Below are 144,179 nucleotides of genomic sequence, written 5' to 3'. Positions count from 1 at the left end.
ACATACATTAACACATCAATATGATTCTATCAATATTTTGCTCTTCGAAATATTCTTTTAGCATCACCAGGACAATAAAACTTTTTCACAATTTTGTCATTAATCCCTTGTGGTTTTCTTAATTTTTAATTTTTACCCTCCTACCTCTCCCTATACTCTCCCCATCCCAAGCTACCTAAGTACAGGATTCGAACCCTAAACCTAATAATAGGAAAGACTCTAATAGCTTTTCCCTAACCATTGCACTAACTTTAGTGGCTCTAATTCCTTCTACTTGTCATATAATCAAGATACATATATTTGTTTAGATTATTATTATGTGCTTGAAACTGTGGTTGTCGGTAATCAAATACATAGAATAATTTAGCATCATGCTAATAGATGTTGTATAAAAATTTTGGTTGAAAAAATGATGTGTTATGGAACCCTGAGAAAGATCACAACAGCTGCTACAAACCAACCGAAGTTTGATTAATATTTGATTAAGGAATGAATACAAAAACCCTATATGTGCCCATTTATAATTTACAATAAGTTAAATTAAAATTGGAAATAAAACACACTAAAGCTCTAAAAGGAACAAAAGTCGCATCTGGCCACTAATGTATGTTGATTCATTATTGCGATTCACAGATTCAAGATGCGAAACAAGGCTGTAGTGCTTTCACTTGGATGCACGGGAGGGGTCCAATCCTGATGGGAGAGGAACCAGCAACGAATCTTTTCTGCGAGGCAATGTTGCATTTTTCTAATTTTTTTTTCCATTCTGCACTCACTATACATCAAACTTATAAATGAACAATTAGAAATATTGCTAAAACTAGTACTAATCCTAATTAACTTTTGAGCTGCCTTGCTATTATAGAATGACAAATTCTAGGATGGGAGTTCCTCATTCTTTATCTTAAAGAAGTTCTTGAACAAGTAGTTACATATAAACAAGGAAGTATGCATGCGGTGCACACCACAACTAAGGAGGATAATGCAGTTAAAGAAGAGAGAGGTTGTTGACATATTCAGCTGTCATATCAGCTATGATGTGTTACCTAAGGTCGATCTTGTGATGCATATACGTATAGCAAAGATTTTCACCAACTCTCATCAGCATCCCTCATTCCTCAAAAACATAGAAACGATCTCTTAAACTTGTAGACTTTCTTCTTACAACTTAATCTTTTGAGATGGACAAGAAAAGTTCACCTGAACCAATAAATCAATCATCAATGGAATCTAGCCAAACTTCAAGTCTCTCAATGGAAGAAGTGAAGATAGCAAATGTTAGTTTATAAGGAGTGCATTTGGGATGTTCAAGTCTATATTCATTTTTAATATTCTTTCTACTCATCTTTTTCTCTCTATACAATGAGCAAATTTTTCTTTTCAACAAAAAGAAATTTATAGCATTTGATAATCTCAAATCATGATTCTATCTTTTACTTCAATTTCTTTGCTGTAGTAGGAGATTGTTGCAAGAGTACTAATGCGAATTCGCAATGGAGATTTAGCCAAATAAATATTGTAGTTCTTGATCCTAATATATATATATATATATAGACACATAGATACTGAATGTGGCTTACAAGTTCATATTTAAATTGATGCACACATTTTGTTTGTATCAAGTCACTGAAATGATTGGAAGATTCATTTGCATGTACTAATAAATGAAATTCATGATTTCAAGTGAAAGTATCTGAGGAAGCCAAATCTGCGACCAAATCCTGTGAAAGCTCTGGAGATGGAAAGAAGATCTAAAATTGAGAGTTCGTTAGTATAAATAAGACACCAGCATGTTTATTTGTATAAATAAAACCCCTGCATGTATTAAGTACATTGAATAAAATATTCTCATAGATACATTCTCCAATTAAAACAAAGGGACTAGTCTCGCGATAGTAATAACTCCTAAGACTTGGATCTGTATGTTTGCAAGGAAATTGCACTTGTTTTATAATTAAATGTTTTAGCCCTTTGTGGTTTTCTGCTTTCATATATAGACTCAAAACTTACACATAATTTACTTGTGAATTGGAAAAAAAGCGTCAAAGTGAATGAAATTGTCTGCTGTAATGGACCTAGTTGAAATGTCAAGATAGTCATTTTATTTCTTTTTAAAGTCAAATTACAAGCAACTTATATCCATTTTAGTCCTTTTCGAAATCAAATCACAAGCTAGCAACTTAATGAAACTGACATAACTTTGAGAGAATACACACCCAAAATAGCATAATTTTGAAAAAAAAAAAATCCTCACTGTCTTCCTTTTTCTATATTTTGCTTTCTTCATTCTTCACTAATTTCTGAAAGCTCCATGAAACATTAGCCATCGCAATGCTGCATCTCAATTAGCGATAGCCCCACTGCCATGAGTTGCAGAGCCCCGTTACCTGGAGCCATTTATGGCAACCAGTTGTGTAAGTGTAACAACATCGGGTGTAAATTTGTACTATATCGCTATAATTGTGATTTTTGTTCAAATTTAATTGAATAAGTTATAAATTGAAGTCTTACATAACTAACTTGAAGTGAATAACAACTCAACTTGTGAAGGCATGGATCCCAAGGCCATGGCTAACAGATGCTAAAATTTAACCAATTTTGTCCTCAAACGCTTTCTTTCGCATAGATAGTGACTTTAGAGTAGATTTGGCCTAAAGTGGTTGGAAAGTCCTGAAATGGGTCGATCTTTTTCTCTTTCCAAATCACCGTCCAACCTGGTAAGAGTTCGTATCATGATGATCCTTATTGGATTGAGCAAAAATATGAAACTTTACTGGGAGCTTTTTACATATTATGGAGGAAAGAAATGGTAGGCTTGTTAGTAATTTGACAACTACAATTGCTCATATAGCTTGTTATGCCATAACTTGTTAGGAAAACTATAACTATTATTTTGACACTTTAATCCAAGGCATGAGAGGATTCGAATAGATATTGAAATGATAAGAGGGTTATGTGAAAAAGTCAATGACAATACATTATCGTATATGTTTACGCCAATATTTGAACTTTATGTAAAACCAAAATTTTGGGTTAATTGCAGTAAACCAAAATTATACGCAAATCATTGCAAAAGAGCGAAACATGAGTCTCTTTGAAGAAAATAAGTGATGTTCACTTAATCTTTTTCTGTTGTAACTTTTCATTAAATATTATGTATAGAACTCCTGAATGTATTATCATTTCATTAACAATTCACAAAAAAAGTTAGTTTCGTTTTTGTTTCACAAAAATAGAAAACTTTTAGAGAAAAGAATGGATAGAACTATGCAAGAGAGAAGGAGTATAAGCAACAATATATTCAAAAAATTGAGACGAAAATAGCAAAAAATTTGTAGAAGAGTGTTGAAGTTAGCCTAAAAAAGAATATGTAATCACAAAAGAAGGAAGAATAGATAAGCACTATCTGATCAAATGGTAAGTATTTGGCAATTTAAGGCTAAAGATTGAAGTGGGAAACAAAATCTTAAAAATCTTAGAAGTTGTATATGTTGGTCAATTCTGGCAAAAAAAAAAAAGAATGAAGGTGAAAAGTGAAAAAATTAAAATTACAAGAGTTGTATATGTGGATTTGTGGAGTTTGGATTTCAATGCGTGCTTTGCATATAAACCTATAGGAAGTTAGTTGTATTATTTTAATTCTTAAACTTTAAATTTAGAAACAAAAGTGCCTATATTTTGGTTTTGTTTCAAGAGGAAACCTGAGTAACAATTTTTTAAAAATATTTTAACATGCCGGTAAAAAATTAATCATGTCAATCCTGGGGTTGACCGTTGACCCACTATGACCCATTCTATTTCTATGTCATGTTCATGTCGACTCATTTTTGACACAAATTATTCATACTGTGTTTTATTTAAATTTTTTTCATGTTGTATCAGATATTGCCACCCATATCCTAATGTTATTTTTGTTGCTAGAGGGAGTTTAGATTTCTTATCCATCATCAATTGGGATGGATTTTTTTTTATTCAAATGAACTCAAAGTAAAATGTATTTCAAATCACTCACTCACACTTCCTCAATCTATCCAATAAGCTTGGATTGTTGCGTGAGTATATTGGAAGAGTATGCTTTAGTCACCAATATTGTATACTATAAACAATGTTTTTAAACTTGGATCGCTAAATGAATTGGAGGAACTTTTGGTTTACAGTTCAAAGTGGTTCAACCCAATCCAAATGTTTTTCTATTTTTATTTTTTAATTATTATATAAATTGGATGACTTTAAATTTTCCTTTTCAAAGAAAATTTTGTATGAATCAGCTCAAAAATCTAATTTTTATAAATTTTGACCGATTCGGCTAGTTCTAGACCGGATTTGATTAGTTCAATTGATTTTCTAAATTGACAAGTGAATTGGACCAATGCTATGGCCAGAATGCATTTTGACTGCTTAAACTATCTAGTCGCTTTCGATTTTTAAAACAAAACTATGAGAAGAAATCACAAAAAGGTAAAAATGGTGAATAAATGTTGTCTTTGTTACTCCAATTATTTTTTGTTCATTGTGATATCACCCAAAAGTAGTATGCAATGAATGACTGTGAGATAGAAATGTTGACACTTTATTGGGAGAGCAATGGAGAAGTGGCGCTCTTAGTAAATTTAAAGTATAGTACTTCTCAATTTTGAAGGAGAAAGGAAAACGTAATATCAATATTTAACCCTTGAACTAATCAATTTTTTCTCTACCAAAATCTTTCACTGATTAGCGAAATTCTTTTTATGGAAGAGTTAGCCACACAAAGCAGTTTAAAGGATATTTGCACTCCATTCATTTCAAAATCTACTATTCATATCCAAATACACATCCAGATGGATCTATAAGATATAATTAACTTCAAAACCAGACAATCAACAAAGCTCACAGAATAAATTCAATAACCAAACAATCACAACTAACAGAGAAGGTGAATCAATTTCAACATCCTAGACAGTTTAAGCACATGCAAGAAAGGAAATCTCAAATATCTAAAATTCAAAAGAATAACTCATAGAGTCAATTTTTTGACTATATATGGTGACACAGGTTGATGTCTTCTACTCCTTCACATGTAATTCTAAAAGCACATAATGTTCTCCCATATCCTACATAACAATGCAACCACTCGTATTGTAATCATTGAAGTAGTGAGTGAAATTCTCAAAATCCCCAAAATCATATGGATATGATGGTGGTGGTGGCTGCGGCATTCTCGAGTGATAATGATCATATGAAGCTGATTCACCACCAAAGAACCGTGAGCATTGTGGGTTCCAAGTCTCATATCTTGAACTATATGAGTCAAAATGCGCCTGTTTCTGATAATCTGCATGATTCCCAAACATTTGTTTCCCCACCCATGAAGGCACACCTCGATTGGTACTTGCATTTCTTTGGAATCGGAAGTATGGATGCTTGAATATATCCTCTTCATCATCCTTTTCCTTTCTGGGTGCTTCGTGATCCTTGTGGCCCTCGTCATTGTTATCTTCCTTGGGTGGATGCAGATCATCATCGCGGCAGCAAAAGTTGGGATGCTTTTCTCTACCATTTTGCCAAGACTTTGGATTGCCATGATCATCATCATGGTTAGGATGCTTTTCTTTGCAACAATTTCCACTCCTTTCGTAATGGTACTGGTGCTTGTCCTCTTCAATTTTGGGCTCCTTGTCATAAAATATAAGTTCAACTGGTTTTCCAGTTCTGCCAATCTCCTTAACTAGCAAGAAAGGGTCTATATTGCCTCTAATTAATACCAGATTCTTTTCTGGATCTATAGACAATTCATGAATACCTAACAGGGAAGGCCAGAACAGTATAAAATATAAGCAAAACTTAAAATCAATCAATGACTTGAACATATAGTATTCCTTAACAGACCTTCGATTGCTCGCAAACCTTTGTGCACTTTTTCATGACATTCTTCGCAGCACCCAGTTTTGACTCTTACTACAATAATCTGAAATAGTTTGATTGATCAAGAAAGCTAATAACCACAATTTCAGACCATAAATTACAGAAAACATGAGGACAACTGACACTTACCGGATCAAGAGCGTGATTTTTCATTGTCCAAGCCTTGTTACATGGGGGAGGGAAAAAAAAGAGAGCATGAAAACTACTTTAATATTTAAGCAGCATTGCAAAAAGGCAATTATATATAATCCAAGCTTTGGTAATTCAAGAGAAAATTGAAGTTTCCACCATCCAACACCACAAACATCGGTAGCATCAGCATTATACCATAGGTAGCATTGCATTTTCATATAGTATAAGTTCATGATCAAAATAACTAAAGCAACAAGACGAATGTAATTGAGATTTTTTTTCGTTGTATGATTAGTTCCAGTTAAGTTAACCCTTTGAATCCTTTTCCCTGTACTTCCAACAATAAACACTTTCACATAGCTCCTCTCCACTGATGTAGTTCAATCAAGAGACATGCCATATAATACGAATTCCAGCTTTATGTTGCCTAATTTTAGACCTTAATTAGACTCTGAAAATCTCTATGTACAGTTCAGAATTGTATCCCTTTAGTCATAAAAGGCAAAAAGTGTCCAATTAATTGTCTCTGGCTCTATAGGTTCGTTCAAATCATGGGTACTTAACTATCAAGATCTTATCCGTAACCCTTAAACAAAAAAAATAAAAAAGAAAGAAAAACTTAGCCGTAAAATACTAAGAACAACTAGATCCTTAAAAACGTTCGGACACTTGACAAAATTTATGAAAATCAATGGAAGTGAATTAGAACCAAAACCAAAGCCAAGTTGAAAGCTTACCAACTTCTACTAAAACAGTATTGCCAAGTATTTTGCCCCAGAGTTCAAACTAATTTTTGTGCCAAAACATGTACGGGATGTACGAATAGAAAGAAACTTATAAAGCAGAGACATGTTGGCTAAAGGAAGTTGTTTATCCATCATGAGAACACAAAAATATTTTAACCAAGCCATAGTATCCAGCCAAAACTGAACTTAAGGAAAATTAAACGGAAGAAAAACTAATGTAAATTTTTTTCGTACCAGTTGTGGGGGGAAAAAAGAAGAGAGACAAGATGCATAAGGCACCCACAAGGACCAGAAATAACAATAAGTGGACGACTGAAACCTACGTTATTAGCATTACATGGAATGTATTCTTTTTTTTTTTGTCTGTCTTGAATATATGAAGTAAATTTTAGTTTATGTATAAAATAAATAAAAAAAACAGCTAAGCGTATCAATCATACGATTCTGATTCTGCTAATGTTGCTTCAAATATGTCGTATATCATGAAGTACAAATAACAAAAATAATAATTACCATAATTAGTAACAAATAATAATAATAGAATTTTTAGGAGGACAAGAAACAGTGGCTAGAACACATAATTACCACATAAATGCGGAAATTTATATTGATTGCTCTCCCTATTTATACACTTTCTTGATTTACTTTCTCTGTTCCAAAAAAACTCGTTTTGCTTAATCAGTCAAAAGAGCTAACTCGAAGTTACTAAATTTAAACATGGTTCCTCTTGTGTTTCTGAGTCAGCACTTCCTTCTACATTGTGTCTCCTTTTTTGCTAATTTCCTCTTGATTCCTTAAGGAAACAATTATTCCCTTTCATTTTCTTCTGCAAAAAAGGAAATGTTTCGTCTTATAATTGTGAATCTAACTTCTATTCTCTTCAACCTTTTTCCCTCGCCCACGAAAGGAAGAAACTATAAAACCCTAAACTTTATAGTCTTCTTCATAAGAAAGTAGCCACAGTAGAACGATTTCTTGAGTTCCAGGTATGTTATTCAATAATGTCATCTTTAATACTATTTTATTTGAGTATAAAAGCATATTTAATTTGATAACGATTCTATGATTTTTTCAATGTTTCTGGATGCAAGAATGCACATGCGTATCTGAGCATTTATTTTATCTGATTATTTTAGACTTTTTAGTCTTTCAATTATATTTGTTGCTTATTGCATTTTTTTTCTTATTTTTGATTTTTGTAATTGTTGTCGTATACATCGGTATGAAGTTTGTGAAGTAGATTTGACTGGGTTTTTCGAGAGATATGTGCATCATAAAAAATGCTCAATTGCAAATTTCTTTGTTAAAAGAAGGAAAAAAAACTAAAAAAGTAACTGATAATTAGAAAATTAAGAGCTTAATTGAAATTCAAATAATTGGCATGCATCTATTCCAGTGCTATAATATATACAGGAGACAATAGCATTTGTCTTAAAAAAAGCATTTGTCTAGAATATAATTTTTACACCATGAAAAGACTTGGATTAGCTTTGTTAGGCATATTTAAGGAAAAAGTACCCAAAAGTTATAGTACACTATTTCTATTTGCAATACGTGATCTTTCTCATCAATTCTGCTCCTCATCAATATTACTAGGCTAATTATTGATTTCTCAATTTTTTTTTTCATCACATCGTCTACAGCAACAACGATTTGCCATGAAGTTCCTTGGTTTCAGTTTCTTTGCTCGGAAACGACAAGTTGAAATACCTCCTCAAGTCGAGCAAGAGGAGTTGATGTTCATGGTATATTCTACTACAATTTCCTTTTCATCAAAAGTTAAATTTAGATAATTAATTTCTCAATGCTTAATCTCTCACTCATTTAATTGGTTTCTGTATTTCATTTTACTTTCTTCAGAATTGTGTTATAAAAATGAATAGGCTTCAAAAGGGGTGGCAAAAGGCAAGAATACAAATAATTGATTGTATCCAAGGTATTGTTAAAATTTCACTTTGTTGTTCCCTCTTTATTCATTTTCTTTTTTCCTCTATTGTTACATCACTTCGCATACGTCGCTGTCTCTGATTTAGTTGTAAGTAGAATAGTCTTGGTCACAGAAAATTAAGGGATTTTCCCTTCAACACATGTGTGTATTGATGTTTTGCTATAAGATTAAAAAGAAATAGGTATAATACAGTTGTGTTGTGTGTGATTCAATTCAGTTATTGTATACGCTGAAAATTTTTATTTGCAATCACATTAATCGTTATAATGCTGTAATGAATACATGTGAAATATTTATTTATATGCGTCACTTTTTTCACGAATATAATAATACACCAACTCTATACCAAATAAGATAATAAATACAACAACTAGAGCGAATCACACGGAATCACTGCCCCTAGTCCAAACAAAAAGTATTGCTATTATTGCTAACAAAAAAAATGTCGAATTTGTTTCCCATATTACTTAAGTGTCCTTGTAATTCACAAGTCTTGCATTATAGAGTGGCTGAGAAAAGTGCTTTAGTTTTTCTTAATTAATTATCCAGAATTTTCAGTGGTTAGTTTTGAGCCTTCAACGCATATAATTTATATTCCAGAAATTATGGACTGACTGAATCTAAATGCTTAATTTGTTTGGCTAAATCTTGGCATGGATTCATTTCTCTTCTCTACACCATCAGTTCGCAATTATAAAGGGGAACAAGACGGAACAATGATACTATCAGGAATGTGTCATCCCACGGAGCTCTTAAGGACGATTTGGAATTGCAAAAAGAAAGCCGAGCTGTGTTGGTTTGAATATGGAAATTGCTCCAGCTATTTGTACGGGCCAAGCGGCGGAGTTCCTCGTCCACCACCACCAAATCCACCCTCAAACATACCTGCCGCAAGTGCTAATGATCAAGCAGCAAGAGGTACTGGAATTGCTACCCGAAGTGCTAATGATCAAGCAGCAAGGAGTGGAAATGCTACCCGAGACGACAACAAAATCCACTACTAAGTAGTGGCGGAGGCATTAGTTGTTATGTGGTTTAAGGTTGAAGGGCAGGCTGAGATTTACTTTTTGAAGAGATTACGTTACAATAAGTAGTGAGTTTTCGAGCAACTGATGATATTTGACTAGAACGTTATAGTACTTGATTACGTTTTTTGCCTAGTTATCTATATTGGAATGTGGAAAAGCTTGGCTCCGAGGATATGATTTAAACCTTAATGAGGGCAATTTGCTCTTTACATTTTTGTCAAGACTGTCACATACTGATTAAGAATCTTATGAGCCGTTCATTTAAAATTTCAGAATCAGTATCACTATATGCATCACAAATTTGAGAACATCAAAGGTTTAACAAAAAAGTAAGTTGGAGAGCAAGATCTTGGAGTTGGCAGTGGAAAGTAACTGAGAACTTGGCACTGAGAATCTAATTATAGTGCCCCAGCAGAGCACAATAAAAGGAACAAATTCATGTTTCCCCTACTATATATATTTCAACTTTCAATCCAGTGAACTGTAGGAAGCAGTCAAAAAAAACTGAAAGCACATCATCAACTAATATACAGGCAATTCTAACATGTTCCAATTCTTTCTTGTTCTGTTTCTGCCTTTACTCTAGAATCGACAGGCAAAATTCTCTCCTTTGCTAACTCCAAATCCATTACATCCCTGCTTTCAGTAGCCAAATCCAATGGTTTATATGTATAAAACCAAGCACATATTAGATAATAAATCACATTCACTACTTGTATTCCAGTTATCAGCCAGTAGTAATTCTCCAATCTTCCGCGATTGAGATTCCTATCAGGCAGCCAATTTCTTTCTTTACCACTGTATTTATGAACCGAAGTGACTAAGATTGTGCCAAAGTAATCCCCCAATGACATTGAAATCGAAGAAAGCGCAACCGCAATACTTTTCATGCTCTCCGGGGATTGATCGTAGAGAAATTCCAGTAGTCCAACAGACATGAAAACTTCACCAATTCCATGGAGGCAAAACTGTGGAGCTAACCAAAAGACACTTATGGGAATGACAGCAGTAGGCTTGTCCAGGAGATTATGGTTTGTAGCTACCTGTTTTCGCTTGATTTCCACGAGGGCTGATACAATAGTGGCAAGAATGTTAACTACAAACCCTATACCTATTCTTTGTAGGTATGTGATGCCTGTTGGATTGCCAGTGATTCGTCGAGCAAAAGGGACAAAAAGGCGCTCGTAAATTGCAAGACCAATGACCAAAGTGCTGACACTGAAGATGGCTAAGCTTGCTGGAGGAATCGCAAAGGAAGGGGATAGGTGGCGATCCATGGTACGAGCCTGTTGGATGGTGAAGCTGTGCTGATTTGAATATGAAGTGATTAGTAAAATTGCTGCTGCCCAAATGGGCAAAATTCTTATCATGGATTTCAGCTCTTCAACTCTATGGACAGTGGATAATCTCCATAGGTTTGGTTGGTTTGACTCATCTATGTCCCTATCAGTCACTATGGCAGCTTGATCCAGCCACCTTCAAAATCAGCGTAGCATATCAAAATCAATGAGTGACACATAAAAAATCAACGGATACTTTAAAAGAACCATAAAATGTCATGAAAATATCATGTCAAACAATATAGGGGGAATTGTAAATTGGATATTGGGGATCCAATGAGTCTTATATAAATGTGTTGACAAGGGTTATAGGAAATGTAGACAGTCGTTTTCCACTCTACGCACGTCTTACATAATTATTGTACACTAAAAAATTAGAGAAAAAAAATGAGTGTTTAATTTTTACTGATGTAGGGTAAGATTCGAAAGTAAATAGCACAATTTGACTTTTTGGAAAAATGACAATGATATTGGACACTCAAATCAACAAAAATAACAAGGCTAGTGGAATGGAGGTAGTATTATTTACAATTTTCTGAACTTTATGATGTGCGCCAATGCTGATTAAAGCAATAAAAGTTTCGGCTTAAGTAGGAAAAACAACGTACTATAATGATTCATATAAAGTAGACATTACCTTAGATGATTTGTGTGTAGAAGCATGCCACTGGACGAAATTCCAGCATCAAGAACCTTGTTCTTATACAAAAGACTTGAGTCAGCTGGTGCTACAACATTTCTCTTCTTGAATGCTGCAACGATCACCTGTGTCAATCTAACCAATGGACTTCCTCCTGGTTTTACTTTCCTATAAAGAGGGGATCCCCCAATGAAGGCCATAGTTGATAAACCTAGAGCAATGGTAGGAATTCCAAGACCCCAGCCCCAATCAACACTGTCTTGGACATACACAACCACAGTTAAAGCAAGAATAGTTGCAACTCCCATGCATATATAATACCAGTTGAAGAGATTCCATTTTCGAGCTTCGACTTTCGATTTGGTCATGTCGAATTGGTCAGCAGCAAAGGTAACAACACAAGGCCTAATGCCACCGGTTCCTATGGCTTGTAGAAGAAGAGATATGTAGAGGATCCACAGCTGTAGGCTTGAGGCTTCATTGCAGTTTTGTTGTGTTGGACATGGTGGAGGATGTAGTGATGGTACGAAAGCAAAAACTGTAATGGTCACCATTCCCTGTTAAAAAATTCATACCAGTTTTACTACCATCATTTAGTATGTACTGAAATTGGACACTGTGATTGAAATCAACAGAAAAAGTTACCTTTTTTAACTTTTGCTCTGACTTTCTAAAAGAGCTTTGAAATACACATACTTTTATTTTTCAATACAAGTGGTGTAGGTTTTTTAGTTACCTATTACATTATTATTAACATGTAGTCCTATCCTATTGTGACTTTCTAATGCAAAATGCAGCTGAAAGCAAAATTTGGATCAAATTGTTATGTATTGAATATGTTTCGGACTAAAATGAACTATTTTAAATGTGGAGGACTAATAAAGTATAAGCTATGAGCATTTTTTCCGGAAAATGTTTGTGATGTTACCAATTTATAGAGGTGTAAAAATATTCAGTTACATTATTGTTTGCTTAAATGCAAGCTATTTTATTTTGTCGAACAGTTTTTTATGCCTATGTTCACTATATATTTTTTTAAAAAAATTTACTTAGGCGTATGTCCAAAATTGTTCTACAATCAAAGTATAATTTGATTGTTATTCAGCACATGTACCAGAAATTGATAAATTACCATGCAGATTAAAAAATTCTTCTAATGAGGTATTATGTTGTGTAAACTCAACTAAGGTGGTTCCAGGTCCTATATAGAGTAATAATCGATCCAAGCACCACAGAGAAAAATTACTATGTTTGGATAGGAGATTATTTAAAATATTATTTGAAATACTTATTATAATATTATTTATGATATGGCGTATGCGAGATAAAATGATATTTGAAAAGATAAAAAAAATTATTTAAAAAAATACTTATAATGCAAACGAATAATTTTTTGTTAATGATAGCAATCCAAATGTAATAATTGACAGTGATTTGGGCATGCAAATTTACTAATTTTATGTAGTCTCCATTGATTTGTTAAAAAATACATACACATGCTTAGTATGATAATTTAGCAGCAATTGTTTATAAAAGTACATTTCTTGAAGGCTTGTTTTCCACTAAAGTAATTTTTTTATTAAAGTTTATTACTTTCATCATTTGAAAGCTATGCTGGCGAGGTATAACAAGCTGAGCCGAGGTCAAACACCAGACTAGCTCACTTGTAAAATGGGAAGTGACTGGGGCTTAATTTTCCGGGATTACTCCTATACTTAAGTCAGTAATGGTCGGGAGTTATATTGGGTAAGTTGATGTGCATATCTCTCAAGTGAGCAATGAGTTGGTACTTATAATGGTGGAGTTAGGAAGCAAAATGATGACGTTTATCCACAGCCTGACCTCGTAGGATAAGATATGATGGCGGTGTCAGAAGTAGGGTTGAATTATAGGTTTATTGGTTGTCTTATCTTATTCTACAAGGTTCTGCTCCCTAACTCCATTAGTAGAAATATTAACTCATTGCTCACTTGAAAGGTACACACTTCATCTCACTCAATATAACTTCCAACCATTACTGTCTTAAGCATCGAAGTGATCCAAGGGAATTTAGCCCCGGTCACTTCCTACTTTGCAGGTGAACTCTTTCCGTGTTTGACCTCGACTCGGCTTGTTAGACTTCACCTGCACAAAAGCCATCATTAGGTTCTTTGAACTTTTCTACATATAAATCTATATTTTTTTGCTACCTGTAATGTGAATATTATTATTGTGAGGTGCAGCATATAAATCTACAAAAACTCGCCATAATTATGTGCTTCACTGATAAATAATCCTGCCTCATATATTTGAATATTTAAATCTAATTATTTACGTAAGAAGGGAGGAAGGGGGGGGGGGGGGGGGGGGGTGGGGGGGAATTGAGAGAGCAAAAGTTATAGAGAAGGACCAGTGTATAGATGATGGATCCAAAAATTATTGTCCAGAATCGGCCAGCAAAAGAGTCAGCAATTAGAGCACCAATCAGAGGAGTGAAGTTGGCCGTTCCATTGAAGTTGGTGAGGATGTTGGAGGCCTTCACCAGTGGCAAGTTTAGCACTTTGGTCAAATATATTATCATGTTTGCATGGAAGCCAGTGGATGCAAACTTGTCACATGCTTCGTTTGCTGTCAAATCAAAAATAAAACAAAAAAAAAAAGACAATGGTTTTCATTTTGTTCTATAGTCAAAACAAAAAAAAAAAAAAAAAAAAGACAATAGTTTTCATTTTGTTAAACAAAAATAAAACAAAAAAAAGACAATAGTTTTCATTTTGTTCTATAGTCAATATGCTCTTGATTACTCAAAACACCAAAATCCAAAGCCACCAGCTAATAATCAAATGTTACGTTGGTCCTACAACAATATGTAACTAATTTGGGATTATTCTTTTTCTTAACATGAATAGCTGAATACAAGTCACTTATAATTATGAAATTAATGCCTAGGGATTACAGCCAATAACGATTAAGTTTTAGAATGAACATTGACCTATACTTGGAATAAACCCACATTTCTTGAAAGTAGTCAGGACCTCAATCTCAGTTATTTTACACTAGGCCAAGGTACTATTGGCTTGTCATTATTCTTTTCGATCTAAATCCGGCTTAATGTTATTATATTTTTCCTTAATATTTTTTATGGCAGAATGGCTATCTCTAGCTAATCTGGAGTAATATTACGTACAGTTTAGAATATGTGTGACTGTATCAAGAGGGGCATCAGGAACTGCAGGAAAAATAAAAATTGTGTACAAGTATTCAACCCCTCAATGCTCCACGCAAAAGAAGCATTAAGGTATGCCTAACGTAATGGAAACAAAATGGATCAAAGCCATCAACACAAATTACCAAAACTTCCTTTGCGAAGAAGAGCTACAAATATTTCTTGGTCTATCGTAAGAAATGAATTAAAAAATAACGCAGAAAACAATATAAACTTCAAAACCTGATATCCTTGTAATAACACAGTTTGATGTACCATTTGTTATACAATTCAATCGATAACGACAGCTCCCTAACTAATTGCAATTATTTCAAGCTAAAACGACCTGCGTGATTACTTTTTTGTCTTTACGTATTTGTCTATTATTTATTCCCACCACAATTTTCACCATTTTTGAAACTGGCAATTTTATGCTTGTGTTGTTTTAACAGCTGAATCCAAACTTCTGTTCAAGAACTCAGCATCTTAAGTGCAGCTTCACGGGTGGTCTAAAATATTGCCAGTTTATGGGTGTGGAACATGTTCTCCTCTATGTTTTTCCTCTTCTTTGGAGGGAGGCGGTGTAGAATAAGGAAGTAACACGAAAAATCAGCAGTCAGCATTACTGAAATTTTTTTGGGGGGAGGTGTGTGTGGGGGGCGGTTTGGGTTCCACAATTTGAGCAAAAATCAGCTTGAAACGAAATTTAAAGTACTTGTAAATAAGAATCATTTTGCGAAGATGAAACAAAGCTTTTTTTTTCTTGTGGAAAGAGGGATAAAGTGGAGGTTCGACCATGAACACTACCATTTTTGGCATCAAAAGTGAGGTTACTTATTGTATAAGTACCATTTTAGACTTGAATATCAAAATTTGTGTTTAGGAATCATTATTTATTTTATGATTTTTCAGTTAAGTGGCAGTTGGGATACCAAGCTAACCAACTTATAAGACATTTATCATCATAACCTATTAGTTTAAAGATACAATTCACATTTAATTAAAGATAACAAAATTCAAGAATTAAGACAATGGTCTTTAACCAAAAAATGGAAATGAACTGACTCCATGAAAAAGGACTCACCAAGGATAATTGGCAAAGTTTTGATTCCACCAAGTTGCCTCTTTTTTGTTTTGGACTCTCCATGCTCTTCTCCACTTTCACTCATCTTTTTCTCTAACTCCATCTTGTTCTCCATATCCAACTTGACAGTTGAGCAGAATACTGAAATTAGAATGCTACTTTAGAAGAACTGAAACTATATATGTAGGCAGGTGATAACTGAAATTTGATTTTAGTGCCATGTGAGCCTAGGACGTTTACATTGGAGTATTAGTTTAATTTTTATGTCAAAGTTGATAAAGATTGCTTTCTTATCTACGCAAAGGGATTTGTGGAGCTTTCAATTTCTAATATTCTCTAAATTGGCTTCTTTTATTTGGAAACATAGGTACGTCCAACCCACTTGCTAATATTCCAGTGGAATCTTTAGAAGAAAATTTATGAAAATGACGACACAACCACTTTAGAAGTGCGTGAAAATGATATGATACTTACTGACCATTTTCTAATTTTGCAAGAAAATAAAAACTTATCCATAGTTTAAATCGTAAGGATCATATGTTTTTTCTTCATTCACATTATCATATGTATTATTCTTAGGGTCTGTTCACGTGTTCTATAGGCATTTATTAAAGGGAAAATTGTAATTTTAGTCCCCAATCTATAGTGCATGTGCGAAATTATCCCCAATCTATTTCGAAAATCAATTTTGGTCCCCAATCTATTCAATTTTGTGCTAAAGTAGACAATTGACGAAATCTCTTCAATTTCAATCGGAACTAAGTCACGTGAGATCACATGCCGGCACCTAAAACCCCTTTTTCAATTTTTTAATTTCTAAATCACGTTTTTTAATATTTTCAACTTTATTAAACAAAGACATGCAAAGGTTAATCTCACAATCTAAATTACTCCTCTTGTTGGCCGCTGCCTTCAAACCCCCAAAACCCACAGCACAAGTAAGAAGCTCAGCTTGGCCTCCAAGTCTAAGTCTCGTTCCTGCCTCCATTAGTAATGGAGATAATCTGCAATCAACGCCAGAGACGGACCTAGTTCAACTCTCCTGCACAAACAACAGGAGCAGCAGTAGCAGTACTACTTCATAAGCAAGCAAGCAAGCAGCTGAGAGAGAAGAGCAGATGATAATAATTGGAAATCAATGGGATTATACGGACCAAATGATCAAAGGGATTATACTGGTAAGTATATTCTTTCCCTATTAGTCATTCTTCACCGTTGAACTGGAATGAGCATTCAATTGAACCACTAGTATATTATTGGTAGGTCATGCTTACAGCTAGAACCGACACTTCATCGGTGACTATAGAATGAGCCTTGTCTCTTTTGCTCAACCACCCGAGATGCTAGAGAAAGCTCGAGCTAAATTCGATGCTCAAGTAGGGACTGATCGATTGGTCGACGAACATGATCTATCCAATCTTCCTTATCTTCATAACATTATTTTAGAAACACTTCAGTTGTACCCAGCAGCACCAATGCTAGTGCCACATGAGTCGTCCGATGACTATAAAATTGGGGGATACAATATTCTGCGAGACACAATTTTGCTAGTTAATGCATGGACAGTTCACAGGGACCCAAACCTATGGGATAATCCAACAAGCTTCAAGCCAGAGAGATTCAAAGGCTTGCAGGTTCAGCCATCAAAGCTGATTCCATTTGGGATGGGAAGGAGATCTTGCCCTGGTTCTGGCCTAGCACAGCGGGTGGTGGGTTTGGTCTTGGGATCTCTAATTCAGAGTTTTGATTGGAAAAGAATTGGCGAGGAGGAAATTGATCTGGCTGAAGGAATAGGAGTGCCCATGCCAAAAGCTAAGCCACTAGAAAAAGCGTGTTTTAGAAATAAAAAAATTGAAAAAGGGGTTTTAGGTGCTCGCACGTGATCTCACGTGACTTAGTTCCGATTGAAATTGAAGAGATTCCGTCAATTGTCCACTTTAGCGTAAAATTGAATAGATTGGGGATCAAAATTGATTTTCGAAATAGATTGGGGATAATTCCGCGCATACACTATAGATTGGGGACCAAAATTACAATTCTCCCTTTATTAAAATATATTTCAACTGTCATATTTTTGAAAATGTAAATACAAGGATAAGATTAAATAGAGAAAGTATATAAATACAAGAAAAGATAACAATTGTTAGTATATATATATATCTAGGACACCCGTTGGAAAAACACTTATTGGATATGTCTAACATTCGTTAAGATATATTTCAAGTATCATATTTTTCAAAATGTAAGATTAATTAGAAAAAATAAATAAATACAATGAATGGTAGCTAAGATTAAATAGAGAAAGTATATAAATACAAGAAAAAGTAATAATTATTAATATGTATATATAGGGTACCTGTTAGGAAAACCCTTATACTTATTGTCTTTTTTATTTTGTGCTATATTATTTTACTATAATGGGAACAGTATGACGTGTCAAAAAGGTTGTGTTGGAGCACGTAGTAGTCGCATTAAAATCAAAACCTTGAAATGCTATAAATAATTTTTCTCCAAAACGGTTGATTCGCCCCTTTATGTTGCAGACTGAAAACCTTCATTTGAATAAAATTTTCCATATTTGGGAAATTGCAATCTTTATGTACACTCACACAGCACTGGATGAGTTTCACAACAATTGTCGTAGACAATGTGATTGCGTCGTTGATATTAAAACTTGGACAAATTTCAAAAACTGAGTTGATCAGTCTGACGAATGAACGGTACCTCTTATAGTATCCACAATTACAATGGAATCTTTACATTGTCTCATGCAAGTCATCCTAATGATAATTCCCAAAAAAAAAATAATAATAGAAAGTATTGCCAATGATTATTTAAAACCCATCGCGCATGGCGCAAACATAAGCACGGGGAGGGTGAGGAACGACTCCCTATTCAGCATGAATGGTCTTAAAGGTCCATCAGTATCCACAAGTTGATATGTGGACAAGTGGACCTACTCATATAACTCAAACATCACTTGGTTTTTTACTCCGTTCCAAAAATATATCTACTTTTCTTAAATAAAAAAATTAAGTTATAAGACATTGTTCTTCTCTAAATACTTTATATACTTAAATGAACTAAGGACCCATTTGGGTCACGGTAGCTTATTTAAAGGAACTTCATATAAAAAATTTTTAAATAAAAGTACTTGTTCAGTGTTTAAGTGCTTTTAATAATATTGTTGGACACATAATTCAATAAGTGCTTATTGTATTAAATAATACATAATTTAAAATTTTTTAAATATATTTATCTCTTTGTTTAGTTCATAATAGGATAAAATGATTAAATTCAATGTTTTATTTTTTAAAACATAAAAGCTACTCTAATTGCACCAAATTTGATCTTTTGCTAAAAGTGTTTTTAACTTCAAAAACTCTGCTCCTAATTTTGTGGGATAATATTTACCAAATGGTTCAAAAGTACTTTTAGCATCTAAAAGTGTTTTTTAATCAAAAGCACCACAATTGCAAATGAGGCCTAACTCTACTTTGCACCTCTAAACTTGTATTACTTTCTCACTTTGTATTTCAAATTTTAAATTTTAAACTTGTATTACTTTCTCACTCTTAAGTTTGTCCTATTTAAATAAAATCATTGACAATGCTAGCAAAATTAATGAGACAAAAATGGTGCAAATTAATGATAATGATCATTTTGTTCTAACTGCAATCTCTTGGCTCTTTTTTATTACTTTTAGTACATTGCCATTGTTTTGTATGATCTCAATGAGCGCTGTCATTAATTGGACTTAAATAGTACACCTTGAGAGTTTAAAGTGTAAAATGACCAAAATTGACAGTTTAGGGTTCAAAGAGTCTAATATTAAAATTTACAGTGCAAGGTGAAAAAGTAGTATAACTTTATGAGTGCGTGTCCTACTTCAAATTTAAGTTTAGTTTGGGTGGGTTAAAATAAAGGTGGATTGCTATTGGATCACAATTAAGTATGCCAATAGGTCGGATCTTACTCCGATCTAACACAGACCCAATATACTTGGATAGGATTTGAATTTAATTTCTCAAATTCAAACCCTACCTAAACCCATGTATATATAATTAAATTACACACACACACACATATATATATATGTATGTATATGTATATATGTATATACATATATATATTTACGTATTTATGCATGCATCCATGCATATATGTATATATATTAGTAAATTTATAAAACAATCAAATATTTTATGGTCATTGGATCGAATATAGTAAGATTTTATGATTGTTTTCTTTTTCAAACTAATCCTAGTTGTTATTGTAATTGGTACAAACCTTTTTTGGGAAAAAGAGAAAAAATAAAGGCAAATAAATGAAACATTGGACATGGATATAGTTGAAACTTTGAAAATAAATAGAAGCAGTCGATAATAGTTCTTTTTAGGAGTTCATAATATTGCATTCAACTTCTTGAATATTAATTTCATTATTTCAAAATAAACATTGGATGGCATTTATGTTATACTTGAACTCTATATTTTTTAATATTTTTTTACTTTAGTATGTTTAAAAAAATATAATGAATACCCATTGGATACCCAGATCCATAAGGGTTTTGGTCTAGACATCATTTTTCAGATTCAGAAGGGTCTAAATCTGGTTTGGGTCTAATTAAATCTAATGGATTTGGATGTAGATCAAAGGGATTCAACCCAAAACCTACTCATTTACATGCCTAATCGTAATGTAGTTCCTTTGAGGGGTTGGAGGTTTTTTTTTTTTTTTTTTTTTTTTTTTGGGTAGGGGTTGGAGCATGTGAACACACACACAAGAGGGCACAATTTTGAGCAGTGTAGTAATGAGTAATTATCCACCGACACATGCGGGTAGAGGCCTCTCGCATGGATTGAGAGGATAGAATGCACATAAGGTTCCACTCAATTGCCCAACCCACAACTACAAGTGTTGTCGTTCATATCAATTACATATTGGACACCACTAGGACGTTTCAGTTGATAAGAATGACCTCAACTAGGAGAAACTAAATGCTCATGAATGACTTCGCTAATTCTAGGACAACTACTAAATGACTTGGTGATATCATTCACAAGCATGTCACTTTTGGTATGTTGTGAAAAGTATGCATTACACCGATGCCTGACGAGATTTTTACTTCAGACCAAATTTTAAAAATCTAGATACCTAAAAAATCGAGATTTTTACTTCACACCAAATTTTAAAAATCTAGATACCTAACTTTTTACAAGTATATAGATCATTGATCGAGCATAGGGAATATTAGGTATCGATCCTATAAAAAAAGATTGTCAAAATTCGATAATTTTCAAACTCCTTTATTATTTAGACGACCACAAGTTAAAGCAAGTAAATCTAAACTACAATCATGAAATTAAATGAAGTAAAAATGATATTAAAAAGCTCTTAGAATTATGAAATTTCTTACTATTCTTACAAGTAATTTACCAATTAATTGAATTGTTATTATCTTGGCAACGCATGGCATAATTTTCTAATATATGTGAAATTAACGACACTTATAGCTAAATCATATTTACTCTCATGGTTATGAAATTAACTACAAGTTTATTTCTTCTATGAAATTACATGGAATAATGCCACCAAAGCCACAAAAGTGCTACATACCTTGCTCAAAGTCATATGATCAAATAGCCAAGTAAACATCACAAATAAAATATAGAAAATTCATAACTCTAAGCATAACTTTAGCAACAAACATTGAACATAAAATCCAAACTTTTATAATAACTAAACAATAGAATCCAATACAAAAAGACAGAGTTTGGAAAGAAATGTAACCCTTGTTAGAAGAGTTCATTTCCTTTTTCATCTTGCCTAACTAATAAATAAGAAAGGATAAACTAACTGACCTAAACTATGCCACACTATCTAAAGTATAAGAACAACATCTTGAAGTGAAGAATTTTCTTCACACCTCCAAACTTAGCTCCCAAATGAAGCAACAAGCCTCTATTTACAGAGAAAATTCTCTACAAACTTCCAAAACTTCATTTCTCCAAGACACCAAAAAGTCTTCATCTCCAATGTGAAAGCTTGACAAAGAATTTCCAAAAAGTCCATAAAAGTTGCTAAAAGTTGATTCCAATTGATGAAAGTTGTTAAACATTGAAAAAGTGACTGTCTTGAGCTTTGAACCTTGCCATCAAGTTGATCCTTTCAGCTCAAAAGTGAAATGAAGAAAGATGCATCAACATGGATCAAGTTGTGCAAGTTGCATAGAAGCTCTTTGGATGAGAAACCGGACCTTGAAACTGCACCTTGGACAAGAACTAGCTTGGAGAACTGGTTTCTTCTTCGGCAAGAAATTTCAATCAACTTCAAAAACCATTCTACCTCTATACTGCTACTCAAACCATTTCTGGTCATAAATGGTTTCTTCCTTTGTATTTTAATCCATGGAAACAGCCAAATCAACATTTGTATTAAGCATGAAAGTTGTAACTCCTTGAATTAACTTTCCAATGATATGAGAATTAGGTCAGTTGGAGGTGTGAATATTGAGATATGATCAAAATATTGACACTGGTTGGATGAGCATTGCAGCAGAAGCTGGCTTTAGTAATTTAGATATTTGGATATGAAATCATGAGAACTAGATTTTGATGCCTTCATAAGAATTGTATAAAATTGTCCTACATTCAAAATGAATCAAGCATCATCTCAATTTGATCTTTGTAACTCATATTATGGCTAAATTACTGAAATGTGTCATGTCCTCCAATTCTTTTTCCTTCTTATTTCTTCATTATATCATCATTTGCACATCATGTCAACTTCAAATTAACTTCAAATCATCAAGTTTTATACAAATACTCCATCTGTAACTTCATTTGATATTTGAAACATTAAAACCTACAAAAACATGAAGTTTTCTTCACTTAGCACCATAGAAATGCAAATTTCTTACAAAATGTAAGTTTTGATTATAAACCTAATTATTTAACCCTAAAATGATTAAAAACACACTAAAACACACAAGAGTACACAATATTGATAAGTGCGGGGTATACATATATCAATTAGCTCATCCACAATCAAAGTTTACATTTACAAAATCCTAGATACCACACACACGATTGTTCGCAAGTATACGAGTCGTTTATTGAGTATAGGGGTATTAGGTGTCGATTCCACAGGGAAGATTTTCAATTACCGGTGTTTTTTTAACTCCTTTATTATTTAAATTATCACAAGTGCAAGAAATTAAATCTACACTATAAAAGTAGCAAAAATATAATAGAAACCTCCTAGAGGTATGAAATTCCTTACTATTCTTGCAAGTAAAGTTACCAATTAAGTGAATGCTATTTTCCTGACTAGTTATTGTGTAATTTCCTAATGTATGTGAAACCTACTCTCGTAGTAAATCAACTATACTTGTAGCTAAAACATACTTACTCTCGTGGTTATAAAATTATAAATTAACTACAAGCTCATTTTTTCTATGAAATTACATGAAACAAGTCACTAAAGCCACAAAGGTGCTCCTCTACTCTCGTGAATGAACTTCCCAAATTTATCACTTCCTTGAATCAGTGTTAAACTCCAATTAATACCTTTAGATAATCACAACTAATGACCGGTTAATCATAATTAGAAAAGCAAAAGTGATAAATAACTTGCTCAAAATAATATCATCAAATAACCAAATAAACATCACTAACAAGATATAGCGAGTTCATCCATAACTCTAAGCATAAACTTTAACTAAACATGAAAAACAAGATCCAAACTTGTATTAGAGTTAAACATGAAGTTAAATACAAAAGAGAAAGTGAAAGAAGAGAAATCAACCTTGTCACATGAGCTCTAACTCTCTATCTTTGCTCTTCAAATCTTCATCCAAGTCTAGCTACAAATACAAGAAGAAAATTCTACACTAACTATATTATATTACTCTAACTAATGAACTAAGAAAAACTAGTGAAAGTCTATATTTTTGTGGAGTTTCTCTAGCCTTCCAAAGTTATGAAAATGGCCTTCAAAGACTGCTCTTTATAGAGAGATTCAAGCTCAAGGTGAGTTGTTTATTGGTTGGCAAAATTGGCTTTTGAACTCACAAAGAGTTATTCTCCAAGTTTCCACACTCTTCTTAGTCAGATATAGCCGAAATTATGAGTTCTAGATGAGCTGGAAAGGTTGTGTGAACAAAGAACAAGTTGTAGAGCAAGTTGCAGCAAAAAAACTAGCATACGTGACTTGAAAACGCGACCTTAGGTCGCGTATTGCCTACCCATGGATTCCTTTTGCAGGTTTGCACTTTCTGGGCAAAATTCATCCTTGCTCTATTTTTTGTCCAACTTCAACTGATATTTTCTCAATGTTAGAGGCCAAACTAGCCCTTGTGTAAAACATGAAAGTTGTAACCCTTTAAGTTATCTTTCCAATTCATCAAGAATCATCCAATTTAGATACAAACGACCAAAATACCCTCAACTGGTCAGAACTCTACTTCAACTTTCGACAATAGAGTTGCACTTCTGTATTTTGACTTTTTGACAAGGAAAACCACTGAATTAGACTTTGATATCTTCATACCAAATGTAGACCTATCTCTTAGATTCAAAATGGTATAAGAATCACCTCAATCAGATATGTGTAGCTCAAGATATAGTCGAAATGCCACAAGGTATCAAAGCTGTAAAACTTTTCTTCTTTTGTTCTTGATTGCATTTCCTCTCTTGCACTTCATATTCTCTTTTTATCACTTCAAACCATCATCAATCATCCCATTATCTTCTCAATTCATGTCATTTGATGGTTGAATCCTTAAACCTACAAAAACATGAAGTTTTCACCATTAAAATCCATAGAAATGCAATTTTTCACACTTAAACCACAAATACATATTTTCACTAGAATCCTAATTAATTAAGTTAAAACACACCAAAACTAACTAATAAAACACACTAAAAACACGTAAAATATACGCTTATCAAATATAATTACTTATCAATGCCTAACTTGTTTGGCTTTAGTTACCCAATTATGACCGTTTTCCTCGTACTCCTCAGCTCCTGTAATGCATCAGTTTATTTTTAATGATTAAACTAAAGCCTATTATCAGCATCTACCAAGGTATTGTGGTTATGAGCGTCCTCCAAAGCATGGTGTTTATTGTTTTGTCAGGGCACTCCTCATACTTCACAAATCATCTTTGAGAAGTTCTAAGAATCACTTCCATTGCTTTGTAGCCTCTCCCTCCACAACAACATAGGCAGTTGGCATAAAGCCATTTGTCACATGATCACTTCCTACAGTTGAACTGTCCATGATAGGTGTTAGGTTTTTGGGACAGAAATGCAGCGGAAATTAAAATTTTTTCCAAAAATCCACTCAAGGATCACCCTAGATTTTGCGTATAGTTCAAGAAGAGAGGGAAAAACGGATTACCTTAATCTGTGTGACGTTCCTCTATCGAATTGGAGAAGACGAACAGCCTTGAGCGGTCCAGATGTCCTGCCTCTACCGAAATGCACGCGAGAGTGATATCTGGATCGTCTCTACGATATATGTGTGAAAGTGATGAAAGTTGCCAGCCTTTCTTTTCACTTTTCCTTGTCTATATTTTTCTCTCTATGTATGTCTTACACACCTTTTTCCTCTACTCTCTATGTATGCTAAAACCCTATTTCTCTCTTGAGAGAGTCATAGGTTTTCCATTATTCTAATAGAGATAGGATTCGCAGAAAGAAAAAGGAAGAGATAGGTTTCTTATCCCATAACAAACTCTATCCTTCAGCTATCTGCTAGATACGAGATAACTATTTTCTCCTATATATTCAAATAGGTCTGGAATTTATTTTCTTTTGTAATTAAATCCAGAAAGTATCTTATACTTTATTTTCAAGTCTTCACTTAGACACATAATTTTAATCCAAAATCAAAACTCTAATGTGTGTGATCCAATAGGCTCCAAATACATTGGCAATAATTATGACTTATAAATCCCAAAAGGAATTAGATAAAATAAACAACTTTATTTTATCATTAATTATAATAATTAATTAATTCATAATTATAAATCATGAGCGGTGTCTAGCAACACATCATGACCACCCAAGTACTCGGAATTAGTCAAGGAAATTTTGACCTAACCTTTCCATGAGAAGTTACCATGTAATTATTATCCTTTCACCATCGATATCCAATTAGTCAAGGAATAAGGAATAAGTGCCAATTCCTTAATGGCTAATTAAATTTACTAGTTTCCAAAATTAACCCTAGATTAGGTTAACTTGAAAATATCTTTCAATTAACCTAATGCAGTCGACCTTTTAAGGTTAATTTCTTACTAGTGGCCACCCGGATATCAACTCCTACTATCGGAGTGGTGAATCCTATCTTGATCACTCATTACCTTTCCGTGCTTCACACTACACCCAATCTCTGTTCTATAAGTCACTCTTAATGAGTAACAAGCAATAGAGTAAAAATATAGTGATTCACACTCAAGATACTATGGTGATCTCAAGTCATAGAATCATTTACATAACTTACCACAAGCGATACAACCATTGGCACTAGATAGATATCCTAATGGGATCTCTAAGCGGATCATTCCAATATATTTGTACTTTTCAAATCATTTACACATTAACCTAGGTATCTATATACCATGGTTGATGAGAATAACCACTACTTACATTGAATAGAGACTAATTGTGTACTAGTCTTTTCGTACTAATGATGTTCTATCTCATTAGTACTATGACGAGGGAAATTTAAGAATATTACTATAAATGTAATTGATGTCTCATAGTTATTAATACTTGTGACCACTATCATATTAGTAAATATTCTAAGGACTTTATCAGTTATATCTAGTATTTAATAGATAAAGAAGAAGTTATTAAAATATAAAACATAATAAGGAATGTATTAAACAAAAAATCATTGTTTTAGAGCATACATTCCAACAATCTCCCATTTGCACTAAAACACTTCATTCATGACATTCAGTCCAAATGATAATACATAACTTTCATGTTCCTTTTGAGAAAGAACTTTAGTGAAAGGATCAGCTATGTTATCCTCTGTGGGGACTCTCTCTATCTTTACGTCATTTCTAGCAATGATTTCTCTAATTAAGTGAAATCTTCTAAGTACATGTTGGGATCGCTGATGAGACCTAGGTTCCTTTGCTTGAGCAATAGCTCCATTGTTATCACAGTACAGAGTAACTGGATCAACAATAGTTGGAACCACACCAAGTTCTATCACGAACTTTTTAATCGAATCGGCTTCCTTAGCTGCTTCCGAGGCTGCAATGTATTCAGCCTCTGTTGTAGAATTTGTTGTGGTGTCCTATTTGGAACTTTTCCAACATACAACACCTCCATTAAGAGTAAAAATGAAACCTAACTGCGACTTATAGTCATCTTTATCAGACTGAAAACTCGCATCAGTATAGCCCTTAAGTTCCAACTCACATTTTCCATATACTAAGAACAAATCTTTAGTCCTTCTCAAATACTTAAGAATGTTCTTAACGGCTGTCCAGTGACCCTCACCTGGATTAACCTGGTATCTGCTTGTAACACTCACAGCATAGGAGACATCAGGTCTTGTGCACAACATAGCATACATAATTGATCCAATTGCCGAAGCATATGGAACAGTACACATTTTATTAGTCTCAATTTGTGTCTTAGGACACATGCTCTTAGAAAGGCTTATACCATGAGTCATAGGTACAAAGCCCTTCTTGGACTGATCCATGCTAAACCTCTTTAACACTTTATCTATGTATGTAGATTGTGAAAGACCAAGTAGCCTTTTAGATCTATCTCTATAGATTTTAATGCCCAATATATAGGTTGTTTCTCCTAAATCTCTCATGAAAAATTCTTTGGCAACTAGCCCTTTACCCATTGTAACATTGGTAAATCGTTTCCTATTATTAATATGTCATCCACATATAGTATAAGGAAAACGATTGAACTCCCACTAACCTTCTTGTATACACAAGGTTTATCTGGATTCTTGAGAATCCAAATTCTTTGATTGTCTCATCGAATCGGATCTTCCAACTCCTAGATGCCTGCTTAAGTCCATAAATAGACCTTTGTAGCTTACATATTTGACTAGGATTTGAAGATGTAAAACCTTCAGATTGTGTCATGTACACATCTTCCTGTAAATTCCCATTAAGGAATGCAGTTTTTACATCTACCAAATCTCATAGTCATGATATGCCGCTATTGCAAGTAATATTCGAATGGACTTAAGCATTGCTACTGGTGAGAAGTTTCATCATAATCAATTCCCTCTTTCTGCTTGTAGCCTTTGGCTACCAGTCTAGCTTTATAGGTAATCACATTTCCTTTCATGTTTGTCTTCTTTTTGAAGACCCATTTACACCCTATAGGTTTTATCCCTTCAGGTGGATCAACCAAGATCCATACATTGTTGTCGTACATGGAATTCATTTCGGAATTCATGGCTTCCAACCATTTGGAGGAGTTTGGACTATCCAACACTTCTTGGTAGGTAGTAGCTTCATCATCTTGAATGACTAGTATATCATTACTTTGGCTCATAAGAAATTCATATCTCTTGGGAGCTGAGCGTACCCTTACTGACCTACGAGGCCCTTGTATATCCACAGCTTCTGTATGCGTATCATTATTATGTGGCTGAAGTTGTTCTTCAACAGGTTGTTCAATGTTTGTTTGATGATCTTGAATTTCTTCAAGATCTATTCTACTCCCACTGTCTCTTTCTAGAATAAACTCTTTTTCTAAAAAAAGAGCATGTTTTGAGACAAATACTTTTTACTCAATTGGGTTGTAGAAATAGTATCCTATAGACTCTCTTGGATACCCTACAAACAAATACTTGTCAGATCTAGCATCAAGCTTATCCGATTCTGCCTTCTTTACATAAGTTGGGCAGCCCAAACCTTCATGTAGGATAGATTTGGTTTCTTTCCTTTCCATATTTCATATGGAGTTGAATCAACAACCTTTGTGGGTACTCTGTTAAGAGTATGGGAGGCAGTATCCAATGCATATCCCCAAAATGATTTTGGGACACTCAAGTGGCTCATCATGGACCGTACCATATCTAATAGGGTTCGGTTGCTCCTTTCAGATACACCATTTAGTTGTGGTGTACCTGGAGGAGTCCATTGTGGAACTATTCTATTATCTTTCAAATAAACTTGAAACTCATCACTTAAGTATTCTCCACCACGATTAGATCGTAGTGTCATAATACTTTTACCTGTTTGTTTCTCTACTTCATTTCTAAATTCTTTAAACTTTTCAAAAGATTCAGATTTGTATTTCATTAAATACACATAACTATATCTAGAATGATCATCAATGAAGGTAATGAAGTATGAAAATCCACCTCTAGCTGTAATTGACATTGGACCACATACATCAGTATGCACTAACCCAAGTAAATCACTAGCCCATTCTCCCTTTCCAGTCAAGGGTTTTTTTGTCATTTTTTCAAGTAAACAAGCTTCACATATATCATATGATTCATAATCAAATGAGTCTAAGTATCCACCTTTGTGTAACTTGGAAATGCGTTTCTCATTTACATGACAAAGTGTACAGTGCCAGAGGTAGGTTTTGTTTAGTTTATCTAATCTCATTCTCTTTTTATTTACATTGAAAATTTGGTTATCCAGATTTAGAATATATAAACTGTTATTCCAATTTTCAGAACCATAAAACACATCATTTTTGAAGAAAGAACAACATTTATTCTCCTGGGTTATTCTAAACCCATTTAAATCCAAACAGGAAATAGAAATGATGTTCGTAGTGAGTGCTGGAATATAATAACAATTTGATAATTCTAAAATCAGTCCACTGGGTAAAGCAATATAATAAGTCCCCACAGCTAGAGCAGCAACTTTTGCTCGATTGCCAACACGTAGAGTGACTTCACCTTTTCCCAGTTGTCTACTGTCCTTTAGACCCTGCAAAGATGTGCAAATATGAGAACCACATCCGGTATCTATTCCCAATAGTCTGATTCAGAAGTGGATACATTAATCTCAATCATATATGTACCAGGTGATGAAACTTCAGCAAGCTTCTTCTGCTTTAGGCTCTCCAGATATGCCTTGCAATTCCTCTTCTAATGTCCAGTTTGTCCATAATAGAAGCAGATTGCTTTAGACTGATCTGCCTTGGCCTTCTTGGGCTTCTTGACAGGCTTGTTTGTGGGTTTCTTAAACCCTTTTTCCTTGCTTCTTCCTCTTCTTAGAGGTGGAAACAACAAGCACATTAGTGGGACCCTTCCCTTTCTTTATTTTTTTCTCAGTAGTTTTTAGCACATTCAACAATTGAGGCAGAGTGTGCTGTAGATTATTTATTTGATAGTTCATAACAAACTGTGAGAAAGAATCTAGCAGAGATTAGAGCACTAAATCAACATTCAGCTCCTGGTCCATCTTAAAGCCTAATTCGGCCAATTTTTTAATTAGCCCAATTATTTTTAAGACGTGTGGAGCAACAGGTGCTCCCTCTGCCATCTTGCACCTGAACAATTCTTTGGAGGTATCATATCTCACCGTCCTTGATTGTTGTTCAAATAGCTCTCTCAGGTGTTGTACAATATCATATGCCCCCATGTTCATGTGCTGCTGCTGAAGCTGAGGAATCATGGAGGCTACCATGATACATGAAGCTTCCCTATTGTCATCCTTATGCTTCTTGTAAGCATTTCGAGCAACAGCAGGAGCATTTGGTTCAGGTTCCTGGGGCATGGGCCCATCAAGCACATATTCAATTTTTACATGAGTAAGAATGAGTAGGACATTGCGATGCCAATCGAGAAAGTTTGTGTCGTTAAGTTTGCAATCAGTGAGAATGGTACGAAGGCTCAAATTATTACTCATTCTACAACAGAAATAGAGTTTGTTAGAGAGAAAAATTTTGTTTAATAAAATCATAAAAACTTCAAAATTATGATTTTATTTCCACTATTTTTTTTCGAATCAATTACCCTCTTAAATTGACTCGGGATTTTCTTAAAATCCATAGTGGCTAGAATCCCATCTCAATTTTTTTTCGACCTTGGGTGAATCCCTACAAATCAAAATTAATTTTGAAAGGTAGGTACTTTACCAATTACAAATTAATTGTAATTTCTAGATAAGTCAGGTATCAACTTTTGATTTTATATCTTTATGTATTAACCCAACCATTGCCTCTAAAATCAATGGTCTTGAGTGAATCCCAACAAACCATAATTTTAGTTAAATCGTACCCATCATTCTTGAGAACATTTCTCATAGAAAAAACATGTAGTAAGTAAGGCAAGCTTGGGTGAATCCCAACAAGCTAGCACTTAATAACTACTCTGATTTTATACTATAATGATGGAAGGCAACTTTTATTAGTGATTTAATATTGCATTTGAGGGATTTGTCTCCAAAACATTTTTGTAATTAAAGTTTTGAAAAATTTGTTTGCTGGTCTCATCAATAGACATGCATATAAACATTTCAAAAACATATATAAGCATGAAATTAAAACGTGGATGGTTGTGGTACTTCTAAACTAATTTCCCCAGCCATTAGGGAAATTAGTGATCGACTAGGGTTTAATCGAAAACCACAAGAAAATCCCCTCTTTGTTGCATGGCTCCTCTTCTTCATCTTCAAGTTAAAATTTCTATGCTAATTATACAATTTCCTGTCATCTATTTTCTATCTAATATATATTACAAATAGTATAGAAGAAACCCCGAGTTATATTCGGGAGACTTAGATGAGAAGAGAAATTACAACCAGAAATTAAGAGAGACAGGGTACGCAGACTCTATTTAAAATAAATACAACCATTCAATGATAAATCCACAATCAAATTGGGTTTTATATCCACAACCATCCACCATGCATTCTTGCAATTTAAACAACTTTAAAGAAAGCATGTAAATATCGTAATCATTCATTCATGGATTGTTTAGATCTAATTTGTCAAGCTCCCAAACAAATTTGGGGACTAAATACAAGCTAGAAATTTTTGTGAAAAATACTCTTATTAGGTCATCATTATTCCTAACCAAATTAGGAAAATAACTGGGGAAATAATTCCGATTAATCAAATTAATTTTGAATTAATTCCCAACCTAATAAAACATGAAATATTAAATTCCATAACACATTTTAACAATTAAATCTGGAATCAAATTCAAAAATTGCCAAAAGTTCAAAACTTCGAATTTTCAAAAACATTAGTTTCTTAAACTACTCTTGCATTTGTTTTCTAGCAACACCGACAACCACCACAAAGCACCACCTCTCCAGCCACCACCACTGGGTTCTTCACTAACCACCAGTGGCAACAGCTCCCAACAGTAGCTCCCAGATGGTCGCAGGCAGCAATGGTTCTCAGCTACTGCAGCAACTTGCTGCAATTTTTTTTTTTTGCATAGGTTGCTGCTGCAACTTGCTGCACTTTTGATGCATTCTCGTGCCTTAAAACTCTTGATTTACTTACCCAGCAACCACCAAGAGCTATAACAACCTCCCACCACCACCAAGGAAGCCTCCCATGGCCTCACATAGTAGCAACAACCGGCAGCAGCTCTTGGAAGATCGCTGGCAGCAGCAAAACTGCTGCACTGTGGCTGCAAAATTTTTTTTTTCATAAAAACTAACAGACCAGCAAGTCTTGCAGATCATCAACAGGGATTCAAGGTCTGGTTTCATCTTAAAAAGAAAAGGAAAGCCTGACTATCACGTTTGACAGCTTGAATAGCAAGTATCCAACAAAATGATGATTAATCTTTCAAGTTCTTATTCAATAATGAACCGATGAAACCTGCAACTATTCCAGATTTTAAATGTTACTGAGAAGCTTCAAAACTCCATAAAATCAAACCCGTAATGACGTTACAATCAGATTATAGCATGCCAAGTCATTCATGAATTTTTCAGCTAATGCATCAAAGAACTAACAGCAGATTTTTGTGCAATCTTTAATCATCAAAACCCCAAACTTTTTCCAGGTTTTATAGGTTAATAAAAGACACAAAACTCACCAAAATTTTGAACCAGAATATTTCATATTCTTAAACCCAACAATCCATGAACAAAAAAACACATAAAGTCATACGAAAAATACTAGGGATGGCTCTGATACCACTGTTGGGTTTTTGGGACAGAAAGGCAGCGGAAATTAAAATTTTTTTCCAAAAATCCACTCAAGGATCACCCTAGATTTTGCGTATGGTTCAAGAAGAGAGGGAAAATGGATTACCTTAATCCGTGTGATGTTCCTCTGTCAAATTGGAGAAGGCGAACAGCCCCTTGAGCAGTCCAAATGTCCTGCCTCTATCGAAATCCACGCGAGAGTGATATCTAGATCGTCTCTACGATATATGTGTGAAAGTGATGAAAGTTGCCAGCCTTTCTTTTCACTTTTCCTTGTCTATATTTTTCTCTCTATGTATGTCTTACACACCTTTTTCCTCTACTCTCTATGTGTGCCAAAACCCTATTTCTCCCTTGAGAGAGTCATAGGTTTTTCATTGTTCTAATAGAGATAGGATTTGCAGAAAGAAAAAGGAAGAGATAGGTTTCTTATCCTATAACAAACTCTATCCTTCAACTATATGATATATAGGAGATAACTATTTTCTCCTATATGCTCAAATAGGTCTGGAATTTATTTTCTTTTGTAATTAAATCTCGAAAGTATCTAATACTTTATTTTCAAGTCTTCACTTGGACACATAATTTTAATCCAAAATCAAAACTCTAATACGTGTGATCCAATAGGCTCCAAATACATTGACAATAATTATGACTTATAATTCCCAAAAGGAATTAGATAAAATAAAAAACTTTATTTTATCATTAATTATAATAATTAATTAATTCATAACTATAAATCATGAGCGGTGTCTAGCAACACATCATGACCACCCAAGTACCCAGAATTAGTCAAGAAAATTTTGATCTAACCTTACCACGTAATTATTATCCTTTCACCACCGATATCCAATTAGTCAAGGAATAAGGAATAAGTGCCAATTCCTTAATGGCTAATTAAATTTACTAGTTTTCAGAATTAACCCTAGATTAGGTTAACTTGAAAATATCCTTCAATTAACTTAATGTAGTCGACCTTTTAGGGTTAATTTCTTACTAGTGGCCATCCGGATATCGACTCCTACTATCGGAGTGGTAAATCCTATTTTGATCACTCATTACCTTTTCGTGCTTCACACTACACCCAATCTCTATGCTATAAGTCACTCTTAATGAGTAACAAGCAATAAAGTCAAAATATAGTGATTCACACTCAAGATACTATGGTGATCTCAAGTCATAGAATCATTTACATAACTTACCACAAGCGATACAACCATTGGCACTAGATAGATATCCTAATGGGATCTCTAAGCGGATCATTCCAATGTATTTGTACTTTTCAAATCATTTACACATTAACCTAGGTATCATGGTTGATGAGAACAACCACTACTTACATTAAGTAGAGACTAATTGTGTACTAGTCTTTCCGTACTAATGATGTCCTATCTCATTAGTACTATGACGAGGAAAATTTAAGAATATTACTATAAATGTGATTGATGTCTCATAGTCATCAATACTTGTGACCACCATCACATTAGTAAGTATTCTAAGGACTTTATCGGTTATATCTAGCATTTAACAGTTAAAGAAGAAGTTATTAAAATACAAAACAAAATAAGGAATGTATTAAACAAAAAATCATTGTTTTAGGGCATACATTCCAACAATAGGGACCCTTGATATGGCATCCATAACTCCAATTAATGGTTTACGTGCCACTAAGAAGCCATCTTTTAGGTGTCTCGAGTAGCAATACATTCTCTTTGACCCCAAAAAGAAAAAAGTAGCAATGCATTCTCAAAAGTCTTGGACTCTTTCCACTTTCCGTAAAAGCAAACTCAATCTTGAAGGCTGTGCTTTGGATGAGATCTCTCCAATTCTGCACAATACTCCCACACCTTTGTTTATTGCAACTCATCCGATTTCTTGATTAATCATTAATGCAACTATCTTTGCCCAAGCTCTGTATGCATTGGACCTACCAACCTTTGCATGGTACTTTTCACCAAAATTTGTCTCAATTCATTAATTGGTGTATTTATATGTGTTAGAAAATTAGTTTAATTTCTTTTAAACAGGTTTCTTGTCTTATATGGAAGTAACTAGTTCCTAATTAATTTAATTACTTGAAATAGTAGCCAAGAAATTTTCTATTTAGTTTAGGATTAGAAGTTATTTCCTATTCTATGCAAATCTTGGAATTAGAATTGGTTTCTTATTGTTATTTGGATTTTGGCCAAATAATATTCCCTATAAATAAGTGGGTTGGCATACTACACAAAGGCACACAAGAGCACACAAGGGCAACATGTAGCCTTATACATAGGGTGGTGAGAGAGGGTTCTTGGGAAATGAGAGATGATACACAAGGGTTGGCTTTGGATTCAAATTATATTCTTGTATAGGATTTTCCCCTCATAATAAAGAACGGGTTTCTGTCCGTAAACATAGATTCAATGGTGGAACCGAACCATGTTTAATATTGTGTGTCGTTTATTTTTCATGCTTGTAACTTGTTTGCCATTAAATTGTTGTGTACTTGATAGTTCAATAGTTGTTTGTTCCGCGCTTAGATCCTAACTATTGGTTGCGAGACTAGACTACTCACAGGCAAGAGAGCAAGGTTCGTGATTGGATCCTGGTTAACTATTGAGATCAAGCGGATTAGTAACTGTTACCAATTGAACAATTTAATAGATGGTATCCTTGTTTTAAGAGTTTGGTAAGAAACATTGAAAGTGAAGGATGGAAATTCGAAAAGTATAGAGACACTTGATGGTGAATCTAGGCAGGTGATTCAAAGGTAAAAAAAAAGGTGGAGTCCAATATTGATTTTGGACGTGAATCGGTGGAGACTTTCTCACACCTCCAACAGTTGATATTTTATTCCGGTAGATTTTAGATTTTGGTTATATTTTTTGAGTGGTATGGCTCGTGTCCCAAAGAAATAAAGAGATCTAATTTTCATGCGCCAGAAGACTCTAACAGTTACAAGTTTTTCATTTTAGGTAAAATTTTGGGAACCATATGTGGTGAGACAATCCTGAGAATGGAAAGAAATATGGTGATTTTACCACTTCGTTGCCTCAATAGTTAGAGTTAAAGATCATAGAAGGGGATCCCGGGTGACAAGTGGTGGTGAGAAAAAATCCTGCAAAAGAAGACGGTGAATTGAAACACTTTCTCACGAGTCAATTGGAGGTTAGACTCGGGGTAACTACACATGTTCATTTGCCGATTGAATCAATTTGGTATCAGAATTGTATTGATTCGGATGTGTAGTTTGGTACCATATTATTTGGTAGTTGAAACCAAATAGTTGTTAAAAGAAATTTTCGTCAAGGTGAAAATTTGTTATGAAATTGGTTTAATTTTTTTTAGGCAGGTTTCTTGTCTTGTATGAAAGTAACTAGTTTCCTAATTGGTTTTAGTTACTTGAAGTAGTAACCAAGAAATTTCCTATTTAGTTTAGGATTAGAAGTTATTTCCTATTCTATGCAAGTTTAGAAATTAGAATTGGTTTTCCGTTGTTATTTGGGTTTTGACCAAATAATGTTCCCTATACATACTACACAAAGACATATAAAGGCGACATGTAGCCTTATACATAGGGTGGTGAAAGAGAGTTCTTGAGAGATGAGAGATGGTATACAAGGGTTGGACTTGGGTTCAAGTTGTATTTTTGTATAAGATTTTCCTCTCATAATAAAGAACAGGTTTCTCTCTGTGGACGTAGACTCAATGGTGGAACCAATCACGTTAAATATTGTGTGTCGTTTATCTTTCATGCTTGTGACTTGTTTGCTATTAAATTGTTGTGTATTTAATATCTCAATAGTTGTTTGTTCTGCGCTTGGATCCTAACAATATGTGTTCTAATATTATCTATGTACCTTTTAGCCAGACAATCAGCAGTCATGTGCTTGGTCTTTCATTCCTAACTGCAATTAGTTTGTTCCAGATACATGGGCTTAATAACAAGTTCACTGGTGCCCAGATTTGAGTAGCAACATACAACAATTACTCCACTTGCATGTTTCTTTAGACTTTGTTCTCATTCTCTTCTTTTCACTAACGTAAAAGTCAATTGGTTTGCCACTTAGTATAGAGTTTTATTCCTGCCCTAAACTCATCAGAATCTAAGAACTTCACTCCTAGCTTAAAATGCTGCTATTTTATTTCTTCATCAGCTATAAACTCCGCAGATTTTACACCAAAATGTGGATTTACATCGTCTGAGGAGCCAAAATTTCTTTGCAGCTCCTCACTCAAGTCATCATCATCAAGCATATTCAAGTAACCCTCATCCTCATCATCTTCATTATCTTTCCCCAAATTGAGCTCCTCTTTATGCCCACCATCATTTTGACTAGTATCCTTATCAATGAATTCGTCAAATAGTTCATCATCGTTTCCATATTCATCATTGTCGTCAAATTTGTCACCACTATAATCACTATCACGTTGACTCTCACTATCACCACTCGGCCCCCCCTCCCCCCTCCCTTCCCCCCAAAACTATTGATTTTACTCTATGCTCACTTTGGATAACAATGCCAACTTCTGGTTCCCCGGTAGTGCACTCAAGTTAAGAAATAAAATGGTTTCTTTTCTCTAACAGATCCTACCCCACTTGTACCACCACTTTGCTTTTCCACACAACCACCACCACCAATTATAGCTCCAGTCCTGTCCAAGAAATCTATCAAACTGCTAGGCCTGTTTTGTTATCCTGCTGGAGGTCATGTAAAGTCATGGACTTACAAGTTACAATGACAATAAACTTCCTTCAGTTTATATCTGCAAAATGATCTAATATCACTGTCTCCCTCCTTTTAATTCACACAATTCGCTGTTCAAATCACTTCCAAGTTCAAGATATTAATAGGAAAATGTTCGTTTGCTACCAAGTTCCTTTCCTTAATTCTCCCGACTTGTTGAAACCTGTTCCAGGTTCAAGATACTAGTAGAAAATGTTGGGTTGCAACCAATTTCCCTGTAGAAAAACGTGTCAGCATTACATCGGTCAACATAGTCAACCCTGCCACCAATGTAGACCTTTCTTTTTCCAGTGTGAAAATATCCCCATCACGCACTTTTATGACAATTTTGTCACAGATTAGGGGACTATACAATTGCCAGCTGCACTTTACACACTATGAAAATACATATATATATATATATATATATATATATATATATATATATATGTAGATACTCGCACAAGTTTTTGCGTAACTGTCAGCTAGTGAAAGAAATTATTGTGTTTTTAAATGTTATTGTGTTGACGACTACATTTATTCAATGTTTTTAAACTCGGACCGGTCAGTGAACCGGAGAGGTGGCGGTTCGCGGTTCGACCGGTCCAACCGACCGGTTCAAAGGTTTTTTTTTTTTTTTTTTTTTTTTAGTGTTAAGTATTAAGCAGGTTTCATTCTACACTTGAACTTTACTAACATAACTTAATTTAAGTTATGATAATAATAAATTTTCTAAAAGTTATACACAAAACATGGAATGATAAATATAATTAAAATATCATAATTCACCACAAGTTTTCATAAATTCATTATAAACATAAATAGATACAATCCAAATGTTCACCAATTATCATAAATAAAAACACAAATAATAAATAAATTAAATATTGAAATTCTTTTACAACCCTTAAAAAAATTCATAAAAGAGTTCAAGTTAAGACAAACTATTTGAATAGCAAACTTTTATCAGTGGCATGATAAGCAACCACACCATCTTCACAATGTCATCAACTTAAGTTGAAAAAGTTAAAATTTTATTATAAAAATATAAATCTAATTGCTCAAACTAAAAAAAACTAAAAATTTTTGAAAAACAAATATACAGTTAAACACATAAAAAATTAATTGCTATTAAACATTACTAATTAACATGTTATATTAAATTCAATGATCCTATACCATTAATTATTTTAAATTCAATTATCAATAGCTTCGATTATGTGCCAACTACCATATTTTTGACCAGCCCAATGTTATTATTTGTAATTCCTACCAAATTCCTACACGGATGTGCACTACTTTTGAAAAAATTTCATTCTTAATTAATCGAATAAAAATAAAACAAAAATGAGGGAAACATATGAAAATTGAGGGGAAAAAGAAGAAAATGCAAAAAATCAACTAAAGATAATAATATAGAAAAAAAACCTTGAAAAGAAAAAAATTAAACTTACTAAAATGTTGGAAAACAAGAAAAGTTGAAATTTTCAACTTGTTTACAATCTGCTAAAGATAATAACCTGATAATAATGGTGAAGACTTGACAAAATCTTGTTGTGGATATTTGGGCTAAAAATGGTTAAGAAGAAAACATTGAAAAAAAAAATATAAGAGAATAACTTGATGTTTTAATATATTTTTTAGTCAAGTAGAATTCTCAACAAACTTAATTACAGTCTAGCGGTAAGATTGTCATATTTAAACTTGGAGACCAAGGCTCAAATCTTAGCTACACCATTCTTGATATTTTGTTGAAAAATTTAAAAAATCGCCGGTTCACGGTACTTAACGGTTCGCACGGTTCATCCGGTTCATCCGGGTTTCAACGGTTTTCCATGAACTTCCGGCTTTAGCATTAGACCGGACCGGTGACATGGCCGGTTCGCGGTCCAACCGGTTGAACCGGCCAGTCCGGTCCGGTTCTGAAAACATTGATGGAGGTGTGCCAGAAAGGCAGCAGCTCCACTTCCCATTTCCACCTCAAATCAAAACAAAGCAGTAGATCCAATATTCATAATCCTTCCCACTCAAATTAGTTACTACTGCTCCTTTGCAATTGGCAATTAGGAAGATGTCAAGGCGATCTGGGAACTGTGGAAGGTGCTGTTTGGTTGTATTTGCAGTGGTTTCAGCTCTCTGTGTATCTGGGCCTGCAATTTACTGGAAATTCAAGAAAAGTCTCAGCTTGAAAACTGCATCGTTGAATTCTTGCAGTCCTTGTATTTGTGATTGCGCCCCTCCTCCTTCCCTTCTCAAGATTGCTCCTGGTATGCTATTTATTGGTCGAAGTTTCAAGCTTTGGAATAATTTTTCCTTTTTGTTCGTCACGCCTGTATGATTTCATGACCAAATTTGATATTTTGTGGATTTGAGCTAGCATTTGTCACATTTTTTTAATATCTGAAGAACTGTGGAATTGGGACACCTTAGATCGCTTCTGATTTTCTTTTTGTCTTTATTCGGGATAGTCTTGTGTTTATTCGAATTGAATGGAAATCTTGCATGTTTATCTGGGCTGAAAATTAGAGGGCTTTAAAATTTGTTCTAGATTTCTTAATGCCCGCAATATTTTTTGTGGGTTGAGATCGATATTTGCAAGAACAGTTTACCCTCGTTGAGCGTTCATAATGTAATGTCGGTGCAGTTCATGCCCATTCCAACCCCAACCCCAACCCCCCCCCCCCAAGGCCCCAACCACCCCAGACCAAAAACCAAAACAAAAAAAACAAAAGCAAAACTTTTTTTTTGTTTTTGTGTTGGGGGGGGGGGGTGTTGGGTGGTTGGTCGTGACGGTGTACTAGGCTTTTGCGTGGGAATCTAGGAGTTAGGTGCATGGTTTTTATATTGCCCTATACGATGTTTTCTGGCTGCTTCCAAGCAGTATCCATCTACATTGGCAGAATGCAGATGCATCCCTTCTCTGCTTGCGTTAGCAAAAAATCCACACTCATTCCGGAATTGAGCAGCCTGACCATATCTTGCCTTATGCAATAGGGGAGATTCTTACTTAGGAGTCCCACCCAGATGGCTGCCATGTGCACCAAAAACGTGGGGGCTCCTTACTTTTGGTACCATAGTGGCATAGCCCCATGCTTTTGGTGCACATGCAACTATCTTGAGGAGTCACTATGCAGGGCCTTTACATGCAATAGTTAGGATGTAGTTGCATGGTTTATGCAGGAAGCAAACAGGTTTGTAAAGTGGCATATTTATGTATCGTGACTCTGGAGCTCAAAACTATTATCAATCACATGCAAATCCAGTTGCTAAGGTCATACTTTGAATGGAATGCACCCTTTTGTGTCTTGCTTTACGCTTTTTATTCCAGAGTATAAGATCAGTTTGGATTTGTGGGGTTTAGTATTTTTTTCAGCATTAGTTGCAGGTAAAGATCCTATTTTTCTGCATGAGAAATAGATTTTCTACATGGCTCGAGTGATTAGGGAAATAGATATAATTATGCTGCTTCTCTTTTGAAAAGAATGCCGTGACATACTAGAGTTCTTTCTGTTTGTCTCTTTTTTTATTCAGGATAAAATCTTCATGTTTAAGCTTGATGGAGAATTGAAAGTTTGTTGTTAGCTGTTGAAAGCTGTATAATAGTGAAGATGTAACTAAGTTTCTTTGTTGAGGTACTTCATTAATGGGGCAGTTATATAATATATGAAATTTAGGAAAAAGAAGTCAGAGGAAGTCTGGTTTACAAAAGTTAGTTTGATGCTTGATTGACCAGCTCTAATACCATGAAGGAAAAGATTGGAAGCCTCACTAAATCTCAAGATGATATTGGGACCTTAGGTTGTGATGCAATAGATATTGAGCACATTCAGTCAATTACAGGAAAGTGATTCACCTGTTGCAATTGATTGTCCTTTCCCCTTGTGGGTTAGATTTTAATCTACCAGAAAGTAAATTGGTCCAGTGTGGTAAACCAAATAAAACACAAGAAAACTTTTGAGTTTTGATGCCATGATTGTTGGTATCATAAATTTGATTATCCAAAGGTAAAGCCTACCTCAATTCTTGAAAGTGGTTGCAACGAGAAGCTTCCATTTATGTTTCCTTCATGGTGCACTTGCAGGTTAATCAAACCTTTTATAAGCTTCTCCTTATTCTTGTCTGTCACTCTCGCTTGATTTCGTTGAACGACTTGACTGCTTTGAACTATAAGAAATTAAGGGATTTGTCTATTACATGCTTACATGGCTATCAGAGGTAGTTTTCTGTGCATTTTTAGTGGATGAGAGTTGTCATGGGTGTCTAAGCAACACAATAAGTGATCAAAACCAAATATGACTCCTCTCACTAGATTGGTGTTTCCTCCAGCTCTTTGCTTTCCAACTTATCTCCATATACTAATCGAGTATCAGGTATCTAAATGGAAATGGCCAAGAAAATGTGACTCGGTAGATCCTGAGTTAAATGAGCATTTGTATTTCGTTGGCATTATCCTCCATTAACCTAAACTTCCTCTGCTGACTTTCATCTTGCCGTTTACCTTCAACAGTCTCAGCCTGCTTTAATTTGGAGTGGTATATTTGTATTTGTGTGGAGAAGGGAGCTTGCCTGCTGAAACTCTTGATCAAAATTTCTGCTCACAATACAATTCCAGTCAGATGCTTATCAATCCAAAAATTTAACCTTTTGCAGCATATTTTTGTTGCTGCCATCTCTTTGACCAGCTCACGCCAGGGTAGAGGTGGGCGTGTGAGTAAAGGTTGAGGGTTTGTTACAAATTAAGGCAATAGACAAAATACAATGCTAACCTACTGGAGCGTTCTTGTAGTTTGAAGTAACTCATGAAAAACTTACAGAAATGGTTATGCCAATGACATGCTCCAATGGAAGCATGTTTCCCCCATCTCCCTACAGTTTGCCGATGATTGCAACAGACAATTTGGAGTATGGCCTCGGGAACATTGGATCACCACTGAATTCGGTGGCTTGGTGAGTCATCACTAGATAATAACTTTGTCCTATTACTTGTGCAAGTGAATGATTGATGTTCTGTTAAAAAATTCTTGCTGCTGGTAAGAACTAAGAAATCTTCATTTTTTTTTGTTTTTTTTAAAATCGAAAATTTTCTCATTCATCATGTTCTTTGGTACAGAGGATTAACCTGGTGCTGAAAAGATTTGGCAGTAATATCATATTTTCCAATGGGATGCAAGATCCATGGAGCAGAGGCGGGTTAGTATCACTTGGTTTACTGCCCATTATCTGGAAATTTTATCAATTCTACATCCTGAGAATAATCAAGTAGACAAAGCACCTTACTGTTTTTTTGTTCCTGGTAAATTGATATTTTAAACTCTCAAATGTGTAAGACAAACTGTTCAACGACTCCTTTGCCATCTTGTTGTTAATATTAGTACCTGAGGACATCTGCTGAATGCAATTTGATTGCGATTACTTTTTCAGTGTGCTGAAGAACATATCATCCAGCATTGTGGCATTAGAAACTGAGAAAGGTAAATCAAGAACCAGTTACTTAAAGGGTTCTAACTTCTAGCCATGACTGATCGCTTGACTGTTGCCATTGTATCTTGAAATCAGGAGCACACCATGTTGATTTTAGGTCTGCAACAAACAAAGATCCAGAGTGGCTCATCGACCAAAGGAGGCAAGAAGTGGAGATTATCCAAAAGTGGTTACAGGAGTATTAGGCAGACAGCAAGCAAGACTAGATATAGAGTTCTGGGGATAAAGCAACATATTGTCATGTCTAAATTTTGGTTATTGGAGAGATGCACTTCATCCTAAAGATGTTTGGCTCAAAAGAAATACTCCAAAGGAGTGATTTGTTGGGCAGAAGGACCATACAACGTTAACTGGATGTTCTTGAATTAGAATGAGGCACCAGAATCAATTGAACTTTTTTTTTTTTTTTAAATTTTTGGAATGAATTGAACTTGTTTTTATAATTGTGAGGGTAGTAACTCCAATCCAGTATCATTAATTGCTGGTGATTTGCCAATAATAGAGAACAATTCATGCCCAAATAAAGGTGATTTAAACGTGGCTTAAATCCAAGCTGTGAATTTTGAAAAGAATATTTTCTTTTAAATGTTTATACGAATAGTTGAGGTCGAACTAATTTAGCATGACCATATCTAGGTCACAAATCAGACTCCATAATGGCAATTGTAGAGACCTTTACTTACTCGTATAAGATTATGTATTCGAATCTTACTGTCGATATTTGAAATTCACTGCGGATACAAAAATTGTGTTGGTGGATAATTTATAAGCATTACTATAAGCGACCAATGATCTCGGTACATGTCTGATTCGCGGTGATAATCGAATCCAAACTTATTTAAACCTTTATTGTATTAAAAAAAAAAGAAAAGCACATAGAGACACAACCTACTTGCTAGTAATTAATGATCTTAGCTTTAAAAAGAAATTAAGAATGTCTTTTGTTGTTTGGGAACGTATCAATTGTCATCCTAGGAAAAATCAACCTTTTAATCCCCTTTGTAGCATGTTTCCCCCATCTCCCTACAGCTACAAGGAGTTTGCTGATGATTGCAACAAACAATTTGGAGTATGGCCTCGGGAACATTGGATCACCACTGAATTCGGTGGCATGGTGAGTCATCACTAGATAATAACTTTGTCCCATTACTTAAGCAAGTGAATGATTGATGTTCTGTTAAAAAATTCTTGCTGCTGGTAAGAACTAAGAAATCTTCAAGTTTTTTTTTTTTTACAAAAAAAAAAATTCGAGCATTTTCTCACTCATCATGTTCTTTGGTACAGAGGATTAACCTGGTGCCGAAAAGATTTGGCAGTAATATCATATTTTCCAATGGGATGCATGACCCATGGAGCAGAGGCGGGTTAGTATCACTTGGTTGAGAACGAAGCTCCGATTGAGAGTACCAGGGCTCCGAAAGCGGTCGAGGCGGGTTTCATATAACCTGAACCTAATTTTCAATATGAATCAAATCACCTATCTAACCTGATTACAAATTTTAGAGGTGTAATTGGTAGATCTCTTGGTTACCTCAAAGTGATATTCATGTGAAATTTAATGAACCTATATTGTCATTGTAACATATAAAAGAAAGATTAATCTTTCCTATATTGTCATTGTATACAGTGAGGGTTTTATGTACCTACCATATCATTTCAATTTAAATTTAAACACCAAATTGTGTATTTATGATACGCATCTAGACTCGCAAGCGAATATACTAATGGTGCACGAAAAGATTTACCCAAAAAAAATCCTATTATTCCAAGACAAATAATGGTCTTTATGTTATAATTTTTATATTTTTGGTTTGATAAATGTCACGTGAATATGATGAAATTGACCGAATGACCTATCAATTCTATCTCTGAAATTTATTACTGGGTTATTGGATGGTTTGATTCAGATTGAAAATTAGGTTCAGGGATGTAATAGCTTTAATTTTTAAATGTCAGGGACGAAATTGTTTCATATCAAAAGTAAAGGACGAAAAGAATATTTTTGTGAAATGTGAGGGATGAAACATGTCATTTTCCCTTGAATTAATGATCAAGAAAGAATCAATTCTCATTTTACATTAAATGGAGTAGGTTATATCTAATAACAATCTATATTAAATTAGGTAGTTTATACTAATAACAACCTACATTGAATAAGGATATTTTAGAGAAATTAAAAGATAATTATATCCCTCAAATAGAGAGTGGATTATAATTTGGAACAAACGAAAAAAGAAAACAGAACTATCAAAATGGGGTGAAGGTATTTTAGCTTTCGAGTTTGGATGGTTGATTAGGAAATAACCTTGTTGATTTTAAAGTGTGGCTAGTACGAACAGTGACAGATCCGAGATCTAACTGTGATTTGTTAATGAAGCATTGTGCAAAGCTTGTCTTCTTGTTCTTTCGTGATTTCTTGTCAAGCCCTTCTCTTTGTTTGCCTGGTTTTTTTATTTGTATTGCAGAGAAACTCCAGAGTCGAAACTGTTGTTTTATTCACATTCTTTCTTTTTGAGCTATTCACAATCCTTCTACTTCATGCATTTATCTTTTTTCTTGCAGGTTGAGTGCAAAGATGGTTGGTGCAAGTGATCTCTCTTGCCTCTGTCTATCTTTAATTTATCCTCTTGTTTAAATGATGGTGATGTGAGTTCTCTGAAGCCACGAGAGGTTTTAGTGAATGTGCAATTTGCCCCTAGAGCAATGGTTCATTTAGTTTCGGAGGAAACTGACTCTCTAACTACTTTTGTTTCATTATATATTTGAGGTAGATAGATCCACCTGTATAGAGGCTGCAAGATTGGTAGTTTGGGAAGTGATTTGCTGTACTGCAGTTAATGTTGTTGAGTCTTTTGTGCTGTAAGAGCTCTCCTCAGGGCACCCCATGAACTGCGAGTACTAATGCCAATTTGTTTGACTAGTGATGCACAATTGCAGCTGAAGACTTGAGACCTCACATACCAAATGGATAATTCGATGATAAATTATGGTACCTAATAGATCAATGTTCCAAGTTTACTTGGAAATTCATGTGCAATCAAACTCTGAAGAAAAAGACAATCATGTTCATAAGTTTTCTAATTTATGTTTTGATAGATCATCCCCTTTGAATGGCATCGGATGAGAATCAAAGTGCTACCTTATCTTCGTTGTGTTTTTTATGCATTAGAAAAGGGATAATTGCACAAACCTCCCTTGATGTTTCTAAAATTTTCACTTAGCACCCTTTAATTTAAAAAAAAAATCATTTGTCTTCCCTATTTTTAACTTTTTGTAACATTGACAACCTATTACAAAACATAATATTTAAAAACTCAAATTTTGGATAGCGGAGATATTTTCATTCCAAATGTGCCCTTTGTTGTCTTACTTTTTTTTTTTCAAAATTGAAAGCATGTAATAAAAAGCTAAAAATAAAACAAACGGTACAAATGTGTAAATTTTGATCGATACAGTATAATCTTAGATATTTTAATGTACCAAAAATTTATTTTAATAATATATTCAAAAGTGTTTTCAAGTCAAAAAAGATTATTCCTTTATTATAAAATGCATTTGGTTAATTTGAGGAGCTTTTCAAAATTTAAAATTTTTTAAAAAATTTTCTAAATTCCTTGTCTAGAGTGATGGCTTGTAAATCATAAAAAAGGCAAAATATTTATGTTCACAGACGCATTTGAGGTTTTCTCAAAGATCACAAATTATATGAAATTAAGGGTTTAAGAATCATGTACAATTTTTTTGAATTTTATAATTCTTTGACCAGATCAATGGCTTGAAAACTTGAATAAGATAAAATTCTTAACTATAAATTTAAAAACATATTTGAGGTGTTTTGAAGGTGAAAAATGCTATTATTTTCATTGTACAATTCTTAGGCAACTTTTGTGAATTTTCCAAATTACTTAGATTTTCAAATTTTTAGTAGATTTCTTGTGCAGACTAATGACGCAAAAATTATTAATAGGTCTTTCAACCTTGTTAACACTTTGCAATTCCTAATTAAAAAATCACATTGGCCAAGTGTTCAAAAGTTAAGAGATTAACTAGTTTTGTTATGTCAACAAAATGGTTCACAAGAGAAGGGCAAAACACTGAAATGAAATTATATTCTCTATCTACAATTGAGTGTTATGCAAGTGAAGGCAAGTGATTTTTAAAGTTTAAAGGTGCTAAGTGAAATTATCACAAACTCAAGGGAAGTTTCTGAATTTATTCCTGAAAAAAATTACGTCGGGGTAAGGTTAACCTTGCATTTGCGGAGACCAATAAGTACTAAGTTTAGTGAGATCTCAAGTTGCCTGAAGGATGGACTATCATTGGCAATCGGCAAATAATGCAGTATGGCAGGGCAGTTGGCTGACATGTTCAGAGCATTGCTGCGAAGTAAATTGAAACGAAGGGAAAACCTTATACGCAGGCAAGAAAGTCATTATCCGTATGAACAATATAATCCAAAAAAGAAAAAGCAAAAAAGAGTTAATCCATTTTATTTTTTCTCCAGAAAAGATATTAACCTAAGAGATTATTGTCAAGTCATCATATATATATATATATATATATATGCATATTTTGGGGAAGATTTCTCTTGCAATACTTGTCTATCTAAGGAAGAGTCACGCATTCTTATATGTCCTGCTTCGCCATAGTAAAAAAAGTGATTGTTCATATCAACAATAGAATCTGAAAAAAATGAAAAAGAGTTAATTCTTTTTATATTTTTCTCCAAAAAAATATTAACCTAACATATTATTATCAAAGCCATGTCCTTGTGTGCGTGTGTATATATTTTTTTGGGAAGATGTTGCTTTTTTTTATGTTTCTCTTACAACACTTACCTATCTAAAGGAAGAGCCACGTGTTCTTATTTGTCCAGCTTCGGCCATAGCCAAGAAAGGGATTATCCATACATTAATATAATCCAAAAAACAAAAAAAAAAGTTAGTTTTTTTTTCCTTTTATTATCCAACCATGTCCTTGCCTTATATATATAGATATATATATATATATATGTTGCATTTTTCTGTTCCTCTTTACCACACTTGCCAATCTAAGAAAGAGCCACGTGTTCTTGTTTGTCTTCGACCAGAGCCGAGAATGCTCAAAACCAAATTTAAAGCAGAAGAAGACGGAAGGAGCTTTAACATTGGCTCAAAACCAAATTTGAGAACATTGGCTTGCATTGGAAATAAAATGGCAGTTGCTTAGACGTTGGAACCAGAGCATGACCATTAGTACATTTTTAGTTGTTGGGAGAAATAGGCTTTAGCTTTTTTCCAAGGCTGCACTTGCACCAAATCATTTCAGACTTTTATTAAATTTAACACGCAGAAATTTAATCCCTCTTTCACTAAGTACTCCTGGAAGACAGCAACAAATCACCCAAGTTTTAAAATGTCAGCGATCGTAAAATTCTTCACGGTGACTTAGATAGCAAGTCAATAATGTTGCTACACGAGCCTAGTACGGAGTATATTACAATCCCCAGTACGTAACGTAATTGTACAACATTAGCAACGATAGGTACAATACATATATAGTACATTGTTGTTTGGACTCCTATAGAGCAGGATATTAAAACCGAACAACCCATACCGTCAGCAAACTAATCGAAGTGAAGTCAGCTCCATGAATTTCTGTCTATCTAATGTGATAATTGACCGCACCAGTAAAGTTCCTTACGGGCATTTTCTTTGAACATAAGAAGCTCCATGTTCCTCGAACCTGTTAATCAAGAGACAAAAGACTTAATATGGGGAGAAAAAAGGAGAAAAGTTTGAGTATTGAGAGGTAGAGTGGATGCAAAAGCTTACTCAGATTTTGAAAACCACATTTGCTGAAAGGAACCAAGTGACGCCAATATACTCCCACCTATCCAAACACTGAATGCGACAAGTTAGTCAACGCTTGGTATGCTAACATGAATGCAAAGAAATATCCTCTTCAATCATAAAGCAGAAGCAATTTGGTCCAAACATGCAACTTCGGAGGAAGCACTGAGGCAAGGAATGCAGGAATGAAACAAAAGCATATCTGCCAGTTACCACCATGATTTACCCTCTCCATATGGCGAATTCCTAAGTGACACGTAACATCAATGCTGTAACCTAATGGCTTTTCTATTGAGCCACCTCCCAAAGAGATGCCGATTTATGTAAGAATTCACAATGTTCAACCAGAAAATTTGGTGCTTGAAGAAATGAAAATAACATGGGAAGGAAAGGACAACAGCAATCTACATCCACCCATCAACACAAGCAGAAGATAGAACACATTGATTTCCTTTTTTCATTTTTTTTAATTTTTTTCCCATCAAGCAAGTTAGTCTACCTGAATCTCCTTTCCGTTGCATTTCCACTTGCCAAAACTTTCACTCTAGCTGCTTGAGGAGATTCCTGCAAACGGTAGACCCAGACATAAGAAAAATCTCAAGCATTAACTAAAACCACTGGACAAACTTGAATTTTCACGTTGCAATAAGCTGTGTATTCTCTCAACATTAAGCATTTGATATCAGAAATAACCAAATAGCCGCATGTCTGATCTTTCTTCCTTCCCTTTCTTTCATCTTTTCCTTCATCACACAACTTTGGGCTTCTGAGTTTCCTTTTTATTTTCCCTCTCCTCTTTTAGGGAGAGTACCAGAACAAGGACTTCTTTTTCTTTTAAATACAGAAATCTGACTGAAAAAAACCTACCTCTAGCAAATCTTTCTCCAGACGTTCCTTTAACTGTTGCATGGATGCAGTGCCACCAGCAAGCTGTGTAAGGTTGAAATCAAATCAGATACTATATGATCCACTCTTCTAAGTACAAGATATGTTTCCTAAAGACAACACAAAAGGAAACTATGCAAATACGATGATCTGGGGGACAGAACAGAAACTTGAGTGGAAGTCATCATCTTTAAGAGTCATTGAGCTAAACAAGCTTAAAAAGAAGTTAGCAAAAGCTAAATATAACAGCAGGAATCCTTGATGTGCATCTGCACTGGAAAAAGGACAAAAAATAATATCCTGCTACTATAGGAATATCATCAGAGTGAAAAAGTAGAAATTAAGTGAGATGTCTGAGTTTGTGGAGAGGGGCAAATTTATTGGGACACAGCCAATTTATGCATAAATACTATGAAGAGAATATATGGGAAGCTGGAAATCCAAGGAAAAAGGGGAACAGCTGCAACATGAAGCACTACATACAAGGTTTACCTCACTAAAATTGCAGAGATTTTAGCTAATCAACAGGGGAAAAAATAATTTACTGTCGACAGAAAAAAAAAAGTCTAGATAACAGCCTTATACATTTTGGTGTAATTAAGGTACTTATTCACATTGAAGGGTTGAAAATTTACCAGTATACTGCTGAAGAGTTCTCTCCTAATATCCACATCACACTTATTTATGCTCTCCAAGACCTGAAGAATTTTAGAAGGATATATTGTAAAAGTAAAAAGAGAATAATGGTAGCTAGATCCCCAGCTCATGGATAAAAGTGCAAAATGACAGGAATTACCATTTGTGGCAGGCCACGAACAGAAGAAACAGTCTCGGCAAAATTCTCCATACCAGGAATAGTCTGACAGATTAGATCATGTCAGTAAATGGAATTTCAAATCAAACCAAAAGCAATCAAGAGAATTCAAAATGCATCATATGTCAAAAAAACTCATCAGCATCATTTGTCAAAATCCATCATTTGTTTCTCTAGTTATTTGATAATTTGAACCAAGACAGTAGATTAGTTAATCTAAACTCATCAGTATAAAGGTCTCTAAAAGTAGCCCATGCAATGAGGCATATGTTTAGGCAATTCCGGCCAGTGCTAAACAAGTCTAATATAGCAGCAAACCTCATCGCCTCTTGTCTTTATAAGCAAGATTTATTGGACAATGAATGTCCCAACAAATGATGAGAAAGACCTCCTAAAGGCCAGAGCAGGAAACTGCCACAAGCCCTTACTTAATTCTTTGCTAGATGTGCATTTTCAGACCATCTTCATTTTCCAATGGCAATTAATAAAGTCCTAAAAGCCTAGCCAAGAAAAGGATATCCATGTTGAGCCAAACAATTTGAGCTATGATTCTCCAACCGTGCATGGTTTACGAGATCTGCATACTTAAGAATATTCTAATGACGCTTAAATTTCAAAGCAGAGAAGAAAGGTAAAAGTTTAACCTGCATACGTTACGACAAGCTCCACATGTTCTGAGAACATGAAAATAACTAAATCCAATTGGAAGAACTTTTAAGGCTGAAAAATATAAAATTACAAATCTAACTATAAGCTTCAACTCTTAGGGCGGAGAATTGGTCAAACAAATTTATAATTTTTAACATGCATATCATTCAAGGATTAGATTATCTTAGTAAGCTCGTGCTGTGCAATATATATAAGTTCAGGATACTCTACTAATTTTATGTGATGTAGATACTTAAACTATTTGTCAAGTCAGTGAAAGACAAACATGATGAAAATCATAGGGGAGAAGGGAGAGTCGAGAGGTGAAGCATAATGCAAAGAAAAATACATTTTTTTCTTTCAATCTGGGATACATGTACGCTATACTTCCCCCTTGAGCAAAAGCACAAAAATCTCTTAATACTAAGCTCAAAATAATAGCACGTAAAAAAAAATACTCCAAAAGGCTTGCAGATTATGTAAACCTGAAGAGTCAAATTTGCACTCATGATTATAAATGGAAAAGCGGCATAGGAAAAAGTTTCAAAACCACCTGAGCCAAGGATGGGTTGAAAAGAATATCAGGTGCCTTGAATCTGTCGGCTCCAATTTCTATTGTCCTGGATTAATAAACAATGAACTTAGATGAAAAGGAAGTGCCAGTAAGAAAATAGAAGTACAGAGAAAGCTATGAGATGCGGTAAGACCTAGATTATCAATGGCCTTGTTATATATCACCCCAGGTAAATCATGAAAAAGTTAATGGAACAAGAACAACTCATTAAGATGTGTCACTTACAGATTCTAAAAATGTCTGTATCCTGTAAAAAACTTTCAAGATAGAAACAAGGCTTTAATTACAAAACTTACTGTCCATCAGGAAGCTCATAAGATGTCATTGGTATGTTCGAGTATGAACTATCTGAAAAGAATAAAAGACCAAGATTATTTGTAAGTGTTTTTGTTATTGCACTACAATTAACATGATGAAAACCACTATAAATAGGAGCACATCTTACATGATCAACTAATTATAATGCATTAGCAAGATTCCTGAACAAAGATAGGAAGGAAGTCGGCAGTGGGTCTGCCGGATTAAATAATAAAGCAAAAGATTATGGCATGTGCTAAAGAGAAGCATTAGGCTTTTTGTTGGATCATGACGACTTGTAATACAGGAATGTTTAAGTTTGCTCTATCCCTGCCAAATTTTCACAAGTGATATTATTGGTAGCTGCCCTTGTTCATGTAGACTTTCTAAGTGCTCAGACTTGGCTCTTACTGTGTCCAGGCTCTCCCCTGAAAAATAGTATGTACACTTTCTATACTCTTCTATCCTAGGTTATATATATTCCCAATAATGAGTCAATAAATGCAAGATCAAATGAAGTTCAAACAATGCACCAAAGCAGTACTAACCATCATATGGAGTATCAGGAGCTCGACATACACATTCTTTGATATCACTAGCAATTACTCTCTGTTAAAAGAAAGTCACAATTAGTAGCAGAAGAAAAAAGGGTACAAGTACAGAATAAATGTAGATTTTGGTCAGTCAGTAACCTGGCAATAGAGTTTGTAACTCTCAGTTGTATTTGGAAAATCAAGATCTACTGTCTGTATGACTCAATGAACAATCCATACAATGTAATAAGAACCACAAGCATAGTAATCAGTAAAATCAGTACAATATTAAGCCTTCAGAGAAAAGAAAGTAGAAAGTAATTACATTAGCTTCAGTTTACAACCTTGTTTAGTATTTACTTTAACAGCATTGCCTATGAAATACATGAGCTTGTAAAATAGTAAATATCTGTAATCACTTGATTCCACACTGGAAATGTCAAAAATATAACCAGTAAGCTTTTCCATTGTTTAAGCTTTTAAGAAGACTTGCTATTTAACATCATAAGCGTAGGTTAAAGGTACAGCCACCGCATGCTTGCACTTCATACACCTGTTAAAACTAAAATAAAGGCCACATTTGTGGAGCTTTTTAAAGATAAAAATAAAGCAGATCGTTCACTGGAGACCAGATTAGCATTTTGCAAGGCTGTACAATGAAATAAAGACACTATAAGACAACATTTAGTATGGCTTGAGGTGGAGTTCATTGTGATGATCACTTCAAAGAAAGGGGAAGAGAGAGCACGTAAAGCAACATTATTGTTAATTTTAGGTACAGACTATCAACTTATTTAGTTACCTACTGCAGAAGGTGGAAGGGGCTTGAAGAGATGGTTAGAAAGAGAAATTTCCAAACAATTTCTCCAGGACCAGAATAATGACTACAATTGTGGTAGTGATATACAAAAAAGAATGAATTCTTAAAATAGGGAGGTAAAATATTAAAAAACATTCATAATATAACAGGAAAAATCACCTGAAATTCTCCAGGCCGAATGTCCTTTCTTTTGAATGCGTAGCGAGGTTTTATCTGAAATGAAAATAGGAGAACCAAGAGATTGTACAAGGAAAGAATAGTCAGATAATCATGATCAGATATTTAAGAGCGTAAAGTATTATTCATTCAGTGAAAGAACTCACAGTAATGCCTTTGCTTTCCAAACTTTTCATCAAGCAATCAGTAAGGAATTCTCCGCCAATAGGAGATGTTGCCACGGCCTATGCAAAAAAATAGAAACTTAGAAAATATCTCTAAAAGACGAAGAAAACTATAAACTGGGCTATCTTCACAAGAATTGGGAAGGTGTAAATTAGAAAGGAATACTCCATCCAAATAAATGCTCATATTAATTGTTTGCAATAGTCTAATGAATTTAGATATCCAGATGTGTACTTCATTCAGTATAACCATTGAACATCCACTAGAAACAAATTGAAAGCAGACAAGCCTTGAGCAAACAGTGTAGGGAAGGCTTTACAGGTTTATTCAAACAGCAGAAACATATGAATGTGTATGTCTTATGCCCACTAGCATGCAAGATATGCCCCTATTGCTACGTGAATCACAAAATTTCAATTCTTCAGACTTTGCCTACAAACAACCCCCCAAAAATGAACTTCAATTCTCCACTTTTTACTGACCAGTAGTTCTTTGACTACAATATATCTCATCTCAGAGCTCCACCTGTATTAATGCTATTTCACCTTTGGAACTCAGAAATCAAACCATGTACTGCAATAAGGCTTCAAGCATCAAAAAAACTAAATTTGTTGCAATACCATCAGGATCCTTCACATTTGCAATGGTTACCATGTGCATATCAATCAACAGTACAACTAGACAACGACCAAGTAAATTTCCAAATTGTGGTAGTTTTGAAGAAGATTTCTCAAATAGTGAGAGTTCTGAAGCAACGCATTCACTGAATGCGTCTTTTAAACAATGCATTCAATAAATGTATTCTTCCAGGGAAAAAATGCATAAACAAATAAAAGAGTGTATTATGCGAATGCATCTTTTAAGGAAACAACACATTCACTAAGTATGTTTTTCACCCTTTGGGAAGAGGTTTGAAAAACACCACCTTTTGGGAATTAATTTTAAAACATCACACCTTTTGGGAATTTCCGAGACAACAACTGGACAACAGAATATGAAACTCAGGACAAAAAGGTATTAGTCAATTAAAAATCCAAGTTGTTCCACAAGAAGTAGCTCAAAAAAAAGCTACAAAAGACATGGATTAACACATTAACAAAATTAAAAGAGGATCACTGGAGTTGGATATACAATGATCTCACTACCAAAAACCTCCAACATAGTAAGGTCAAAGTCAGTGCTAGTATCCATCTGCAGTTTCTACATAGATCAACAGGAGTACCTTTTGAAGTACATATCCATCATGTACGGGAGCAACTGTAGTTGATCCTCCGCCACTGAATCAATTAGCACAACCAATAAGTGCCCATTTTAATCAAGGTCAAATAAGCATAAAATTTAATTGATCGACAAGAAAAAATAAGACAAAAGGCAACTTCATTATGGTAGAAAACAAAATATGATCCAGCACAGTAGTAAAGAGAAAAGAAAACACAAGATCAAGGGATTGTTCTTTTGTTTTCCGCAAAACACTCTAAGGACTACAAATGCATGAAAAAATTAAAGTAAGAAATTATTCCTCAGGAGTTTTACAGAGCTAGGATTGAATTGCATGCTGAAATTACCATGGGACTGTTTTTCTGGTATTTGTGCTTCCCCAGCAAACATTTAACAGAGAAAGTGAAGGTTCACATCTTATTCTTTTCAAGCAAACTCTGCATGACGCTTCTCAAAATGATCCTAAATACTAGACAAGAATGATTTATAGATCAAGAGGTTGTGCTTGTTGAAGACAATTTCTAACAAAACCACCTGAGATACCACTACTTGTCACACCAATATCTGATGTCTGCATCTTTTTACGAACTCCAGGAGTCATAGAAAAGGACGAGAATAAGGTGAAAGAAGTATGCATGCCAAAATATAGAAGCAACGTCTTGGAAATGGGTAAACAAATTTAACATGGAACATAGTAGGATAGTGCGGTTATAACACAAACTAGAATTTAAAATACTGCATTGAACGGACAGTAATAGTAGTTGGCATGCATAAGAAAACTCTTACCTATCAACAACTAAAGAGGTTGCACGTCCAGATGCAAAGGACGTAAGAACCTGGCATTTGAAAATTGCAGTGAATAACTAGCAAAACACAGACAAAATGATTTTTTAAAAGCATATGAAGGGAAACCAGGCATTTGAAAATAGCAGCCAATAATTAGCAAAACATAGACAAATTTATTTCTTGGAAGTATATGAAGGGAAACACTGGCTGTAGCATACTTCATCACAGATTGACATAAATAGCTACAAGTGCTAGTTGGAAACTGAATAGAGGAACTCACTGCATTTTTAGCCAAGAACAATGCCGGAACCTGGTACTTTTCAAACATAATCTCTGCTGACCTGTCAGATGCCTAGTCAGTTTCTTTAGTGCCAGAGATTGGACATAACTTTTCCAAAAGCCAACTCATAGAAGTAACACAGGGACACCAAATAATCTAAAATCACTTTTAAAAAAAAACACAAAACATAGTATTGCATACAAGAACATGGAAAAAGGAGAGCATTCTTGTTTAGAAGAGCATTCTACTTAGGTGCTACAAACCCAAGAAGAAAAGCATTCTTGTTTAGACAGCCACATGGAATACCACCACCTCCTTTCTTATGTCTCTCAAAATTATGGGAAATGGAAGAAAAGTACTTACATCTCAAATAACTGAAATCTCAAAAGAAGAGAGACAAAAATAACCAGAGCTTACCTTGCAAAGACAGACTTATCCACCCATAACCCCCAAAATTATATGAGAAAATTTTAACTTATAAATCAAGCATCACCCCTATATTAGAAAATTAGTAACACTAATCTTTTGGAGCAAGAAGCAAAAGGACCTTCCAGGTCATATGTATGAGAGATGTCATGCAAGTAATAAAACATATAGGCATATAAAGGACTAAAGAAGGATCCATTAAGGGATTCTGAATTTCTGATTATCATCTCACTTTTCTCTCTGCTGTTGAGAATTAGCACATGGCTCAGCAAGCAGCATGGGATGCTCCTTAGGATCAATCAAGAGGCATTCCCTACAAATGACAAAGCAAGTAATAGTATGAATTATGAATTATAATATTCATTGAATGGTAGAGATGGCTGTACCATTCAAAAACAATGCGGAGATGCACAATTAAGGGAAAAAAGGAAAAACACATTTTTCCACAAACAGTGCATGACAATGGAAAGGATGGGATGTATTTATCCATAGCTGAAGACAATACACCAGCACATAAAAGCTCCCCTTTTCTCCTGTCTTCTAGTAAATCTAAAAGAATTCTAGAATCGGAAAACAATTATTGCACAATTATTGCACTAAAGTGGTATCAGTCTGACACTCTGACGATGAGAAGAAGTACAAGATTAGTTACATATGTTATCTATGACCTGCAAGATGAGAACCAAACTATTAAAGATTTGAACAGAGCTGGATGCGTTGAAATTATTTAAGTTGAATTGGCTATTACTCCCTGCCAACATGATATTCATGAATTTTCCCTATTGCTAAGGTCTGATCCATTTAGTAAGCAAACCATTGTTGCATCCCTTGTAACTACTAAGCAGGTGATGCAGCACAGAGATTCCATATGCTTAGTATACAATTTGAACCAAAATGAATATGCAAATTTGATTACTTGAAGGCATGATCCCATATGCTTTCAACAATTTCCCAATCAGCAACTATCCCATCCTTAATTGGAGATAGGACCTGAGAAAATAGAATATCACAAGCTCAATAAGAAAAGAGGTTAAATGTGCAAGCCAAAACCTATCTAAAAGATGTTCTTCTGACTGACCTCCATGTGATCCCGGCGGAATCCCAAGGCTTGGGATCCTACGTATAACTTTCGCTTAGCCTTGGATTTAGAATCTGGAACAGATCCAGAATTCTTGTCTGGATTATCCGGCTCATCAACTTCCATTTGATCAATTGATCCAACAACCTTAAACAATACAAATCTTATGTCAGCTGTTTACTGTGCATCCATTAGACGCCACATTCACCAGTATGTTTTAGAAGCATCAGTTATCCTGTATTTAATCTACATCAAGCTTCACATTCACGATAAAGAGAAGTCTTCATTAAGATTCTAGAACCAATGTAACAACCTGATAAATGATCAAATAGTTGATGCATCATTTTACCAAAACAAGACCCTTATCCTTCAAAGACCCCTCGTGTAGCAATATGGTGAATATCAGAAAAGTGAAGTCCATAATTCTGCCATATGGGCGGCATTTAAAGCTTCAATCTTTAGCATAGATCCCCTTGCAATCTATAGCAAGTTGGCACTTCAATTTTCCTTCCATGCATAAAATCCATTTTATTCGACTGCCTTGTCAAAAAAAATTCTCCTTAAAGAGGCAAAAGAAAGTAAATTGAAGAAAAATTAGCACTATCCACAATGGCAAAAGTAAAACAACACAACTTAATCCCCCTGTATATGTTCACAATCAACTTCTTAGGTTGGTCTGTCCTATAGTTAGTTCTTTTTTCTTAAACTGTAGGTTCAGTTCCTTGTAACCATGATTCCACGTTCCAACCTTTAAAATCTCCCAGTGTAAGAAGTTCACATCTGACAAACGAGGACCAAAAGAAAAAGAAGAACGACGACTATCAAAATCAAACTTTAATGGTTAAATTGAGAAGAAACTCGAATGAGATTAACATAAATCAGGTGCAAAAGAAGGTAAAACAAAAAATTCAAACTTGGAGAAAAATTCAGCTCCAGAACAGTAAAATTCTAGCCACATTGCAAAATCATGATAATAAATGCAGTAAATTCGCAAATATATTGAGCTGAAATAGACTACTAGCAATGGCTTACCGAAGGAAAGACGGCTTTGGGAGCATCTTCGCCAGCATAACCAGCTTTGCAAGTGTGTGAGCCTAAGTCCACCACTACAGCTGATACCTCATCTATTTTTTTTATACATAGCAGAGAAAAACGCACATAAATTAAACAAATTTAAACTGGTACATAGTGAAGTCTGTGCTAGCGAGTGCCTGAGCCTGTAAGTGTGTGTTCTACGTGAAAGAGAAAGATAGAACGATACTACCTCCGCCGTACATGGTTGCAAGGCTAAATTGGGCGGAGTTCCGATTTGGTTGGGGAGTTTGGTCTTTGCTTTCTTTGTTTTCGGAGCTTCGTTCTATATATAGAAGACACACACACCTATGCACAGAATAAGATATAAATGGTAAACCACAATTAACATAAGAGCAATATCCAACAATTAACACACACACAGTTAACATAGTTATCAAACTTACATGTCCAATTGTCTAAACTATTCGTATTTGGGAACTGAAACTGTCACCAAAAGATCTAAAGGGGTTAATGGAGACAATGAAACAACCGTTTAGCTAGAGTGGAGTTAATTCCCAAAGCCTTGTGCATTCCTTGAGGGTGTTAAGTATCTTCACGATAACTGGGTTTTGCACAGAGATTTAAAGACATCAAATATGCTTTTAAATAATTGTGGTGAGTTGAAGATCTGTGACTTTGGATTAGCACGTCCTTTGAAACCATATACTAACTTGGTGGTTACTTTGTGGTACAGGTGAGCGTAGTTTTATGCACTATTGTATTTTTTACTTGAGATAATTAAAATCTTTTATCTGGCTCAGCGAAGCAGCCTCTATTCAATGGGAAAACAGAAGTTGATCAACTTGACAAGGTTAACATTTTGAAAACTTTCATCTGTCATTAGGGGTGAGCATTCGGTGCAAATGCGGTAAATCGGTGCGCTGAATTCGGTTTTTTCGGTTATTGCACCTATAGAAATCTAAACCGTTTTCAATTTCGAATTGGGCATTACCGAATTCATGCGGTACCCGATTTCAAATTCGAAAACGGTAATGAATTCGGTCTAACCGAATTCATCTATTATTTAAAAAAAAACCTGCAGCAAATTAAGAGAATATATAAACCAATCTTTATAGTTCAGCAACTACCAACCCCCGCAAGCCATTAGATGTTTCTCTTTTACACATTGCAGAAAATTCATATCCAGAATCCTAGGTACAACTTCTGGAGCCGTACTTTCACTAGATGTGCACCAGAGATTGAGAATCTCCACGGACAAGGAGGTAAAATTTTCATTTTAGCAAGTTTTTTTCTTTATAATTTTTCTAACGGGTAAAAGGTGGAATTTTTCCCCAAGGCCTTAACTTTTAAAGGCTGCACAACTGGAGAGAGCTTCTTGTGTATAAAATACAAAGCTTATGTTATATCACACCTAATCTAAACTACTACAACAGTTAGAGTTTGCAATTGGAAGCTCAGATTTCGTCCCCTTATCAATTCAGGATAACAAATTTCCTAGTCGATCTTGGCCCATTTTAATGCCAGAGACACAGAGCCAAAAACAGAGGAGCACTTACCTAAGTGAGCCAGAGATGAGCAGTGATGAACCAGCGATGAACTAGTGAGATCTTGGTGCTTCGTCTTCGACACTCGGCAGAGATGAACCAGCACGGCAGGACACAGCCAACAGGAGACGTAGAGCGCGGCGGACTGGCGGAGGCCGGAGAGGCAGAGAGCAGCTTCGATTTGGGAATTGGGACTTGGGACTTGGGAGTGTTAGTGCTGTGAAAGCCGTAGGTGACGGCAGTCACGGCACTATGCAATATTGCAAATTTGCAATGGTTGTTTTCTCACTTTTCAATTTTCATCAGCTGAAGATGAAATCGGACTTTTTCCAAATGAAGTGATTTTGTAATTTTAAATTTACAAATTAGGGCTCCTAAATTATAATACATTCATTATGCTCCTCAATGATTTAAAAATTATTACTAATTTGATCCCCAAATTTATTCATAATTGAACACATTATTTATGTTCAAATCATTTTGTGGTTTAATTGGCATTTATTTGATCACTTATACCTAAAATCCTTGGTATATGATTTAAGAAACACATAAAAAGTTATTAATTTAAACTAATTTAGTTAGTAGTTACAATGAATTTATAATTTACAATGATTAATCATAAGTAATATTAGTTACAAACTTACAAATTACAATGAATCAATGATTAGTGATAAGTTACATTAGTTACAAACTTATAATTTATTTCAAATCAAAATAAAACTTAATTACTGGATTTGCAACTCACATGTATTCACTTACACTGCTTAGTTATTTTGTCTATACTTAAAACTTTAAGATTAGTAAATAGATAATATGAACTTTTAACTTATTTGATCACTTATACCTACAATCCTTAGTCTATGATTTAAGGAACACATAAAAAGTGATTAATTTAAACTATAATAAACCTTAGACTGTACAATGGTTAGTAATAATTTATGAATTTATAATTTACAATGATTAATAATAAGTAATATTAGTTACAAACTTACAAATTACAATGATTAGTGATAAGTTATGTTAGTTACAAACTTTTAATTTATTTCAAATCAAAATTAAACTTATTTATTTACATATGTTATTGTGAAAGTCAATACACTAATACATTGATTTGCAATTCATGTACATTCACTTACACTGCTTAGTTGTCTTATCTATACTTAAAGCCTTAAGATTTGTGAATATGTAATGTAAATTTAGAGTACACTAATACTTGCAAGTTATAGATTACGCATTCAAATATTCAATAATTCAAACATGAATGATGTATCAAATTACCAATATCTAAATTCTAATTACTAATTATGTTTATTGTTTAATATTTAGTATTATACATATATGTATTAATTATTATCTAATTCTAGCCATGTTACTCATGTATAAAATAATAAGTATTATAGTTATCTTATATTGTAATGTATTACTATGCATTATTGTAGTCATATAACAATTAATAAATACTAAAATAATATAAATATATTGTACATCATTATATATTATTAGTATTATAAGTACATGATATGATAATAATACCATATAGTAATTATTATTAATAACATTTACCTATATAATATAATAAAGTATTAGTAGTATATACTAATACTAAATAGCATTTATCTATATATTATATAATTTTATATATCAATTTGGTATTCGAATGCTGTAATGCGGTACCCGATTTCAATTACCGAATTTTGAATTCGAAATCGGTTATTACCAAATTCATAATCTCATTACCTATTTTATACCATATTAGAATTCGGTGAATTCGGTATTCACCGAATTGGAACCGAATTACCAAATACCCGATTTCAAATTACCGAATTGAATTTGAAATCGGTTATGAATTCGGTACGAACCGGATCTGCTCACCCCTATCTGTCATGTTACTGTAGATTTTTGTATGGATTTCTTCTGTCATGTTAATGAAGGCAGGGCAGCTATTGATCTAATATTAGAAGGAGAAAAGGGAACTCTACACTTGTTTGCACCACCAAAAAACAAATAGAAGTTGAAGTTCAGATGGCTCATAGTAGTTCAGTAGCAAAATGGTACTTGAATTCATTTATAATCCTAAATTTCCAGACGAGTCATAATTCCAATCAGGTCAAGCGGAGTTAAACATATGACAGGCAAAATAACCACTTGATACTTTATTCATCAAGAATCAGCACAACACATCAGAATGTATCATTTTAGGAATTCCAAAATAGGGCGTTGCGTGGATATATCAGCTTGGAAAAACCAACAATATGTTTATTCAGTAAGAATTGTGAGCCTAATTTAGACATTCTTTCATTTAGGAAAAGAAAATATATTTCAGTGATGTCATGATTCAAAAGCCCAGGTCTCATCAACAGCCTGTTAAGAAAAATCCTCCAAATGGTGCGAGATTTCACTTTTGTCATTAGATCTAGTCTTATTAGGGCTCTTATCTCACCAGACACAAGACCTTATACAGTGAAGTGCAGCATATAGTCCTATTCTCTGCACAATAAAGGAAAACTAAATGAGCAGAGTTGCAGAGAGTAACAGAATTTTCCAACAGGTATCCCTCTATAAGGTTTAGCAACTTCATTCTAGCTCCCTCAGCGGAATATTCTAGCTCGCTCTCAGGCAACAAATTCTCATTTCGAAAGAAATTCAGCATCCAGGGTATAAAAAGTTAAAATCCCCAAATTTAACTTCTACACATTTGGAAATTAGCAATTTAGTGGAAAATAAAAGAACTTTGTAAATCTGTTATGCAAGAATTGCTCTTCTTATCCTCAATAGGGGTGTGCATTCGGTGCAAAATCGGTAATTCGATGCAATGAATTCGGTTATTCGACTTATAGAAATCTAAACCGTTTTCAATTTCAAATTGGCCATAACCGAATTCATTCCGCAACCAATTTCAAATTCGAAAACGGTAATGAATTCGGTTAGTATCTTAGAAAAGAAAAGATTAATCAAACATTTGATAGAACACCTTTCGAGTCTGCTCCATATGAACCACACAAAAGTGAAGTAAAATCTCTACCATATAAGGATGATATGCATCTCAATTGTGTCAAGGTCAAGATTTCCAGTATATTGTTCATAATGCCGACGAAATCAAGCAGTATATTTTCAAAATCCAGTGAAAATGCAACAAGATAACCTAGTAGTAGACAAAATTCTAATTCAACATAATGATTTTCCGATTGCAGAGCTCAATAACAAGTATATCGACTTAAAGCTTGCAAAAAGAATTAATATTTCGAAGCACCGGTGACATATATATACAGGCATATTAAAGAAAACGGAAAAAATTTAAGCCTTACCTCAAGTGGAGTCCTATTGATGATTTCAGAGAGGCCGATTACGTTTTCTTGCGATGGAGCTGTCGGGAGGGAGGTGCTGGGAGTAACGGTGGTGGAAGCTTAGACAAAAGTGACCACCAGGGTGGGTTCAGTGATAGCGAAGGGCTTTACCCTAAGGCGCCTGTTTCTGAAAATGGATAATCTTTCATCTTCACACCTTGAACAAGTAAGGCTCTGACTCAATTTCCTGATTTATGCATTTTACGAATTTACTTTAGCCTAAACTCCATTGGAAATTTACCTAGAATTGTGTCTGCCACTAAGACATTTTAGTTCACCGTCCATCATGTTTTAATTAGTGTTGGGTATCAATATTTCATCTTGTTTTCAAAAACATCACTGTAGCATTTTGAATCTGAAAAACAAGTCCGTTTGGATTAGTTGTTTTTTGGGTTGTTTTTCAAAAACTATATGAAAAACTTTTACTGTAGATTTTTTTGGATTATTTTTAGAGGTATTTTTGAAACATATTTTTGAATATTTTTAGAATATTATAATTTTTATATTTTGATATAAATATACATTTATGCATTTATAATACATTTATATTTACAAATGTATAAATGTATATTATTATAAATGTATAAATTATAAATGAATATTATATAAATGTATAAATTATAAATTATAATTTTTATATTTTTATATAAATATGCATTTATGCATTTATAATACATTTATAGATATTTATAAATAAATATATTTATATATTCATATAAAAATATATAAATGTATTATATTATATATAATACATAATATAAATATATTTATAAATGTATAAGTGTATATTATTATAAATGTATAAATTATAAATGAATATTATAAATATATTATAAATTATAAGTATATATTATTATAAATGTATAAATTATAAATGTATAAATTAATATATTATAAATATATATTAATATTATGTAGAAATGTATTTATATAATTAATATAAATGTATATATGTATTGATACTATGTATAAATGTAAAATTAAAATTATGTATATTAATATAAATGTATAAATGTATTATATTATATATAATACATAATATAAATGTATATTTAAATGTATAAGTGTATATTATTAAAAATGTATAAATTATAAATGAATACTATATAAATGTATAAATTAATATATTATAAATATATTAATATTATGTACAAATGTATTAATATAATTAATATAAATGTATAATTGTATTAATATTATGTATAAATGTAAAATTAATATTATGTATATTAATATAAATGTATAAATGTATAAATGTATTATATTATATATTATACATAATATAAATGTATATATAAATATACATAAATATTTATATATTATGTATAAATTTACATTTATATAAATGTATAATAGATTATATATTATGTTATATATAATTTATATAACATATAATATTTATGTAAATATATTATGAATATATAAAAATATATTATAAATAAAATAAAATATTTATAATATGTATGTATAAATATATAATATTAGAAATGTATAATATATATAATATACATTATTATTAATATAATTTATGTATAATATACATAATTGAAATAGACATATTAATATATATTATAAAACAAAATTGAATAAATATATTTATAAATATATATATAAATAAATGTATTTATATAAATATATAATATTTATTTCAATTGATATAATATATATAATATTATACATAATTGAAATAAATATATTTATATTAATATAATATATATAATATACATAATTGAAATATACATATTAAAATACATAATTGAAATATACATATTAAAATATATTAAAATATAATTGAAATATACATATTAAAATACATAATTAAAATATACAAATTGAAATATACTTATTAAAATATACAAATTAAATATACATAATTGAAATATATTTGGAGTTGTTTTTTATATATTGTTTGGATATGGTGTTTTTGAAATTGTTTTTGAAATACACATTTACTGTAGCATTTGGAATGTGAAAAACAATTTTTCAAAAACAGGTGCAAAAACACTCAATCCAAACGGACCATAGGAGTGTCTGCAGGTCGACATCCACTCATCCCTGTTTCCTTTAAAAGATCCAAAACATACTTGCGTTGGGACACAACGATGCCCTTCTTGGACCAAGCTACCTCCATCCCTAAGAAATATCGTAGTGTTCCCAAATCTTTGATTTCAAAGCTAGAAGCAAGACTTTTCTTCAGCCGTTCCATCTCAATTAAGTCATCTCCTGTGAGGATGATATCATCCACGTACACAATGAGTACTGCTATCTTCCCGTCCTTGGAGTGTTTAACAAACATGGTGTGATCACTTTGAGCTTGGATATAGCCTTGATCCTTTACCGACCTAGTAAATTTTTCAAGCCAGGCCCTAGGAGATTGTTTGAGACCATATAACGATTTTTTTAGCTTGCAAACTCTAGACTGAAACTTCCCTTCAAATCCAGGGGGAGAATCCATGTACACCTCTTCCTCCAGATCACCATTTAAAAATGCATTCTTGACATCAAGTTGTTGGAGTGGCCAATCAAGGTTTACTGCTATTGAGAGAAGCACCCTAATAGTGTTTAATTTTGCCACTGGAGCAAAAGTTTCAAGATAATCGATCCCGTAGGTTTGAGTAAACCCTTTAGCCACCAATCGAGCTTTGTACCGTTCCAATGTCCCATCGGAATTATACTTGATGGTAAAGACCCATTTACACCCTACCGTCTTTTTCCCTTGTGGCAGGTTTGTTACTTCCCATGTTTGATTCTTCTCAAGAGCATACATCTCTTCTTCAATAGCCTTTCTCCACTCTGGAACTTGTAATGCTTCCTGTACATTCTTTGGAATTTCCACAGAAGAAAGTTGTGAAGTAAATGTCAAGAAGGTAGGGGATAACTTTTCATAAGAGACATAGTTAGTCATAGGGTGTTTGGTACAAGAACGCACTCTCTTTCGAAATGCAATAGGAAGATCCAGATCAGCAATCTTTGAATCAGAGGAAACTTTATTTGATGACTCAAAAACATCAAAAACTGCCCTAGGTTCGGATTCCTTGTTGTGAAGAGAAGGGGGAGCTTTATCTTTTCCTCGATGATTTTTCCTGACGTAGGTTGTCAAGGTTTTTTCAGTTACATTCCCATCTCTTTCACTAAGAGAATTCGACTCTGTTATTGGCACTAAAGACAAGAGATCCTCTTCTAATCCCTGATCAATTTTTTCACGTTTTTCAAAATCCTTTTGACGGGCAAATTGAAGAGTGTCATTTGATTTTTCAGGATTATTATCTTGAAAAGATTCTTGTTGAGGAAATTGTGCTGTAGATTCTTCTAAAAAATCAGAAAAATCAATTCTCCTATCAACAAAATTTTGATCAGAAATTTGATTTTCAATACGAAAAACATCATCATCTTCTACAGGTTCTTCTACATACCGAGTCCCCCCCTGAAGAGGATCTCCAAAGAAAGGTTTATTTTCAAAGAATGTTACATCCATGGTTACAAACATTTTTTTCGAAATGGGGTCAAAGCATTTATACCCCTTTTGCGTGGGTGCATATCCAACAAAAATGCATTTTCTTGCTCGAGGGTCTAACTTACTTCGACCTTGTTCATGATTGTGAACAAAGGCTATGCACCCAAACACCTTTAATGAGACTTCATATGCTAATCGAGACATGGGATAAATTGTTTTGAAAAAATTCAGAGGAGTTTGGAAATTCAAGGTTCTTGAGGGCATTCTGTTTATGAGATATATAGCAGTTAAAATTGCTTCGCCCCATAGATATTTAGGAACATTTCTTGAAAAAAAGTAATGCCCTCGCCACTTCTAAAATATGTTTATTTTTTCTTTCAGCTACCCCATTCTGTTGTGGGGTATCATTGCAGGAGCTTTGATGCACAATCCCTTTTTCAAGAAAAAAACTTCCCAAAATTTTATTGAAATATTCTTTTCCATTGTCACTCCGAACAATTTTGATTTTTTCTTGAAATTGTGTCAAAACCATGCTGTAGAATTTTTGAAACACACTTGCAACCTCTGATTTCTCTCTTAACAAATACACCCAACAAACTCTTGTGTGATCATCGATGAATGTAACAAACCATTTTTTTCCAGATGAAGTTGAAATTCTAGAGGGACCCCAAACATCAGTATGTAATAGAAAAAACGGTTTTGAGGGTTGATAAGGATGTATAGAAAATGTAGACCGATGATGTTTAGCCAATTCGCAGATTTCACATTGAAAGGAAGATGAATCTTTATTCTTAAACAAATCTGGAAATAAGTATTTCATGTAATAAAAACTAGGATGTCCTAGTCTAAAGTGCCATAACATAATCTCTTTGTTACTAGTAAAAGAGACAGACTCGTAACATGTGTTTTTGATTGGTGTTGTCATATTTGATCCATCTTCAAGGAAGTAAAGTCCCCCATTTTCTCTAGCACATCCAATCATCCTCCCCGTGGTCAGTTCCTGAAACTCACAAAAAGAGGGGAAAAAATTAATCCGACACATGAGATCCCTAGTTAATTTACTTATGGACAGCAAATTGCATGATAACTTTGGAACATGAAGAACTCTATGAAGTGTTAGAGTAGGAGAGATGACAACGGAACCTATGCCAGCTATGACGGATAATGATCCGTCAGCAACCTTGACCCTTTTATTGCCTGCACATGGACTGTAGGTAGAAAATAATTGTGACAAACTAGTCATATGGTCAGTGGCCCCAGAATCAATAACCCATACAATTCGTGGACAAGATGCATTTGATGTTTTACATGAAAGAGCAACAGTAAAAGGATTACCATTTTTAGCAAAAGAACAGAAAGGAGTGAAGCTTTTTGGCTCAGTGACTGAAAATTGTGGAGACTTAAAGAGTTTGTATAGTTGGCTTAATTGTTCCTTTGTGAAGGCTGGTGTCTCAGAGTCAATTTGTTGCTTTTGAGAATCCTCATTCACAGTCTGCAACACCTTGCTATCACCTCCATTTTTCTTCTTGAAATTCGATGGTTTCCCATGTAATTTCCAGCACGTGTCCTTTGTGTGCCACGACTTTTTACAGTGTTCACACCAAGGCTTCCTTCTTTTATCTCCGTCCAAATCTGTCCCCTTAGAAACCAATGCTGAAGTCTCAACTTCATCCTCTGCCTTGGACTTTAGCATCACCTTACGCCTTGATTCTTCTCTTCTGACCTCAGAAAATACTTCACGAATGGAGAGGAGAGGCTTCCTGTCCAAAATACGACCTCGCACCTCATCAAGTTCTTGATTTAGTCCGGCCAAGAAGACATAGACTCTGTCGTTCTCCTCCCGTTTCTTGTATCGAACACTGTCTGCACTGCAGTCCCATTCATCCTCATAACAAAGATCCAATTCCTGCCATAAAGTTACCATCTGATTGTAGTAGGTTGTAACATCTCTATCTTCTTGTCTTGATTTCCACAATTTCGTCTTGAGATTGAAAATTTGAGACGAATTCTCTATATCGGAATACATATCCCGGACAGCGTCCCACACATCCTTGGCTGTGGGCAGAAATAAGTGTGGCTTTCCTATCGCTGGTTCCATAGAGTTTATCAACCAAGCGATAACTAGAGAGTTCTTTGAATGCCATCTCTTCAAATTGGGATCTTCAGCAGCTGGTTGTTGAATTTCTCCAGTAAGGTGGCCGAGTTTACCTCTGCCATCGATAGCCAGTTTTACGGATTGAGCCCATTCCAGATAATTGGAACCATTTAATTTATGAACGGTTATTTGTAGGGAAGAAGAATTTGAAGCGGAGTAATCTGTAGTTTGGATAACTACTGAAGATGAGGATGAGTCTTCTCTTGTGTGAGCAGTCGATCCAGTCATGGCTGCTCGGTAGTTCATGGCAGGGATTGGTACAGAGCCGGAGCTCTGATACCATGTAAACTTTAAAAGAAAAGAAAAATGAACAAAAAACTCTACTTTTCTTTATTTTCCCACACCTAAATATGCTTACAAGGTAGGCATTTATAGGACAACCCTATCATAGTTCTGCCACCACTTAAGGTAATAGAACCATGATTTTAGGGATTACATAATCAACTCATATCCTATCTATTCAAACCTGATTGATCATAAGCAATAAAATCCCATAATCATGGGAGGTAATATCTCTCATAATCATGGGAGATAATTATGGAAGATAATATCTCCCATAATCATAGGAGATAATATCTTCGACAATTTCATTGTACAGCCTTGCAAAATGCTAATCTGGTCTCCAGTGAACGATCTGCTTTATTTTTATCTCTAAAAAGCTCCACAAATGTGGCCTTTATTTTAGTTTTAACAGGTGTATGAAGTGCAAGCATGCGGTGGCTGTACCTTTAACCTACGCTTATGATGTTAAATAGCAAGTCTTCTTAAAAGCTTAAACAATGGAAAAGCTTACTGGTTATATTTTTGACATTTCCAGTGTGGAATCAAGTGATTACAGATATTTACTATTTTACAAGCTCATGTATTTCATAGGCAATGCTGTTAAAGTAAATACTAAACAAGGTTGTAAACTGAAGCTAATGTAATTACTTTCTACTTTCTTTTCTCTGAAGGCTTAATATTGTACTGATTTTACTGATTACTATGCTTGTGGTTCTTATTACATTGTATGGATTGTTCATTGAGTCATACAGACAGTAGATCTTGATTTTCCAAATACAACTGAGAGTTACAAACTCTATTGCCAGGTTACTGACGGACCAAAATCTACATTTATTCTGTACTTGTACCCTTTTTTCTTCTGCTACTAATTGTGACTTTCTTTTAACAGAGAGTAATTGCTAGTGATATCAAAGAATGTGTATGTCGAGCTCCTGATACTCCATATGATGGTTAGTACTGCTTTGGTGCATTGTTTGAACTTCATTTGATCTTGCATTTATTGACTCATTATTGGGAATATATATAACCTAGGATAGAAGAGTATAGAAAGTGTACATACTATTTTTCAGGGGAGAGCCTGGACACAGTAAGAGCCAAGTCTGAGCACTTAGAAAGTCTACATGAACAAGGGCAGCTACCAATAATATCACTTGTGAAAATTTGGCAGGGATAGAGCAAACTTAAACATTCCTGTATTACAAGTCGTCATGATCCAACAAAAAGCCTAATGCTTCTCTTTAGCACATGCCATAATCTTTTGCTTTATTATTTAATCCGGCAGACCCACTGCCGACTTCCTTCCTATCTTTGTTCAGGAATCTTGCTAATGCATTATAATTAGTTGATCATGTAAGATGTGCTCCTATTTATAGTGGTTTCATCATGTTAATTGTAGTGCAATAACAAAAACACTTACAAATAATCTTGGTCTTTTGTTCTTTTCAGATAGTTCATACTCGAACATACCAATGACATCTTATGAGCTTCCTGATGGACAGTAAGTTTTGTAATTAAAGCCTTGTTTCTATCTTGAAAGTTTTTTACAGGATACAGACATTTTTAGAATCTGTAAGTGACACATCTGTAGACACCAAATTTTGGTGTAATTACATTTTTAGTTTTATCATTTTAGTTTTATTTGATTTTTATTTTTAGTTTCTAGTTTTATTTTTATTTTTAAGTTTTTAGCATAGAATTTCTTGAAAAATGAATGAAAATGAAAATAAAAAGAAGAGAAGAAAAAAAAGAAAATTGCCCACAAAATATGTTTTATTTCTTCTAAATTCAATCTTTTGGCATTTTGTTTATTTTTATTAAGTTCTTTTGAGAAAAGAAAAGAAAAAAGGAAAAAAGGAAAAATGAAGAAAATTTGAAAAATGGACATTTTTGTTATTTTTATTTGTTTAGTTTGTTTTTTTTTATTTATTTATTTGTTTTCATTATTATTACATGGTTTTGTCATTTTGTTATTATTATTATTTATATTCTGTATTTATTAAATTAAAAAAAAAAAAAAAGCTTCGTGCATGCAAGCTGCGTTTTTGCAGCTTGCAAAGGAACTTTGAGGCAGCTCCTTAGCTGCAAATACAGAGGAAGTTGTTAAGGGTTTAGGAGGGGGTTTCTGGTATAAATAGAAAAAGAGGGGACAGCCGCAAGGGGGGGGAAGGGATAGAAAAACGCAGCTTTTGAAGGAGGTTTTGGGGAGAGCATTAACGGGCTAAGAGAAAGGGAGTCTAAGGAGAAAAAGTGAGAAAAATCGGAACCAAAGGGGGCGACGGTAGAGGGAGAAAACGGGAAGAGGCAGAGACCAAAGAAAGTGAGGGCTGAAAGGGAAAATTGAAAACAACCGAGAGAAAATTTTTGAGGGTTTTACGGCTAGAAAAAGGGGCGGCTGGAAAATCTGGAGTGAGCAAGAGAGAGGAAGAGCGTGAGAGATAGAAGGAGCTGGGGTTTAACAGAAAAAGGGGAGGTTTTGGGTAACAAAGGCTGAGAAGTTTCAACCACCACAAGGAGCAAGGAAGGAAGAAAAGATTTCTGGTTCGTCGGAGCAAAGGAAAAGGGTCAGAAGGAGGTAATTGCGTTATCACCATCGCTTCTTCATTGATGCTTCTTTGAAGGGTTGTCCGAATCATCCGAGCCCTTTCTCCATTCTTTGATTAAGGTATCGTATTTTCCTTTTAAAGTTGAAAGCTCTCTTCTTTAGTTGTTTGCTCGTATTTCTTTGCCGTGTACTGATTCTGTTTTGCTCCAATATGAATGATGGCTTTTGTTTGAATACCAATAAATCTGGAATTTGGGAAATGAGTTGGTATCTTATATGTTAGTGTTTTGGTCGGAGGAAAATTGCCGAAGGTTTCCAGCTTTGGGTTGTGGTTCGGTTTTAAACTAAGTTTTGAGGTAGAAGTCTAGGACCATTTCAGATTGCTGAATCACTCTTGCACACATATTTTCCAGAATTTTGCATGGCTTCCGTCTGGATTTTGTTTGTTTGGATTGGGGTGGTTTTGTAGTTAATTTGCTTAGTTTAAAGCTGTGATGTTGGAGTTGAAAATATCTAATAAAAGTTGGGTGTTCGAATTGGAAGCTTGAATTAGGAAACAAAAATGCAGCAGGCATCACTTTCGTTTGCTGAAGTTTTCATGTTGTTTGAAATGCTTGATTTGTCCGTTGCTCAGCTGAGATGTTGTGAGAGTGTTTGGGAGTTTAGTAGTAGAGACCAGCATTTTTGCTTAGTCCTTGGTTGTCGAAAGAAGATTTTTGCTGCAGTTTCCTTTCTTTCTTTTGTTACCAATCAAACCAGATTGGTTATCTTAATCTTGCAGACAAAACCTCATCTTTTGATTTGGGTCAATAATTTCTGGTTTTGATGAATGTGTTTGTATGAGGAAATGGATAGAGTAGCTGCTGGAAATTGCAGCAAACTTGGAAAACAAAAGGAAGCATGTTTCGTTCTTTTGTTGCAGAAGTCTAAGTCTTTACATGGCTGCATGTTTTTGCATGAAAGACTCCTCAGAACTGTTTTGTTTAAAGGATTGTGTTTCTGTGGCTTCACTTTGCTATTTATTTGGAGGTCAAAATGGTGCATTTCATTGCTTAGATTCCTGATGTTTGAGCTGAGAAAATGGTACTATTGCTTACGAAATTGCAGCAGCAAATCTTGATTTAAGATAACTTGGAATGAACCAGAAATTTCAATGTTTTTCCTTGGTCTGAATCTTCCTTTCACACATAGTATCATGGTGATTGAGTGAGGGTCGTTGCTGTTTTTTTGTTTGAAGAAACTTGCATCTGAGAGCTTAACGCTGCAGAGAGGAAAAATTCTGGAATGAACATTGCAGTAAAAATTGTAGAAGCAAAAATGTAGCAAGCTTGCACTTTCCGTTTGCAGAAATCTTCTTGAGTTTGCATGAAAGATTGCTGGAATTCACATTATCTTATCATAATTTGTTGGCTTGTTGAATTCTGTGTTAGTTTTTAGTTTAATGCCGATGGCTTTGATTGATTGGTGAGATGTTAGTTGCATATTAGGATTGTATTTGAGAAGTTTAGCATGTTGCAGATGAAAGGAACCAGCAAAACAAAGAGATTTACGTAGCATGCATGAAATATATTCTAAAAATTGCACTTTGACCCCCCAAGTTCCCCCTTATTTCACTATGACCCAATCAATTAGAGAATTTCATCAATTTGGTCCTTGTTAATTTTAATTTGTGCAACTTCATTGCTTGTTTGCTTCAATTAACTACTATGCTTTGTTTAAATTGCGCTTAAGTTATGACTTTAGGGACTTTATGACTAAGTGAGCTTTGTTTTGCACATTTCTTTTATTTTTTCTTAAATAAAGTGGTGCATTGACCTTTTTATTATTTTGGAGGGTAATTGAATAATTTCACTTCATTGAGACCCAATTGCAAGGGAGGTAACCTCTATCTCCTTGATTTTCATTTCTCCTATGTGATCCAACGTGCTAAGTGTGAATTGCATGCTTACGTTGCTTTCCTAGCCTTTCTTTAATTTCTTTCATTTACTTCATTTACTTTTGCTTTTTATTTAAGTTATTCTTTATGGGGTATGTGTACACCTCTTGGTTTGTAATAGATAGGGCTTGGAGGAGCATTCGATGAAGATCTGTTGAAGACATGTGCCTAGCTAGCAAATGTAATAGTTAGGGCCTTAATTACCTTATGTGTCTTGCATGTCTATGTGCTATATGTTTAATCGCTTTCTTAGGTTTTGGCATCTAGATATGCATGTTAAGTGTTATGTGCTATGTGATTGACATGTCTACTCGCTTTCCATATCCCTGAATGAATGTGATGGATGAATGTACGTTTCCGCTAGTCCAACGCTAGTCGGAATTCATAGAATGGGCTAGTCCAACGCTAGACCCTTAGGGACTTCCCCTCGTTAGTACATATTTGCATGTTCATTACATGTCATGCATTCTTTTTAGTTTTATCATTTAGCATGCTCCTCGAACCCCTTTTCCCTCATTTTAGGATTTTTGCATTTCATGCTAGTTATAGGGTTCATTTGCTTGAGAGTCCCCTTAAATATGGGATATAGACGAGTGTGGCTTTTTCTAAGCCTTAGCACGCTTGTATTCCCTCTATAAAAGGGCAAATTGAGTCACGATTTAGGTCTCCCCGTCCCAATATGCATGAATTCCCTAGGCTCATGCATTCTAAGTCCACTCTATCATTACACTTTCACTTTTCCTCCCATTTGCACACGTACACCTTTTTATCCCTTCACTTGCACATGAACACTTTTCCTCCCATTTTGCACACGTGCACCTTTATGTTTCTTCACTTGCACGCGAACACTTTTATCATCACTTGCACACATGCACTTCATGTTATCATTTCACATACCGTACCTTACCCACTCACGTGCACATTTTCATTTACATATTTATTGTCTTTTATTACTTTTTCAAACTCATGTCCTCACATTGCATACATGCATTCCATTCATTTGCATCCCACTCGCATTATTCGTGACTTCTTCAAAGGATTGTTATTGGGCTTCACAATTAATGTGATTGGCACCACTCAACCGTTGAAGAGAAATTTCCCCCAATACCCCTAGGTCTAGGGTTTGCATTCATGTAGCACATCCAAATGTAATAAATTCTTTGGTTAAAACAAGAAAATCTTTGATTAAATCACGCAACTAGCCTTGGCTAGGTCGAAGGGGTGCCTTGGATTTTATCCTTGCCTTCCCCTTTGTCAAATGTGACTCCCGAACCTTTTTCTTTGGTTTACGTGGACTAGGAGTCGTTTAAAAGGGGTTTCTTACTACTTTTTCCTATTTTTTCTTTAAAAATTCATTTTTGGTGACTTGGTACACCTTAACTCATTACCAAGTGGCGACTCCAATTTTTTAAAACCCTTTTTAAACTATAATTTTGGGTCAAATCGTCGCATTCTCAAACCCCCATTTAGACCCATTTTTCTTTTAAATCACAATTCATTTTCCAATCAAAAAATACATTTTTTAAAATCATTTATTTATTTATCAAAAAATGGGGCGCGACAACATCTTAATGAGTTGTTCTTGTTCCATTAACTTTTTCATGATTTACCTGGGGTGATATATAACAAGGCCATTGATAATCTAGGTCTTACCGCATCTCATAGCTTTCTCTGTACTTCTATTTTCTTACTGGCACTTCCTTTTCATCTAAGTTCATTGTTTATTAATCCAGGACAATAGAAATTGGAGCCGACAGATTCAAGGCACCTGATATTCTTTTCAACCCATCCTTGGCTCAGGTGGTTTTGAAACTTTTTCCTATGCCGCTTTTCCATTTATAATCATGAGTGCAAATTTGACTCTTCAGGTTTACATAATCTGCAAGCCTTTTGGAGTATTTTTTTTTACGTGCTATTATTTTGAGCTTAGTATTAAGAGATTTTTGTGCTTTTGCTCAAGGGGGAAGTATAGCGTACATGTATCCCAGATTGAAAGAAAAAAATGTATTTTTCTTTGCATTATGCTTCACCTCTCGACTCTCCCTTCTCCCCTATGATTTTCATCATGTTTGTCTTTCACTGACTTGACAAATAGTTTAAGTATCTACATCACATAAAATTAGTAGAGTATCCTGAACTTATATATATTGCACAGCACGAGCTTACTAAGATAATCTAATCCTTGAATGATATGCATGTTAAAAATTATAAATTTGTTTGACCAATTCTCCGCCCTAAGAGTTGAAGCTTATAGTTAGATTTGTAATTTTATATTTTTCAGCCTTAAAAGTTCTTCCAATTGGATTTAGTTATTTTCATGTTCTCAGAACATGTGGAGCTTGTCGTAACGTATGCAGGTTAAACTTTTACCTTTCTTCTCTGCTTTGAAATTTAAGCGTCATTAGAATATTCTTAAGTATGCAGATCTCGTAAACCATGCACGGTTGGAGAATCATAGCTCAAATTGTTTGGCTCAACATGGATATCCTTTTCTTGGCTAGGCTTTTAGGACTTTATTAATTGCCATTGGAAAATGAAGATGGTCTGAAAATGCACATCTAGCAAAGAATTAAGTAAGGGCTTGTGGCAGTTTCCTGCTCTGGCCTTTAGGAGGTCTTTCTCATCATTTGTTGGGACATTCATTGTCCAATAAATCTTGCTTATAAAGACAAGAGGCGATGAGGTTTGCTGCTATATTAGACTTGTTTAGCACTGGCCGGAATTGCCTAAACATATGCCTCATTGCTTGGGCTACTTTTAGAGACCTTTATACTGATGAGTTTAGATTAACTAATCTACTGTCTTGGTTCAAATTATCAAATAACTAGAGAAACAAATGATGGATTTTGACAAATGATGCTGATGAGTTTTTTTGACATATGATGCATTTTGAATTCTCTTGATTGCTTTTGGTTTGATTTGAAATTCCATTTACTGACATGATCTAATCTGTCAGACTATTCCTGGTATGGAGAATTTTGCCGAGACTGTTTCTTCTGTTCGTGGCCTGCCACAAATGGTAATTCCTGTCATTTTGCACTTTTATCCATGAGCTGGGGATCTAGCTACCATTATTCTCTTTTTACTTTTACAATATATCCTTCTAAAATTCTTCAGGTCTTGGAGAGCATAAATAAGTGTGATGTGGATATTAGGAGAGAACTCTTCAGCAGTATACTGGTAAATTTTCAACCCTTCAATGTGAATAAGTACCTTAATTACACCAAAATGTATAAGGCTGTTATCTAGACTTTTTTTTTTCTGTCGACAGTAAATTATTTTTTCCCCTGTTGATTAGCTAAAATCTCTGCAATTTTAGTGAGGTAAACCTTGTATGTAGTGCTTCATGTTGCAGCTGTTCCCCTTTTTCCTTGGATTTCCAGCTTCCCATATATTATCTTCATAGTATTTATGCATAAATTGGCTGTGTCCCAATAAATTTGCCCCTCTCCACAAACTCAGACATCTCACTTAATTTCTACTTTTTCACTCTGATGATATTCCTATAGTAGCAGGATATTATTTTTTGTCCTTTTTCCAGTGCAGATGCACATCAAGGATTCCTGCTGTTATATTTAGCTTTTGCTAACTTCTTTTTAAGCTTGTTTAGCTCAATGACTCTTAAAGATGATGACTTCCACTCAAGTTTCTGTTCTGTCCCCCAGATCATCGTATTTGCATAGTTTCCTTTTGTGTTGTCTTTAGGAAACATATCTTGTACTTAGAAGAGTGGATCATATAGTATCTGATTTGATTTCAACCTTACACAGCTTGCTGGTGGCACTGCATCCATGCAACAGTTAAAGGAACGTCTGGAGAAAGATTTGCTAGAGGTAGGTTTTTTTCAGTCAGATTTCTGTATTTAAAAGAAAAAGAAGTCCTTGTTCTGGTACTCTCCCTAAAAGAGGAGAGGGAAAATAAAAAGGAAACTCAGAAGCCCAAAGTTGTGTGATGAAGGAAAAGATGAAAGAAAGGGAAGGAAGAAAGATCAGACATGCGGCTATCTGGTTATTTCTGATATCAAATGCTTAATGTTGAGAGAATACACAGCTTATTGCAACGTGAAAATTCAAGTTTGTCCAGTGGTTTTAGTTAATGCTTGAGATTTTTCTTATGTCTGGGTCTACCGTTTGCAGGAATCTCCTCAAGCAGCTAGAGTGAAAGTTTTGGCAAGTGGAAATGCAACGGAAAGGAGATTCAGGTAGACTAACTTGCTTGATGGGAAAAAAATTAAAAAAAATGAAAAAAGGAAATCAATGTGTTCTATCTTCTGCTTGTGTTGATGGGTGGATGTAGATTGCTGTTGTCCTTTCCTTCCCATGTTATTTTCATTTCTTCAAGCACCAAATTTTCTGGTTGAACATTGTGAATTCTTACATAAATCGGCATCTCTTTGGGAGGTGGCTCAATAGAAAAGCCATTAGGTTACAGCATTGATGTTACGTGTCACTTAGGAATTCGCCATATGGAGAGGGTAAATCATGGTGGTAACTGGCAGATATGCTTTTGTTTCATTCCTGCATTCCTTGCCTCAGTGCTTCCTCCGAAGTTGCATGTTTGGACCAAATTGCTTCTGCTTTATGATTGAAGAGGATATTTCTTTGCATTCATGTTAGCATACCAAGCGTTGACTAACTTGTCGCATTCAGTGTTTGGATAGGTGGGAGTATATTGGCGTCACTTGGTTCCTTTCAGCAAATGTGGTTTTCAAAATCTGAGTAAGCTTTTGCATCCACTCTACCTCTCAATACTCAAACTTTTCTCCTTTTTTCTCCCCATATTAAGTCTTTTGTCTCTTGATTAACAGGTTCGAGGAACATGGAGCTTCTTATGTTCAAAGAAAATGCCCGTAAGGAACTTTACTGGTGCGGTCAATTATCACATTAGATAGACAGAAATTCATGGAGCTGACTTCACTTCGATTAGTTTGCTGACGGTATGGGTTGTTCGGTTTTAATATCCTGCTCTATAGGAGTCCAAACAACAATGTACTATATATGTATTGTACCTATCGTTGCTAATGTTGTACAATTACGTTACGTACTGGGGATTGTAATATACTCCGTACTAGGCTCGTGTAGCAACATTATTGACTTGCTATCTAAGTCACCGTGAAGAATTTTACGATCGCTGACATTTTAAAACTTGGGTGATTTGTTGCTGTCTTCCAGGAGTACTTAGTGAAAGAGGGATTAAATTTCTGCGTGTTAAATTTAATAAAAGTCTGAAATGATTTGGTGCAAGTGCAGCCTTGGAAAAAAGCTAAAGCCTATTTCTCCCAACAACTAAAAATGTACTAATGGTCATGCTCTGGTTCCAACGTCTAAGAAACTGCCATTTTATTTCCAATGCAAGCCAATGTTCTTAAGGGTATGTTTGGTTCCCTATGGAATTAGGATTTAGAATTGGAATTGGGGTCCTAATTCCAATTCCATTGTTTGGATTCTACTTCCCTCACATAATTAGAATTGAATCTGAATTCTATAGGAGTCCAATTCTATGAATTGAATTCTTTACTCGATCAAAAGAATTCTAATTCCAATTCCACAACTAAATGGGTTCACACGCGGATCTAGTATGGGTCAAAAATTAAAATCGGGTCAAAGGATATTGGCACCCCTTTCTACCTATGTAACTCACCATTTTCCTCAGCCGCTAGTGCTCTGCTCTCCACCATCACTTCCACCTGCAACCCTAATATCTTACCTTTCCCACCACCGTCTTCCCCCCTGCCTTCCATTTCTCTGGCCACTTCCTCCATCCTTCGCCACTCTCACCACTCGTCCACCCCAAATTTCAGACACATTTAGGGCTTGTGAGACACCCAGGAAGGATAATGCGAACGCAAAGTTGACCTCCAACAGCAGAGGAACACCTTTTGGTCTCTGAGATTTTGCCGCTACTATTGCCCCAAATCGAAATGGCCTGTGCGGAACTTTGAGCCTAAAGATGTACTAACACATGGCAACCTCGAATAGAGTACCAGTGGTTCGAGCTAAACACCCATCATATTAAGGAAATAACAAGCCAAGTTGGTAAGAGTTGTTTCTTAATTTTTCCAGCATCAAAATAATCTACTATCAGAATAATCTTTTAATCTTTCCAGCATCTTTCTAGCACATAATTATTTTTTGCTTAAAAAAAAAAGAAAATTATGATTAGCCAAGAAGGGAAGGGAAGGGAAGAGAGGGGGGGTTTGGTTTGGTTGATAATGAAACCAATTCTATAACCTGTTGCCTGCAGAAAGCTATTTGGGACGCCATCTTGAACAACAGGGCAGTTCAGGATCTCTGGGGCTCAATCTCTGCAGGTCATATGCAACAAATTTATTTGACAAAATTTTCAAAATATATACGTTTATTCCCCTGCCTCCTCTGTATGATTAATCATACAGAGTCATTTACCTCAGCAACAATTCATCCTACTAGGAGTCTTTTAGATAATTTGAAGAATTCTAGGGTGAAGTTTTATAATTCATATCTGTTCATTGCTTAAAATAAAAGCTTTCTAAACCTTGTTTGAACTTCCTGTATTGCCTGACAAAGGCCAGAGACATGTTTAGCTAAAGCTTGCCTGCACTTGTGCTTTACAATGGTTGCTTGTCTTCAATTTATAGAGCACTTTATCTTGTTGTCTTGTTGTTTCTTTTCTTAAAGGAAAAATTTGCTGTCGGGTCAGGGCCTGAAAAATTTTTATGTCTCGTCTCAAGGCTGCTAACTTCTCGTCAATGGACATGGAATGTGATGAATGTGTGTTTTGGACTATTTAATGCTGTCATAAATTCTCACACACACTCTCTCTTAATGTATATTTAAATGTGTTTGATTGTTCCTAATATGTTACAGGAAGGCTTGTTTAACCTTGTCCTGCATTAAAGTGAGGTCGGTGCATTCTTCTTGATAGCAAAGTTGCGGGCTGACATGAAGTTGGACATGCTTAAAGGCTGAAGATCGTCACTCCAGTCTTCCTTGTATGTGTGGTATTTATAAAGGTATTTATTTTCAAGTGCTTAGAATGCTGTGAATAGGTTTTTTGATGTGAAAATTATAGCTCTATCTCTGGCTTTCATATTTCAACTATTGAGCCTGGTAATAATGGTTCAATTTTGACACTAACTAGAACAGTTGTCCTGCAGTTCTTTGGTGTATGTTTCTCTATATAATCAATTGTTAAGCATATTTTAAAGCTTATGGTTATCACAGTATTCTTAATGTGGTGTAACATGAATGCGTTATTGGTAGGAAGTGCAATTAATCTCCCAATCTGGCCTTACTCTGACATATTTGTAGCAAAATAGGCAGGAATAATACCAAAGTTTCTGGCTTTTTTTAAGAAGCTTTGGTGTGCTTGTTATCCAGTTGGGCCTTCCCTGCAATTCATTGCTAGTTAGGAAATTGTAAATAGCTATCTTTATCTCACACACACACACATATAGAGGAGTTTCAAGGGGAAGATAATTAATCTTTTGTTTTGTAACGCGCAGAATTGAGTGTAATAGTTTCCCAAGCTTATTTTCCAAGGCAAAGTGGGCAGTACCAAATCGAAACACTAACCTGATCATAGCAATGAATCACAGAAGCTAATAATTATGTTTACCAACAACTTGCACAAACTAATGAATTACAAAATTGTAATACTAAAGCTAATTCCTAAGCGATCTCTAAAGTATTAAAGGTGTATAAGCCAATATATTTGTTTCTGTCAATAGTTGTATTCACAAGCTGTAAATGTAATATTTCACGAAAGGCAAAAATATTATTGCAGATTATTATGTCAGAGGTTTATTTAGCTATCATTTTAGCTTCAATTGACTATGTAGAATTTAACACAGACTCACTTTTTAAAATTTGGTCTTTTGACTTACCTTTTCTTATTGTTGTCGTGATTTTGAATTGCAGAATTTGGATATTGACATCGATAAGGAAGGAGACGAGCAAAAAACAAAAAAGAGAAAAGTGGTAGTTGCAAATTATATGGTAACAGTAGCCACATTAGTAGTTTGGTGGCATGAGAAACATATAGTAAAGGAGCCTTATTTGGACTTTAAAGTAGCACATGAAATATATCTAAGGCACATGAAATATATCTAAGGCGTCTTTACTATGGAAACAATAGAGTTTGTGTAGAGCAATTTCGACTCAATAAACATTATTTTACTATTTTATGTACAAATTTAAGAGAGCATTGTGGGTTGAGGGATACTAGAAATATTACTGTTGAAGAAGCAGTTGCAATGTTTCTCTATGTTCTTGCTCATAACTTTAAAAATCGCACTGTCAATTTTAATTTCATAAGATCAAGTGAGACAGTTGGAAGATACTTTAATATAGTTCTACGTGCTATCATAAAATTGGGGAAACAATATCTTATCCAGCCTGAAACGGAAATGGAAGGTTACGAGCATGAAAAGTGGGAATGGAAGCAATTTTTTATTTAATATAATTTAATTAAAAAAAACAAGAATTTTTTTTTTTTTTGCAGAAAAGGAACTTATTTGTTTTTTTTTTCTTTAAAGCTTTAGTAACAATTAGTTAAATGCAAGAAAAAATAAATTATTAAAGGCACTAATTGGCTTTTTCCTTAAAGCTTTAGTAACAATTAGCTAAATGTTAAAAAATTATTATATAGTAAAAAAAAAGAAATTTTTTATGTAAGGAAATGTTAGTTGGAAACAATTCTAATTGTAATGAATTCTTCTCCCATCCAAACAAAGAATTTGGAATTCTAAATGAATTCTGTATCAATTCTATGCATTTCCCAAACAAAAGAATTTCAATGTTTTGGAATTCCAATTCATGGAATTCTAATTCTATAGAATTCCAATTCCAATTCAATTCCAATTCTGTTGAACCAAACGCACCCTAAAAGTTAAAGCTCCTTCCGTCTTCTTCTGCTTTAAATTTGGTTTTGAGCATTCTTGGCTCTGGTCGAAGACAAACAAGAACACGTGGCTCTTTCTTAGATTGGCAAGTGTGGTAAAGAGGAACAGAAAAATGCAACATATATATATATATATATCTATATATACAAGGCAAGGACATGGTTGGATAATAAAAGGAAACAAGAACTAACTTTTTTTTTTGTTTTTTGGATTATATTAATGTATGGATAATCCCTTTCTTGGCTATGGCCGAAGCTGGACAAATAAGAACACGTGGCTCTTCCTTTAGATAGGTAAGTGTTGTAAGAGAAACATAAAAAAAAACATCTTCCCAAAAAAATATATACACACGCACACAAGGACATGGCTTTGATAATAATATGTTAGGTTAATATTTTTTTGGAGAAAAATATAAAAAGAATTAACTCTTTTTCATTTTTTTCAGATTCTATTGTTGATATGAACAATCACTTTTTTTACTATGGCGAAGCAGGACATATAAGAATGCGTGACTCTTCCTTAGATAGACAAGTATTGCAAGAGAAATCTTCCCCAAAATATGCATATATATATATATATATATATATATATATGATGACTTGACAATAATCTCTTAGGTTAATATTTTTTCTGGAGAAAAAATAAAATGGATTAACTCTTTTTGGGTTTTTCTTTTTTGGATTATATTGTTCATACGGATAATGACTTTCTTGCCTGCGTATAAGGTTTTCCCTTCGTTTCAATTTACTTCGCAGCAATGCTCTGAACATGTCAGCCAACTGCCCTGCCATACTGCATTATTTGCCGATTGCCAATGATAGTCCATCCTTCAGGCAACTTGAGATCTCACTAAACTCAGTACTTATTGGTCTCCGCAAACCCGACGTAATTTTTTTCAGGAATAAATTCAGAAACTTCCCTTGAGTTTGTGATAATTTCACTTAGCACCTTTAAACTTTAAAAATCACTTGCCTTCACTTGCATAACACTCAATTGTAGATAGAGAATATAATTTCATTTCAGTGTTTTGCCCTTCTCTTGTGAACCATTTTGTTGACATAACAAAACTAGTTAATCTCTTAACTTTTGAACACTTGGCCAATGTGATTTTTTAATTAGGAATTGCAAAGTGTTAACAAGGTTGAAAGACCTATTAATAATTTTTGCGTCATTAGTCTGCACAAAAAATCTACTAAAAATTTGAAAATCTAAGTAATTTGGAAAATTCACAAAAGTTGCCTAAGAATTGTACAATGAAAATAATAGCATTTTTCACCTTCAAAACACCTCAAATATGTTTTTAAATTTATAGTTAAGAATTTATCTTATTCGAGTTTTCAAGCCATTGATCTGGTCAAAGAATTATAAAATTCAAAAAAAATTGTACACAATTCTTAAATCCTTAATTTCATATAATTTGCGATCTTTGAGAAAACCTCAAATGCATTTTCGAACATAAATATTTTGCCTTTTTTATGATTTACAAGCCATCACTCTAGACAAGGAATTTAGAAATTTTGTTAAAAAATTTTAAATTTTGAAAAGCTCCTCAAATTAACCAAAAGCATTTTATAATAAAGGAACAATCTTTTTTGACTTGAAAACACTTTGAATATATTATTAAAATAAATTTTTGGTACATTAAAATATCTAAGATTATACTGTATCAATCAAAATTTACACATTTGTACCGTTTGTTTTATTTTTAGCTTTTTATTACATGCTTTCAATTTTGAAAGAAAAAAAAAAAAAAGTAAGACAACAAAGGGCACATTTGGAATGAAAATAACTCCGCTATCCAAAATTTGAGTTTTTAAATATTATGTTTTGTAAAAGGTTGTCAATGTTACAAAAAGTTAAAAATAGGGAAGACAAATGATTTTTTTTTTTTTAAATTAAAGGGTGCTAAGTGAAAATTTTAGAAACATCAAGGGAGGTTTGTGCAATTATCCCTTTTCTAATGCATAAAAAACACAACGAAGATAAGGTAGCACTTTGATTCTCATCCGATGCCATTCAAAGGGGATGATCTGTCAAAACACAAATTAGAAAACTTATGAACTTGATTGTCTTTTTCTTCAGAGTTTGATTGCACATGAATTTCCAAGTAAACTTGGAACATTGATCTATTAGGTACCATAACTCATCATCGAATTAATTATCCATTTGGTATGTGAGGTCTCAAGTCTTCAGCTGCAATTGTGCAATTGTGCATCACTAATCAAACAAATTGGCATTAGTACTCGCAGTTCATGGGGTGCCCTGAGGAGAGTTCTTACAGCACAAAAGACTCAACAACATTAACTGCAGCACAGCAAATCACTTCCCAAACTACCAATCTTGCAGCCTCTATACAGGTGGATCTATCTACCTCAAATAATATATAATGAAACAAGCGGATAAATTAAAGATAGACAGAGGCAAGAGAGATCACTTGCACCAACCATCTTTGCACTCAACCTGCAAGAAAAAAGATAAAAGCATCAAGTAGAAAGATTGTGAATAGCTCAAAAAGAAAGAATGTGAATAAAACAACAGTTTCGACTCTGGAGTTTCTCTGCAATACAAATAAAAAAACCAGGCAAACAAAGAGAAGGGCTTGACAAGAAATCACGAAAGAACAAGAAGACAAGCTTTGCACAATGCTTCATTAACAAATCACAGTTAGATCTCGGATCTGTCACTGTTCGTACTAGCCACACTTTAAAATCAACAAGGTTATTTCCTAATCAACCATCCAAACTCGAAAGCTAAAATACCTTCGCCCCAGATCGCCTTGACATCTTCCTAATTGCCAATAGCAAAGGAGCAGTAGTAACTAATTTGAGTGGGAAGGATTATGAATATTGGAACTACTGCTTTGTTTTGATTTGAGGTTTTGAGGTGGAAATGGGAAGTGGAGCTGCTGCCTTTCTGGCACACCTCCATTTAATAGCTGTGAGCAGCAGTTAGTTACGCTAGTGTACTTTCCATTAACTTCAGTCAAAGGTGGTTTTCTCTGGTTATGATGATTGCTTCTACTTATGGGCAAATTGCAGTTTCGGTCCCCTCACCTATCAATTCTGTAAATTTATTCGCTCACACATTTTGAAGGAATAGAGAAATACAAATGATAAAGGGATACAAACACAAGAGACTCGTATGTTAGATGTGGCTAACTGTTTTGTTGAATGGACTATACGATTGCAGACCAATTGCTCGGTGCATCCATGGTGAAGATGTGTTTAAGTTGATTTTTTTTGTCAATCGACAATATCTACAATATTTTTATTCTAATTTATATTATAAGAGAGTTTAAGTGTTTAACTGGATCAATAGAAATAAGATGCAGAGAAACCTACTTTTAGACTAAAAAGGTACATTACTACTCACCATTTACCTCTAAATTTTACTGTAAATGCAAAAAATTAAACCTCGACAGTTTTTTAATGAGTACCAAATTTTGTCATGTTTTTACATGGTAGTGTTTTAATATCTGCATTTGTTAAATTAATGCATACATGAGATGGTATTACGGACCGGCATTGTCAAAATTGGTAACTGCATTGGATCCCCCCTCCCCCCTAAAATAATTAGCTACCATATTAGCTTGAGTGACATCCTTTCTTTTCGTTTGATAAGCTGCAAGATTAGCTTGAGTAATAGCAAGGGGACCAAAATAAGACCAGCTAAATGTAGAATTGGGGTTTTTCCCTTTATGTGTCATGATTCGTTGGAACTTCGCATGATCCCTTCTGTCTCATCGGCCCTAATGAACTCAGAAGTCAAGAATTCCCACTTAGCAGTCTAGGTGACAGAAGGAGGGAGTGAAGTGGATTAGCCTCGTACCTCAATTCAAAACAAGTGAGAGACATTTATTTACCAAATTTTAGGCTAGCAGCATAATTTTTTCCTTAAAATACAATGACATGGTTAAATTAACTTTAGAATAGAAATGTGTGCAATCCTAAATTTGGAAAAATGGTTACCCCTAACAATTGTTCTTGCCTTGTGCCATGAGAGTAAATAAAGATATTAGGTGGTAAATGCAAATTTCTCTTCTTAAATGGGGTGGTAGGGGCAGAAAAAGAGAAGGATTGCAAGAATGCATGAGACCTTGATTCTAAGGCCTACCAGTGCATGTATTGGTAGGTCGTGTCATGGTTACAAGCATAGTTTGCCGTGCTATTCTCACAAGGATCCACAACTTGAAAAAGCCACAAAGGGGATTAAAAGGTTGATTTTTCCTAGGATGACAATTGATACATTCCCAAACAACAAAAGACATTCTTAATTTCCTTTTAAAGCTAAAATCATTAACTACTAACAAGTGGGCAGTGTCTCTTTGTGCTTTTCTTCTTCTTTTTTTTTTAATAAAAAAAAGGTTTGAATAAGTTTGGTTTGATTATCACCACAAATCAGGCATGTACTAGATCATAGATCGCTTATAGGGGTGCTTATAAATTATTCATCAACATAGTTTTCGCATCGATAGCAGAATTCAAATATCGACAGTAAGATTCAAAAATTTTAAGGCTTAACATTTACTCAAGTCAGGCCTCGGGTTTGGACAAGTTAAGTATAACCAGTGGATTTTACTTCGCTTTTTCTGTCTAAAAGAAAAGAAGAGAGAGGCTAGGATGTTTGACCGAAGTAGTGGAACTACTAACATATTCGATCAGCAAGTTCAAAGCATAGATAAGACCACACGGACTACAAAATCTTGTAAATTTGGCTACGCATGGTTAACGGCTTTTAATTTGACTGTTCATGATGATGACTATTGGAATTGTAACTTTGAGGGGAAAAAAAAAAGAGCTGGAGGATTGACGAAGAATAGAAGCATGGATAAGGAAAAAAAAATGGAAGAAGAAGAAGAAGAAACCATCTTTGATAAACCGCCTAAAACATGACTAAATTTCTTTGGCCTGCTCATGATTGAATCACAGCTCGGCGGTGGGTCATTAATCATAGAAGTTGATGGGAGGAAGGAGAACATTGTAGAATTGGTTTTAGTTTTCAAAGTTTACTGTTTTCTTTGGGTAAATTACAGAATAGCTTCTAAAGTTTGGTACAATTAAGTATGGCCTGAGGTTTGATAATAGGAATGAATATTAACTAAATCATTTCTTTTCTTTGAATAATTCCAAGTCTTTACAAAAGGTGCAAAGTTTAATCGAAAACAATAATGTAAAGATAAGTCCAAATTTATAACAATGGCCCAATTTTAACTAGACATCCCTAAGAATTTATTTTACAAGAATCAGGTTTGACTAAATGAACCAATGACGCTTTTAAGAGCCTAATCAAATTGTAAACCCAATAAACAAGACTCTTTAATGGATGGACTTAACTCAGGGCTAAACAGAAAGAAAATTTTCTATAAAGGAAAACCTTATAAATCAGAAAATTTTCGAGAAGGGGCAAACATTCTTTTTTTTTTTAGGAAGCTATTCAAGTATATTTTATAGAAAGTCGAAACATATTTTATAGGGTTACTAAAGAAAGAAATAAGTGCTTTTGAGAGTAAGACATGAGAACTAATTAAGGTATATATGTTATTGACTATAGGTTTGAAACAAGTTTAAGGGCGCATTAAGAATCTCTTCAAGAGAGGAGTTTGAGGTATGTGGTACTTACCCTTCTGAGATTTCAAATGTGCAAAATGAATTTTTTTTTTGTTTTTAATACTATTTTGTTGCGTGGACAAGGAATGTATTTGATTAAATGCTTTGTTTGAATATTTATGAAAGTTATATTTTCCTATACAAAAATGGACCATGTGACTTATTTGAAATATTTTGATACATTATTGTATACCAAACGAGCTAAATCTTTTATGAAATCAAAGATCTATATATGTGACATATGAAATGAATTTTTGACAAGTAAAACTCAAAATGGTCATGGAATAGACAGTAGGGGCTATAGTCCTGTCTAATCGTCATAGTAGTCTGGTATAAAGTTCGACCGATTGACAAGATCATGGTAACCTGGTATAGAGTCCGGCCGATTGACAAAGTCATGGTAGCCTGATATAAAGTCCGACCGATTGACAAGGTCATGGTAGTCTGGTATAAAATCCGACCCATTGACCAATGTATGAAATGAGACCAATCAGTAGTCATGAAACCTATTGATCGCCCACCTAGAAGGGGTTTAATCTCTAGGTTGAGTGCTTAGTAGCCGATCATTACATATACTTGTTATGAGCTAATATGAAATGAGTTATGAGATGATATGAAATGATTTACAAACTGATATGAAGAGACTTATGAATTGTTACGAAATGTTTTATGATTTTATGATTTTTCATGTATAGTTATTAATAAGATGCTTTTAAATTACTTGTCACTCGTTACTCCTGATTGTTTTACAAACAATGTTGCTTTCATGTTTACGGATGTGAACGATGTGCCAATGATTTTGATTTATATCTATATATATGTATCTATAAAGTTATGAGTGCATGGTCCAACAGAGGAGTGGATATTACCTACTGAGCGAGTGTCGCTCAACCCACTTTTTACCATCCTTGCAGATTTTGAAGAATATGAGTTGGTTTACGTAGAAGACCCTGAGGACGACTTTTATTAGCTTTAAATGAATAGAAGTTGGCAGGCTAGCTACTTCTAGTTGTTAGTTTATTTACATCCGTTTCTGTTGTTTCGATTTGAGGATAATTGTACGAACTTATTGGATATTCGTAGATTACCTTTTTAGACATTTGTACCGCACTTTACCTAGTTATATTATTTAGTACTTTTAAAGTTTAGTATAGTATGATGTTGCCTTATATTCTTGAACGATACTTGAGGATACAGCGGATGCCACGTGACGGGCGTGTGCGGGCTCGGGGCGTGATATTTTTAGTGGTATCAGAGTTTAGGTTTTATGATCTGGAAGTGTGAGAAATGATGTTTGGATATTAATGATTTTGAAAATTGAAAGGAAATGGAAAACCAGATCAAAAGAAATAAGAGATTGCTTTGACTTTTTAGCAGTACCAGAGCTCAGGTCATATGATCTAAAAGTATGTGAAATAGTGTTGGAGATATTAGGGATTTTAAGTATTGAAATGAGATAAAAAAAAATACAGGATTAAAGGAAATAAAATATTTTCATGATTTTTAATATTATCAGAGTTTTGATTATGAGCATTGGGTACGATTTACTCTGTAGAGGAAATACACATTAGGAAATGATCAATTGTGACTGAATAAATCGGCTTGAAAAAGTTGCATGTGTGATTTAAGTTGGAAATGGTACTATAGGTGTTCATGATATCCTTTTATTGGATATGGTTTTGGTGGTACATTCTAAATTTAAGCTGTCGGATGTGTAGGAAATATTATGTATATCTGAAGTATTGTCTGCAGGAAATTGAAAGTATCAAGGGATTAAAGTACGTATACAATACATGTTGGATCTTGGAATTTTGTTGACTTATTTTGAGGGTAGCAACTCCAATCCAGTATCATTAATTGCTGGTGATTTGCCAATAATAGAGAACAATTCATGCCCAAATAAAGGTGATTTAAACGTGGCTTAAATCCAAGCTGTGAATTTTGAAAAGAAAATTTTCTTTTAAATATTTATACGAATAGTTGAGGTTGAGCTAATTGAGCATGACCATATCTAGGTCACAAACCAGACTCCACAATGGCAATTGTAGAGGCCCTTTACTCCCTCATAAAAGATTATATGTATTTGAATCTTACTGTCGATATTTGAATTCTGCTATCGATGCGAAAACTATGTTGATGAATAATTTATAAGCACCCCTATAAGCGATCTATGATCTAGTACATGCCTGATTTGTGCTGATAATCAAACCAAACTTATTCAAACCTTTTTTTTATTAAAAAAGAAGAAGAAGAAAAGCACAAAGAGACACGGCCCACTTGTTAGTAGTTAATGATTTTAGCTTTAAAAGGAAATTAAGAATGTCTTTTGTTGTTTGGGAATGTATCAATTGTCATCCTAGGAAAAATCAACCTTTTAATCCCCTTTGTGGCTTTTTCAAGTTGTGGATCCTTGTGAGAATAGCACGGCAAACTATGCTTGTAACCATGACACGACCTACCAATACATGCACTGGTAGGCCTTAGAATCAAGGTCTCATGCATTCTTGCAATCCTTCTCTTTTTCTGCCCCTACCACCACATGCAAGAAGAGAAATTTGCATTTACCACCTAATATCTTCATTTACGCTCATGGTACAAGGCAAGAACAATTGTTAGGGGTAACCATTTTTCCAAATTTAGGATTGCACACATTTCTATTCTAAAGTTAATTTAACCATGTCATTGTATTTTAAGGAAAAAATTATGCTGCTAGCCTAAAATTTGGTAAATAATTGTCTCTCACTTGTTTTGAATTCAGGTATGAGGCTGATCCACTTCACTCCCTCCTTCTGTCACCTAGGCTGCTAAGTGGGAATTCTTGACTTCTGTGTTCATTAGGGCCGATAAGACAGAAGGGATCATGACACATAAAGGGAAAAACCCCAATTCTGTAATTTTCACATTTAGCTGGTCTTATTTTGGTCCCCTTGCTATTACTCAAGCTAATCTTGCAGCTTATCATATGAAAAGAAAGGATGTCGCTCAAGCTAATATGGTCGCTAATTATTTTAGGGGGGAGGGGGATCCAAAGCAGATACCCATTTTGACAATACTGTAATACCATCTCATATATGCATTAATTTAACAAATGCAGATATTAAAACACTACCGTGTAAAAACATGACAAAATTTGGTACTCATTAAAAACTGTCGACGTTTAATTTTTTACATTTGCAGTAAAATCTGGAGGTAGAGAGTGAGTAGTAATGTACCCTTTTAGTTTGAAAATAGGTTGCTTTACTTCTAATTTCTATTGATTCAGTTAGACACTAAAACTCTCTTGTAATATAAATTAAAATAAAAATATTGTAGATGTTGTGGGTTGACAAAAAAAATGAACTTACACACATCTTCTCCATGGATGCACCGAGCAATTGGTCAGCAATTGTACAGTCCATTCAACAAAACAGTTAACCACACCTAACATACGAGTCTCTGGTGTTTTTAATATTTATTATTTGTATCCACATTTCTTCTATTAATATCTGTACCGGCAATTGTAGGGCGCACGATCCTTTTGTCATCCCCAATAACTTGAAAAGGTCAAACACAACACACACAACTGTAAGTTTTCTACAGCATGCACAGAATTTAAAATACAATGATAAAATCAACTTCATCTATGTCATTCCAAGATTGAAAGCATAATTCCATGCACTGAGTATTCCCTTGTCAACATAAAGCCAAACATGCTCGAACATTAAGCAAATTGAAAACAAATAACCAAAAGCCACGTTCGAGTTGTTTTTGTTAGAGCAAGTTCATGAAATTAATCAGCTGGAAGTTTTTAGCAAGGATATCAACAAGTTGTCGAGTAATAGGAATATCAGAGACCTGAAGATAGTCTAGAGCAATTTTTGCATATACAAAGTGATAATGCAGTGCAATATGCATTGTTCGTGAGTGGAACACAGGATTTTGTGATATATAAGTTCTTGAAGAGTTTGAATAACTAATCATCAGATAACTTACTGAATTTCCGACAGTTATGAAGGAACAAGCCAATAAGTGTAACTGTTGAAGACAGTCTTCCACTTTTAGGTCACCTTTAGTGAAGCTTTGAAATTTATGTTTCAAATCCATCATAGTGGATGCATCATGATCAAGAAAGAGACGTTCCAAAGTGTTCCATGCAGTATATGCATGCACTTTCACACCCATGATTAAGAAGTGTTTCAAGAACATTAAGAGAAAATGTAGGATCAATCCAACTATGTACAGTTGTGTCACATTGAACCCAGAGATCATATGAATCATTGATGAATTTGGACAAAGACTTTATCCATCAACAATACCAAACATCTTTTGGCTTTTCAGAAATGTAGTAACAAGACGCTTCCAAGTAAGAAAATTCATGAAGGTTAATTCAAGAGAAGTGGAGTTCTTTATGGTGGAGATCTGTGGAACTTGAGAAGGAAGAAATGATTTAGTAGACTGAGAGATTGAACTATCTTTAATAAGAGAACTCTTGATGAAAGAAAAAGAAAATAAAAAAAGCCAAGGAACTGGCAATGCTCGTGATACCATGAAGAAGAAATGTGCTCACTCTGAAGGTTGTTGTCATCTTTATTTACACTATAAATGAGTACAATGGGTAAGATCTATAAAATAAGTACAAAGTATAACAAACAACTATACGATACATGATGTAGATGATATCAGACAAGTGATAAATATTGAATGGTTAACACAAAACTCCTAACCGAACATGGCCTTAAATAATGTACATTATTTACATCTGAAAGTTGTAACGAATTAATTATCAGAATTTTGTGACGCGAATACAATACGCACCTTCTCTCAACTCGCAAAAGGAAAGATCCCAACACTTAAAAGGAAATTAGAAACTCTATCAAAGAACAGCCTAGCTGAAACAGTTTTTTCAGAGATTCTATTTCAGTAATCTTAGTTATGGCAAATTGATGGAATCATTTTATAAGAACTACACTGATTGAACTAAAATGTACAATGCAGAGCCATACAAGTAATTGATGCTTCCACCAAATACATCTAACTAGTTATTGATACAACCCGTCCTAAGATGTTTGCTGTATTGCTAATTCTGTTTCTCTAGTAATCACCTTAGAATCCTGTGTTGATGTCTTATCGTTTGCTAGCTCCATATCAATATCTTCACTGCTTTCAATCAATTCTTCCAATGGTTTATAGGTATAGCACCAAGCACATATGAGATAGTATATGAGATTAACTACTTGTATTCCTGTAACCAGCCAATAATAATTCTCCAACCTTCCCCTGTTGAGATTCCTATCAGGTAGCCAATTTCTCTCTATACCAGTATACTTGTGAACTGTTGAAACCACAAATGTTCCAATATAATTTCCAAATGATGCTGCCAGGGAGTATAGTGCAACCATTGTGCTTCTCATGCTCTCAGGGGACTGATCATAAAGAAATTCCAAGTGCCCAACAGAATGGAAAACCTCTGCAATTCCATGGAGGCAAAACTGTGGAAGCAACCAAAAGACACTTATTGGTATAGTAGCAGTTGGCTTGTCTAAGAGATTATGATCTGCTGCCACAGCCTTTCGCTTCATTTCAACCAGAGCTGAAACAATAGTAGCAAGGATGTTGATCGTGAATCCAATTCCCATACGTTGTAGGCATGTGATCCCCGCAGGATTCTCTGTAAATCGACGAGCAAATGGGACAAAAAGGCGCTCATATAAACCAAGACCAACTAGCACAGTAATGATACTGAAGATGGACAGGCTTGCTGGAGGAATCTCAAAGGAGTGGGATAGATGACGGTTCATGCTACGAGCTTGTTGGATGGTGAAGCTGCCGAGATGTGAGTGGGAAGTAACTAGTAATATCCCGGCTCCCCAAATAGGCAAAACTCGAATTACTGATTTCAGCTCTTCAATTCTATGTACTGTTGATATTCTCCATAGTTTTGGGTGGTTCGATTCATCAATGTCATCATCAGTCAATACAGCTGCTCGATCAGCCCACCTGGGATAGAGTGCAATATATAATTATGGACAGAATGGCACCAAGAATTGTTGTGGAACATCGAAAGATATCAACAGAAATCTAGATTAGTCTCAGACAAGAAAATTGGCACAATGAGGTTCAGAGAAATTGACTGGTCTGAATATGTTCACTATTATGTACTTTCTGTCAGCATGAGAAACTAATTCAGAAGATCAACCTTCAACAACAAAGCATCAGTATGTTATAGTGTCTAACTTGCTTTGATTGATGAAAAGTATATCCAAGTATTTCAACTCTGTATGCAATTAAAGTTAGGGGTCCTAATCGGATTGGAAGAAATTATATTCTTCTCTTCTGAAATTTTCTTTCCCTTGCATAATGTCCCAACACAATTGCTAACAGAGCAGCCCATTAAGCATGAAATTAATTCATTTAATATAGTGAAGATATGTTCTACCGAGTAGTCTAAACAGGTTTACAGTTGTATGTTAACAGTAAGCTTGTAGTTAACCTAGAAAGTCTGTAGTCCTGATTACTATTAGCAGGTGCATTTTCCAAATAGTCTACCTTTGATCTAATAAAATATCTCCAGGCATCCAGCTCCTAATGTAATCTACATGGAAATTTTAGCTCCTAACACTCTTTTCTCGAAGCCTGAACTTTCAACAGATACATTAAATAAAAAATGGGCTGTTTTCTAGCATACCAAATCCAGACAAAAAGTAGCTTGCTTAATTCCACTCCCATCGAAAAAGAAAGGAGCGAAAATAATTAAATAAAACCAGTAAGACGATTCCTTTATAAAAGAAAAAATATGTAAAACACCATGAAAGCCTAATTAACTACTTTGTTCTTTTAAAGTACAAGAAATTGCAAACCGATATGAGGAAGATTTAGTGAGTCATAACTTTGTTCACCATTTTTGTGTTCCAAGTCTTTTTTTCCCATTTCCAACATATTGTGTCATGTAACTGCTGATTTCAGTATTCAGATAAATTGCTATAATACCATAGTAGGGAATGTGTATAGCACACCTGAACTGATTAGTGTGAACAAGTTTTCCATTGGAGGAGATAGTAGCATCTAACTCCTTGTTCTCATACAGTTGACTAGGGTCATTTGGTGCCACGATATTCCTCTTCTTCAAAGCTGCAACAATTACCTGTGCCAATCTAATCAATGGACTCCCACCTGGTTGCACCTTTTTATAAAGAGGGGCGCCAACAACAAAAGCTACAATAGATAAAGCCATGGCAATTGTAGGGATTCCAAGACCCCAGCCCCAACCAACATTATCTTGGATATAAACTACCACTGTAAGAGCCAATAGTGTGGCCATTCCCATGCAGAAATAGTACCAATTGAAGAAATTCCAGCTTCTAGATGCAGCTGCGAATTTGCTCATGTCAAATTGATCAGCAGCAAAGGTAACAACACAGGGCCTAATGCCACCAGTTCCTAAAGATGTCAAGAGGAGAGCAATATATAGGACCCAAAGCTGAGTGTTTGAGGCCTCTTTGCAGTTTTGTTGAGTCGGACATGGAGGAGGATGTAGTTGTGGCAGCACTGCTGAAGTAGTAATACACACCATACCCTATCATGACAAAGAATTGTGAAATTACGAGCGAAGTGGTTTTTGCTAACACCTATTCAAGCATAGCTCAGTGATGCAGTTGCATGGTTGGAGGGACAGCTGCCCCAAGATTAAAAAAAAAAATTACTTTCATGTATTAAAGTTATTGTTTGTCCAAAAGTTTCTGTTTTTATGCAAGAGTTATCAAGGGAAATTTTTAAAAATTATATACTCCTACACAAATACTTATTTCCTTTTTTGGGAGCTAGGAATGATTAAATTCAGAAAATTCTATCTTGAATTGTATTTACATGCACCACTAATTTAACATAACTCGTACCATTGCCGCCTCCCTTTTCTACACATTACCTTTACATTCCTAATTTTAAATTAAACAGCCGTATTGTTTATATATATTGTCAAATAGAATTTCCAAGTGAATGGAGTCGAGGATCACTTGAATCCCTCTTTAAATTTGGCTAAACCTTTTATTGCATGAATATACACTTTGTTTGCCTGTTAGTGCAGTTTTAAACTTTTATGAATGAAATTATCATTTTATCACCAAAAAAAAAACTCTACTTGCTAAAGTAAAAGTTTGAAACTCTACCGGCCAAACTAAAAGTTTTATCATCCCCTACACCTCGCAAAGAATTTATTATTCCATTTCCTATCTCACTTCCTGTCTCACTTTTAATTATATTGTCATTTGTTTTCCACAAACACCCCATTTTAATTTTGTTTCTGTAAGTTTCAATAAGAGTAAAAAAAAAAAAATACAAACGGACTGATGAAAAGCAAAATATCAGAGAGTAGAGATCAAGAAGACCAGTTCATAAATGATGGAAGCCACAATGATAGTCCAAAATCGGCCAGCAAAGGAGTCGGCAATTAGAGCACCAATAAGGGGTGTGAAGCTGGAGGTTCCACCAAAGTTTGTGAGAGTATTGGAGGCTTTGACTAAAGGCAAGTTTAGCTCTTTGGTCAGGTACGTGATCATGTTTGCATGAAAACCAGTGGCCGCAAATTTGTCACATGCTTCATTTGCTGCCATGATTAATCACAAATTGCTATTAATTACCTCAATTGACATCTCAATTCACACAGTTCACAACTGAAATTGCTGGTTTTTTGAGGGAAAAAGATAACAAATTTATTAATGAGATTGGTGGAAATCGTTACTTAATAGGAACTGCTAGTTAGTTTAGTTAATTGAGGTACAATTTATCATCTAAGCTTAAGAACTCGCATTTATGACCTCTATAATTAGACATTTTTTTAATTTAAAACCATTTTTCCCAATGAGTTAAGACTAAATTGGATTGAGGTTTCAGTGTCACGGGCTTCGTTTGATGGAGTTTATGTTGTGAATTCTTGTTCCAAGCGAGTTTATAATTAGACATTTTTCTAATTTAAAACCTTTTGACGGTTAATACACTGCATCTTATGTTCACATAATTACCAAACTACAACATTTAAAAAATAATTAAAAAATTAAAAAGAAAAGCTGAAATTTTGACCTTGCTGGGCTACGTAAATGGTTTTTTTGGATCAATTCCATATTACACTTGGTCCAATTGAGAGAGCCCAATTAAAATTCTAAAGCTAATATAATTGAGACATAGACATTCTACCTATTTATGTGTCTTATCCTCCATGGCATATTAGGATTTTCGGATTCTTTGGTTCAAGAGTGGATGAATAAATAGGTAATAATTCTGATCTAAGATTTACTTCTTCGTTACCAGCTTACCCCCCAAAAAAAAAAAAAAAAAAGTCTTCGTCACCATACTTTTCGAGGTTTTGAATTGGATTACAAATTTTGTGCTACCTTGGTTCATCTTATATATAATAAAGAATTTTGTAATATATAGGACGTAGAATAGTTATAGTATAGTATGAAAATACTATTGTTTTATCATGTGGTAAAATTAGAATTAGAATTAGAGCTCTACTAATTTTTGTGCCTTAGAATTCTAAATGGATGCCCAAAATATATGTTTAACAAGCTTTGTTCTTGAATGAAAACACATTAAAGATAGCATGTTCATGCTTTCTTAGACATTATAATTAATGGGATTTGGAATTAAATTATTCTACGAGAGTTCGAGATCGAAAGTGGCTGAATGAGCTAGTAGTTGGCTAGTAACCATTCAGTCCATCTCTATTTGGTGCAACTATAAAATTAATCAATCCTTAATTATGGTTACATGCTAAAAAAGATTAACAAATGTCTGTCAAACTGCTAAGTATAGCCTTCAAAAGATCGGAAGATATCAGTGCTGTCAAATCTTGTCCACTGATTATTAGTAATTAGAGAGTATTATAAGAAGCATAAGGACATCGTGGGTGGGACATATTTTTTGCGGCTTGACTTATGCCTTTTGCTTCTTTGTCATTTAGTAGGTTTATGCATAATTAAACTGTCTCCGTGAATCAAATCATAGTGTCATTTCAAGATAATAGGGAAGTCTTTTTCGCACCGAAAGTAAAAAAAAATTAAACAAAAAAGACAAGAAAAGAAAAATACCAGTTATCTTTATTTATAGTAGCTAGCAACTCTAGCATCTGAATTTGCATGCCATAAATTTTTCATTTTTCATCAATATTTATTTTACATGTTTTTAAATACTATTTTTTATCTCATATAATATATTCTCAAAAGTGTTATAGCAATTTTTTATTAAAAAAAATTTAGAAAATGCAATCCAAATCACGTCTTTGGCTTTTATCTAGCGGTAAAATAACCAAAGTAGATATTGCAGAAATTGGATTTGGAATTCAAATCACAGTGTATTTGAGTTTGTTCTGATTAAGTGTTAATGTTCATCCTATATTTATGGGTTAACAGTTAGAATATTGTTGAATTATTGAATTTGCGTGGAGGAAGACCACTTTCCAAAATAGTATCGTGAGTAAAATCCATCATTTCTTAAGCACATCAGTAGAAATGTTTTACTTGAATGAAATCTTTTCATTCTTCTTGGTCAAAAAAATCCATAAACAAACAATCAATACGATGATTTTGAGTTAATATTTTACAAGATAATAGGTGAAATAATCTACTTACGTAAAATTTTCAAATTATTAAGTTGTAAAATTACTTTGTTCATTTAATGCTTTCAAAAGAAAATTTTTCCTTGTACAGATTAACAGACCCTTTTTAAGTTTGCAAAAAGCCAAGTGAACTGCATCTACTGCTTCATTTTGCGAACACGAATTTCTCGCAGTATGCTTTCCCTTTTGTTTTTAGTTTTTTTTTTTTTTGGGGATATGACGATTATTATAGAACTCTAAAATGGAATCTCACAAAGGTTTTCTGTCAATTTGCCTCACTATTTTCTTTGGATTCTCGAATTATAACCCATCTATTTGGACAGTTCAATGAATAAAGGTCAAATTTCTGAACATGTTCGTAGTCTACATAGATGCCAAGATGTAATTTCATTTTGGTTGTCAATATTCCTTTGTCTTTTCGAAATCTAATAAACAGTTCAATCTAGGAGGAATCTTTTAGTTCCAGTGTATTTCAATTTCCATCTATGTTTTTTTTAACCAAAATGTCAGGAGATTTTATATCTTTAGCAAAACTATACAGTATAAGGGCAAGGGCCCCAAGCTTTACAATAAGTGCATATTAGCACAATGATGCATTTCAAAAGGTTAATGGTCATAAGCCATAAGTAATAAATGGTTCAAAATATATCTCAACATTTTAATATTGCACTGTTTGGAAGTTTTTTTTTTCTTCACCAAAAAGGTCATTGAACTTGTAAAAAGTAATTTTTTGGTCATCCTGTCAATTTCGGTGTTGAAACATTTGGAAATGCATCCACATTACAAGCATGATTAGATTTTCGAGAGCAAAAATGCCTTATAACTTTTAGCGCAGAATTTTCTATCGCAAATTGCATCAATAAAATTAAAAATAATTTGCTATATACCTTATCATAAAACCTAATTAGAAGGCTCCTTTATATCTTCCAATTAGGTTTTATAATAAGGTAAGAAGTTACTTCTAACATTTCTAGAACAGTTTGTGAGAGAAAACCTTGCGCTGAATGTTATAAGAGATCTTTACCCCTAAATACCTAAGCGTACTATTATGTGTGTACAGTCCGGCTGTTTTAATACTAAAATTCAATGCAGTGACTTAAAAATCATGCTTTTATGAGTTCGGTGTCATTTTTGGCTACAAAAGAAAATTTTTTGATGACCAAATAGTGCAATTTTAGAAAAGTTAATGACCTTTCGTACCATTTACTCTATTTAATGTATTTAATGCAGTAGACTTACAATGGCGAGCCTTGACACAATCTTAGAATATATTTACAAAAGATTTGCGCAGTTCAATGGTCCATTAGTACAATATGTTAATAAGTTGGATGTTTACATTGAAGAAATTCCATTTAGGTCATTCTTAAAAGCACATTTAATTAATTTTCACATAATACCTTCTTTTCTTTTGAGCAATCCCTAAAATCTTATAGAAGGATCAAGTATATAATTAGTAGCCTTTCTAGAACTTTGTCAATTAGTAACATGTCCTTGACTGCAACTTACTAGAACATGTCTTAGTTCTTTATGCAGTCAAAGACTAGCTCAAATTCTTCGAGAAATTCTTTTGGGAGTCATTTCCACTATATCATCCTTAATCACACAGTTAGCAAGGCAATTAATTAGCCATGTTTGGCAACTCAATGACAACGTATAAATTCCTTCCCCTATAGTACTCCATCACGTTGTGTTGGATTTTCTACTATTTGGATAGTAGATTATTTGAAATAATTATTATAGTACTTCTGTTAATGTAATATATATAAGATAAAAAAGTGATTGAAAAAATAAAATTTTGTATTGGACGATGTGCTTGTGATGTAAGTAAATAATTTTTGGACAGATAATTACTATCATTTTCACTTTATTAAGAGCATGCACAATTGGAAAAAGTAAATTGAAATGTGATACCAAATATCCTCAGCATGCATCTACTATCCCCATCCTATCCTAACTCTCTTGCCCTGCCTCCATTCTCCAAGTGTAAAGGCCCTTGTAGTTGATGAATGCGACTTGAATACTCCACAATCAATTGTGACGGAGACCATTATTACTAGCCGTAGACAAAGATACCAATATCTATAGCTCTAAGACATGGCAATGGAGCAAATTTGGATGACCGCATGATATTTTATGTAACATCTGAAGTTCAATGTCAAAATTTCATGTAATTCTTCTCAGCTTTTTAAACCTTGTTTTAGCTTGCGGTGTAGAGCAATTTGTTATGTGATATTCTCAACAACCAGTTTCCTCAGTTTCTGTTGGCTTTTTGAAGCTGGAAAAAACCAAAATTGTAAAGGGAAAATAGACCAGTTTATTTATTTTAATTTTGAGTTCTAAGTTGGGGTATATCTGCCAAGATGTTTAGTTACTTCCTTCCTTATTTTTTGTAAAGAATTTCTTTAATTATGGTTGAATAATTTCATAAAGATACTTAAGAGAATTTTAATGTGGCCTCTCAATTGTTTTACGAATGTACCAATTTTGCATCTTCGATCTTTATTTTCTACATCTCCACTGATTGTAGTGTTTTTGAAAATACTAGCTTTTAAATTTTCGAAGCATGGACTCTATTTTGACTAGATGGATTACTACCTGAGAAAGTGAGGTAAAAGAAAGAAAATATATCTTCCTGTTCATGTTTGTTTGACAAGGAAACAAGAGAAAATAGATGGTTAGTGGCAGTATTGGAGAATTTTATTCGCTAGTAACATTTTTCCTTTAAAATCTTTTAAATTTTGTAGGACAGAAAATAAAGGAAACTGAGGAAAAGTGCCAAATAATTTTGTGACTCCTACAAAACAAACACACGTAAAGGAAAAAGTAAATTACTTTACTTTATTCCTTCGCTTCGTCACACTTGTAACAAAAACAAGGTTAAAAAAAACATGCTTTAAATTTGTGCAACAAATTTCTAATAAATTATGTGTTAGGAAAATAACGTTTTTTGTCCCCCAATATTTGGGATTTAGGCCATTTTCATATCTAAAGTTTCACTGGAAACACATTTAGTACCTACAATATCTCTTTTTGAAGAAGTTTGAGACAATTGACGCTATTTGCTTCCACTTGGACCTTATCTACCAACACTCATGTTACTAAAACAAGAAAAAGTGGTGCAAATAGCTCTATTAGTCCTTGCACTTTTTAATCTAAAGAAGCTTTAGTTCCAGGTATACAATTTAGTCCTTTCACTTTATTTCTAGTAACAAAATTGTTCCTCCTCGGCCGGAAACTTTTTCCTCCAAACCTATGGTGTTAAAGGGTATAAATAAAACTTCAACTATTCTCTTTCAAAGAAAAAAATAAATTCTACTTTCTTCTCATCTTTTTGTTTTTTATGTAATTTGCTTTGGTACTTTCATCAACTACTTTTGCATTTTATTTTTTTATATGATTTCTTCATTTATGAGAAATAGTTCAAGAAATTTTTTTCAAAAAAAAAAGAAAAGGAAGAGATATTAAAAAAATAATTGAGAATTATTATTTTTCAAAAGAGAGTATTTGAAGCTTTGATCATAACCGTACACGTTGTTGAATAGAGTATGAGAGCAGGCCGGAACGCAGGTACCCAACCCCATGCACATGCAAGGGTAAATATGTAATTTTCATCAAGAATAAAACTATAGGGGAAGATTTAAGCCTCTTGCATCAAATTTTAAATTTGAAATAATATACTTTATCATTTTAATAATATAACATTGTTAGTGTGTTAAACTCGTTAATTATGTAGTTTCAAAAGAAAGTAGCAAAAATAGTTGAAGAAAGTAAAAAAAAAAAAAAAAAGAAAGAAAGAAACTACATAGCATATAAAAAGACAAATAAGAAGAAAGTAAAGTTTTTTTTTTTTGGAAAGAGAATCATTTATTAGTTTTGATCACACCCTTTCACGACGCTGGATTTCGAGTTGGAAAAAGTTCACTGGTGGATTTAGTGAATAAAGGACTATTTTAGCATTAGAAAAAAAAAGGTGAAAGGACTAAATAGGATAAAATAAAAGATCACAAAATAAAGATACTTTAGATAAAAACTTGAGGGAATTAAATTAGCAATATTCCGTACTTTTTCTTGTTTTATTAATGGATGTGGTGTAGGACAATGGCATCAATTATACTAATTGGTCAAAATTAAAATTATGGGTACTACATATATTTCAGTGAAACTTTAGTGACAAAAATAGTTCAATTTCCAAACATTGGGAACCTATTCCAAGTGTTGTAAGAACATACATTGGATCATTCAAATCATTTACTAACTCCAATGGCCTTGTTTTCCCTTTTCTTCTCTCTTGCGGTCCTTAATTTGTTTGTTTTTCCCTAAGCTGTCTATTGATTAATATATTAGTCATTTTTATGGACATTTGTGCCATTAATTGTTATCATCTTTGTTGTTTTCCCCTTTAATTTGAATCCCCTATCTTTGTTGCTTTCCTGATACTGACTGGTATGAGTTAATTAATTAAATAATCCATTGCTTAAGAAAAGCTTCTACCAAGAACAGATGTATCACGTGCAATACAACAGCAATGTCGGATCATTGTAATCATTCAACTCCGAGCTAAAAGATTGCGTTAATTCTGTTTTGCATCCTTCAATTATACCTCAATTTTCACTTTAGTCTCTCGACTAGAAATTGGGACACTTTAGCCTCTAAATTACATATATCATCCCAACTAAAGACAATTATTTAATGGAATTCCCAAAACTAACGAAACACAAGTCAAGTGAGCAGTAACAAGGATTAAACGATAACCCAAAAGAAAATCCTAAGATTAGAGGGAACAAATAAGTTTAGGGACCAAATTGAGAATCGTAGTATAGTTAGGCGATTAAATTGTCCCGATTCGGAATTTAGAGATCAACGTGGGAATCAAAGTATAATTTGGGGACTAAATTGTTCCAATCTAGAATTTAGGGACTAAACTAGAAATCAGATGATAGTTAAAGACAAGGCTCTACAATTAGGAATTTTCTATTGGTTGATTTGGTTAATTGTGTTAGCTTAGATTAAGATCCTTTGTTTACATGTGCCTGGATTGTTTACCTTTGGCCTACGGATTCTTGTTCTCCCTAAAGGAAGTCACTTTTTTCTGTGCTGACTTGACAAGCTACAAAGTTAGATTTTAACAATGTTCAATTGACCCTTGGAAATGAATTCACTCAAAAACTGGTAGGACAATAAGAAAAAGACAAAAATCCCAAAAAAAAAAATCAATTCTTGCAGCAAATAATTGAGATGAATGAGCAAATTTATGAACACTGAAGTGGCAGCTTGGCAGGGTTCCCTTAATTGCATTTTTCTGATGGATCCTCTGAATTTAACCTATGCATTACGTGTATACCTCGACTATGGTCCGTTTAGTCTGTTTTCTATTTTCTAGAACTCAAACAAAAACATTTCCATTCTATCAAAGCCTCAAGTTTGTTTGGATAGCCATTATTTGGTCAAAAATTATTTGTTTGCAATTTTCAACACACCTTTTTATCTTCTCAATCACCTTTTTATCTCACATACATCACATCACAAAAAATGATACAGTAATTATTCCAAATAATATTTCAGATAATCTCCTGTCCAAAACAAAACTATTGGCGAAATTCAAAAGGACAATATTGTTTAAAATTTCATATAAGGTGCGGATGAAAGAATCCAATGGCCATTGGTTAGATAGTGTTTATTTGAAAAACTACATTAAATCATGAAACTATTTAAATACAAGATACAATAAATGTGAGTGTATACAAAAAAATTGACCTGTTACGAATTATTACTTTTTATTCATATAATACTAGCCTGAATGAGTAGAATTGTGTAAAATTGTACTAGAAAGTTGATAAAATGAGTAGAATTGTGTAAAATTGTACTAGAAAGTTGAATGTGTAGTATTACAATTAAAATTAGAGATATTCAGCAAATGCTGTATTTGGCACTCGAGTTTCCTTAAAATATACCTTGGTGCTGCTTATTAAAGCAACTCTTTCAGCTTTGAAATTTGTGTATAGACCCAAAGTAGAACCAACCGAAAGAAAGTTCAAAACTTGCATGCAACTCCTAATTCAACTTTTATCTATTCAAGACTTTAACAAAACATAGTCTGGCCTTCATCCCCAATATACGGGTTTGTCCAAAAAAAAAAAAATATATTGAGCAACTCAAAACAATATTTGGCGTTAAATTTTATATGGAAGCAATTATTTTTTGACAAAAAAAAATTACTTTTCATCTTCAAAGACGTTTTTCTTTTTCTTCTTCTTAACGCATAAAACAGCTATATCTGTTCCTTCTAGAGAAGTAGTCGGTCTCGTTTCCTCACACAATAATAGATTGAGGAAGAAATTAAGGTACTCAGATGACATCATTGCTTACGTAAAACTGAAACAAATAATTGATAACCTAACAAAAAAGAACAAAACCTCCATATCTGTTCTGCCCATGGATGCATGTGCTGGAAAAGATGACACCGCCACTTCAATTGTGATAGCCCGTGAGTCTCACAATTAAAGAAATATTTGGACTAAAGTCCCCACTGAACCAATTCTTCTTGTTTTTCTTCGAGACTTTCCAGCAAGATGACAATGAAGGTGTGCGGTTGTTTTCATGACCACTTTGTGTTAGACTGAATCTCTTGATGTCCCTTGACTTGGTCGAAATAGTAGAGTTAATGTCATGTCTTCCTACCAATCCGAGTTCGAACCTCTATTGGGACATCTATCCGTTACACAGGATTTGCCTAATACGTCTTACTCCTCCGTTTGATTGGTGGGCTATTGCACAGGACGGGATTTACCCAACGTGCACTCTCGGATAGCAGTTGCGAGTTTTCTTGTAAAAAAAAAAACTGAATCTCTTGATTTCTACATCACAATTTGCTGAAATGTGAACTGAGCAGGCCAGCAATTTTGAGAGATCTTTCACATTTAGTGGCTAGCATTTGCTGAAATGTGAACTGGGCAGGCCAGCAATTCTGACAGATCTTTCACGTTTAGTGGTCAGTATTTGATTCGTTGACAGACCTTTCTATCCACTTTATTGAGCATGTTCCTTTCGTCCCATAATTATTAATAACTTGATAGTATGAGAAAGTAGAATGTGTTTTCAGATAAAAAAAAAAAAAACCAAGAAATAACACAATCAGTTAATGTTGTCTTGATGATAAAATCATGAGAAAAAGTGGACAGGTTTCTAAACTTTTGGTTTGGATTTATGTGTTCATGCGTGCGTTTATGTGTTGGCCAGATATTGGCTTGTGAATTACTCTATGGACACGCCCACAATGAGTTCATGATTCTTTTCATACACTAGGGTTTCCTTTGTTTCACATTGTTTTTTTGATAATATATTCTTGAAAAGTTTCAATCATTTATTTATCTTGAAGTTATATTTACCAATAAAAATGCTACGATAATTTTTGAAAAAAAAAAACCAAAAAAGGATCTGTTCTAATTTTAAGAATAACTACCGTTATATTTCACCTACATTTCTAGGAAAAAAGACTCTCATCGATGGGTGATATTATATTTACGGTACTTTTATTTATCTATTTCTTTGAATTACCACACTTGCAACAAAATAAAAGAGAGATGACTAACTTCAATATTACATGGTGAAATTGTTCCTAGAAAGTGTGCTCATTTAGACAATGAAATTGTACTCTTATTAATTTATTTATTTTGTCTCTTATTGATTGTTTCATGTTTGAATATCCCAATCTTACTCGAAATATCTAGTAGGTCCCAAAACCATTAAGTGAGCTATTATAATTAAACCCAAGAAAAAAGACAAGTTAAACTTGTTTACTAGTATCATTGACCAAAGAACACACAAAGAATTTCTTCCACCGCTTAGTAATTTTTGGGTGCAAAAGCACCATCCACTGTTTAATCATATTCGTAAACACAAAATGAAATTCAACTTCATTGCTTTAACATGTAAACTTTTCTTCTTTGCTAGTTTAGTACAAATTGTTGTCCTCGCAAGCAACTAGTTTTTCGCATTTCCCCAAGGACAGAATTTCTTGATATAGGCATAAGAATCTCATAAACTTATGTTGCATGGAAGAACATTTTGGAACACAAAAAAATGAGAAATTTTAATTGAACTCAGCAGCCAAGAAAATTCACATTACCATTTAGCTAATATACCTCTCCATGGTAAAATAAAGTTTCCTGAGATTCAATTTGATGATTAATTTATATTTGTGGTGTGCTTGTTTAAGAAGCAATAATTATCTGTAGATAAATATTTCTCATAAATCATCTTTTAAAATGCAGATAAATATTTCTCATATTGATTTCAGCTGAATTTCTTCATTAAACACAAAACGTTTAATGACACAGATATGATAAGGCTACAGACAGGATTCCAGAGTTCCCATCTATAATCAGCTTAAAAAGCCCTGATGGGTAACTCTGATTAGAAACACAAATTAATAGGATAGATAAATTTAAATTCATGTTACTCCTGTGGTCTAGATGCTACCTGAACAGTAGACGAAAGGCATAAAACAGCAGCAGAGTTCATAACTCAAACATGTTACTGAGAAGAGTAGAAATAGCAGAGGCAAAGAATGCTGTAATATAACAGAAACCAGTGCATAGACTTCAAGGCTAACGGCTCTGATAAGTTGGAGTCTCATTGCTCACATTATGGAGGAATCTTGCCCCCATGAAAAATATTATGGATGAATTTGGATTTGATAGGAAGCATGAGAATATGTCCAATCTCAAGAACAAACATAAACACAATAATCCTCTGAGTTTAGCCGTCAATCCCTGAATTTTCCAGTCAAACTACAGCATAACTGCACAGACTCAAGCGGCGAATGACTATTGCAAGAGTTATCTGACCTATATATCCTATTCTATCTCTAGTAAAATGATAGAAGCACCTAGTAATCCGAGGATTTCCAAGCCTAGGAATTAAGAGGTGTCAATTATGCCCAAATCCAATTTCTCTAACATGCCTGGTCAGGATTTGAGTAATTTGACCAGGATGGTTGTGAACAATATTGGATTTGGCCATTCAGGCATCTGACAAATAAATTGCATTTGCCTTTGGGTGCAAACAAGTATTAATTGGAATTCCTATTACAGCCTAGTGTGTGTTATCCCTTTCTGTCTTTACATTTTCTGTTCTCTTTTCTTTTCTCCATTCACTGACCAACTGGGCAATGGCCACTGCTGTCAACCTTCCAATAACTTCTAGTGAACTTCCAATGGTCAACCAAACAGAAAATAATCACAGACCAATGTCCAGAGACTGACTCATTGCATGAATGTAGATAGGATTAATTAGGATTCAAATACAGAAAAGCAGATGGACCTCTTTCGAAAAGGGAAAAAAAATGAATGGTGGACCTGAAATATATCCACGTGTTCAAAGTACCACAAATGGGGCTTTATGTTACATCATAGAATTGGGCGGCACCAATTTGGGCCAAACCATATTAGTCCCACCAAGTAATCCCATAGCATAAATGAGTATATTTTCGCAAGAGTCCCTTAATCCCAAATAAATCCCGCTCAATGCTCCCCCACCATCATCAGGCTACATTCAAATAAAAAATCGAATTCTCAACCTTCGTGTCTAGTACCACCAGGAAATTCTAAGAAAGAAGAATTGAGAAAAGTGGAGAGGTAAAACAGACAAATGCATGCAGAAGACTCAAATTTGTTTCTCAAAAGCAAACACAGTAGGTGAAAGATGATCAGCACACAAAAGTATTTGTCATCCAATAATAGTTTCTAGTTATTTCTATTCTCAACTGAAGTTCAAGAGTCTAAAACATAAAACCCAACTCTTTCTTGTTCAGTAAAACTTGAATCTTTGTTTCATGCATTTATATATCATGAAACTGATGGCAATTTATTCTGCCTAGCATATCGTTAAGGATAATAAATATATAAGAGGAGAGCAATAGAATCTACAATTATGATCGTGGGGAAATAATTCATCAACTCTCATATATTAGGCTTAACAGGTTGGAATAGAACAAATGACACGGGGAAGAAACTCACGTACCCACCTCTCAATTTGTAGCAAAGTAAGCATGACTACGGAATGCGATATCTTAGTTCCTGAAAAAGCCAAAATGATTTTTCCTTTTAACTTACGTACCAAAGTGATGTTATTGGTATTCACTGCCCGCCCATGGCGGAAGCAAGACAGCTAAGATGACCCTGCCACACAAGCACATGGAAGAAGACCTCATAGTTCCTCCTTAAACACAAAAGAACAATAATTGCGTTAGATATAGTAATCTGGTCAGTAGTAGACTTTGGCACTGGTTGATTTTCAGCTCATTTATATGTGAATGATGCACCTGAAAAATGAGAAAGCCTTCTCTAAACAAGGCTCATTGTCACCAGTCACAAGAAAGGCACCTGTAATTCAATCCTGGTCCACTGGTGGTAATTGCTTAATTGCATAACATTCAATGACACTAAATAATCAATTAGAGGCCTGCAAAGACATTTACAACTAAAGCAACTAAAATCAGTCATGCGAATTTGAGGAGAAAGTAAAGCAATGTTCAGAAGTAAGAGCATATCAACAAATGCTGGCATTCTCCACCTACAATTAAAAAAGGCACTACACAAATAAATGCGACGGATCATTCATCAGTTCCGCATTATAGGCCTATTCTTTTTTACTGCTACTTCCTCCATGTCCTCTGTTTTTTGTTGGTAGATAGCAACTTGTCTGGTTTCTCAGGTTGCTAATTTAATATGATCATTACACCAAGCCCAAGTCACCAGAAAAAATGCTTTCTGAATTGTGTACAAAAATGCTACCTGAATTGTATAATACTTAACATAATTCAGAAAAATGCTATCCAAACAATCAGGTTGCTAATTTCATATGTTTGGTTTCTCAAAAAGTTAAGGAGTTTAGTAAAACATTAATCCAGCAATTCCTACCAAAATATTCAAGCCAGCGATGATTTTCCAAACTCAGATTGGTGGAACTAAAAAGAAAAGAGAAAGGAAAGAAACGAAAATAGCCAGAGCTGAATAATAAACAAAAAAAGGAAAAAAAAATGGCCACAGCTGTATCAACCACTAACTACTTGTTTCTGCCTTTCACGTTTTATTATTTCAAGCACAAATTCAACGTGGTAATCAAAGATTTGCCAATTAGCTATACAACAAGCCATTATCAGTAGCAGAACTTACATTAAATACTTCAAACATGGTGATTATGATTTCAAGCAGATGTTAGTCAGACTGTGATTTTGCGTACTTACATGAATATATGCATGTATATGCATCAATTGACATAGGGACAACCGTATTCAGAAGACTATCTAATAAATACTTGTTTTTTCCATTTAGTTGGAAGTTCCCATTCCTCACTACAAAGCCGCCTGCTAACAAGGAAGTTCTTCTGGTACTTGACCAAGAGGCCACAACAAAGCTTTTGATTTGCCAAGTCCAAAAGGAAGACACAACTCATTCATGAAGCATTCCAATGACTTCTTGCAACTAAAAGAATAGAGTGAGATTTCCCCCGCCGATTAACACATAACACATCCTTCTTTATTGGTAGCTATAGGCATGGAAGATATTGTGTCAGGTTCTACTGCTTTGGCTATTAACTTGACCAGGGTGAAAATTGTTTGCCAGTCTTAGCCATCAATGGCTAGGAGCATTTGAAAAAAAAAAAAAAAAGAGATACAGAAAGGAACAATGACAGCATTATGCCTCTTGCCTTCTGTGAGTACTTTCATAGCGTGAATTTAATTTCACTAAAACGACACAACCAGAACACAAGGGTTGTTCAACTTCATATGCAGCAAGACAAATTGTGAAGAATAAGCAGATGACTAACCGTATGAAGTGAGTATGTGCCACAGAGACATGAGATTCATACCTGTCATACTGAAAAATCAGAGATTAATTTGAAAGAGAGTAAAGAGGTAATCATATAGTATTTCTTTGCATTAGGAGCAGCAACAGCACTTCCTTAGTCCTTAAGCCTTAATGCCTCATCTTGGATACTCAATTAATGGTATGACTTTCAATTCGCCTGAACTAATCAATACATAATAATAATTCATGTCACATTATGACTTCATCCAATCAAAGACTAAAAGACCGACTAGACAATTCAGGTCCAGTATGTCACAATACATTTTACGAAATTGAGCACTTAGACTTCAATTATGAGTTATTGAAGAAACAAAAACAAAACCTCATTCTTTTCCATAGTTCCTTCAAACTTCAGTCTGCAATTATTGCCAAAACATTAATCCACCACAGGAAGAGACTCTGTAGGAAGGCATAGAAATTCAATATCTTTTAAGCTAAGACTGTGTATGATGAATGTTAAATCGGAAGGTTGCACAAATATATTCTCACCTGCAGAAAGAGCACGCAAGGATGAACAATCACGTGGATGACTCTACATGAAAGATGGAAGAAAACTTCCTTTGTTTCCAACGCTGACGGCAATGCATCTGTTAATTAATGCATGTCTGCATCTGAGAGTATCAACAACTAAACTCATGGTTTCTCTGAAAAGGTCTCATGCATTGATCAATCTTTTGGAGGAATAACAAGTTAAAATGAATTCGCATCCATAATGGCCAGATGAAAATCATGGTAATTGTAATCATTACCACTAGGATAATCAACCAACATTTGGAATAAATATTTTTAGCATCTCTTAAAGACAGAAGAAAAGAAAAACATTTAGTTCCAGTTGCCATAACATGTAGCATAACTCAATTCCTTTTTCCCATCTTTTATCATGGATTTTTTTCCTCTATCATTAAATGACTCCCAGGAAACAAAATGGTTGTAATACATATTCAAGAAGCAATGCTAATTCTTTTTTGTTTTTCTTTTCCTATAGATTTTCTCATATCAAGCACCCCCGAGGAGAGAAAAGAAGTCAAAGAGGAGGAAAAAAACACAAAAACTTAACAGAGAACAAAAGATTTTCATATGTGAGCAAAACAAAAACTACAATGAAGTATATATATCAAACTAGAGGTTATGGAACAAAGCAAGCATTTGCAACTCCTGTGGGCAGCATGCAAATTTCAACTACTTGCAAAATATAGTAGACGCCAGCTTGTTAGCTTTTACAAGAGACCAGTATCACAAAATATTGTCAGAACAAGAAATTTATTTGAACCGCTAGGGATATGTTCAATACTAACCATTGTCATCCTTTGGTTTGCTTCATAACTGCTCTCATCCACTGAAAAATTTGAGACTACCCTAAACAGTAGCATAGACACCTATTCCACTTTGTTATAATGAGGCACACGCTAGCACCGCACATAGACAGGGAGGGAGAGAGATTATAAGAAAATATAATTAGACAAATTTGCAAAAAGTCAAATCAATGTACACCATTATCTTTTGGGTGTGACGAATCAGGAGCGATAATGAAAGAATCTATTGATGACAGATATTTCTGCTCTACCAATTTATAGACTTTTAAAACTAACTAATTAAAATCCCTAAGTCTTTTCTTTAGCACATCCATTGACTTTTTTCGAGCACTCTGCTTCGAAGATCTATTTGAGAGGCTTCCAAAGAGTCCATCAGCTGAATCCTTATACTTGTCGCAGATAATAGCAACCTTTTTATAGTCCAAAGCATTATAATTTTTCTCCCTTATGACAGGGTTCATGAAGTTCTCAGGCTGACTGCTTAAGAGAAGATTTATTAACTGTCGGGCTTCTACCAAGCAACTTCGGAAACTACCTTCTTTGTATATTTCAGATAAACCAGTACTATGAAACCTCTCATCTGCAAAAGATTCCAACGTCTTCAGATCATTATTGATGACCATAACTGCATTAACGTTGAACCTCTTCACACTGTCACTAAGAAAGGCTGCCATGATAGAATTAGAAATATGTTCCAGAGCACCACTCCCTATCTTGTACAAAGCATCTAGAGGTAAAATTTGCTGAGCAGTGGACATCACAGTGTCAAGGTATATAACCACCTCATGCATGTACTCACTGCCTTGTTGTGGTGCTTCTTCCACTGTCCAGTTCACATTCTCCGTGAGTGCCATATACTCATCTAACTTGGCATTTATTAAACTAAGTAGAGCAAGATAAGCAGCATCTCTCGAAGTTTTCAGAACAATCTTGGCAGTTAAACTACCTTGAGGCCTTTCAACAGATCGGACAGGAATCCCACATTGTTGGGCTGCATGTTGAAGAAAATAATCACAAGCTCTTTCCAGCACAGCTATGTTTGCAGCAATCTGCATTGCTTGAGAAACACCAGTGGAGCCACTCTGAATCGTGTTAAGTATAACCTCATTTAAAATATCAATCAAGAGCTTATCCAGGTATTCTTTAACAAAATCAAAGAAGTTCATTTGGCACCCATAAGACAAGAAATTGACAGAGTCCTTGATAAAAGTTCTGACAATACGACAACATTCAGGTACCATAGAAGAAAATGGAGCAATGTAGGGAAAAGCTGGCATTATATCCGAGGTCTGAAGATGGAACAGTAAAACATTTGTCTGGTAGTCTGACTCCTTTTTCATTACCATCTGGTCATATCTATCATTGATCAGAACATCAGTAATCTGTTGCCTGCACTCTGCTAAAAGAAGCTCATGGTACTTACTGCGACTACTGTTAAGGGTCTCAAGGATGGGGCCAACATCATAGCCATATTGTCTAAGGGTTGCACCCAGAAGAGTCACATAATCCTTGACTAAGAGAAGGTGGCTTGCAATATCCATGTGAGAAAATTGTTCCTCCAAGACAGAAGCCACTTTAGACACAGCTGTTTCCCACATTGTATCAAGCTGATTAGGTAACAGCAGGCCACCTGCCGTCCTCAATACCCGATCCTCAACGATAAAATAACCTGCAATTTGAGCCAGAAAGGTCTGATGTGATTCAAGAAACGGCTGTGCTGAGGATATCTGCAGGTCAGAACTCAGCTGTAATAACCGGTTTTTATAGTAATACTCACGAAACTGCTCTTCTATTCCAAGACAATTGTGAATGTGATATGCCCGATAAACAGGAGTAAGATCAAACTTCAACACAGAATCCTCATTGATTTCTTCAACATCTAAGGTATAGGTAAAATCGCCCAGTCCCAAACAACTCTGCTCCTCAGCTTTCCTTTGACGAGATAGCATATCTTCATCCCTCTGACGCGCTGATGCAGCATGTCCAATTGCAGTTTGACCAATATCCTTTGCGCTACTCCTTATAAGAACTAGCCATTCATTAACTTGAGTGCACACCTTCTTCTCAATATGGGATTTAATAAGTGGAATCCTCTCCTCTATCAGTGCTTTCAGTGCCTTCACAGGAACATGCTGCAAAAAGTTCTTCTCAATCAGATCAACCGCTTTCAAAGCAGGGTAAAACCGAGCTTCAGAAATGTGCTCATTACACTTTACACAAAGCTCCAAAACTTGAACGCAAATTTTAGACATCTTAATAGCTTCAGTAACATTTTTCTTAATTGAATAAGATTCAAGAAGCTCTTCAACTTTCAAAAGTAGGGCACTCCCAACCTCTTGTAACCTGAAGTTGTCACTAGCAAGCTCACTTTTCAACTCCTCAGCGTCAACTAATACACCACGGAGTTCATCCACTGCGCTAATGAACTCCTCATAATGAAGCTTGCAGAGCTCCTCGATTTCAACTTCCTTCTTCTTCACAGCAAGCTTTAGCTGATTCAAAAGGGCTTCAGGCTTCCCCGTCTCAAACGAAAGCCTAACCATTGGACCCAAATCCTCCCCATTACCAATCATGGTAGCAAGAACACTATCTTCGTTTGCCATGTCCCCATTCTCGGTTACAGTCCTCCTCTTTGTTTTAGCACTCATATTCCTTGTCAACAACTTAAAAATACACCAAACCAAGAAAACCAATTAGCAAACCAACACCAAAGCAACACACTATTCCTTTCTATTGATCCTACCATACATCCATAAACTAAATCACACAAGAATTAAAGAGAAAAATCAGCTAATCTCAAATGGGCATTCCTTCTATGATTCAAAAATGAAAATGGTCAAAGCCCAGTTCGCAGAAATGCCCAAAAAGATCAAATTTTTAAGGTCACATTATACACTATTTACAGATCCTAAATCTTTTCGGATAATAACAGAGTATTAACTGACATTGGTTTTCATTGGTTAATAGGAAATTTGCCACAAAATATAAAAGTACTAATCACATCACAGATTAAAGAAATAAAAACAGTACCCAAATGGTTCGCAAACAAAACTAAGAATAAGATATTACTTACCTAACACTTAAGGAAACCGTTCAACTCTGGTGATGTTTTGAAGAGAAGAAATGTTGTTGGAATTGCAAGTTTCTTCCCCCAACAGAAAAAGGGTTGCCAAAATTTTGCCTTGTTTGAATTTGGATGCTGTCAAGGTCTGTGCCCTTTGGCTTCTCTATTTTGGGCTTTTGATGAAATCCACGATAGGCTCGAGAATTTTTATGCATTAGTTCTGGGTGTTTTTTGGTTCTACTAACTTCTAATAATAGTATAGTAAAAGTGGCAGACGGCAAAAGGGAAAACATTCTTAGGGAAAAAAAAAATGAAAACCCACTTATCAAATTGTTAAATAACGATCAAGACTTGATAAGCTGTACTATTAGGTGAAGAAACCCACAAAAAACGCAGGTGTTTCGGGACAAACTTTTTATAATCTAACAAATCCAACAGATTCCCAATTTAAAAAACGAAAATACATAATTATCCCTAGGACAATTTGTGAAAGCAAAAAACTTAGGTTAATCGCACTTTAGCCTCTTTAGGTATGGGGTATTTCTCACTTTACCCCACAATATTTGTTTTTCCTCAGTTTATCCCTTCTGTCAATTCAACTAAGCAAATTCACCGTTAGAAATTTGAACATGCCGAAATTGCCACTTGGAATTGCCGTTTGCTTTGGATGAGTAAGAAGATGCCCCTCGATTAGTTATAAAAGAGGGACTAATTGATTAGACTATTGTTAGATGACAAAAAAGTCGGTCAAATATAGTGGGTTGGCTGCTTGATCTCAATGTATGCCCATCGTGCCATCTTGGCACGACGGGCAATTTTTTTTAAAAAGCTTTCTAACCTCTCTGACCGTCGCTCCTATATGGCGTGACGACCAAAGAAGTCAGAAATGTTTTTTTTTTTAAATCCTCCTGGCAGTCACGCCATGTAGAAGCGACGGCCAGAGAGGTCAGAATTCCTTTTTTTAAAAAAAATCCTCCTGGCCGTGCCGCCATGTGGGAGCGACAGTCAAAGAGGTCAGAAATTTTTTCTTTTAAAAATCTTTCGAACCGTCGCGCCATGTAGGACCGACAGCCAGAGAATTTAGAATTTTTTTCAAAAAAAATCCTTCGACCGTCACGCCATGGCCAGGCGATTTCGAAATGCTTTTTTTTTTAATCTCTATACAATTCAGCAAAAAATTTTCTGTAAAAATTATTTAAAATCAAACTTTTTAAAAACAATGCAGACAGTTCAACAAAATTTTGAAAACAAACACTAGCCTCGCTAGCATTTTAGCATTTTAAAGGATGCAAGGTTTTAAAACTTTGATCCATTTGTTAAAGGATTTAGGAGTTTCTTAAAGAATTAAGGTTTACCATTTTAGCAAACTTAAGTTATATAACATGCTTAATTGTTATGATTTGTTAAATTTAGAAAATAGTTTAATATTATGATTTAAGTTGAAGTGATTGCGTAATGGATGGAAGTATTGCTTAATATTATTATGATTTGTTAATTTTAACTTTATTATCTATAATGCACACAGAATGTTAAAGGAACTGTAAATGTGTCAAAAAATGAAAAATTATAACACGAAAAGCGATTTATATATTTAAATTTTCATATAAAATGCAATCACATAAAAAGATTAATAACATATTTGTAGAAATGAAGAATTGTTTGTGTGTCATTTTTTGGTATACGATAATTAGTTTAAATAATTTAATCAATTAAAATAGTTATAAAACAACTAGTACTTATTTGTTTTGTAGGTATTATCCTATAGGGACCATTCTATCCAATTATGGGGTTTAATAAAATAACTTGTACTTCTCTATTTTGAAAATGTTTAACGTTATTCAAATTGAAAGTGATTGGATTAAACAGAAAAAGTAGACAACTAAATTAAATTAAATGTCATGTGAAATGCATTAAATGGATGAGATATAATACATTGTCGAAGATAAAATAATATCAATGCCTCACAGTTTTCTTGCCTTTACCCTTAGCCTTGCCCTTACCCTCCTCCTGAGGTGTCGTCGGGGAACAACAATATCTAGTAGCAGGCCTTCTCTGACGATTACGTAGCACTCGTTCTCCGATAACTAGCGCAAGAACTTGTGGAACAGCAGTAGATGGGCCATAATCATCATCTGCCTTATCAGAAACAAGGGTATGCTCGCCTGTTGACTCAGCTGTCTCATCACTATCATCAGTGTCTTTGGAACGATAGTCGTGAAAATTTTCTGGAACAACATGTCCTAACATGCCTTTTGGTTGGGTTTGAGTAGGCATGAACATAGTCTGACCAAGAGTACAATAATCCGGAAGATCTACAGTAGCAGAACCACCTCTCGTGGCACCAATCAAATCATATATTTGGCTAAGGTCTGCACGTAAGGAACCCCCTGATGTAGTGGCATCGTACCCAAATACAGGTATATGCGGCGAACGCGTGAATGGTGAACCAAACGCAGGTACGTGTGGGGAAGGAGTGAATTGTGTACCATAAACAGGAAAGTGTGGCAATTGTGTAAACTGTGGCAAAGTCGAAACCAGTGTATGTAGTGATGTAGAAAAATGTGTATCGGTCGGCCTAGTGCAATTTTGAGGGTCCACTTCAGGGTCACGATGCTCTGTTTCGTTGTCATCTTCATCATGCAAGTCATGCCTATGTCGTTTAACTCCGCTGGTAGATGCTCGAGTTTGACGAGGGACATGTCCAACTGGCCTCTCAGAAGGAACATGCTGAGACTGTGTTTGGGTCTTAAATGGGTTCCAATCACCAACTTTCACACGATCATATTGTTGAGGGTGCTGCATAGACCCAAATGCACCATCCACGATCGTCAAAAGACGCGAGTGAAAAACATGTCCTGAGTCATCAAGATTGAGGGCATTATGCGACTGATGTCCAATGCGCTGCATGGTATCCATTTGATATAAAGAAAATAGACAAATATAGTATACAAGATTGACTAGGAAATGCTAGCAAAAAGCACACATATTGACGGAGTGAAAATTGTAGAGGTAGTAATTACCAGATATTCAAGTTGTCCTGATACCCCATAGAGCATGTGCCCGGACTGCGTCTACTGATAGATAGGAAACGTAATGTACAAAATGGTGTGATGGTGGTACCATCTGAGATACTCTTCTGAATGTCTGAATGTCTTTGTAGGCTGTCCCTGGACCTCAACTTCGTAGCGTCGATCCCAATAACCTATCCAATTCCTATGACACTGAACCCAATTCCTTTCTGGAAATCCAGCTAGACCAAGTTGGTGCAAACCCTTCTGATCAGTGTCAATTTCTTTAGGAATTTCTTGTACCATGCCGAACTGACGCATCACTCAATCTGGACAATGAAACTCAACTATGTGCCAAAATATCAAAGGGACATTTGCTCGCCATATACGCTCTCCCCGTCTGCAATACTCGGGTAGAGATGATAGTATGTCACCACTATATGGCATCTAGATGAACTGATAAAACAGGAAAAATAGATACTCAATCCTTATTGCCTTGAATAGAAATTCAACGAAATGCAAATAATAATTATCCAAAAAATAATAACATACCTGATCCATTCTTACCAACCCCATCTGTTCTCGATAATACACCGAAGGCCGACCGAGAGGCTCATAATCTAAACAATCATCTGCCCATCTCTCTTCTCTTAGGTAATCTCCAACCTCATATCGAGAATGTATATCAGGACGAATAAGTGGGATTCGCTCCCATGCCCAAAGCTGTTCAATACCAAGGTAATTTTCATTGAATAAGATGTGAATAAGATGTGTATTTAACTAAAAATAATTTATGAGATATATTTTTATTTACCTGTAGTAATAAATAAGGCCCACTAGTACTCTTAGTTTCTGCTCGAGAAGCAATACACATCTGCGAGTATAAACAGGCCAACACCGCGCTTCCCCAACTGTATTCGCCCATCGCCTCCAAATCTTGTACATAATCGAGCCAATTTGAACTAACAACATTGCATGCGGTATTTGTAAATAGTAGGCCTTCCAATAGAATCAGTATGTACATTCGAGCATATCTCCTCAGAAGCATTGGGCTCCAATGTTGTCCGTAATCGTGCCTTTAGGAATGACATCTTTAGTCGCCCATCTCGAAAGTGCCTATTCTCTGGCCAAACTCCTAAAAGATCGTAAACCATTTGTTGGCGTTGTAAGGGACTCCGTCTAATATGATTCAAGGTAACAGGAAAGCCATCAACACGCAGGCCCCACAACACCTCCACATCCTGCAAGGTGATGGTAGCCTCACCCATAATAGGGAGATGAAATGTGTGTCTCTTGTCTCCAACGCTCGACAAGTGCAGTGATCAATCCATGATCCACATGAACGTAACCGGCTCTACGTACCCCACCAAATCCAACCCTGTCGATGTAATCAGATACTCGAGGGTCTATATGCATAAAGGATTTAAAAAATTCTTTGTCACGTCTTCTGATATCTAGGTCACAAGATTTGCCATGAAATACGGCAGCGAAACTGTGGTGTGGCTGTAAATATAATACAGAAGGATCAATCAGCCCTTGAGTTGGGGGTTCTACAGCATTCCAATGATCCATGAACAGTTATGCCTGCAACTAAATTATTATTAGTCGAATTGGGTATGCATTATAAAAAATATATGCCAAAATAAATGCCACTAAAAAGCAATAGGAGGAAAATCTCATATATAGCATAACAGAAGAATAATATTCATAACACCTCAACAAAAATATGCATATCACACTATATTAACATATTAAAATCGTACACCAATTGAAGAATACATTTCACTAATATATTCAAATCGTACACAAATATGGGAAGTTTATTTGACGCTACATTAATCCTAACATTCTATTGATGAAAGTAACCAGAATATGGGCAGTTAGGAACAGTGTGTTCGGGTTGCAAACAGTTACCACACCGACTGGAGCATCCGGACACCTTCGATCCATCTCATTTCGGATTCTAGCCGTCCTTAAAGAGCCCGGAGTTTTTTGTTTCAAACGATCACCTAGGATATGCAATCGTAAATCTGCTGTCGGCTAATATTTTATGTCCCTAAGCAGATAAAAATGGCCAGAAAATGTAGTTTGGTATACGAAAAATGTATATTCCGGTGCTACAAGAGTCATCGGATTTATTTTGGACTAAAGCAAGTTGCGAACACATGTGAACACGGAAATCGTAATTCCCTCTATTTTTCACACGTGCACGTTTGATTTGTAAGGTCAACAGTTTGCGCGTTGCCACCCCGATGACTTTGTTGATAAGCAGTAGTAATACAAAACACTCCCCTAACGGGATCATACACTCTAACAGAGTGTGCTCGCCCGTTTTCTTTATTCGTCAAATATTTTTTCCAACTCTTTTGTGGGAGTGGGTACACCTTATCCTTTGAGATCTTTAGGTTCTCGATGAACAGATCAACTGTTTGATTAAGTGTAAACTGAATACATGCTGTGATCGGCAACATCCAAGCATCCCTCATTAAGTTGTTAAAACATTCGGCCATATTTGTAGATGTGTGTCCCTACTGATAGCCCCCATCTTTGCATAAGGCCCACTGTACGGGTCTAACCGAACCTCCTGTCAACCATGCATATGCCTCTACATTTAATGTGAATATTTGTTACATGTATTCCTCGTACTTTCGAGACTGATTTGTCGATCCGGCAGCCCATATAAGATTTTTAAGCCTACACATTGGTGGTTATAAAAGGCGTTAAGAGTATGTCATTTCCTATGAATGAAATTAAACTTTAAACAAAGCTGAGAAATAATGTTACCTTTGATTCTTGAATTTCTGCGTAAAATTGCTCCGCATATGAACCAAGCAAAATCGATGAACTGCTAGTGGTTCTTTCCATTCTTGGAGCGTCCTCATTGCGTTGATTATTCCATGGTGGTGATCTGAAATTACGCATATATTGTGAATATCACCACACACGTGAATACGCAATAGCCTCATAAACCAACTCCAACTGCGATTATTCTCCTCATCTACTAATGCGAACGCCAGAGGAAATAAATGATTTTCAGCATCGAAATCAACAGCACTTAGTAGCTTTCTACGATATGGGCCTTTAAGAAATGTACCATCTATACAAATGACGGATTTTAAATGACGAAACCCTTTAATGGCAGGCAAATGCCCAAAAGATGTAGTCAAATATCGGATTGGTTGGAATACTCAGTGGATGATGATGCCACACAACCACAGTACCTGGATTGGTATATTGTAATTCCTGAACATATGTTGGGAGTTGTGCAACGGACATAGGCCAATCGCCATAAACAATATCTATAGCTCTACGCCTGCCATACCAGGCTTTCTTGTATGAAATGTCAACATGAAATTCTTTTTTCACTGATGTTTGTATTTCTTTGATCCTATACACTAACCCATTCATTATGTGGGGGATAATGTGTTCAACTATTATGTCACCACTCATTTACTTATGATCGTTGTTGCCACATACACGGACATGTGAGGCCCCAGTTCGTTCTACGTTGAGATATTCATTATTTGGGCGGTAACGTTTGGTTTGGGAGTATTTCGAAAACCCTAAGTAGGGATTAAGATTTAAAGCCTAAGTAGGGATTAAGATTTAAACCCTAAGTTTCGGTTAAGATTGAAAACCCGTTTTTTCTACATTTTCTTTATTAGAAAATTCCCCAGATAATTTTTTTTTGAGTAAATAGAGTTTTTAGATGATTTTTCTAGTATTAGTTAGTTTTTGAGAAATTAAGAACGTATATCGGATGTGGGACCCACTAGTGCGAAAAGTTCGAAAAAATTCGGCCAATAAGGTTAAGTTTCGGATACTGTGTAAAATTTATCGGGTGTTAAGAGATAAGTAGAGTGTGTGAAATGATTGATGTGAGAGAGAAAAGAAAGGATAGGATTGCATTTATGAGAGTGACAAGTGTCACTTCCTTATTGGATTGAACTTAAGAAACACTATTCACATTTTTGACTTTTTTGACCAAAGGATTAAATATCTCAAAAATCATTCAAAATTCACCATTTTTCTTTCTCCATAGCCGGCTCTCTCTCTCTCCCTTGCAAGAAGGAGAAAAAAACCTCTTCAATCTTCAAGCTTTCCACTAGCAAATCATCTCAATCAAGCACATAAATTAGTTTCCTTTCCATACAACTTTTCTAGTTGGTGATAGTGGGTGGTTTAGTGAAGTTTTTTGGAAGAGCTAAGGTGTCCATCATCTTCCTCTCTCTTGTTATTAGGTGAGTGATGCTTAAACTTCCCTCCTATACTTAATGATGGTTATTTTGTGCCTAATGGTGGCTTGAGTAATAGAATATGTGATTTATTTCTTGATTTGAAGAGTTTTGGTGAAGTTTTCCATTTTATGATGATTTTTCTGGTTTAATTGGATTATGATGGTGTGGTTGTTTATGATGATTGGTAATGGTCTATATAGGCTCTAGTAGGTGCAAATTAGTGATAAATGCAATCAATTTTGGATTTGGAAGAATTTCTGGAAAATTAGGGTTCTTGGTTGAACATTCTGTCCGAAATTTTAGGTCATAGATAGAGGCCGAATTGGACTTTGCTCAAAACATGAAAGTTGTAGGTATTGATGAGTTTGAAGTTCCTACAAAATTTCAGGGCATTTGGAGTAGTATAGAGTGAGTTATGCCGTTTTTACTGTTGCTATTTTTGGTGAACAGAATGTCCGAACTGCGATAGTAATTGTCTGTTTTGACTGGAATTGGTTTGGATTTTGTTGTTGGTGTCTTCTGATTAAATGTAGCTTGATGTCTTAGCTTTCATATGCCTTTGGAATCAATGCTTTTGGACCTGTATAGACTGACTTGGACTGATTACAGTTTTGTGTGATTTGGGAACCTGCAATTACGGTTCTGGGTTGGTTTTCTGCATTTTGACTTAGTTGTGCTAGGATTTGGACTGAGAGGCCTTCTACATTGTTGTAGCCCCTTAAGTCCTGGATATCCCTGTAAATTTTCAGGATTAACGGAGTGGTATAACCTGAGTTATAAACGAAATACTCAGACCTGTTTTGACCGTCAAATTCTGTTCTGTTCTTATATCCGGACAGTTTACGACTGGAACTTTGGCTTCACGTTTGACTAGGTTACAAGCTGTTTGGGCTTGCGACCAAAACACCAAACTTATAGCTCTATATCAGAGCTTTCTAACGCCCTTGGAATTTCATGAATCGGATTTATAGAACCTGAGATATAGCCGAGCAAATAAGGCCTGCCCGTGAAAATGACCATTTTCTGGTCAGATCTGTTTTGGTCCTGATGACCAACTTCCGTTCCGAATTTGGATTGCCGACCTTCATGAAAGTTGTTCCATTTGGAATGAGCTATCTAACTGCCAATTTTCAGCTCTTTTTCCTATGTGTAGCATAGAAAACAGTTTGCACTCAAAACTGACCATTTGTGCATTGGCCAGATTTCGTATGTGATTGTGTTTGGTTCATTTGGGGCTGAAGCCTCCAGTTTCAGTTCTGGATGTCTTCATAACAATTGTTGTTCATCCTTTAAGCTTCGATATGGTGTCTCATACGCCTTAATCCGATATTCGTAGCTCAACTTATGAGTAAACTAGAAATGAGTGTCAAATCTGCCGTTTCCGCTAACGGCCGTTTCCGTTTCCGTCCGTCATATTTACGTGCGCGCGTGTCGTGTTTGCCGTTTTGCTTGTTTTAGGCACGATAGTAGCCGTTTGCGATATTATGTGACACAATCTTCTATTTCAGACGGTGGTGAGCTGGGCGGAACTGGTGGAGCCCACTACTAATTGTTCATTTCGATCCGACTTCGTACTTTTGCTATTTCTGTTTCTGAGTAAGTATTCAGGCCAGTTTGGTGTGTTTTCTTTGCTATGTGTTTGAGATGTGTGAAAAGGGTACTTAGGCGAGGGTGTACTTTATCGCACTCGACCTAAACCCTAATTTGAATGTATAATTGTACTTGGCATATGTATATGAACCTTTTGGAACCAAAACCCCTTGAGCTTGTGGCTCGGGGCGACTTTCGAGTAAAGTTTATGAAGTTTGCAAAGTTTGTGAGTTCGTGGGCCCGACCTAAGACCTGTTTGGACTATTCGAGCCGGTTAGGGCTTGGTCGAAGTCAGTCCAACTTAGTCTGAGGTCACCAAGTTTGTAGGTTCATGTTATGAACCAATTTTGTGAATCCGGTTCACCGAGAAGGTGACCAAGTTTGTCCCGAGCTTGTGACTCAAGCTCAAGTTTGTGATTTCGTTCGCCCGGGCAAGTTTGTGAGGTGACTGGCCAGTGAGGGTGATAAGGTGTCGGTGGGTGTATAAGTGAAGTTCTACGGACTATTATTTGCGGTCGACGGAGTGTCGGCAGGAGATCATACATGGCACATGAATTGGCTTTGGAGCCACCCGTATCCTTATTATATGATGTTGTTCTTTTCTGCTTTTGCTTTACTCTTATTGTGTAATTGTCGCTACGTGAATTTATGCTTTCGCCCCTGTTTACTTACTAAGCATATAGCTTACCCCTTTCCTTTTGTTTTCCTTAGCAGGGGCCGACGCGGGGACTTTTGGCTCGTACACTAGTATAGTTAGATTGGCTTGTATTAGTTAAACAGTTAGGATGTTTGTTTTAGTTTTGGTGGTTTGTATAAGGACCCTTCTTAGGGTCTATCTTCTGCTGGTTGTGATTATAGTATATTAGAGTGGTTTGACTCGAGACTTTTGAGGATGTAAATGCAACTTTTGGGATTGTATATATATTGTATATAGTGCTCTTTCAATTTATCTAGTTTTATTGCTTTAAGTTTTGAGTCCTGGCGCGAGCTAGGCAGGCGACCCGCCGATACCCTTGAGTTCGCCCTTGGGAGAAGTGGGGTCGTCACAGTTGGTATCAGAGCGCCTAGGTTAGAGGACTTGGGCAAGTGGGACATACGCGATAGACACTAGGCATATTTGACCATTTTAAGTTGAATGATATCTTTTAAGCTGAAATGCTGGTTGACTGACGACTTAATGTTTTGTAGGTATGTATCCGGGCGGTTCGAGTGGTGCGGAACCCAGTGGCGTGGGACCGAGATTTCCGAGTTCGAGAGGCATAGAGGATCGAGTGCTGTGTAAGCGGGCGATCCGTTATAGGCAGAGGCTGGGAGAGCCTTACACTTTGTACTCCCCTTTCGGCCAGGTGTCGTGCCGACCCTGTGCGTGCTGGTATACTTTTGGCTATCCTGACGAGGTCGTCTTGTCATTGGATGACGAGCGTTATCACCTAGACAGGACAGTCGACTCTTTGAGAGCGCAGCTAGACGAGGCCAGAGAGGTTGGCCAGGGGCGGGCGTCACGCATTAGGCACTTGGAGCGGAGTCTCCGAGAGGAGAGGGAGAGGACGGATGCTTTGCACCGTCAGCTCCAGGACACACACCAGCACCTCTTCGCTATGAAGAGGCAGCTGAGGGACAGGGCTCGGAGTATGTCTGTTGACTGCGAGCTCTTACTAGATTTAGCCGCTGAGGCTCCGCCACGAGCCACCGGTCTGGAGATGATGGATGAGGTGGATACGTTAGGTTCCGTTGGGAACCTGGGTCCTAGGGGAGACGCATAGGGCCGCTTTTGTACTTTTGACTGTAAGGCGGGTTACTTTTGTTAGAACTAATTCGGCTAATTCCTTTTGTTACTTAGCCGACTAACTAGTTTTGGAGCCGGAGTGTTCGTGTATATTGGGTTTTGTACCGACTGGAGGTCGGTAATGTGTAAATCTTTTGGTGTGACTTTGTAAATACGTGTATATATGTGAATGGAATTTTGAACTTATCTTTTGTGTGCCTTTTGTGCGTAAGTTTTGTGTCTCTTCTTTTGCTCATAGTCTGGATGATAAGTATACGGATTGTTTCGAATTATAGACTTGTACACTAGATGGCCTCCGGTACTCGAGGTGGAGGTAGAGGGCGAGGACGAGGCCCTGAAATGGAACATGAACAAGAGCCAGACCAAGTAGCTACAGCCATCCAACGAATGGCTGACTTGATGGAGCGTATGATTGACCAACAGGCTCAGGGCCACGGGAATGCTGCTGGAAACCCTGGACATAATCCGGGACATAATCATGAGGGCGAGGACCGTGCCTTAGAACGGTTCCAAAAGTTTGCACCTCGTAAGTTCATAGGAGGACCTAATCCTGATTTAGCAGAAACCTGGATGGACCGTATGCTCGATATATTTGCCGCACTTAGGTATTCGGAAGAGCGGCAGATATCTTTTGCTGTGTTCCAATTCGAAGGAGCCGCTCGAGCCTGGTGGAACGTGATTAAAACTAAGTGGGAGCGCGAACAAACCCCCTGGACCTGGATCAATTTTACCCGAGAATTTAATGAGAAGTATTTGCCGCCCATCGTGCAAGAGAAACGGGAAGATGATTTTATTCGCCTGCGTCAAGGTGCATCTAGCGTGGCAGAGTACGAAACCCAGTTCACGAAACTTTTCCGCTTTGCCCCAGAACTGGTGTTAACGGAGCAGAAACGAATCCGTCGCTTCGTTCAAGGTTTAAATGTGGAAATCCAGGAGTCGCTAGCAGCTGCTCAGTTGAACACGTTTAGCCAAGCGCTAGAAAAAGCACAGCGGATTGAGACTGCCAGAGGACAGGTTAAAGCCTTCCACGATCGGAAAAGGAGGCAACCTAGCTCAAATGATTCCATGGTCAGACAAAGCTCGCGAAACGAGCCACCTGCCAAGATAACGAAAGGTACGGATGGTCCACGACCTACAGGGACCCCGAAAAACTTTGTGCTACCCCAAGAGGGGCCGAGGAGTGTCCAGCGTGGAGGGGCAAGTACAGCCGCCAAGTCAACCTGTGGTTTCTGTGGGGGCAATCACACCGATGAAAAGTGCTGGAAGAATAGTTCGGTACGCAAATGCTTCAAATGTGGTAGCACCGAACACCTGATTGCCCGGTGTCCTAAGATGAAAAAGGAAGAATTTAAGTCACCGACTGAAGGGACCACAACTAAGCCGTCCAATGCAGGGGACAATCGACCTAAAGGGCCAGCAAGAGTGTATGCAATGGGTCAACAGGAGGCGATTGACCCTTCGGCAGGTTTTGAAGGTACACTTTGACCAACGAATTAATTTCGAGGACGAAATTGTCCTAAGTGGGGGAGATTGTGAGGCCCCAGTTCGTTCTACGTTGAGATATTCATTATTTGGGCGGTAACGTTTGGTTTGGGAGTATTTCGAAAACCCTAAGTAGGGATTAAGATTTAAACCCTAAGTAGGGATTAAGATTTAAACCCTAAGTTCCGGTTAAGATTGAAAACCCGTTTTTTCTACATTTTCTTTATTAGAAAATTCCCCAGATAATTTTTTTTTGAGTAAATAGAGTTTTTAGATGATTTTTCTAGTATTAGTTAGTTTTTGAGAAATTAAGAACGTATATCGGATGTGGGACCCACTAGTGCGAAAAGTTCGGAAAAATTCGGCCAATAAGGTTAAGTTTCGGATACTGTGTAAAATTTATCGGGTGTTAAGAGATAAGTAGAGTGTGTGAAATGATTGATGTGAGAGAGAAAAGAAAGGATAGGATTGCATTTATGAGAGTGACAAGTGTCACTTCCTTATTGGATTGAACTTAAGAAACACTATTCACATTTTTGACTTTTTTGACCAAAGGATTAAATATCTCAAAAATCATTCAAAATTCACCATTTTTCTTTCTCCATAGCCGGCTCTCTCTCTCTCCCTTGCAAGAAGGAGAAAAAAACCTCTTCAATCTTCAAGCTTTCCACTAGCAAATCATCTCAATCAAGCACATAAATTAGTTTCCTTTCCATACAACTTTTCTAGTTGGTGATAGTGGGTGGTTTAGTGAAGCTTTTTGGAAGAGCTAAGGTGTCCATCATCTTCCTCTCTCTTGTTATTAGGTGAGTGATGCTTAAACTTCCCTCCTATACTTAATGATGGTTATTTTGTGCCTAATGGTGGCTTGAGTAATAGAATATGTGATTTATTTCTTGATTTGAAGAGTTTTGGTGAAGTTTTCCATTTTATGATGATTTTTCTGGTTTAATTGGATTATGATGGTGTGGTTGTTTATGATGATTGGTAATGGTCTATATAGGCTCTAGTAGGTGCAAATTAGTGATAAATGCAATCAATTTTGGATTTGGAAGAATTTCTGGAAAATTAGGGTTCTTGGTTGAACATTCTGTCCGAAATTTTAGGTCATAGATAGAGGCCGAATTGGACTTTGCTCAAAACATGAAAGTTGTAGGTATTGATGAGTTTGAAGTTCCTGCAAAATTTCAGGGCATTTGGAGTAGTATAGAGTGAGTTATGCCGTTTTTACTGTTGCTATTTTTGGTGAACAGAATGTCCGAACTGCGATAGTAATTGTCTGTTTTGACTGGAATTGGTTTGGATTTTGTTGTTGGTGTCTTCTGATTAAATGTAGCTTGATGTCTTAGCTTTCATATGCCTTTGGAATCAATGCTTTTGGACCTGTATAGACTGACTTGGACTGATTACAGTTTTGTGTGATTTGGGAACCTGCAATTACGGTTCTGGGTTGGTTTTCTGCATTTTGACTTAGTTGTGCTAGGATTTGGACTGAGAGGCCTTCTACATTGTTGTAGCCCCTTAAGTCCTGGATATCCCTGTAAATTTTCAGGATTAACGGAGTGCTATAACCTGAGTTATAAACGAAATACTCAGACCTGTTTTGACCGTCAAATTCTGTTCTGTTCTTATATCCGGACAGTTTACGACTGGAACTTTGGCTTCACGTTTGACTAGGTTACAAGCTGTTTGGGCTTGCGACCAAAACACCAAACTTATAGCTCTATATCAGAGCTTTCTAACGCCCTTGGAATTTCATGAATCGGATTTATAGAACCTGAGATATAGCCGAGCAAATAAGGCCTGCCCGTGAAAATGACCATTTTCTGGTCAGATCTGTTTTGGTCCTGATGACCAACTTCCGTTCCGAATTTGGATTGCCGACCTTCATGAAAGTTGTTCCATTTGGAATGAGCTATCTAACTGCCAATTTTCAGCTCTTTTTCCTATGTGTAGCATAGAAAACAGTTTGCACTCAAAACTGACCATTTGTGCATTGGCCAGATTTCGTATGTGATTGTGTTTGGTTCATTTGGGGCTGAAGCCTCCAGTTTCAGTTCTGGATGTCTTCATAACAATTGTTGTTCATCCTTTAAGCTTCGATATGGTGTCTCATACGCCTTAATCCGATATTCGTAGCTCAACTTATGAGTAAACTAGAAATGAGTGTCAAATCTGCCGTTTCCGCTAACGGCCGTTTCCGTTTCCGTCCGTTATATTTACGTGCGCGCGTGTCGTGTTTGCCGTTTTGCTTGTTTTAGGCACGATAGTAGCCGTTTGCGATATTATGTGACACAATCTTCTATTTCAGACGGTGGTGAGCTGGGCGGAACTGGTGGAGCCCACTACTAGTTGTTCATTTCGATCCGACTTCGTACTTTTGCTATTTCTGTTTCTGAGTAAGTATTCAGGCCAGTTTGGTGTGTTTTCTTTGCTATGTGTTTGAGATGTGTGAAAAGGGTACTTAGGCGAGGGTGTACTTTATCGCACTCGACCTAAACCCTAATTTGAATGTATAATTGTACTTGGCATATGTATATGAACCTTTTGGAACCAAAACCCCTTGAGCTTGTGGCTCGGGGCGACTTTCGAGTAAAGTTTGTGAAGTTTGCAAAGTTTGTGAGTTCGTGGGCCCGACCTAAGACCTGTTTGGACTATTCGAGCCGGTTAGGGCTTGGTCGAAGTCAGTCCAACTTAGTCTGAGGTCACCAAGTTTGTAGGTTCATGTTATGAACCAATTTTGTGAATCCGGTTCACCGAGAAGGTGACCAAGTTTGTCCCGAGCTTGTGACTCAAGCTCAAGTTTGTGATTTCGTTCGCCCGGGCAAGTTTGTGAGGTGACTGGCCAGTGAGGGTGATAAGGTGTCGGTGGGTGTATAAGTGAAGTTCTACGGACTATTATTTGCGGTCGACGGAGTGTCGGCAGGAGATCATACATGGCACATGAATTGGCTTTGGAGCCACCCGTATCCTTATTATATGATGTTGTTCTTTTCTGCTTTTGCTTTACTCTTATTGTGTAATTGTCGCTACGTGAATTTATGCTTTCGCCCCTGTTTACTTACTAAGCATATAGCTTACCCCTTTCCTTTTGTTTTCCTTAGCAGGGGCCGACGCGGGGACTTTTGGCTCGTACACTAGTATAGTTAGATTGGCTTGTATTAGTTAAACAGTTAGGATGTTTGTTTTAGTTTTGGTGGTTTGTATAAGGACCCTTCTTAGGGTCTATCTTCTGCTGGTTGTGGTTATAGTATATTAGAGTGGTTTGACTCGAGACTTTTGAGGATGTAAATGTAACTTTTGGGATTGTATATATATTGTATATAGTGCTCTTTCAATTTATCTAGTTTTATTGCTTTAAGTTTTGAGTCCTGGCGCGAGCTAGGCAGGCGACCCGCCGATACCCTTGAGTTCGCCCTTGGGAGAAGTGGGGTCGTCACAGTTGGTATCAGAGCGCCTAGGTTAGAGGACTTGGGCAAGTGGGACATACGCGATAGACACTAGGCATATTTGACCATTTTAAGTTGAATGATATCTTTTAAGCTGAAATGCTGGTTGACTGACGACTTAATGTTTTGTAGGTATGTATCCGGGCGGTTCGAGTGGTGCGGAACCCAGTGGCGTGGGACCGAGATTTCCGAGTTCGAGAGGCATAGAGGATCGAGTGCTGTGTAAGCGGGCGATCCGTTATAGGCAGAGGCTGGGAGAGCCTTACACTTTGTACTCCCCTTTCGGCCAGGTGTCGTGCCGACCCTGTGCGTGCTGGTATACTTTTGGCTATCCTGACGAGGTCGTCTTGTCATTGGATGACGAGCGTTATCACCTAGACAGGACAGTCGACTCTTTGAGAGCGCAGCTAGACGAGGCCAGAGAGGTTGGCCAGGGGCGGGCGTCACGCATTAGGCACTTGGAGCGGAGTCTCCGAGAGGAGAGGGAGAGGACGGATGCTTTGCACCGTCAGCTCCAGGACACACACCAGCACCTCTTCGCTATGAAGAGGCAGCTGAGGGACAGGGCTCGGAGTATGTCTGTTGACTGCGAGCTCTTACTAGATTTAGCCGCTGAGGCTCCGCCACGAGCCACCGGTCTGGAGATGATGGATGAGGTGGATACGTTAGGTTCCGTTGGGAACCTGGGTCCTAGGGGAGACGCATAGGGCCGCTTTTGTACTTTTGACTGTAAGGCGGGTTACTTTTGTTAGAACTAATTCGGCTAATTCCTTTTGTTACTTAGCCGACTAACTAGTTTTGGAGCCGGAGTGTTCGTGTATATTGGGTTTTGTACCGACTGGAGGTCGGTAATGTGTAAATCTTTTGGTGTGACTTTGTAAATACGTGTATATATGTGAATGGAATTTTGAACTTATCTTTTGTGTGCCTTTTGTGCGTAAGTTTTGTGTCTCTTCTTTTGCTCATAGTCTGGATGATAAGTATACGGATTGTTTCGAATTATAGACTTGTACACTAGATGGCCTCCGGTACTCGAGGTGGAGGTAGAGGGCGAGGACGAGGCCCTGAAATGGAACATGAACAATAGCCAGACCAAGTAGCTACAGCCATCCAACGAATGGCTGACTTGATGGAGCGTATGATTGACCAACAGGCTCAGGGCCACGGGAATGCTGCTGGAAACCCTGGACATAATCCGGGACATAATCATGAGGGCGAGGACCGTGCCTTAGAACGGTTCCAAAAGTTTGCACCTCGTAAGTTCATAGGAGGACCTAATCCTGATTTAGCAGAAACCTGGATGGACCGTATGCTCGATATATTTGCCGCACTTAGGTATTCGGAAGAGCGGCAGATATCTTTTGCTGTGTTCCAATTCGAAGGAGCCGCTCGAGCCTGGTGGAACGTGATTAAAACTAAGTGGGAGCGCGAACAAACCCCCTGGACCTGGATCAATTTTACCCGAGAATTTAATGAGAAGTATTTGCCGCCCATCGTGCAAGAGAAACGGGAAGATGATTTTATTCGCTTGCGTCAAGGTGCATCTAGCGTGGCAGAGTACGAAACCCAGTTCACGAAACTTTCCCGCTTTGCCCCAGAACTGGTGTTAACGGAGCAGAAACGAATCCGTCGCTTCGTTCAAGGTTTAAATGTGGAAATCCAGGAGTCGCTAGCAGCTGCTCAGTTGAACACGTTTAGCCAAGCGCTAGAAAAAGCACAGCGGATTGAGACTGCCAGAGGACAGGTTAAAGCCTTCCACGATCGGAAAAGGAGGCAACCTAGCTCAAATGATTCCATGGTCAGACAAAGCTCGCGAAACGAGCCACCTGCCAAGATAACGAAAGGTACGGATGGTCCACGACCTACAGGGACCCCGAAAAACTTTGTGCTACCCCAAGAGGGGCCGAGGAGTGTCCAGCGTGGAGGGGCAAGTACAGCCGCCAAGTCAACCTGTGGTTTCTGTGGGGGCAATCACACCGATGAAAAGTGCTGGAAGAATAGTTCGGTACGCAAATGCTTCAAATGTGGTAGCACCGAACACCTGATTGCCCGGTGTCCTAAGATGAAAAAGGAAGAATTTAAGTCACCGACTGAAGGGACCACAACTAAGCCGTCCAATGCAGGGGACAATCGACCTAAAGGGCCAGCAAGAGTGTATGCAATGGGTCAACAGGAGGCGATTGACCCTTCGGCAGGTTTTGAAGGTACACTTTGACCAACGAATTAATTTCGAGGACGAAATTGTCCTAAGTGGGGGAGATTGTGAGGCCCCAGTTCGTTCTACGTTGAGATATTCATTATTTGGGCGGTAACGTTTGGTTTGGGAGTATTTCGAAAACCCTAAGTAGGGATTAAGATTTAAACCCTAAGTAGGGATTAAGATTTAAACCCTAAGTTCCGGTTAAGATTGAAAACCCGTTTTTTCTACATTTTCTTTATTAGAAAATTCCCCAGATAATTTTTTTTTGAGTAAATAGAGTTTTTAGATGATTTTTCTAGTATTAGTTAGTTTTTGAGAAATTAAGAACGTATATCGGATGTGGGACCCACTAGTGCGAAAAGTTCGGAAAAATTCGGCCAATAAGGTTAAGTTTCGGATACTGTGTAAAATTTATCGGGTGTTAAGAGATAAGTAGAGTGTGTGAAATGATTGATGTGAGAGAGAAAAGAAAGGATAGGATTGCATTTATGAGAGTGACAAGTGTCACTTCCTTATTGGATTGAACTTAAGAAACACTATTCACATTTTTGACTTTTTTGACCAAAGGATTAAATATCTCAAAAATCATTCAAAATTCACCATTTTTCTTTCTCCATAGCCGGCTCTCTCTCTCTCCCTTGCAAGAAGGAGAAAAAAACCTCTTCAATCTTCAAGCTTTCCACTAGCAAATCATCTCAATCAAGCACATAAATTAGTTTCCTTTCCATACAACTTTTCTAGTTGGTGATAGTGGGTGGTTTAGTGAAGCTTTTTGGAAGAGCTAAGGTGTCCATCATCTTCCTCTCTCTTGTTATTAGGTGAGTGATGCTTAAACTTCCCTCCTATACTTAATGATGGTTATTTTGTGCCTAATGGTGGCTTGAGTAATAGAATATGTGATTTATTTCTTGATTTGAAGAGTTTTGGTGAAGTTTTCCATTTTATGATGATTTTTCTGGTTTAATTGGATTATGATGGTGTGGTTGTTTATGATGATTGGTAATGGTCTATATAGGCTCTAGTAGGTGCAAATTAGTGATAAATGCAATCAATTTTGGATTTGGAAGAATTTCTGGAAAATTAGGGTTCTTGGTTGAACATTCTGTCCGAAATTTTAGGTCATAGATAGAGGCCGAATTGGACTTTGCTCAAAACATGAAAGTTGTAGGTATTGATGAGTTTGAAGTTCCTGCAAAATTTCAGGGCATTTGGAGTAGTATAGAGTGAGTTATGCCGTTTTTACTGTTGCTATTTTTGGTGAACAGAATGTCCGAACTGCGATAGTAATTGTCTGTTTTGACTGGAATTGGTTTGGATTTTGTTGTTGGTGTCTTCTGATTAAATGTAGCTTGATGTCTTAGCTTTCATATGCCTTTGGAATCAATGCTTTTGGACCTGTATAGACTGACTTGGACTGATTACAGTTTTGTGTGATTTGGGAACCTGCAATTACGGTTCTGGGTTGGTTTTCTGCATTTTGACTTAGTTGTGCTAGGATTTGGACTGAGAGGCCTTCTACATTGTTGTAGCCCCTTAAGTCCTGGATATCCCTGTAAATTTTCAGGATTAACGGAGTGCTATAACCTGAGTTATAAACGAAATACTCAGACCTGTTTTGACCGTCAAATTCTGTTCTGTTCTTATATCCGGACAGTTTACGACTGGAACTTTGGCTTCACGTTTGACTAGGTTACAAGCTGTTTGGGCTTGCGACCAAAACACCAAACTTATAGCTCTATATCAGAGCTTTCTAACGCCCTTGGAATTTCATGAATCGGATTTATAGAACCTGAGATATAGCCGAGCAAATAAGGCCTGCCCGTGAAAATGACCATTTTCTGGTCAGATCTGTTTTGGTCCTGATGACCAACTTCCGTTCCGAATTTGGATTGCCGACCTTCATGAAAGTTGTTCCATTTGGAATGAGCTATCTAACTGCCAATTTTCAGCTATTTTTCCTATGTGTAGCATAGAAAACAGTTTGCACTCAAAACTGACCATTTGTGCATTGGCCAGATTTCGTATGTGATTGTGTTTGGTTCATTTGGGGCTGAAGCCTCCAGTTTCAGTTCTGGATGTCTTCATAACAATTGTTGTTCATCCTTTAAGCTTCGATATGGTGTCTCATACGCCTTAATCCGATATTCGTAGCTCAACTTATGAGTAAACTAGAAATGAGTGTCAAATCTGCCGTTTCCGCTAACGGCCGTTTCCGTTTCCGTCCGTTATATTTACGTGCGCGCGTGTCGTGTTTGCCGTTTTGCTTGTTTTAGGCACGATAGTAGCCGTTTGCGATATTATGTGACACAATCTTCTATTTCAGACGGTGGTGAGCTGGGCGGAACTGGTGGAGCCCACTACTAGTTGTTCATTTCGATCCGACTTCGTACTTTTGCTATTTCTGTTTCTGAGTAAGTATTCAGGCCAGTTTGGTGTGTTTTCTTTGCTATGTGTTTGAGATGTGTGAAAAGGGTACTTAGGCGAGGGTGTACTTTATCGCACTCGACCTAAACCCTAATTTGAATGTATAATTGTACTTGGCATATGTATATGAACCTTTTGGAACCAAAACCCCTTGAGCTTGTGGCTCGGGGCGACTTTCGAGTAAAGTTTGTGAAGTTTGCAAAGTTTGTGAGTTCGTGGGCCCGACCTAAGACCTGTTTGGACTATTCGAGCCGGTTAGGGCTTGGTCGAAATCAGTCCAACTTAGTCTGAGGTCACCAAGTTTGTAGGTTCATGTTATGAACCAATTTTGTGAATCCGGTTCACCGAGAAGGTGACCAAGTTTGTCCCGAGCTTGTGACTCAAGCTCAAGTTTGTGATTTCGTTCGCCCGGGCAAGTTTGTGAGGTGACTGGCCAGTGAGGGTGATAAGGTGTCGGTGGGTGTATAAGTGAAGTTCTACGGACTATTATTTGCGGTCGACGGAGTGTCGGCAGGAGATCATACATGGCACATGAATTGGCTTTGGAGCCACCCGTATCCTTATTATATGATGTTGTTCTTTTCTGCTTTTGCTTTACTCTTATTGTGTAATTGTCGCTACGTGAATTTATGCTTTCGCCCCTGTTTACTTACTAAGCATATAGCTTACCCCTTTCCTTTTGTTTTCCTTAGCAGGGGCCGACGCGGGGACTTTTGGCTCGTACACTAGTATAGTTAGATTGGCTTGTATTAGTTAAACAGTTAGGATGTTTGTTTTAGTTTTGGTGGTTTGTATAAGGACCCTTCTTAGGGTCTATCTTCTGCTGGTTGTGGTTATAGTATATTAGAGTGGTTTGACTCGAGACTTTTGAGGATGTAAATGTAACTTTTGGGATTGTATATATATTGTATATAGTGCTCTTTCAATTTATCTAGTTTTATTGCTTTAAGTTTTGAGTCCTGGCGCGAGCTAGGCAGGCGACCCGCCGATACCCTTGAGTTCGCCCTTGGGAGAAGTGGGGTCGTCACAGTTGGTATCAGAGCGCCTAGGTTAGAGGACTTGGGCAAGTGGGACATACGCGATAGACACTAGGCATATTTGACCATTTTAAGTTGAATGATATCTTTTAAGCTGAAATGCTGGTTGACTGACGACTTAATGTTTTGTAGGTATGTATCCGGGCGGTTCGAGTGGTGCGGAACCCAGTGGCGTGGGACCGAGATTTCCGAGTTCGAGAGGCATAGAGGATCGAGTGCTGTGTAAGCGGGCGATCCGTTATAGGCAGAGGCTGGGAGAGCCTTACACTTTGTACTCCCCTTTCGGCCAGGTGTCGTGCCGACCCTGTGCGTGCTGGTATACTTTTGGCTATCCTGACGAGGTCGTCTTGTCATTGGATGACGAGCGTTATCACCTAGACAGGACAGTCGACTCTTTGAGAGCGCAGCTAGACGAGGCCAGAGAGGTTGGCCAGGGGCGGGCGTCACGCATTAGGCACTTGGAGCGGAGTCTCCGAGAGGAGAGGGAGAGGACGGATGCTTTGCACCGTCAGCTCCAGGACACACACCAGCACCTCTTTGCTATGAAGAGGCAGCTGAGGGACAGGGCTCGGAGTATGTCTGTTGACTGCGAGCTCTTACTAGATTTAGCCGCTGAGGCTCCGCCACGAGCCACCGGTCTGGAGATGATGGATGAGGTGGATACGTTAGGTTCCGTTGGGAACCTGGGTCCTAGGGGAGACGCATAGGGCCGCTTTTGTACTTTTGACTGTAAGGCGGGTTACTTTTGTTAGAACTAATTCGGCTAATTCCTTTTGTTACTTAGCCGACTAACTAGTTTTGGAGCCGGAGTGTTCGTGTATATTGGATTTTGTACCGACTGGAGGTCGGTAATGTGTAAATCTTTTGGTGTGACTTTGTAAATACGTGTATATATGTGAATGGAATTTTGAACTTATCTTTTGTGTGCCTTTTGTGCGTAAGTTTTGTGTCTCTTCTTTTGCTCATAGTCTGGATGATAAGTATACGGATTGTTTCGAATTATAGACTTGTACACTAGATGGCCTCCGGTACTCGAGGTGGAGGTAGAGGGCGAGGACGAGGCCCTGAAATGGAACATGAACAATAGCCAGACCAAGTAGCTACAGCCATCCAACGAATGGCTGACTTGATGGAGCGTATGATTGACCAACAGGCTCAGGGCCACGGGAATGCTGCTGGAAACCCTGGACATAATCCGGGACATAATCATGAGGGCGAGGACCGTGCCTTAGAACGGTTCCAAAAGTTTGCACCTCGTAAGTTCATAGGAGGACCTAATCCTGATTTAGCAGAAACCTGGATGGACCGTATGCTCGATATATTTGCCGCACTTAGGTATTCGGAAGAGCGGCAGATATCTTTTGCTGTGTTCCAATTCGAAGGAGCCGCTCGAGCCTGGTGGAACGTGATTAAAACTAAGTGGGAGCGCGAACAAACCCCCTGGACCTGGATCAATTTTACCCGAGAATTTAATGAGAAGTATTTGCCGCCCATCGTGCAAGAGAAACGGGAAGATGATTTTATTCGCTTGCGTCAAGGTGCATCTAGCGTGGCAGAGTACGAAACCCAGTTCACGAAACTTTCCCGCTTTGCCCCAGAACTGGTGTTAACGGAGCAGAAACGAATCCGTCGCTTCGTTCAAGGTTTAAATGTGGAAATCCAGGAGTCGCTAGCAGCTGCTCAGTTGAACACGTTTAGCCAAGCGCTAGAAAAAGCACAGCGGATTGAGACTGCCAGAGGACAGGTTAAAGCCTTCCACGATCGGAAAAGGAGGCAACCTAGCTCAAATGATTCCATGGTCAGACAAAGCTCGCGAAACGAGCCACCTGCCAAGATAACGAAAGGTACGGATGGTCCACGACCTACAGGGACCCCGAAAAACTTTGTGCTACCCCAAGAGGGGCCGAGGAGTGTCCAGCGTGGAGGGGCAAGTACAGCCGCCAAGTCAACCTGTGGTTTCTGTGGGGGCAATCACACCGATGAAAAGTGCTGGAAGAATAGTTCGGTACGCAAATGCTTCAAATGTGGTAGCACCGAACACCTGATTGCCCGGTGTCCTAAGATGAAAAAGGAAGAATTTAAGTCACCGACTGAAGGGACCACAACTAAGCCGTCCAATGCAGGGGACAATCGACCTAAAGGGCCAGCAAGAGTGTATGCAATGGGTCAACAGGAGGCGATTGACCCTTCGGCAGGTTTTGAAGGTACACTTTGACCAACGAATTAATTTCGAGGACGAAATTGTCCTAAGTGGGGGAGATTGTGAGGCCCCAGTTCGTTCTACGTTGAGATATTCATTATTTGGGCGGTAACGTTTGGTTTGGGAGTATTTCGAAAACCCTAAGTAGGGATTAAGATTTAAACCCTAAGTAGGGATTAAGATTTAAACCCTAAGTTCCGGTTAAGATTGAAAACCCGTTTTTTCTACATTTTCTTTATTAGAAAATTCCCCAGATAATTTTTTTTTGAGTAAATAGAGTTTTTAGATGATTTTTCTAGTATTAGTTAGTTTTTGAGAAATTAAGAACGTATATCGGATGTGGGACCCACTAGTGCGAAAAGTTCGGAAAAATTCGGCCAATAAGGTTAAGTTTCGGATACTGTGTAAAATTTATCGGGTGTTAAGAGATAAGTAGAGTGTGTGAAATGATTGATGTGAGAGAGAAAAGAAAGGATAGGATTGCATTTATGAGAGTGACAAGTGTCACTTCCTTATTGGATTGAACTTAAGAAACACTATTCACATTTTTGACTTTTTTGACCAAAGGATTAAATATCTCAAAAATCATTCAAAATTCACCATTTTTCTTTCTCCATAGCCGGCTCTCTCTCTCTCCCTTGCAAGAAGGAGAAAAAAACCTCTTCAATCTTCAAGCTTTCCACTAGCAAATCATCTCAATCAAGCACATAAATTAGTTTCCTTTCCATACAACTTTTCTAGTTGGTGATAGTGGGTGGTTTAGTGAAGCTTTTTGGAAGAGCTAAGGTGTCCATCATCTTCCTCTCTCTTGTTATTAGGTGAGTGATGCTTAAACTTCCCTCCTATACTTAATGATGGTTATTTTGTGCCTAATGGTGGCTTGAGTAATAGAATATGTGATTTATTTCTTGATTTGAAGAGTTTTGGTGAAGTTTTCCATTTTATGATGATTTTTCTGGTTTAATTGGATTATGATGGTGTGGTTGTTTATGATGATTGGTAATGGTCTATATAGGCTCTAGTAGGTGCAAATTAGTGATAAATGCAATCAATTTTGGATTTGGAAGAATTTCTGGAAAATTAGGGTTCTTGGTTGAACATTCTGTCCGAAATTTTAGGTCATAGATAGAGGCCGAATTGGACTTTGCTCAAAACATGAAAGTTGTAGGTATTGATGAGTTTGAAGTTCCTGCAAAATTTCAGGGCATTTGGAGTAGTATAGAGTGAGTTATGCCGTTTTTACTGTTGCTATTTTTGGTGAACAGAATGTCCGAACTGCGATAGTAATTGTCTGTTTTGACTGGAATTGGTTTGGATTTTGTTGTTGGTGTCTTCTGATTAAATGTAGCTTGATGTCTTAGCTTTCATATGCCTTTGGAATCAATGCTTTTGGACCTGTATAGACTGACTTGGACTGATTACAGTTTTGTGTGATTTGGGAACCTGCAATTACGGTTCTGGGTTGGTTTTCTGCATTTTGACTTAGTTGTGCTAGGATTTGGACTGAGAGGCCTTCTACATTGTTGTAGCCCCTTAAGTCCTGGATATCCCTGTAAATTTTCAGGATTAACGGAGTGCTATAACCTGAGTTATAAACGAAATACTCAGACCTGTTTTGACCGTCAAATTCTGTTCTGTTCTTATATCCGGACAGTTTACGACTGGAACTTTGGCTTCACGTTTGACTAGGTTACAAGCTGTTTGGGCTTGCGACCAAAACACCAAACTTATAGCTCTATATCAGAGCTTTCTAACGCCCTTGGAATTTCATGAATCGGATTTATAGAACCTGAGATATAGCCGAGCAAATAAGGCCTGCCCGTGAAAATGACCATTTTCTGGTCAGATCTGTTTTGGTCCTGATGACCAACTTCCGTTCCGAATTTGGATTGCCGACCTTCATGAAAGTTGTTCCATTTGGAATGAGCTATCTAACTGCCAATTTTCAGCTCTTTTTCCTATGTGTAGCATAGAAAACAGTTTGCACTCAAAACTGACCATTTGTGCATTGGCCAGATTTCGTATGTGATTGTGTTTGGTTCATTTGGGGCTGAAGCCTCCAGTTTCAGTTCTGGATGTCTTCATAACAATTGTTGTTCATCCTTTAAGCTTCGATATGGTGTCTCATACGCCTTAATCCGATATTCGTAGCTCAACTTATGAGTAAACTAGAAATGAGTGTCAAATCTGCCGTTTCCGCTAACGGCCGTTTCCGTTTCCGTCCGTTATATTTACGTGCGCGCGTGTCGTGTTTGCCGTTTTGCTTGTTTTAGGCACGATAGTAGCCGTTTGCGATATTATGTGACACAATCTTCTATTTCAGACGGTGGTGAGCTGGGCGGAACTGGTGGAGCCCACTACTAGTTGTTCATTTCGATCCGACTTCGTACTTTTGCTATTTCTGTTTCTGAGTAAGTATTCAGGCCAGTTTGGTGTGTTTTCTTTGCTATGTGTTTGAGATGTGTGAAAAGGGTACTTAGGCGAGGGTGTACTTTATCGCACTCGACCTAAACCCTAATTTGAATGTATAATTGTACTTGGCATATGTATATGAACCTTTTGGAACCAAAACCCCTTGAGCTTGTGGCTCGGGGCGACTTTCGAGTAAAGTTTGTGAAGTTTGCAAAGTTTGTGAGTTCGTGGGCCCGACCTAAGACCTGTTTGGACTATTCGAGCCGGTTAGGGCTTGGTCGAAATCAGTCCAACTTAGTCTGAGGTCACCAAGTTTGTAGGTTCATGTTATGAACCAATTTTGTGAATCCGGTTCACCGAGAAGGTGACCAAGTTTGTCCCGAGCTTGTGACTCAAGCTCAAGTTTGTGATTTCGTTCGCCCGGGCAAGTTTGTGAGGTGACTGGCCAGTGAGGGTGATAAGGTGTCGGTGGGTGTATAAGTGAAGTTCTACGGACTATTATTTGCGGTCGACGGAGTGTCGGCAGGAGATCATACATGGCACATGAATTGGCTTTGGAGCCACCCGTATCCTTATTATATGATGTTGTTCTTTTCTGCTTTTGCTTTACTCTTATTGTGTAATTGTCGCTACGTGAATTTATGCTTTCGCCCCTGTTTACTTACTAAGCATATAGCTTACCCCTTTCCTTTTGTTTTCCTTAGCAGGGGCCGACGCGGGGACTTTTGGCTCGTACACTAGTATAGTTAGATTGGCTTGTATTAGTTAAACAGTTAGGATGTTTGTTTTAGTTTTGGTGGTTTGTATAAGGACCCTTCTTAGGGTCTATCTTCTGCTGGTTGTGGTTATAGTATATTAGAGTGGTTTGACTCGAGACTTTTGAGGATGTAAATGTAACTTTTGGGATTGTATATATATTGTATATAGTGCTCTTTCAATTTATCTAGTTTTATTGCTTTAAGTTTTGAGTCCTGGCGCGAGCTAGGCAGGCGACCCGCCGATACCCTTGAGTTCGCCCTTGGGAGAAGTGGGGTCGTCACAGTTGGTATCAGAGCGCCTAGGTTAGAGGACTTGGGCAAGTGGGACATACGCGATAGACACTAGGCATATTTGACCATTTTAAGTTGAATGATATCTTTTAAGCTGAAATGCTGGTTGACTGACGACTTAATGTTTTGTAGGTATGTATCCGGGCGGTTCGAGTGGTGCGGAACCCAGTGGCGTGGGACCGAGATTTCCGAGTTCGAGAGGCATAGAGGATCGAGTGCTGTGTAAGCGGGCGATCCGTTATAGGCAGAGGCTGGGAGAGCCTTACACTTTGTACTCCCCTTTCGGCCAGGTGTCGTGCCGACCCTGTGCGTGCTGGTATACTTTTGGCTATCCTGACGAGGTCGTCTTGTCATTGGATGACGAGCGTTATCACCTAGACAGGACAGTCGACTCTTTGAGAGCGCAGCTAGACGAGGCCAGAGAGGTTGGCCAGGGGCGGGCGTCACGCATTAGGCACTTGGAGCGGAGTCTCCGAGAGGAGAGGGAGAGGACGGATGCTTTGCACCGTCAGCTCCAGGACACACACCAGCACCTCTTTGCTATGAAGAGGCAGCTGAGGGACAGGGCTCGGAGTATGTCTGTTGACTGCGAGCTCTTACTAGATTTAGCCGCTGAGGCTCCGCCACGAGCCACCGGTCTGGAGATGATGGATGAGGTGGATACGTTAGGTTCCGTTGGGAACCTGGGTCCTAGGGGAGACGCATAGGGCCGCTTTTGTACTTTTGACTGTAAGGCGGGTTACTTTTGTTAGAACTAATTCGGCTAATTCCTTTTGTTACTTAGCCGACTAACTAGTTTTGGAGCCGGAGTGTTCGTGTATATTGGATTTTGTACCGACTGGAGGTCGGTAATGTGTAAATCTTTTGGTGTGACTTTGTAAATACGTGTATATATGTGAATGGAATTTTGAACTTATCTTTTGTGTGCCTTTTGTGCGTAAGTTTTGTGTCTCTTCTTTTGCTCATAGTCTGGATGATAAGTATACGGATTGTTTCGAATTATAGACTTGTACACTAGATGGCCTCCGGTACTCGAGGTGGAGGTAGAGGGCGAGGACGAGGCCCTGAAATGGAACATGAACAATAGCCAGACCAAGTAGCTACAGCCATCCAACGAATGGCTGACTTGATGGAGCGTATGATTGACCAACAGGCTCAGGGCCACGGGAATGCTGCTGGAAACCCTGGACATAATCCGGGACATAATCATGAGGGCGAGGACCGTGCCTTAGAACGGTTCCAAAAGTTTGCACCTCGTAAGTTCATAGGAGGACCTAATCCTGATTTAGCAGAAACCTGGATGGACCGTATGCTCGATATATTTGCCGCACTTAGGTATTCGGAAGAGCGGCAGATATCTTTTGCTGTGTTCCAATTCGAAGGAGCCGCTCGAGCCTGGTGGAACGTGATTAAAACTAAGTGGGAGCGCGAACAAACCCCCTGGACCTGGATCAATTTTACCCGAGAATTTAATGAGAAGTATTTGCCGCCCATCGTGCAAGAGAAACGGGAAGATGATTTTATTCGCTTGCGTCAAGGTGCATCTAGCGTGGCAGAGTACGAAACCCAGTTCACGAAACTTTCCCGCTTTGCCCCAGAACTGGTGTTAACGGAGCAGAAACGAATCCGTCGCTTCGTTCAAGGTTTAAATGTGGAAATCCAGGAGTCGCTAGCAGCTGCTCAGTTGAACACGTTTAGCCAAGCGCTAGAAAAAGCACAGCGGATTGAGACTGCCAGAGGACAGGTTAAAGCCTTCCACGATCGGAAAAGGAGGCAACCTAGCTCAAATGATTCCATGGTCAGACAAAGCTCGCGAAACGAG

The 144,179-nt window shown here is 35.9% G+C and overlaps 8 protein-coding genes and 4 long non-coding RNA genes across 16 annotated transcripts; 4 read left to right on the top strand and 8 right to left on the bottom strand.

Annotated features, from left to right (window-relative positions):
- Nucleotides 1-10,156: 10,156 nt before the first annotated feature.
- LOC113696017 (protein NRT1/ PTR FAMILY 3.1-like) lies at nt 10,157-16,208 on the bottom strand. The gene is made up of 4 exons (XM_027215302.2): nt 16,007-16,208; nt 14,128-14,345; nt 11,736-12,295; nt 10,157-11,234 (listed from the first exon to the last, which is right to left on the bottom strand). The coding sequence occupies exons 1-4, from the start codon at nt 16,119-16,121 to the stop codon at nt 10,298-10,300; spliced, it is 1,830 nt and encodes a 609-aa protein (XP_027071103.1). The 5' UTR covers nt 16,122-16,208; the 3' UTR covers nt 10,157-10,297.
- A 1,105-nt stretch (nt 16,209-17,313) lies between these two features.
- On the top strand, nt 17,314-17,889 carry LOC113696601 (cytochrome P450 81Q32-like). The gene has a single exon (XM_027215990.2). It carries the CDS (start codon nt 17,314-17,316, stop codon nt 17,887-17,889), a length of 576 nt encoding a protein of 191 aa, XP_027071791.2.
- Nucleotides 17,890-39,798: 21,909 nt separating this feature from the next.
- On the top strand, nt 39,799-43,779 carry LOC113696022 (uncharacterized). 5 transcript variants are annotated; one of them, XR_011817070.1, is made up of 5 exons: nt 39,799-40,122; nt 42,363-42,802; nt 42,966-43,045; nt 43,277-43,326; nt 43,412-43,779. XR_011817070.1 is itself a non-coding variant. In XM_027215310.2 (5 exons), the coding sequence occupies exons 2-5, from the start codon at nt 42,689-42,691 to the stop codon at nt 43,519-43,521; spliced, it is 354 nt and encodes a 117-aa protein (XP_027071111.1). In that variant the 5' UTR covers nt 39,805-40,122; nt 42,670-42,688; the 3' UTR covers nt 43,522-43,779. The 5 variants fall into 5 exon arrangements, 2 of the variants coding, with proteins under 2 accessions (XP_027071111.1, XP_027071110.1); XR_011817071.1 differs by having other exon boundaries at nt 39,800-40,122; nt 42,728-42,802; XR_003449653.2 differs by having other exon boundaries at nt 39,800-40,122; nt 42,704-42,802.
- Nucleotides 43,780-48,723: 4,944 nt separating this feature from the next.
- LOC113696020 (actin-related protein 4-like) lies at nt 48,724-60,675 on the bottom strand. Its single transcript, XM_072055645.1, has 21 exons — nt 60,460-60,675; nt 59,133-59,248; nt 58,901-58,992; nt 57,869-58,015; nt 57,707-57,780; nt 57,023-57,103; nt 56,365-56,425; nt 56,085-56,134; nt 55,303-55,357; nt 54,062-54,139; nt 53,898-53,951; nt 53,078-53,131; nt 52,934-52,994; nt 52,385-52,436; nt 52,068-52,134; nt 50,849-50,911; nt 50,688-50,750; nt 50,035-50,097; nt 49,667-49,731; nt 49,150-49,218; nt 48,724-49,060 (listed from the first exon to the last, which is right to left on the bottom strand). Exons 2-21 carry the CDS (start codon nt 59,143-59,145, stop codon nt 49,015-49,017), a joined length of 1,308 nt encoding a protein of 435 aa, XP_071911746.1. The 5' UTR covers nt 59,146-59,248; nt 60,460-60,675; the 3' UTR covers nt 48,724-49,014.
- Nucleotides 60,676-68,204: 7,529 nt separating this feature from the next.
- Nucleotides 68,205-68,659, bottom strand: LOC113696025 (uncharacterized). Its single transcript, XR_003449656.2, has 2 exons — nt 68,581-68,659; nt 68,205-68,245 (listed from the first exon to the last, which is right to left on the bottom strand). It is a non-coding gene; the product is annotated as an uncharacterized lncRNA (long non-coding RNA).
- Nucleotides 68,660-68,667: 8 nt separating this feature from the next.
- LOC140009799 (uncharacterized) lies at nt 68,668-69,628 on the bottom strand. Its single transcript, XM_072056122.1, has 2 exons — nt 68,735-69,628; nt 68,668-68,688 (listed from the first exon to the last, which is right to left on the bottom strand). The coding sequence occupies exons 1-2, from the start codon at nt 69,626-69,628 to the stop codon at nt 68,668-68,670; spliced, it is 915 nt and encodes a 304-aa protein (XP_071912223.1).
- Nucleotides 69,629-70,044: 416 nt separating this feature from the next.
- LOC113696021 (actin-related protein 4-like) lies at nt 70,045-79,304 on the top strand. Its single transcript, XM_027215307.2, has 10 exons — nt 70,045-70,488; nt 70,572-70,632; nt 71,129-71,180; nt 75,894-75,960; nt 77,117-77,179; nt 77,278-77,340; nt 77,931-77,993; nt 78,297-78,361; nt 78,810-78,878; nt 78,968-79,304. Exons 3-10 carry the CDS (start codon nt 71,152-71,154, stop codon nt 79,011-79,013), a joined length of 465 nt encoding a protein of 154 aa, XP_027071108.1. The 5' UTR covers nt 70,045-70,488; nt 70,572-70,632; nt 71,129-71,151; the 3' UTR covers nt 79,014-79,304.
- A 511-nt stretch (nt 79,305-79,815) lies between these two features.
- LOC140010040 (uncharacterized) lies at nt 79,816-82,419 on the top strand. Its single transcript, XR_011817294.1, has 3 exons — nt 79,816-80,195; nt 81,006-81,151; nt 82,059-82,419. It is a non-coding gene; the product is annotated as an uncharacterized lncRNA (long non-coding RNA).
- Nucleotides 82,420-85,086: 2,667 nt separating this feature from the next.
- LOC113696024 (uncharacterized) lies at nt 85,087-86,101 on the bottom strand. The gene is made up of 2 exons (XR_003449655.2): nt 85,801-86,101; nt 85,087-85,501 (listed from the first exon to the last, which is right to left on the bottom strand). It is a non-coding gene; the product is annotated as an uncharacterized lncRNA (long non-coding RNA).
- A 7,398-nt stretch (nt 86,102-93,499) lies between these two features.
- LOC113696018 (protein NRT1/ PTR FAMILY 3.1-like) lies at nt 93,500-97,235 on the bottom strand (the record flags this gene model as incomplete). Its single annotated transcript, XM_027215303.2, has 3 exons — nt 93,500-94,623; nt 95,640-96,199; nt 97,008-97,235. Coding segments are annotated over 3 exons (1,728 nt in total), but the record flags the coding sequence as incomplete, so codon positions are not given.
- Nucleotides 97,236-108,501: 11,266 nt separating this feature from the next.
- LOC140009586 (uncharacterized) lies at nt 108,502-111,587 on the bottom strand. The gene is made up of 2 exons (XR_011817069.1): nt 109,352-111,587; nt 108,502-108,781 (listed from the first exon to the last, which is right to left on the bottom strand). It is a non-coding gene; the product is annotated as an uncharacterized lncRNA (long non-coding RNA).
- A 982-nt stretch (nt 111,588-112,569) lies between these two features.
- On the bottom strand, nt 112,570-115,808 carry LOC113696119 (exocyst complex component SEC15A). The gene is made up of 2 exons (XM_027215464.2): nt 115,492-115,808; nt 112,570-115,081 (listed from the first exon to the last, which is right to left on the bottom strand). The coding sequence occupies exon 2, from the start codon at nt 115,064-115,066 to the stop codon at nt 112,694-112,696; it is 2,373 nt and encodes a 790-aa protein (XP_027071265.1). The 5' UTR covers nt 115,067-115,081; nt 115,492-115,808; the 3' UTR covers nt 112,570-112,693.
- Nucleotides 115,809-144,179: the final 28,371 nt, after the last annotated feature.

Source organism: Coffea arabica, chromosome 6e (genome assembly GCF_036785885.1).
Source record: "Coffea arabica cultivar ET-39 chromosome 6e, Coffea Arabica ET-39 HiFi, whole genome shotgun sequence".
NCBI lineage: Eukaryota > Viridiplantae > Streptophyta > Magnoliopsida > Gentianales > Rubiaceae > Coffea > Coffea arabica.
Note: the sequence above shows the minus strand (reverse complement) of the source record. Positions and strands in the feature narration are given on the sequence as shown.

Bases quoted from the DNA above. Each gene is read 5' to 3' on its own strand.
- LOC113696017 (XM_027215302.2), bottom strand. From the start codon at position 16,121: ATGGAGAACAAGATGGAGTTAGAGAAAAAGATGAGTGAAAGTGGAGAA. The intron at 12,296-14,127 runs GTCCTTCTCTAT...ATTTTTTAACAG, and splicing joins GATCCATCATCTATACACTG to GGAATGGTGACCATTACAGT. The intron at 11,235-11,735 runs GTAATGTCTACT...CTGATTTTGAAG, and splicing joins CTACACACAAATCATCTAAG to GTGGCTGGATCAAGCTGCCA.
- LOC113696601 (XM_027215990.2), top strand. From the start codon at position 17,314: ATGAGCCTTGTCTCTTTTGCTCAACCACCCGAGATGCTAGAGAAAGCT.
- LOC113696021 (XM_027215307.2), top strand. From the start codon at position 71,152: ATGACATCTTATGAGCTTCCTGATGGACA. The intron at 77,994-78,296 runs GTAGGTTTTTTT...TACCGTTTGCAG, and splicing joins TGGAGAAAGATTTGCTAGAG to GAATCTCCTCAAGCAGCTAG. The intron at 78,362-78,809 runs GTAGACTAACTT...TGTCGCATTCAG, and splicing joins GCAACGGAAAGGAGATTCAG to TGTTTGGATAGGTGGGAGTA.
- LOC113696022 (XM_027215310.2), top strand. From the start codon at position 42,689: ATGCTCCAATGGAAGCATGTTTCCCCCATCTCCCTACAGTTTGCCGAT. The intron at 42,803-42,965 runs GTGAGTCATCAC...TCTTTGGTACAG, and splicing joins CCACTGAATTCGGTGGCTTG to AGGATTAACCTGGTGCTGAA. The intron at 43,046-43,276 runs GTTAGTATCACT...TTACTTTTTCAG, and splicing joins GATCCATGGAGCAGAGGCGG to TGTGCTGAAGAACATATCAT.
- LOC113696119 (XM_027215464.2), bottom strand. From the start codon at position 115,066: ATGAGTGCTAAAACAAAGAGGAGGACTGTAACCGAGAATGGGGACATG.
- LOC140009799 (XM_072056122.1), bottom strand. From the start codon at position 69,628: ATGACTGGATCGACTGCTCACACAAGAGAAGACTCATCCTCATCTTCA. The intron at 68,689-68,734 runs GTGAATGAGGAT...CTGAGACACCAG, and splicing joins ATAGCAAGGTGTTGCAGACT to CCTTCACAAAGGAACAATTA.
- LOC113696020 (XM_072055645.1), bottom strand. The intron at 58,016-58,900 runs GTAAGCCATTGC...GTATTGTTTAAG, and splicing joins CCAAAGCCGTCTTTCCTTCG to GTTGTTGGATCAATTGATCA. The intron at 57,104-57,706 runs GTAATCAAATTT...TGTCATTTGTAG, and splicing joins ATATGGGATCATGCCTTCAA to GGAATGCCTCTTGATTGATC.